The following is a 144179-nucleotide window of genomic DNA, read 5'->3' on the forward strand; positions in this document are numbered from 1 at the left end:
ATAATTTGTAACGCTCCTATTAAGGCAGAAATGAAACATTAAAATTTTGCGGCACATAGCGTTTATGAATATGTCCAGCATTTCTTCTAAATATAAGATTTCTGTACTGCAGAGTTCTTTCAGAACGCTGGGAAGCATATACCTTATTACGGCAACATGACATTTTTGAGCGCTCGCTAAAGGAATTGCTTACAAAGGCCGTATTTGATCAACAGACATTTAGATTAGCAAACAAATTTGCGATAGCATTCTTCTCAAGTTCACTGGATTTGATTTTGTTGCCATCTGTTGTTACGCCAGGGCAGCAGGCTAAATTTTGCACTGCTCGTAGAACAAATTGACACTCTGGAGCAACTGCGCGCATAGTTTACAGCAAAGCTCATAATCAACGCCCATACTCTGAACTTTGCCTGCACGTTACACAATTTTGGAATAGCGCTTGTCGTCTTTCGTACGCTAAACACAAGCACGTTTACAGGACGTTACACAGTGCGCATATCTGTCTACAAAGGGGTCTTGAAGCAGTTCTAGCACATAAGAAAACGTTGCTTCCGGTGTATGCGAGAAGTGCCTAATACAGCTTCGCTTGCTTTGATGTACGAGTTCTTCGGATTTGCATGAATCTGCAGATTGCTTTCCCTATCCCACGAATCGTCAGCCCACCATGCAGGCATCAAAATCGCAGTGTCAGTCCCGAGATCATGTTCAGACGGCGGCCACTGCTTAGCCAGGCGATTTTTTTAGAGGGAGGGGGGGGGGGGCAGGTTGGGTGTCATCGCACATTTTATACCAGGCATCCTAGTACAGTTCCGAGACTAAGACCATTAGAGTTACAGAAGGGAAGCGCAGTCGAGGACGGCAGAATATTAGGTGGGGTTGCAACATTAGGAAATTTACAGGCGCAAGTTGGAATCAGCTAGGGCAAGACAGGGGTAACTGGAGATCGCTGGGAGCGGCCTTCGTCCTGCAGTGGACATAATAGGCTGGTGATTATAATGGTCCTGGTACCGGAAAATGGGAGTTGGGGGACGTGCCCCATCCCAGCTCCCTTTCCGGCTCCTGGTGTCTGCTGCCCACAGAAGCATGGCCTTGCAGATTCACCTCCACTATTCCAAGGGAGCCATCGCTGGAGGTGAAGTTTATTCAAAGAAATGTGGCTGTTTGCCTGCTCTACCAAACACAAGTCTTCACGTGACATGCTTGTGCAACATGGCTTCTAGCTAAAGTGCAATTGCACAAATTTTATCGTTTTCTTCATCGGTATGTGCTGGTACTGGAGCCAATATAGTAATTGCTGCCTGCTTAAGAGGAAGCTTTAGCTCGGGTGCTCCTATCTAAATACATGTAAAAGGAGAATTCGTTTTTCTTGGCAACCACAGCACCAAATTTGACGGGGTTTGTTGCATTTGAAAGAAAAACTTAAAATCTAGTGACTGTTGGTTTCGAATTTTCGATTTAGGTCGTCAATTTTTTATTAAAAATTGGCAAGTATTGCAAATTTTCAGAAAACGAAACTATCACGTTTACAACTCTGTAACTCAGCAAGAATAGGTGATATCGCAATTCTGTGGATTGTACCTAATAGCACATCTAAAGCGGACGAATTTGACATCTTATACATGAATCTCAAAAAATTTATAAATATGTAATTACAACTTTTGCAGAACCTTCGTAAACAACGTAACAAATTCACGTAAGATGTAAAATGACATATAAAATTTCTCCGCTTTAAATGATCTAATGGATGCCGTTTACAGAACCGCGATATCTGTTCTTGATGCAGAGCTATTAGCTTGTAAACTTTGTGCTTCTATTTTTTTCAAACTTCTGAATTTTTGTAAATCTCTTTAAGAAAATTCAAGCCCTAAATCGAAATTCCGCTTCCAACAGTCACTAGAATTTAACTTTCTCTCTCAAAAGCAACAAATTTCATTAAAATCGGTCCAGGGGTTACCTCAGAAAAAACGTTTTTGCGTTTTTACATGTATTTGAATAGGCCGCGTCAGAGTTGGGCCCGAGCTAAAGCTTCCTCTTAAAGAAAGGCCGCCAAATTCTGCCGCGGGATATCAAGCCTACTCTCACGCGACATTATGTGGTTGGACAACGCATTGTGTTGGTTTTGCATCTTGTCATCTCCTAATTGAGAGCGCAAACATTCCACAGATTTTTATAAGACTGCTTTGTCTCCGGGTGGCCTTGATCGTTTTGCCCATATATAATCTATTGACTGTAGAAGTCACTGATAAGTCAACAACAAATATAAAAGGTCATAAGTACATAGCCTTACGCTTCCCACAAGGCGATACTGAACAAATTATAGAAGCATTAAGAAAATTTCAAACAATTGGAAGAAAAATCGACACCCAGAAGTGTACCGATACGAAAGAAATGTCTTTATTATCACATTGCCACCAAGCAGCAGTTGTACAGGAAAAAGACCAGACACAAGTAATAATTATTATACACAATCTTTCTGCCAAAAGGAACGAGGTATATTCTCTCTGTGCAGCCAGTGCACAGATCAGATGGCACGGCTACCAACGCCTCACTCTGACCCACATTCCCAGGGGAAACGAAAGGGAACAACAAATTCGGACCAGTTTCTTCAAACACTCGCCACCCACAGTGGTCACACACGCACTGTACTCACAGTCGGATCCAAAACATTGAAATGCATGTCTCGCCAATAATTCCAGGTAACTGCGTCAGTCAGCTAACTGTGTTTGACACCCTTTCTGTTGCTTACAGTGCTCTCCTGAAGATAGAAATCGCAGCCTGCGCCAGCATGCTGCTGTTCCACAAAGGCGGATCTAATGTCACATGGCCTCCGATTGGCGACCCAGGCGGCCAAACTTTAGTCGTGCTCACCACTACTAAGCAAAAAAAAGAAAAAAGAACTCAAACCCCCGCTCCTTGTGTTGCCTCTGCAGCCAATCTCTGAGGCGGCCAGGTTGCACACGACCACTGTTGTTGGCTGCCTGGGGCACAGATCTCGGACAACACACTATGTGCGACCTACCCTCTGTAGTCTGCCATGTTATGCATGCTGCATAGAGCAAATCTGGCACATCCAGCAGAAAGACAATGTTTTCGAGGCACTTATAGACAAGCTGCATAGCGTGGCATCACTGCCGTCACCTTCACTACAGGCAAAAAGAAATTTGGCAAACTCTAATGGCATGAATTTTCCCCAAAGGCAAGGCTAGGTGCCCGAGATTTCAAAGTTGTTTTACTTTCGAAGTTACTACTATCGAAGTTTCGAAGCAGTTAACAAGGGCTAGGAAGAGCAGTGCCATCTGCTCTTCTGCAACGTAGGCGTTAGCTCTTGTTGCCTGCACTGCGCCCCTTACAAACATGCAGCTTGTCTATAGGCAGAATTTGAAAAGCTGGCAGTTGTACAGTAGCCCTGCTTCACACCTCATTGGCTCAACACGCCACTAATGAACAGCTCGCACAGAAAACAGAAACAAACCACACCTCTAGCATGAAACCCTGCACAGATCTGTACGGCTTAGCAGCAACTGTGCGTTTGTGCCCTAAAGGATGCCATGGTGCAATGGCTGCTGGCCTGTTTCCTTAATGTGGCCCGCTTAAAATGAGCATGACTCATTTTCCAACTTGCTGCTAGAATTAAACTGTGATTTAATGCAGCTCACCCAAGTTAAATAGAATGCACCTGACCCCCCTTTTGTGTTCTAGACAACAGAACTCCTGCAATTTCAAAAAGGAAAAGCTCTCGGCTACAGGCAGTCGTGTGATCTACTCCGAGTGATCTCTTCATCTTAAGGAAGATCAGAAGATAATGTGGGGAAACCGGAAGATTACGTCGGCGAAGCCAGTTAAAAAAATGTCAGTCTGAAAAATTAAGCCAAGCCATTACCTTTCTAAAAAAAATATTCAATGACACTTGTCCGCTAAATGCTAAGTCTAGCCAAGTGATAGCATGCAGCGCACTCTCAGATAAGCCCATACAATGCAATCCAGTTAAAGTAACATTCAGCAAACTGTAACATCATGACGTTACAAGAGCATAGGAACGAACGGTCTCTGCAATCTTCAAACAGGGGTTTGTGTATACCCAGTGACTAGTACCTGCTCAAAGGCCTGCAACCACTCAAGATAAGCTGCATCATAGTAATTAGGCTTCAAAAAAAGTGAGTCTGTCGTTGCGATGTTTAACGCAGCACTGCTGTGCTGTGTTATGCAACCAATAATTTCAGATCTCGGAGTTGGCACCTAGCGTAACCTTCACAGTAAGTTTTCGTTTCCTATAGGCCAAATTTCCCAATAGAGATGTCTTTTAGAACATCAGGACTTAGCTTCTGTGTTCTCATGTGCAAAGATAACTGTACCACTACGCACAATATGCATTCGAGTACAGCCAATGCAAATGTTCACGATCCTGGACAAGCCAATGGTACATAGCATGTAGCAGTTTTGTCCCCACTGTGCTTGACTGAAAAGTTAGTAAGTGAAAAATTCCACTTGCAGTGCACACTTAAGCAGACTGCCTCATCAACGTGTTCCTTGGTCCTTTCTTGACAACATAATAGCACTGCAGCTTATAATCTACATGCTCTATGCAACGACCAACCAATGTCTAAGACATCTGTAAACATGACACACCTCTTGCAAACTCGTGTTTTGCCAACTACTTCATGTCTGCACGGTAGACACACATTGGCACATGACGTGAACATGATCTATAATTGACAAGAAATGTTATTCAACTCAAATGGCCACTCTCCTCGCACATCGCATGCCAAGAACAAACATTTTTGAAAACTTTCCCGTCGTCACTGCTGTAAGGGTTTGAAATGCACGCTAATCAAGCCAGCGAATCAGCAAAGTTCAAATGTAGTGATGACACTCATTTTTGTGGGACCCTTGCTTTTGCATACGGTTTTTGTAGGCAGTTTTGAAACCACTTATCCTGTGAGAAACCTGATCTATCGTAGGATACTGTTGTCAGAGCTGAAGTTGCACATTACTTGGAAGCACACTGTAATGAGCAATATTCTCCCTCCGAATTTCTGCAACTACAACGCAACAAACTTTCTCCAGGGATGCAAGGGGTGCCCCTGCAGCACAGTGGCTTCAATATTTTTCACAAACACTGTACATAGGAAAAACCAACAAATTTAACAAGAAACCACGGAACATGTCTAGCGCACAACATTGCTCATGCAAGCACGCCAAAAATTTAGCATTGCTTGGTGGTACACTTCCCACAAGCTCTTGCACTGCACCAAGATGCTTGATGATATTTGTGCGCAAATTTCTTTCCCTCGCAACCTTGAAGGCAGCATTACCAAAAGGAAACAACAATTTTCAACTGCAGATGGAAACAAGGAAGAGCACAATACAGTGTTTCAGGCTGCTTGGATTATATTTTCTGAACTCGAGAACAAACCACAATTCTGGGCCATAAGTGGTGTTCTCAGTCGGCCGCTTTAGGAGATAGTTTCACTTTCGCGAGATTCTGCGTTGCACGCGCCGGAGCATACTGGCCGAGAGCGCTCTTGGCCCAGCGACAGACACACTGTCGGCTGTACACGCGATGTGTCTAGTTCCGAGCCCATCTCCAAAAGTGAAACTATCTCCAAAAGTGATCGCCCAAGAACATTGCCCCAGATCATACCAGAGTAGGAATCAGAAACCAGCTGCAAAGCAAACTAGACAGCAACTGCTAGTGGTCTCATTGGTCCACAAACGCCATGGGTCCATGAACAACACTACTTATACAACATGTCAAGGCAAAATTCGTTCTAACTCCGTGAGCCGGGCATGGGTGCCAACTGCTAATTTCACAGAGGTGGTGAATAATCTAGTCCGGAGGAAGGATTACTAAAACTTGATTTTGTTACAGCAAAGTCCATGTTACAGTATTTGCAAATATCCAAGTTTTTAAAAACGAAAACAAAAGTATATTGCTACGACTGCAACATGATCTGATGATGCATGTGTCAATGATAACAAAGGCTTTATTAAAGAGGCCCTGAACCACTCCTTGAACTAGGTGGAAAATAAAAACACGTTCTGCAGATAGCATGCACTGCCTGTGAACGTATCAGCCAAATTTTACACTCGTGAGTGGTATGCGGGGCATGCAAGCGGAGCGCCACGTCACCTTTTTGTCAAACACTCTTTTCAACAGATGCTTCCTCCTCACCCTTTTTGGGGCTGCCATATTTTGGAATATAGTACACTCCCTACACGAACGCTATTGGCCAACGGCCGACACGAAGCATGAGCAGATTGTCGTCTGCTCACTCGGCCGCGCTCGTACGCACAGAAATAGAACTGTGGCCACATTGCTTATCGGAGTGTCGTAGCCATCGGCTCTCGCTACATATGATTGAACTGGAACATTCAACTAGCCTCAATCTACGCGACGCTAAGCCCCATACAACACGTACGCTATGCCTGCCATGCCTCGGGATGGATAGGGTCAGCATCCACAAGGAACGCATGCCAGTGTGTGTTTATTCCCGGCCGCTCCTGGCTTGAAGAGCTTTGCATTGACCTTTGTAATGAGCAGTATAAAGTGTGCATCTGGATTCGGCCACTATTTGTGCAGGACAAAGCGCTTCTGCACCCTGTAGCACGGCCAGGATGGAGTACGCGAGTGCGCACTACAGCCCTGCTGTGCACTTAGAGTTGCATGTAGCCACACGTAGCTGCATCTGCTACGTAGCACTAATACCACGGCCACCACGGTGGGCTGTGACGACCCCGCTCACCATGATGCCGAAGGCGGGGTATCGCCATTTGTGCTCTCCTGTTCGTTCAGAATGGAGGACAGTGAGGGCGAAGGGGAAGGCAAATCCCACACTCGAATTGTATATGCTCATACTAGGTCTATCTGAAAATTTATTTTGGTAATATGTTACTGGGAGGAACCATACTTGTTCAAAGGCATTTTCGAGGCTTCAAAGAAATGTGCTTCAGGGCCCCTTCAATAAAGGAAACAAAGTGATGCGTGCATATAACTGCAAAGCTGGTGAGCACAAGCCATTGCTTAATTATACCAATTAGTTTTGATTAACCAATACATTCGTATGTAGCATGGTTTCGGGTACAGCTCTAGGCTCACTTACAAGCAAAAATTTAAGGCATATTATTAAGCATTAAGGGAAAAAGAACTTGCATTATATATAGGCAAATATATTAACGGCGTGATTACACAAGACATCACAACACTTGTATGCATGATCGTTATTGATCAAACTGAAATTTAGCAGCCTGAAATTCTATCCATGCATTCCGAACTTAGTGCTTTAAAAAAAGAAACCTTACACACAACACCAAAAATTTGCATTCTAAGCCTGCAAGCAAAATAAGTGGAACAGACGCGCCACAAAGCACCAGCACCCGACATGCCCTTTTTGACAACTCTCGCAAAATGCACTGGGCCCGCGAACGAAACACATACAAAGTGAGACATATGCTAGATGAAAGACAAGCATCTTGCTGAAGTCTTGCTCAAAGCATATGTATGCATGGTACATGTAACTCCCGCGGAAGCTGCTTCAACAGAGAATAAAGAATGCACAGCATTCAAAGAAAAGTATATCTTATCCACAGGGCTGCAACCAAGAAAAACTACAGCTTGGTTAACCTGCAGTGTCAGTATGTGAATCTTAACGCTCTACGAGACATGTGAAAAATAAAGTGAGACACTTTTTCCGACCGTGTATTGAAACAAGAAGTATGCGGCGTTGCAATGGAAAGAACAGTGAAAACTGTAAGACAAATAGTCCGAGAGAAACGTTCCTGTACCTAATCTTCAATAAATGGGAGCCCAAGTTGCACGACTTCATACAAAGCTGGCACTTCACGGGGGATGAAATTTAATGCCTTGTTTCAATGCATCACTTGCCTATTCAGCTCAATATATATCAGGGATACCCATTATCTGTAGCAATGCCAGATGACAAATACAAAATCCGTGGGAACAGTGGCACCACCTGTGTTTGTTAGGCAAAAACACAGCACATGCCTTGATTTGCTATTAGAGTGAGAGGTGACGTCATGGCTTTACAGTCAAATCTCGTTATTTCGAACACGCTTAATTCAAATTTTCTGTTTATTCGAACTGACGCTGTGGTCTCGTCAAAGTTATGCGTGTTCTAATGGGCAAAAACGGCCAGTAATTCAAACGTGCAAGCATTTGCGACGATTAATTAAAGCATGCTGCACTCTGACAATGCTCTCAGCAGCGTGCCAAATCACGCTGCGGCGCCTCCGACCAGCAGATTCGTTGGCAGCTGCAGCCACACAGTGACAACGCTGGGCCTAGTTACTTCGACGCTCGTTACCAAGCTTCTTGCTGTTCGGTGCCGTGTTTTTCATTGAAACAATTCGTCGCTGTTAGCAATGGCGTTGAATCCACATTTGCAATCCTCGCCAATGACTTTGGAGCGCGGAATGTGTGGTGCATTGAATAATGTCGGTTCCCGAAAGTCAACTTCGCCCCAATACAGCCAGTCATAAGCGGTGAAGCCTACTAGAAGTTCAAAGGGGCAATTGTCACGGGATGTGGTGTGTGTCCTTTAGTTATACATGTGTGCACCCGCCATCTCCTATCACCGAACGAGCAACGATACACCTAATAATTGACTGTAATTTGTAAACACGAATGAATAAATCTTGTGGAACTTCCCACTCATGTGTTAGCTCAGTGAATATGCAGCATTGCAGGTAAGTCCTCCATTCAATTAGCTTCTTTTAATTCGAATTTCTTTTTAATTCGAGCAAATTTTCGTGCCCCTTCAAATTCGAATTATCGAGATTCGACTGTACTAATGCAAATTCTACATTTTTAGGGAGAACTTGCGGGATTGCAGTGATGGCTCCATCTGTCATTCATGTGCAATGACAGATCGATTGCACGCACTTCAGTTCGCCATTAGAGTCAGAGGGGGCGCCATTGTACAGTTCCTACAAATTCTTTCTGCTCTCTGGCGTAGCTACGGGTGACTGCATAATTTTGATTTATTCTGGTCTAAAGAGGCAAGTAGAGCCCCATTCCTACAAAGGTGGTATTAAATGCATGCACCATGAAACGCCACCTCTGCATGAAGTTTAGCACGAATGAGCCATCTCCTATTTATGTGACGTTCAGCACAACAGTCATGCCAACTGCAGTGCTGTCGCTAAACTGATTCGAACAGGTGCTCCTCGGCAATTCTAGAGCCGTTTTGTAAGGTGGCACCCTCAGCTTCTGCTGAAAGACCCTGGATTAAGAATGCATTCCTCCGGCAGCTCCTTATTGCAAAAGCCACCAAGGAGCGTTAGTGAAACGTTACGTCTCCTTAAGCTGAGAAACGTCATATACTATACTCAGAGTTCAAGAACCCTTCTGGGTCGAGGCCTTTTTATAAACACAGCCAGTAGATCTGTCACATGGAATAAACACTTTATACATAGACTCAACTGTTCAACAAACGTCGCCCAAACCTGCGCAGATGACTCCCTGCGGCTAATACCTGTGCCACATGGACTCGACTGCTCAACACCTTAAAGTTTTAATGCCAATGGCATGATGCCACATGGGCGCACTTAATGGCATCCAAACATAATGCCACTTGCACCACAAAGCGTTCTCATAGCTTTCTTTCGTCGAGCGCCTATTCTCACTCCCGTGTTAGATGTTGCAACCACACATCATACAGACTTCTAAATCAGTCTGGAGCAATTCTACATAAAATGCGCCTATACATAAATATGAAATATTTTAGTGGCGTTGCTTGAACTTAAGCCTGCCAGGTATTATTTCTGACAATGTTACAATTTTGCAAACGAACTTGCTGCATTCATTGCAGCTATCGCCATCCCGACGTTTAATGTAATAGAAAACGTTAATGTAGCAGCAACCTCAGATACAAAGTCATTACGAGATTGAATGTCCTAGACTTCTAACCCTGTAGTGCCCAAGGTATTATATATGCTACATTAAGTTTGATCCTTCAGAATTTGTGTTTAACACAAAAAACAAAGTGTAGCTTGTAGTAGCAGTCTTGATAAGCTAGAGCGAGTTTTCAGTCGTGGATAGCCCAGCGAAGCAATGACTAATCAATCATTTACTATACCTCAAATAACAATTGTCTTGTACAAGTAACGCTCCGTGGCCAATAACAAAGGTGAACGAGTTAAAATTTTCATTGGTGCGGAACTGTGTTTGGGTATTACAGGGTTAGTGACATTCACCTCGCCCGTATGGCACAGGTATAAAGCGCACCGGCAGCCTCATTTCTGTCATTACTGCGCTCCATAAAAACCTTTACAAAAAAAAAAGAAAACAAGACAACGGTCCTTTAAGACATGGCTACATCCAGCTTTGGGTTACGGTTTTTGTTAGGCCAAATCTTCTCTCATTTAATTGTTATGTACAGGACATTGTCTAGGCACTGGCATCGTTCATGGAAAGCAGTGCGTTTACAGCAGCGTCCTTGTTGCCTCGGTGGGACTCTAGGACACCCTTGACCACCTCGGCGTCCATCTCCGGAAACATCTCTTGAACCTGCATTGAGCATGAGGTTGCATATGTTAAAATAAATTGCGGGTCATATTGCCAAAAAGAATTTTGTTATACTGAAATTCGCTATATATCGAGGTTTACCTGTTTAATAAAATACTTGATATAATAGAGTAGTTACCTTTTTATAACTTCTTGTAGATAGAACACCATGTACCATATTTGTTGCATGAGCAAAAGTTATAAAAATTTCACATTAAAGTCACGATACAACTAACATGCGAATTGCGCCTTGAGATGTGACTTCCCGGCAGCACAGCACACGCTGCCGTGAAGCCACAACTCAAGGCAAGGTTTTCCGCCATTCTAAGTTTTGTTATCTCCTAGGAAACCCCACCTTCTCCCTACCCATGCATGCTGATGCTCCCTTCACCCATCCTTTATGGGCGTCCATTTTCCTCCTCTTTATGGGTCGCCATATTGCATTTAGTAGTTAGCGAATAGCGCAGGCGGCACCAGCAAACTCGTACATCATCTGTTCTCACGACACTTGGCCGAAAACGTGGCCAAGCGACAAAGGTACAATGCACGAGAATGTCGCCATGTGAATAATTTCAAGCCACATGGCAATGGGTAATCATTCTAGGCGTCGTTTACAGCTTCTTTGCCCAACCACTTTCGAAGCGTGGCGTGGATCCCAATTTTTTGTAAACAACAAAGCAAATTTGTAATCTTAGACTTCGTTATATACAGGTTTAACTGATCTGGACAAAGAATTTCCGTGACAAATTTTTTTGCACACCCTGTCAATTTCACTGTATCAGAACTGAACGTAGATGCAATTTTTTGTGTGCGAGCTCAATTCTTGACATTAGGTTCAGCAATGAAGCTTGAGGACTATTTTACGGGTTCACAGGTGGAACAGCCATTTGACTTGGTGGCAGAAAGCCAATTTGGCACAGCGATAAGCACGTTTGGTGCAGTATCGAACATACATTTTTCCACCATATGGTCTCGATATTAACTAAAAAACTTTTAATATATAGTGGAGCCTGCAATGCTGCATTCAGTATAAAGAATACCAAACTAGTTTAATTACTTTTTTGTAGAATGGCTTTCCCTTTGCATATATCATGGAAAAAAAAGAAAAGCTTCTATGATTTCCACTTGAAACAGGTGTTCGCACGTTCACCATGGTTTAAGCAAGAAAGAAAAAAAAATGAAAGGATTCCGGAACAAGGACAAGTAAGAAAAACAATGCCCTAAAGGACATGCATTACTAAACTAAGGTTACAGTAAAGATGCCCAGAGGTTTCTTTACTTCAAACATGCAATATCTCTCCTGCTTAATTATGCACTGGATCATGTGAAAGCTGTTTGAGTCACAACCCTGGATCTGCTCATCCAATCATGCAGGTTCGCAAGGAAAGGTCCCCACTTGACAGCAAAATAAGTTCTAGCGATTAAGTACACGTAATAGATGGAATTTCTGAAGTAGCACTGTCAACAGTAAGCAATGTCCGACCTGACATTATCTAAGACTTTTTAGATCCAACAGCCTCCTTGAGCAATATGCCCGCTTGTATGGCAGTTTGTTTTGCCTCACCTGCTTCACGTCATCCTCGGTGATTGGGGCTGGTGGTGGTGGCGGCTGCTGAGCCGCTGGCTGCAAAGCCGGATTGAAGCCGGGGCCAGGGGCCACCATGCCAGGTCGCGCGACAGGCACGGTGTATGGTGGGTACACATAGCCTGAAACAAAGAACGGACACATTCAGCTGGTACTGGTACACTGAAAAATGTTCCAGAAACACGACTAGTAAAATAAAAGTGGCAGCTTTTATTTTAAGTAAGATAAAATGCCCTTTAAATGCATTTTCCACAGGATCACAGGAAGCAAACCTGCAATTGGGCAATTGAGGCTTGTCATCAGGTCACGGCAAATGTATGCACTATTCAATGGCATCAAATACTTGTTCATACAAAGGTATCTGGTCAGACAACTCTCGCACCACACGACACTGCCATGCCTATGCCTGTGCCAAATAATTTAAAAAAGAACAGGAGAAATGCTGTCGAAAGCAATCAAAAACTTCCCGAATGTGTCTATTTGTCTGCAATAGGTCCCTGCACAACTAAGCCGAGTACCCATAGGGTAGAGCACCAGGTTAGCTTTGACAACCTGGGGTTATTGTACACCGAAATCTAAGCACACGAGTATTTTCGCATTTCATGCCCAACGAAATTACCAGCTGTTGTGGCCCGGTCAACTTCTTCAATAATAAAGCAAATTTCGCTACACTCAAGATTCGCAGGCTTGCACATACCAGCAGCAGCAGGGTACTGCACCACACCCGGCATCATGTAGGGTGTGTTGACCAGAACCACGGGTGGTGCGGCGAGGGATCCCGGAGGAATTGCCTGAAATGGTGGGAAAGAAAGTCGCGTTAAAGGGAAACTAAAGCGAAACAATAAATCAGTTTAGACTAATTAAGCATTGTTTGAGAACCCTGCAGGCAGTCATTTCAAAAAAGTAGTTTGATTATTAGATGAGAAAATGAAGGTCCCAGTATCAGTATTTGAATTTCGCGCCGGAACCCCAGCGCCGGTACGTCAGTGTGACGTCAGGGATTCCAAAGTATGTTTTCGCATTTGGGCCGCGTTGGCTGAATAAAGGTTCCACAAGCTTGCCATGTTTAATATTTGGTTCCTTTAGAACATAATGTAGTCAATCTGCACCGCTATATATTATTAGCAGGCCCTAGAAGATGCCATCAACATCCTAGACGTCACAGCCACCAGGTGCGAGAACTTAAGTAGGCGTCGCCACCCGTATTTCATTCTTGCGCTTTTTCTGGCTTACCAAACGTCTTATTGTTGCAAAAGTGGTGTTTTTGAATGCTAATTTGCTGATGCAGAAGAAATAATTTTTCACTTTAGTGTCCCTTTAAGACGCGACTACCTAGGCAGCAACATTCTTGGAATGAAATTGGCATTGCAAGTGGCGCTGCCACGTGACATTATCAGAAGACAGTACACTCTAATGATCCAAGAGTGTTAACCTTGACGAGATGACCTGCACGGCTTCGGTACAGAGAAAAGCTGAAATTAGTTTGCTTCACATGTCTGCCATGTCAACATGTCAGAGAAACATTCATTAGAAATGAGAGAAATTACTGGAAAGCGTCATGCCCCTGTGACATAATGCCCTGTCGTGGGGACCTTGGGGCAATACTAAGCAATATTATATATAGTATCTCAAATCCCCATGGAAAAACTTACAAGAGGACATCCACCATAACGCTGAAAGGCAAGAACAGAGGTAAAAATACTATGGGCTACTAACAATGCACACAACAAGAACAATATGTGAGGGTAACAGCCATCCACCAAAGTATCCAAAGCTAAAGCAAAATGTCTGACTTTTGCATTAGGTTCCCGTAGGCAATGTTTGCCTTCAGAAAATGCAGTGGGAAACTGCTGGGCATTTCAAAATCCGGTTGCCATAATACATCAGTGTCACAGATACATGGCAGCGCTGTGAGATAGAAAACAATGAATCTGGCTTTTATTTATTTCCACATCAAGTTCTTTGACGTGCATGAAGGTTGAAAAAGTGGCTAGAAGTGGATGATGAGAAGCAAACTAATTTGGCCACAAGGTCTGGCATAGAGAAGCTGATTATATCAAGCCTGAACAAAAGAAAAACAAGAAAAAACGAACTTAGAAGAATCCTTTATCTTTCTACATTTGCCAGTACACATGGCAGCAGGATAGTGTATGTGACGGTGCATGTGACAGTGTGACGGTGAGCGTGACAATGTGAGTGATGGCATGCACAACTGTGTGATGGTATATGCGACAGTGTGCTGGACAGTGAAACAGTGTATGTGATTTTTCGCAACAGTGTGCATGACAGATGCTGCATTTCAAGGTTAGATAGAGTGCAGCAGGCAATGCCATGATCACGCGTATCAAATTCAAGCAATTAACCATAAGAGTTGTTCTTTTGTTTCACCCTGTACACAGTTACACTGCAGATGGAGAGTACAGACCACATATATGCACTCTTGTTGCACGCACCTGATAGGAGAGGACAAGGTTGATGTTGCCTTCCTTGGACTCGCCCTGGCGACCCGACAAAGGGTGCCAGATGTCGACGGTCTGGCCGGAGAAGACAGCCTCCGGGATGACCACATGTGCCCAGGCTATCTTCTCGTTAACTGTGAATGCACACTGCGCAACCACCACACACATATCAAGATCAGCTTGTTTTCATTTGCCATTTTTTTACACTAACTCAATGTACAATGACCTACATTTTCCAACACTGAAAGAAGATTTTGCACTTGCCGCTGTTTGCTTTTTCACTCAAACTATGAACAATTACATTTCCTGCATCGTTTATAAAAGAATGGGCACTGTCATTCACCTGGTTTATCCAGATCTTTAATTACCAACACACCGCGAAACAAGTTTACGTCACTGCACCATTTCGCTTCTTGAGAGCAAGTTGAACATTTATTTAAGGTTCTTCCTTTTCCCTCTTCTTAATGAATGAACCTGGCATTTCAGAAAGTAATCTTCTTTGCTGAATGATCAGGACAAAAAAATTTAATCTTGCAGACTTGAGCTAGAAGAATGCAGCGGTAAGCATACAATCTTCATTTAGGTTTTGTAGATAATAACAAAGGCACATATGTATGAAGCATTCTAAACATCTGACAAAACCAGCGCAGGAAGTTAGGTCTTGAAAAACTGTTCAAGAGCTCCGCCAGAAGCAACTTGAACGAGGCCTATCTCTCCTAGCTTCTGATCTACTCTCAGATTATGTTAGTCATGGGTCGCGATATGCTGGCATGCTAAATCCTGCAGTAACTCATATGGCTGCATATCAGTAACGGTACCAATTTCCCTATAAGAAAACAACTTTAAAAAATAATAATGAAACTGCCTGGCCACCACATGCCTAGTTACTTCTGGATTGCAGTCAATGTCCCATTTTTCATACTCCATAGGGGCCGTGAGAAATGTACGCCTTTTGCTGCACAGGCATGTCCGAAATAGCTCTGAAGGCCTGTCAGCACTTATTAGGCATATCGGTGCTCATACTGTGACAGGAGACGGCGGGTGCATGCATGCTTAATTAAGGAATACATACTGTCTCCCGTGACAATTGCTCCTTCGCACTCTTGGTATACTTCACCTCAATACTTTGCGTATGCTTCACCGCGTAACAGTGCTGTATTGAGGCGAAGCCGACTTTCAAAAACCAGCATTACAGAACGCATTATGCGTACAACAACATCAACACGACGAGAAACAGTTGTGTATTCTGAGAATGGAGGGGGGCTCCTCCACTGTGCACCACTTAGCATTTTATGAAGCTTCTATTAAGTTGCCATTGCGCAAAAGGCAATTAGGGCTGAACAATGGCAGAGCCTTTCTTTCTGGTGTGTTAATGCAACCCGTAGCTTTGAGTGCACTGCACAGAACTGGTGAGAGTACGCGGCAAGAGGACGAGGGCGTCAGTGAGGAGGGTAGCAAAGGTGAGTGAGAAACCACACTGGCCGCAGTGTATCAAATGCTTGTAACTTTGCTGTTATGGCATCATTTTAAAAAATTAGTGGGGGTTGTATGCTCATTGTAGATTCGTACACAGCTGCCGATAAGAAACAAGCTTTCGAACTCAAGGGGCCCTTTAACATAACCAGTTCAAAGTGTAGGTGAAACGTAATGCAGCTTAGGGCTTGAAGCTGACCACGGGCTACATCACAGAAACCAAATGTGGGTGGTCATGGTGTATGACAAACCACTTAGTAACATAACTTGTACCATAATTACTAATTAGTTTAATGCAAGCTCCAATCGCCACTCGTTTGCTATAGCTCGTACTAAGTGCAGTAATATATGTGCAATGCGCACTGCCGAAAGAAGAGTTCAAACTGGAATTGTGTGCTTACCTCATCATAAATTTCTACGAGGAATGCTGTGACGCCTGGTGAGAGGAAGCTGCAAAAAGAAGATAAAATTCCTCAACTTTGCATACAAGAGTATGCCAATTGTATTACTCAGGAGCACAGATCATCGAAAAATGGGCTTTTTAAGTTTTTCTGTAGAATAATTTACCCACATCATAACACTAAAGATGTGTCAGCGCAACATACAAAATCACAAACACGCTCGTGTGTTTCCTTCAAATCTCAATCAAGTTGTTCAAATCCTGACAATTTATTTTTCATCTTTGTGCCTTAATATTAATTTTCCTTAATCATAATCAAACTTAAAGTCAGAATACGCAAGACCTCTTCATCAGCCACCAGAAACTAGCTTGCCATTACGAATTCCACAAGCTTCATTCCAATCAGATCATCAAATCATTCGTTGTGGCATTACTTTTTATCCCTGTGCATCAGAGTACCCATTGCCAAACAACTTCTAACTATGTAAGAAGTTTTACAAGTATGTCTACTTGACCAAGATGTGTAATATCCACTATATTATAAGAACAGTGCCATAGCATGACTCATAGAAGCTGGACATATTACAAATGCCCTGCAGGCTAATCTTTTCATTCATTGGTATCTGTTCTGATAGCCATATCTACATGTTGCTGCAGGATTTAACTTGTCTTGTTCAAGGATGTGTGTGTTCATGAGCATCATCCTGGCATGTGTATGTAACATGCATGCTTGGTGTAATTCACTTAGTCTGGTGTTGTTATTGTTGTTATACTTTGTGCTTCTTTGGACATGCTAATTTTCCAGATATAGGTTATTATGTTGCACATCAGACTGTTTGATACTTTGTTATGTACTGCCTACCCTGAAACGTCTGTGCTACTTTTAAATAAAAAAAATTTTAAAATGAGGCAGAAGAGAGGTTGATGTAAATATTCAAGTGACTGTGCCTAATAGCCATAGAATCGCGGGGTCCTTAAATCCATGCCAACATCCAACCCAAGTCACCCGTGCAACCTTCCTTGGGGCTCAGCGACTATGGCGTTCTGCTGCCAAGCCTGAGGTCACGGGTTCGACTCCCGGCCAAATCAGCCACATTTTAATGGGGGCAAGTGAAAAAACACTCGTGCACTTAGTTTCAGTCATTTTTCAGTGTGCTACCGGCAGCGCCTAATCTCAAGGGCCGTGCGGAGGATCCATGCATTCCAAATTAGGTATGCCTCACTTCCAGCCAGCAGAAATGAAGGCGTTTCTTTTATCCATTCTTTTTTGCATCAAGAAAACCTTTTGTGAATATTTTGGCACACATGAACTTGCATTTCAAATGTAAAATTTTGCGTAGAAGCTGCTCTATACTGCCTGAAACTAGGCTTTTGATGCAGCCCAAAATTTGGTTGCATTTGGCCTTTAACCATTTAATTCCCAAGTTTTTCCTAGAAAAACCAAGTGCACAAATTTTGCCAATTATTTTCTTACTTCAGCCAATTATTCTGCATTGTATTCGTATTCGAAAAATACAACTGTAAAGTTTATCTCTTATATTCCCTTGAAGTATCAATGAAAGACATCTGCTTAAAGAAAGAGTATATGTAAGGTTCAAGCATAAATATGTGAACAGATGATAACAAAAGGAATCGAAAGCATGCAAGGATATTTTGAAACACCGAAACTCAAATGCCCAACACCAATAATTTGACAAGCGCCATTCATCTCTAAGGAGCAAAGCAGAAGCAGCTGTGGCCTAGACGAGTACAAATCATCCTTGGCAATATTGGTGGAAACAACCAGGATGAGAACGGCTTGCGCATGGCAGTTAATGGGTTAAGAGGCCTTACCAATGGAACAACTTGTTCCAGTGAGGGTTCTTGGCACCGTTATAGTCTGTGTGCGTCTCGTACACATTGTGTCCAATGCGAATCCGCACGTAAGGGTCCATCCGTGTGACGCCATAGTTCTTCACCAGCTTTGCCTGCACATACAACACAAGCACTGAAATTGAGGCTTCCATTTTTTTTTCCTTCATCCTACAAGGATCCTTTATATTCCTACATTTGCCAGTGTGCATTGCAAGTACGATGGTGTACATGACAATGTGATGGGTTGCGTGACAATGTGACGCATGCTAGCAAGGCACCCGGCGTGTGCTTGATAATTTTACTACACATCCCCCCGTCCCCTCAACCGCTCCCCCTGCTACCGTTCTTTTTGGCACACCCTTGCACACTTTCCCTTGCACCAACAGCACATGGTGCACAATAAGAGCTTGCCTCGCTTGCACATCATATGAGGCATGACAGCGAGGGAGTCTTGCTGCTATGCTGCTCCGTTTCGACGGCCACTTTGTCGTGTGAGGTGCACCAAAAATCAGACGCAGCTGCATAAAATACAACCACTGGACCATTTGCATCTGTGGTAGTTTCAATTAATTGCCTCGGTATTCCTTCGTGGAAGCAGCAAAATTTCATTATATTCAAATTGTGTATAAACACAATTCATTATATTGAGCTTCAATCTACATGGTGTTCTACAGACAAGAAGTCATAAAAAGTTGGATACTTTGATATATTGAGAATTTTGTTACAGTAAAACCTCGTTAAACCGTACCCACTTAAACAGTAGTTTCATTTGAAAAGTAGTAAAGTCAAATCCCCAACTCAGCGGCCATTGAACATAATGTGTTTTGTATCCGCATAAACCGTACCAGCTTATTGTGTACGCATCGCTTAAAACGTAGCGTTTCAACTTTTCGTCGTGCAAACACGGCGGTGCGCAGTCTCCATCAGGCGGCCCGGCAGAACAACAAGCCTCAGAGATCGGAACAACGGCCTCCAAGCGCCCTGTGCGTTTGTGCGTGAAGCCACATCAACATCATTTTGACGCCGTGCCAGAGAGCGTAATGGCATCGTGCACGAGGACTCGCGTCGTTCCCCAGCTCGTATAAAAAAGACGCCGGGTGCTCAGCATAGAAGAAAAAATAGACATCGTCTGTGCTATCGAACGTTACACGAAGAAGTCGGCGCTGGCACGCAACAGGGATCTGCTGTTGACTACAGTCTGTGGCATTTGGAATGCGAAGAAGTTGCTCGGCAGCACTGCTGCGACCGCGAAGAGATGTCGGCTATGAGGTTCGACTTTTCGCCATCGTTGTCTCTGTTGTTGATGAAGTGTCGACTAGCGACAGTGATGAGGACGACACGGAAAGCGACAGCACGGGCAATTCAGGCCCGACAGTGGCAGAAGCTGCTCGTTATGTCAGCCTCACGAATGCAATCGTCGCGACGAGAACAGGGGCACGATAACGTAACTCTATTCCAAACGAAAAGTATTCCAAACTCTGGCACCCGGCAATGAAAAAGGCGCCCGGGACTTCTGCAGCACTACCGCGTGCATGCATGGAGAAAAAGTAACACCAACGAGGAATCTGCCATGCGAGTGTTTGCCGAGAAAAGGGGGCTGGCTGAAAAGCTGGCACGCAGCTTCACTAAGTTTGAGGCCGCTGTCGTCGTGCTAGGCCTTTGACAGGTAAGTGGGTGATATCATGCTAATCCGGTTAAACAGTACGACCGTTTAGTACGTACTTTTTCCGAGCTCCGGCCAACTACGGTTTAACGAGGTTTCACTGTATACTGAAGTTCGCTAAAATACTTGAGGTGTGGGAGCAACGTCGACTATTTCGTGCACAATATTACTTGAAAAGCAGAAAGCCAGATGAAAAAATGCGGAAGTGGAAATTCTGACAAAATCAGCAAAAGAGGACCCACTACACGTTCACATACACTTATCGAAGCAAAACATGCATATGCATGTCTTGCACAGCTTCTCTAAATTTTTGGAGCACAGTTCAACTCATTACCGCCTTAAGATGCATGTGATCATTACAAGCACAATTATTTCCATCTCCGCTTTGAATTTTCAGGCTCTATCTCAGCATCTACAATCATTTACGCAATGCTCGAAAGCGATATCCATAAGCTGCTCAAGTGCGGGCATCTCAACAACTACTCCGAAAGGTTCACTATTTCTCAGAGTGACCCACCTGTATGACGGAGATGCTGAGTCGTCCAACAGCCTGCGCAGTGGTGAACGCAGCTCCCGACAGCTGCTGCTGGAGTGCAATGGCAGTCTGCTCGTCGACCGAGATCTGGCTCGGTGTGCCGGTGGCGGGTGTGGTGTCCACTCGCAGGAAGTCGCCAGGCAGCTCGCCGACCAGGAGCTGCAAACACCACGGAAAGCCCCATTTAACTTAAGTCAACGTAGGAGAGGTTAGGGTAATGCTGCAGATAAGACAAATTCACGTCGACTCCCGCTGCACCACAGCTGCCTGAAAGGCTGCAATGTAGTTGAAATTAAAAGCTTCCACATTCAGAAGCAATGCTTGGACTGTGAGAGACACCACGGTGGGAGGCTCTAGATTACTTTAACTACCTGTGGTTCCTTATAAGCGCACAAAAGAGAAATAGAAGGCAAAGCTGTATGAGGAAATTACGCTTATACATTACCAAAAACAGCCAGTTTTGCTCAAAGCACAAAGCACTGATAGCGATAGACAGGTGTAGAGCTGTGCTTGAACTCCTTAGATGGTGCTCCTAGTACGTAGGTGTAACTATATGCAGACGCGACATATACGAGTATGTTAAAATTTATGGCACCCTTATAAGACCATTTAAAAGCTATGTGGGACCTGTGTTGGCATCGCACTGGTGCCACTGTGCTGCCCATAAAGAATGGCACCAGTGAAATTATATCACTTTCCGATCATGATCACTAACACTGTTTTGCACTTTTTAATAGGCTGAAAAGACAAGATAAGAGGTATGCACCTTGAGTGAAATGCTTTATGACTTTTGTTAGTGTGCTGCAATATTTAAACACACCCTTGGGAATAATTCAGTCAAACACATAAAACCTTGTCTGAGTAACTTTGACCGTTGAATGGTATGGCACCTACCGTGCACATCATGACACAGAAAAACACACAGCACACATATATACGTAAATATATACGGAACACCACGCCGACAACGAAAATTCACCTGGAGTGCCCAATTATAGAAAGGCTACTGTTAATGTGCGAGGATGGTTGTTAAGATAGAAAAGACATCAAACGGAAAGACAGGCGAGGCCACCGGCCAGAAGTCCCCACCCCAGCTCTCAGTTTCGACACCACCTGGTCGGGGACCTTGTTTTTTTTTTTCCGTAAAGATGGACAACACAGTACTCTAAAAGAAACAAAAACTGAACTTAGCACAGTTCAAGAACTATTACTCAGCCAAAAGGATTGGAATGTTGAAAAACATACCTTAAAATTCGACACACCAACACGAAATTCGGAAAATGGAGCTTTGACAATTTTCTCGTGTAGTGATGCTGCTATTGCCGCAAAATTAACAAGATATAGTTTATTGAGAATACTTAGCCTACGCTGAATTAGTGTTTCTCTCTAGTGCCCCTATAATTGTGACCCTTTTCCTATCTGGAAGATCCCAGACAGGCTTTCTTAGTAAGCTTTGTGCTATGCACATACACTCTAATTACCAACTTTTCAAGAAGACAGCACCGAGATAACACATATAATAAATACATAAAAAGAGATATAGTATGAGTCAGTGCATAGTAGGTTTTGCTGGCTCAACTTAATCTGAAAAGAAAGTTTGTTATAGCCCACCAAACCCCACAAGAAATGATCGCACACTAACATGATGTCATTAATTACACTGGTTAGCATACTGTCTTGGCAACAGGCAAGTTAATCTATAGCAAAACCACACAACAGAGACGTCCTGGGAAATGTCACCTACCATGTTACGTCCCACCATGAAAACCTAAGTTTTCTTTAATACAGCACAGCTGTAAAAATGCTTGATGCAAGAGACTTTTGGAAGTCTGCCCAATGTTTCAAGGTTTAAACCGACGCACTTTGCAGCTGCTCACATAACCGTGACTCCCTTTCATTGTTTAGCCACAAAAGAAAATTTTGCTTGCGTCACACGTCACCGGTGACAGATACTTGGAGAGCAGCCAAGCTGCAACAGAAACAATGGCTTTTTCTCCTTTCTAGGCTCAACATTATTCCGTCCACTTTTAGCAAAAAAAATTATAAATAAAATGAAATAAAGAAAGTTTTCCTTAACTGAAACAGCTCAGAATATCCAGATGTTGGGCTAGTTATTGAAACGTCTTTAAAAATTGCTGCGCTACAATTACTAGCACCAGAGTCCTTCAGTGCTTTTCTGGTCCCGAAACTCCACCGTAACGTTATGGGAGAGCGTGCTATGCTGCTGCAGCTGCCATGCGGCAGCACTGCGAGCATGGTGGGGGCTAGACGAAAGCTGCGCACTGCGTCAGTTGGTCCTTTATTCTACGGCTGGGTGCCCAAGTAGTCTGGCTGCATTGGCAGTCGGTTTTCCTCATTTCAAGAGATAATTTGTTTACCTGTATCGCGTTGTCGCTTCGGCTACAGAGGTACGAGCCAAAAGGTATCGTTATTTTGTTTGCCTAGTGACGCCGATGAGCGGGTGAAGTGGAAACGTGCAATACCGCAACAGGAAGCTGGCGGCTTTACCTTCGACTCTCAACATGTCAGAGTGTGCGAAAAACATTTTGACACCATGGACGTTGTTAGAAGTTGTGAAAGGAGACGCTGTGTCCTTGCCCGGCGCCGTTCCTTGGCATTCGAAGGGCTGCCGGTGTACAAGGCACCACGGCAGAAATTGTGAATTTTTTTCTCAGATGCCGTCTGCGCTTAATCACAAGAGAAAAGAACAAACTTCAACAGGCAAGTAAGCACGCAATACGCTTAGCCGGTGGTGGGCAAGAAAGTGATATGTGCTGAATTGCTTCCTTAACAGTTTCAGCTATGCAAACAAGCAGCAGTTTTTTGTTCACTGCTTTTTCTCAACGCCATAGATAATCGTGAAAAAATGCATTTGCCTCTTTTCATTCACTATTACGTTAACCATGTTCATTTTTTAAGCTACTTCATTAGAACTACTTTGTAGCTTGCTGTTCTTGAGATGCTTTCCGTCATATCATGTATTTTGCTTTCCTGCCTTGTTTACTGTAATTTTTTTTTTGTGCAACAGTGTCATGTTGACGAGCATATGTAATGAAATACGCCATTATACTGAAGCTTGTGACGCAATGGGCACTGGTGTCTCCTGAGCTTGACACATATTGGGATATTTGCCCCCATGTTATGTGGTTCACATTCTGAATAAATCGGCAATGCAGCAGCGTCATGCTCGTGAACACTTGTGCTTATTTTTGTTTAGATTATAGTGACATGAAACACGGTTTGGTTTCAGTTAATGCAGTCTTCATCACACAATCTCGGGCCATGCAAGCGAAGTCTGTCTAAGCAACACACGCTGTCATTATGAAGCATGCCAAATTGGAGTGGAGGTGATAGCGGGACTTGCCCCACAAGGCGAGACATTTGTTAAAGCGCAACCAACGTGAGAATTAGAGCTGCACGAGTGGCCTTGCGTAGCTGCTCAACGTGAAGTGAGACGCACCTTCCCTCGTGCAATGCCTACGTAACATAAACTTGTCAAGGTTACACGTTGGAAATGAACAGACGGTGGTTGTAAACTCGGAGCTGAGGCTAGGTCAGAGATCGGTGTGCATTCACACAACACACGGACGCTGCCTTGTGAAAGCTTCGTCGTTCCTGCTTTGAAATGTTGCCGACGCTCTCTGTGATAGGTTGCAGCAGAGTGAAGTTAGCTTTTATAAACTGCAAACATGGGAAATCCAGTAGCTTTTCTGTTTTGTAATGCGGCAGTGGGAAACTCCCGCGGCATAGATGGTCTCATTACAAATAGCTAGCGCAATCAGTGCTGCTTCAAGTCTCGCTGCGAGGCTTAAGTTTGCGAGTAGTTGGCGAGTTTCTTAGGCTTGCACAGTGTCACACGCCCAAGCAAACGACCTATCCTTAAATAAGTAATCTCATGCTCCTCTGTCTTAGATAAGGAACTGCGCTGCAGTGACGCATACATTAAATATTGCTGCGTAGGTACGACTGCCTCCATTGTAGCCTTGTTATCTTGCAAAGGTAAGCGAAAGTAACTTTTTCAAGCGCATATGCAATAGCCGCATTGTAAGTAAGGCGAAAAATTAGTGGTAGTAGAATGTTCGCTGTTTGATGAAAGATAAACAATTGGTTCGAACCGGTACAGGAGTTTCAGCCAAGCGCGGTGCACGCGAGCACCAGACACAGAATGCCCCCACGCTAACAGCAGTGACCCTAGCAGCAGCTTCTGTCCCTGTAAAAAATTCCGGGCGGAGTTTCGTGACCAGAAAAGCATTGAAGGGCTCTGCTAGCACCAAAGACACTACTAACGCAGAAATAAAACAGGACGTACAAGTGCTTGAACGTGCCATTTTGTTACTGTATTAGTGATATTGTCTTTGTGTAAGTCCTTCACGCACAACTCTTTAAGGTGATGAAACAGATTCATAATGCAGGCCAAGTCAGGCGGGCTATGCTTAGTTGCTGAAAGTGCTTTGTTAACTCTGGTAAGCAACATCTTGTTAATGCATCAGGCCCCTGAGGAAGGAAAGAAGTTAAGGTATATTTTGCTTTCCTGGGTTTTCTTCCTTTTTTTTTTTGCTACTGACGAAAATTAAACAAGATAGATTGGTTGATTGCATTGGTGTACCCGCTTTGGATAATAAGGGCAGCCCACATCCATGGCAAACCATGCATCAATCCTTAATGAATCTTTCCATTAAAATATTTATTTGTACGCCTTTATTCGATGTAAGAATGTCTTGGCACAGTTAGTACAGTATGATCTCGAAAACAGCGTCGCTTGGGTCGTGACCATTGCACTCTGCTTTTTTGCCACTCAAGTTTGTTCTCAGAATAACAAAGTGGACAACTATTTGGACTTTGCAGATAATGTTACCATTTGGCGAGCCTCTGGAGTCTGTTTCGAGGCCATTATAATCTCCCAGATTAACCAAGTGATCTCTAATAAATATTGTTCAACTATGAATTGTAATGCACACCAATGGAACTACTTTTTTGTGTGTGTATGTATCAAGCTCTTCCCCTGAAATTATAAAACTGTGGGATTACCAAGCCATTTAATATCTCTGCTTCATTCTCAGTCAACTGAGGTTAGGAGTCAATAGAGTCTCACATATTATCGGTCACTCCAGGAGCAAGGGCATAGATTGTACAGCCGTGTTTTGCTTCTCTCGATATCTGTATCGTAGCGCAATTGAAGGATTGATTTCTCGTTTCATGAACCGTACGGCTTGCTCAACACCACTTTGTTCTCTTAATATCTACTGTAATATCATCCAGCCACAAATAATAAAACTTCACGTGAACTCTTTCCATGCCAAGTGCAATGGAATAGACAACATGACTATGTTCTGTTGATGTGTTTTGTACATGCCAAGTGCAATGGAATGGATAACATGACTATGTTTCACTTCTGTTGATTTTTTTGTAACTCAATGGCTCATTCAATATCTGTTCTAATTAAAAAAGTACATTCTGGGGTTTTTATGTGCCCAAACAATCTGGTTAGGAGGCACGCCATAGTGAGGGACTTAGGATTAAGTTCGACCATCTGGGGTTCTTTCGACTTGTACAAAACCAATGCATTCATTATCTGTTCTACCCCCTGCTTTGCTCTGGCAACACAATATCATTCTTTAAAGGAGTGCTGACCAAGAGTAAACCCTCCTTATATAAGGAGGTACACATGACTGACTTTGTTATAAGCAGTATTTTGTTAAAAACACAGTGGCTAACACAAGAGTCGTGAAGGTACACAGTGCCAACAACATGGGAGCTCGTAACATAACAAAGCCAAATTACGCGACTGTGACGATATGAGTGGCAAAAATTATGCTGACCACCGTGAACAGCTGCCTTGCCAGTGGATTATCGTCATAATACAGTTAGTCCTGAGGAGCTGCCGCCACATGGTGGCAGCTTTGCGGTGTTCTTTGCTTCGGCAGCTTGGTAATAAGAAATGCAAAGGGTCATTGTGTGTCTTGCATCAGGCGGTCCTGTGCGTATTTCCCATCTTTGCACTTTGTATTAAGCGAAATCAGATGATCCGGTCACAAAATGCATACACTGAGGTCAGTATCAGAAAAATATTTTAATAGAGCGATCTTTTGAATAAGGTACAGGGTTTTCTGTGCCAAAACCACAATCTGATTATGAGGAGTTCCTTAAACATGCACTTAAATGTAAGTGCACGAGTGTTCTTGGATTTTCCCGCCGCCAACAAAATGTGCCTGCCACAGCCGGAATCACACCTACGACTTTGAGCTCAGGGTTGCAAAGCCATAACCAGACAGCCTACTGCAGCAGGTTGAATTAAGTGATTTCAGAGTAACGACGGCTTGCTGTACACTTAAAGCCGTCAAAACTGCCATGGGCTTTTTGTATGCAAACGGATGATACGGAGCAAGCACGAATGTTCGGAAACACTTGGAAGATATTTTAATTCCATACTACAGTTGTCTCGAAATGCCACACCTGACAGCAGTAACGTAACCGTTGCAGAATTTTTAAACAAGGCAAGTATGGCCTTCAATTTCTCCAGTAATAACCAGCAATTTTTTGCCACACGAAGGGGCATGATGTGTTGAAAGAATAAACTGCAAGTCTAAACCAGTGTTACATTGTTCTTTATGGTCAATTCAGTGCCTCGGATGAAAAATCTCATTCACATCCATTACACTTCTCTACAGGAGACAAAAGAAAAAAAATCTTCGCTTGCGCCATATACTCCAACAGCAGTGCGAGCTGACAGGGTTCCTCCCCCTTTCTACACATTTTTTTACTTGACTTCTTTTTCCTTATCGGTTGCCAAAGATAAGGCTCCTGCACGTGAATTGATGACCTCGCCACATTTATCACATGCGCTCGTACCCGGCAGAGCAGAGCCAGCAAACGGAGCTCGTCTTCCAGCAACACACACACACGCGTGCGCCACCAACACCCGCGTCGGGGTGAGCTATCGCGGCGACGACGACGATCGGAACCGAGTGCAAGGTTTCGCCGGACATCGCCGACAGAGACGCGCCTCGTGCTGATAAGGGAGAAACCGAAATAAAGCGCTTGACGCGCGCGTGGCAGGCACGTGACCGTGCACGTGACCGAGGAAGAAGAGACGGCGCGAGTCTTCGGTACGCGCAGGGCAGATGAATGGCAGCACGCGCACCGACAACGTCATTTTTTTTTTTTATTTCCATCTCGTTATCTGCTTCGCACGCAGACACTCAGCTGTAGAGGTACCGTATATCTCTTCGCGCAACCCGGTTCGAAACGGAAGTCACACCCTTGCAAACGGCCTGCTCAAACGGGAGGTAGCCGTTAATGCGCAGGTCGGAGTGTTACGCTCGGCAACATATGGTAGTGCGGAATGCGAGCACTTCCCTCCTCTTCCCACTGTTTAACGGGCTGTTTCGAAGCCTCGGATATAACGAAACGACTAAATGTTGCACGAGATATAGACGCGTGATGGCAACCAAAGGTTCCGCGAACACTACCTACCCACTGTACACACGACGGCAACTGTTTCCGGCTAATTGACCTAACGACAGTCAACTACAGCCGAAGGAGAGAAGGCCTTCATCGGCGATTTATTGTTGCCAAGCGACGCCCTGATTGTCAGCGCGATATAGCCGTGGCGAATTTGCGCGACCGCGCACATACGTCGCAACAGTGGTTGCGCTAGCCGCGTCCTTCGGGTACACTCTTTCTCCCGCTGACAACGCAACGAGTCGCACGACGGCATCGAGGCAGTAGAAAAGAGAAAGAAGAGAAAAGAAAAAAGTTTCTGGAACAAACTACATCGCGGGCGTCGAGGACCAGAGTTACGCAAACCGTGGAACAGCGGGGTGTCGCCTAAAAGAACCGTTCGGTCCGCGACAATGGCATCGAAATGATACAGTTAACCTGTCTCGATTAGTTAAGTACGTCGAACTCAAGTCGTGGCGGAAACGGAGCAGCTGACACGACCGGCTGTTTTCTTGGCGCAGCGCCACACAAACACACACACACCATCGGTAGTGCGAACGAAAGCGCGCACTCCCGTCTTGTGCTCGAGCCATACCGTACCGCGTTCTGCGGGAAGTGGTAGACGTCGTATCGCGTCACACGGGTCCTCTCGGCGTACGGCCACATGCGACGTACCGACGTGCAGCCGCCGATCGGAAAGATGAAGGGGATGAAAATCATGTCCATACGCTGGTGCGCCGCAGACACTGACAGACCAGAGGAGTGACGCACGCGTTTCTAGAAGAGCGTAGGTGTGTGCGACGAATTAGTACGTATGCCGCGGCGGAAACGGCGCTGACACGGGTGACGGGCACCGCCGAGCAAATACGGCAACGAGGTCGTTAAAAAAAGATACAGTAGGCGCACCGAGACACCCGAATCGGCGCCAAACACGATTTTTTACGGGGCGCAAAGGGAAAGATCTTTGGAGAAAGTCACAAATAAACGAATCTACGTTTCTTTTTTTGCCCGGGACATGTGATCGGGGCCGATGACATCACGTCGCTGCCTTACGGCGGCTGGATCGCACTGCTGGGGCGACGTTAGCGGCCGGAAAATCGATCTCGTCGCGGTCTCAACTCGAGTCACGAAGTCACGATCCTTACAGGTGTGTTATAAAGTATCGAGGAGAGAAATAAAAGCAGTAATTACCTGCTTTCTTCGTTCCGCCGTCCGCGCATCCGCTGAAGCAGACGCCATGTTTGTTTATATCGGCGTGATCTGAAGAAGACTATAAGACGCTGTTTCGTACCAAAATTAAATAATAGCACTGTTAGTTTTTTCCCAAAAATATTCAGGTAAGTAAACGTGAAGTTTTATTGAAATTTTATTAGACTTAATTTTAAGAATTAGTTTTGCTACAAAATTTTGCGAGAATGAGGCTGCGGTCCTTGGCAAGTGAGCAAGTAAGCGTGCGCTTTGTGGTGTATCCCTCGTTTAAGTTTTCAACGTGTGTGCAGTTGCCCTAATCGCCGGTATGTTTTCTTCTTTTTTCAAGCGATGAAAACGAAGTATCGTGCCGTAAAATGTCAGCGTGAACGCGTGCTGTTCCAAACATTTGCTCACGAAGTCCCTGCAGGGTCGGCATGGATGGCGACGGTAGCTCTTGTTCGGGAAGCACGTGTGACTTGCTTAGGTCTGAATTGACGTCAACGCCCTGTCCGAGCATTATTACTTGTTGTCGTGACTGCGATGCCCACTTAGAGCTAAGATTTTGATATAACGTTGTTTCACTTAGCACGAAGCGAGACGCGTATCGCGATCGTAGAGCGTAACCGGTGCCGGTGTCGCAACTAATTCATTTGCCGGCTCTTGGAGAACGTTCGCGAAAGTTAAGCAGTCGTGATTTTTCGCTCGCGCATTCACAATTTGCGTGCGCGTGGATCGGGATGTTGGTAGCCTGCAGATTTAACGGAGATTTAGCGGAACGACTGCGTAGCGTTGTCGTGGGCGTATGACAGACTCCGAAGGCAGTGCCGATTCCTTTTATGGTCACGATTTTCATGGCCGCTCTACCAGGCTTAGGAGACTTTCCGGGCGGTCAAATTTGTTTCTTACGTGGTTTAACCGTATTGCAAGCTTCTTTTTTTAAATCGAAAGTAACAAACAGTTTCTGATTGGGCCGATGGGCCCCCAACGAGTACTAAAATGACGCCCTGTTGGGGAGAGGGAGAACTCGTTACGGGAGCGCAGCATAGCACTTTATGTAGGGGAGCGTTTTAAACCTGTAGTTACTTACTTTGCTGTTGTTAAACTGGTTATACCGGCGGCCGAAATGTGTGCGTCACGGGTAACATGTTACAGTTAAAGGTGAATGCCTGCAACAGTTTTTATTTATTGTGCTTGCCTTCACTTTCTTTTTCTTCCAGATGAGGAATATAATTTTGCTTGCGCGAGCACAGACCTCCAACCTGCCGCACTTGCCCAGAGATGCTAGGTCGCATTTTTGATTCTGGTTAAAGTGTAATGCTAAATAACGCTCACTTAGTTGGACGTGGGTCCGATGTTGAGGAACACCAACTGATCAAAGTAACCTTCCGCTGCAGTGTCTCCTGATAGCCCAGGTGTTAGTCCCGGCACATTAAACTGCACTAGTCAGTGAACTTGCTTCCGCATTGAACCTGTGTGGCCAGCACATTATAGACTTTCTGTAGTCCTCTGTACTCTGTTTCAAACATAGCTGGCAATTCTACGAAAGCTACAAGACTTCTCCCACTACTCGCATTTGCGGCCAAAAAACTGTGCGTCACATATGAAACAAAGAGTATGGGTCATGTAATATAACACTAAGTTTTGCACCTTTATGTTGCACCATATGCTGCAACTATTGTGTGGCAGCAGTTGTAGATCGATACCCCTTTACTACTGAGCAAAGGGTGTTATACGGTTTTGTGACCAGCAGCTGCTATGCACAGCTTGACCTCACATACTCGCATATGTTGCTTATTGGCAGCACAAAGGTGCACAAATAATGCACGATTTGAGTCCAAAGACTTACAGTTGTAAAGTGTTGCAGATCAAAACCAACTGTACTGCAAAACATGCAGAGTGCGACTTCTATGACCACACTGCCTGTGTAGCTTCTGCAGTGTTGCCCACAAAGTATGAGTATGAAACAGGAGTAACGATTTCATTCTTTCACACAGTGGTTGTTCCATCCTTGCAGGCTAACGATGTCACAAATGGGCAGTTTGAATGCTGTGCGGATCCTCAAAGGTGAGGCCGAAGAGGAAAAGGCGGAGACGGCACGGCTGTCCTCATTCGTGGGTGCAATCGCGATTGGCGACCTGATGAAGAGCACACTGGGACCCAAGGGGATGGTGAGCTGGTCAGCTTACTCGTCTGACTCACTCTGCTGTCATGTTGCGCTAAACTGTATCGGTGGTTTGAATCGCAGTGAGCATTCAGGTGACATTGTGGACACGATCTTCGAATTTCATTCACAACTTCTACAATGCTGCTGGAGATAGGTGGCTTGGATCGCTGTGTGATTTTTTCCTGTGCCAAGCTAACATGGTGGCCACGGTGATATCAGCATGTTCATGTGCATTCATGTCCCTTATGAGAGCCAATTACGTCTATTGAAAATTGTCTTATAACTTTTTTTTTTAATCTTCAGTCAGTTTTGTCAAGCCTCCAAAATGTGGACTCCATGCACAAGCTCTTTCCGTAGGAACGTCAGAAATGAGAACATCAACAATTTCATGCCTAGTATCTTGAAAAGCACCCATACAGCCACTTGAAGTATACTGGATGTAAAACATTATGAAAATCAAAAGAAACTAACCTGCCTCACGACAACATACTGACACCAAGAGCAAACACACTAACACACGTCCGTCTACCTTCCAGCTCATTTGATGAAAAGGCCTTATGCATATTCTAACCTGCATCACAGATCCACTCAGGAGTAAGGTAACAAGGTGGGCAAGTGTATCAGAATTCATCGTACTTTTGGTAACAGCGCAAAAGCAACACGGACAAAAGGAAGAAGAGCACGACAACACGACTTTTACTCACAACTGATATTTTATTCCGGAAGTTCACACACATATACAGTAAAACTTCGTTAAACCGTACCCGCTTAAACAGTAGTTTCGTTTTAAAAGTAGTAAAGTCAAATCCCCGATTCAGCGGCCATTGAACATAATGTGTTTTGCATCCGCAGAAACCGTACCAGCTTATTGCGTACGCATCAGTTAAAACGTAGCGTTTCCACTTTTTGTTGCGCAAACACGACGGTGCGTCGTCTCCATCAGGCGGCCCGGCAGAACAACAAGCCTCAGAGATCGGAACAACGGCCTCCAAGCGCCCTGCGCGTTTGTGCGTGAAGCCACATCAACATCATTTCGGCGCCGTGCCAAAGAGATGCTAGAGAGCGTTGTGCAAGCGAGGACTCGCATCATGCCGAAGCTCGGATTAAAAAAAGCCACTGAGTGCTCAGCATAGAAGAAAAATTAGACATTGTCTGTGCTATCGAACATGACATGGAGAAGTCGGCGCTGGCACGCGACGGCGATCTGCTGTTGACTACGGTGTGTGGCATTTGGAATGCGAAGAAGTTGCTCAGCAGCGCTGCTGCGACTGCGAAGAGATGTCGGCTACGAGGTTCGACGTTTCGCCATCGTTGCCCCTGTCATTGCCGAAGTGTAGACTAGCGACAGTGATGAGGATGGCACGGAAAGCGACAGCACGGGCGATTTAGGCATGACACTGGCAGAAGCTGTGCGTTACGTCAGCCTCATGAATGCAATCGTCGCGACGAGAACAGCACCCGGCAATGAAAAAGGCGCCCCGGGACTTCTGCAGCACCACTGCGCGGATGCACGGAAAATACGTAACACCAACAAGGAATCTGCCACGCCAGTGTTTGCTGGCACGCAGCTTCAGTAAGTTTGAGGCCACTGTCGTCGTGCTGGGCCGCCGCGGCATCAAACAAAAATAACACTTTTGTCGTGCAAAGTGAATAAATACTGCACGTTTTTTTCTCCTTTCATCGCACTTGAGTTCCGTTTTCGACAGGTAAGTATGCAATCTCATGCTAATTCGGTTAAACAGTATGACCGTTTAGTGCGTACTTTTTACAAGCTCCAGCCAACTACAGTTTAACGAGGTTTCATTGTATACGAACTGAAGTCGAAAAACCCAGGCCTTCGCAAGACACATGGTATGTGTAGGTGATGTAATTATCAGAACTGATATAAATAGTAAAATTCTTTCTCGAGAAGAATGACCGATGGTTCATGTGTACGTGTGCCCCCTCCCCCTCAATCTTTATGTTGTATGCTTCTGCTGTTTCTCTTGACATCTGGCTTGTATGTTTGAAGATAATAGAAGTTTCGTTAAATATAGGAACACAGCCACATGATTTGCAATGCACAAAAAGATGCAATAGCGCAGCCCTTGTAGAGATAACTGATGTTCTCCAAGGCAAACATTAATGAAGCACGTCATTTGCCCAACATAGTTATTACAGTGCAGTCCACTAATAACACTGCCGCATATAACGATATATCGGTTATAACGATGAGCTGACTTCAGAGTATCAACTTATGCATTAGGGCTATGAGAAAAAGCCATATATAACAATGTTATTCACCGCATATCGGATATAACAATAGAAATTCTGCCTGTTGGGCGGCGTTTTCCATGCAGAATAATTGTGAAATCTGTGTTGCTCATCATCATCAGCCTGGTTACGCCCACTGCAGGGCAAAGGCCTCTACCATACTCCTCCAACTGCCCCGGTCATGTACTAATTGTGGCCATGTTGACCCTCCAAACTTCCTGATCTCATCTGCCCACCTAACTTTCTGTCGCCCCCTGCTACGCTTCCCTTCCCTCGGAATCCAGTCCGTAACCCTTAATGACCATCGGTTATCTTCCCTCCTCATTGCATGTCCTGCCCATGCCCATTTCTTTTTCTTGATTTCAACTAAGATGTCATTAACGCGCGTTTGTTCCCTCACCCAATCTGCTCTTTTCTTATCCCTTAACGTTACACCTATCATTATTCTTTCCATAGCTCGTTGCGTCGTCCTCAATTTAAGTAGAACCCTTTTCGTAAGCCTCCAGGTTTCGGCCCTGTACGTGAGTACTGGTAAGACACAGCTGTTATACACTTTTCTCTTGAGGGATAATGGCAACCTGCTGTTCATGATCTGCGAATGCCTGCCAAACGCACCCCAGCCCATTCTTATTCTTCTGATTATTTCACTCTCATGATCCGGTTCAGCAGTCACTACCTGTCCTAAGTAGATGTATTCCCTTACCACTTCCAGTGCCTCGCTACCTATCGTAAACTGCTGTTCCCGTCCGAGACTGTTAAACATTAGTTTAGTTTTCTGCAGATTAATTTTTAGTCCCACCCTTCTGCCCTGCCTCTCCAGGTCAGTGAGCATGCATTGCAGTTGGTCCCCTGAGTTACTAAGCAAGGCAATATCATCAGCGAAGTGCAAGTTACTAAGGTATTCTCCATTTACTCTTATTCCCAATTCTTCCCAATCCAGGTCTCTGAATACCTCCTGTAAACACGCTGTGAATAGCATTGGAGAGATTGTATCTCCCTGCCTGACGCCTTTCTTTATTGGGATTTTGTTGCTTTCTTTATGGAGAACTACAGTGGCTGTGGATCCGCTATAGATATCTTTCAGTATTTTTACATACGGCTCGTCTACACCCTGATTCCGCAATGCCTCCATGACTGCTGAATCACCTGATTGATAGTGTGAATATGATCTATTGTTGAGTAGCCTTTACGGAATCCTGCCTGGTCCTTTGGTTGACAGAAGTCTAAGGTGTTCCTCATTCTATTTGTAATTACCTTAGTAAATACTTTGTAGGCAACGGACAGTAAGCTGATCGGTCTACAATTTTTCAAGTCTTTGGAGTCCCCTTTCTTATGGATTAGGATTATGTTAGCGTTTTTCCAAGATTCCGGTGCGCTCGAAGTCATGAGGCATTGCGTATACAGGGTGGCCAGTTTTTCTAGAACAATCTGCCCACCGTCCTTCAACAAATCTGCTGTTACCTGATCCTCCCCAGCTGCCTTCCCCCTTTGCATAGCTCCCAAGGCTTTCCTTACTTCTTCCGGCGTTACTTGTGGGATTTCGAATTCCTCTAGACTATTCTCTCTTCCATTATCATCGTGGGTGCCACTCGTACTGTATAAATCTCTATAGAACTCCTCAGCCACTTGAACTATCTCATCCATATTAGTAATGATATTGCCGGCTTTGTCTCTTAACGCATACATCTGATTCTTGCCAATTCCTAGTTTCTTCTTCACTGCTTTTAGGCTTCCTCCGTTCCTGAGAGCTTGTTCAATTCTATCCATGTTATACTTCCTTATGTCTTCTGTGTTGCTAAGTTCCTCTTAACCGATACAGGGCGAAAAGTTTGCCTATGCGAGTTCGTATCTGCTGCCATTACCGCGCAACGCGCCCCACAAGATGGCGCCAGCTGGTTCGCGTTCGTGTCGCCGGCGAGCATCCAGAGAAGAAAAAAAAAAGTGCGAAGCAAATCGCACCTGCGCTCCCGTTCTACCATGTATAAGGGCACCATAGTCATTCTTCACGGAAAGAGTTTCGTTATTTATATCTATCCTTATAGTTACGTCATTGACTCGTACCATGTGTGCTCCACATGAACTTCCTGAATAAAATATCAGTTGCAAGTCAGCACTGTGTTGTCGTGTTTTTCTCCTCTTTTGTCCATGTTGCTTTTGCGCTGTTACCAGAAGTACGACCAATCATAAGTGTTTGGCTGCGACACATTCTGAAAATTATTTTTCCTCGGTGCTTTTGCTTGGGATGCAGAATCATGCATGAAGCCCCTAAAGGGGATATACATATGTGAGCAGCCTATGTAGGCATGGGAATTCCCTCCCTCCCCCCCCCCCCCTTCAAGTGGAGGAATCTCCTAGCATGAAATGTAACTGTTTCAAGCTATGGGTGAAAACTAATTGCTTTTTGACATCCCTTGGTTGGACCCTTGAGTCACATGAATGCATTCTGTGTGCGACCGAGGTTGTTGATTATGGAGGTGGGAAGTGGGTTCACCGTCCTCCCTCTCGCTGTTGTCCAGGATAAGATCCTGATGTGCCAGGGACGCCAGGAGGGAAAAGTTGAGGTGACCAACGACGGGGCCACCATCCTCAAGGCAGTAGGTGTTGACAACCCAGCTGCCAAGATCCTCGTCGGTAAGTCAGCTCCCTCTTTATCTCACAACCAGCACAGTCGTCTAGAGGATTGAGGTAAAGATGAACAATTGTCTGAAAAAGCGTTGGTGCTTCATGCTTCATTTAGAAGAATCATTATTGCAGCTTACCCTCCAGAAATAAGAACAATAAATTGGAAGAATGAATTAAGATTGCATCACATAACGAGTGAAAAGAATGAGGGGAACTTAGGGGCCTGATTTCTTTTTTTTTTCTTTGATAGTACTGCATGCAGCCAATAGGGAGGTCTAAACATAGTTTCGCCAAATGGCTTTGTGTAGCCAGAACCCCATGTCCCGCTTGTGTGCCTTTGTGTACCCTAGAAAAAGAGTTGAGGTTTTAATGTTACGCTTCAACAGAACACCCTTATCGAGTTTCTACATCAGTCTCGTAACTCTTGTTATATGGTAAGCAGAGCCACAAGGTTGGTTGATACTCCTTGAACCATACAGAAGCCTGAGGAACTGAGAAGCCAGAGTCATGAGGAACTGATATTTTCCAAATCTTTGCAGAAACTTAATTGAAGTCGTGTCGCATAAAATTTGAACCCAAGGAGATAAACAGAAGTTAACCTCATATCCGAAATAACCACATAACACTAATAAATGTTCCAGTTTACAACACCATACCTTGAAGAATAAACATTTAAAAAAATTTTTTGTCAGCACGATCTCTGTGTTGAGCATGTGGTGACAAACTTCACACCACTTCAAAAGCCATCAATCTAACCTGCATACGTGATATCTGGACCAATCACTAATGAGCCACCCATACGAACATATTAGCGGCAAGCATTCTGTTACGGCTTGTGGCTCATTACCATATCGACCAGTGGAGCATTTTCATGACGGCCACACTGCCTATAACATTAGGCCTAATGAGTGCTTCTTCACTGGCCTCGGCAACTTAAGTTAGGTTGGTGCCGAATCGCCCCAGTTCTGTTTGCAGCAGCCATGCGACATTTGAAAAGCCTACGAACTGTCTAGCAAATGAGAGCAAATGCACAGGATGATGGGAAAGTCGTTCACGGCCACCATCTTTATGCCACATCGCATGGCAACCTCTCATTCCCAACGCCGTTCGTAGACTCGCATCATCAATCCCCCGTTTTCTTTTTTTTAGCTTTGAGCACCCTGTCACAATACAGTCAACATCCAATTGTTTGGACTCCCTAGGGGCTACCAAATCGTCTGAAAAGTTGGGTAGTCCTAAAGAACGAATGCATGTTTTTTACTGCTCCTAAAGGCTTCGTTTGCCACACGCCCGTCCAAAGTAGCTCTGAAGGCCTGCCATCAGTGTATCAGTGCTCGTACTGTGATAGGAGACTGCAGGTGCCCCTTCTCACCCTTGGCATGCTTCGCTGCAATACTTTGCGTTTGCTTCACTGCAAAACACTGCTGTACTGAGGCGGAGCTGTTTTGGAAATTGGCATTATGCAATGCGCCATGCTTCTTGAGCAAGCAAGGCATTGACGAGGAACACAAAGGCGGAGTCTGCACCATTGCTAACGACAGCAAATTGATTCTATGGAAAGCACGGCACCGAACAGAAAGAAGCTTGTTAGCGAACGTCGAAGTAGCTAGGCCTTGCGTTGTCACGGTGTTGGCTACAGCGTTGCTTGTGAAAGCACTGGTTAGAAAAGGCGAGATAATAAAAATGGTGGCACGGCTGGATATGAGTAATGCTGTTTCGGACCTGCAGTCATGGCAAAAAGTAGGAAAATTGGACGGCAAAGGTATTTTACATCGGAAATTTCAGACATTCTTATACATTGACTCTGTGGGATAAATTGCGGTGCCACGAAGACGTCCGAATTATCAGGTGACCGGAAGATTGGACATTGACTGTACTAGCTTTAGGTTTACACAGTGAGCGCAAAAGTGTCATGGCCGTTTGCATGCATTTGCCGGGCTGCTGATAAATGAGGGGCGAGGGGAGCAAGCGACACGTCTATAGGGTCACATGCCGTGACCCTCCAGATATCAAAATATTCAACAGGTAGCAGATCATGCCGAAGCTGACAATAAAACGGCATGGACGGTACCTGGCTCTTGTACTGTTGGCGCCAGATACTCGCCGAGCCTGGATCGAGTCGCGTGATGCACAGTCCTTTCGTCCGTCGTGCAGATTGGCCTTATGACAACCCACCTGCCATAAAACTGAAATAGCTATTCTGTATTTTAGAGAAAAACCGGAAAGCAAGACTTCCTATGCAATAAATGAAAGATTGTCGGAAAACACATGTCCACTATTAGAGAGAACCTCGTTGGTATTCAGTGCAACAAAATGCCACTAATTCATTAGCTTCAAAAAAAAAACTTTATTCTATTCCAAAATTCTATTGATAAAAAAAATTTCAGACCTTCATATGATATACAAGAACTGAGCTATAATCTGTGCTGGCATACTGATTTGGTCTTCCCTTTAGTAAGAGTAGACTGTAATGTATATCTTTGTTTCCATGTACCTAAGTTACTAATAGGTTGCTACACTCTTGTTTTGGAATGCTAGGAGACTCCGAGCATGAGCAGCACTTCTTTCTTGCCCAAAATTTGTAAGCATTAAATTTTGTGAAAGAAATTTAGATATTCAATATTCGGCTTGTTTTTCTTGATTCGATACAATAGTCTATTTGAAATAGACTACAGTGAAACCTCGTTAAACCGTAGTTGGCCGGAGCTCGGAAAAAGTATGTGCTAAACGGTAGTACTGTTTAATCGAATAGCATGAGATCGCCCACTTATCTGTCGAAAACGAACTCAGAGAGAGTGCGATGAAAGGGGAAAAAACATGCAGTATTTATTCACTTCGCGTGACAAAAGTGTTATTTTCGTTTGATGTCGCAGCGGCCTAGCACAACGACGACAGCGGCCTCAAACTTACTGAAGCTGCGTGCCAGCTTTTCAGCCGGCCCCCTCTTCTCGGCAAACACTCGCATGGCAGATTCCTTGTTGGTGTTACTTTTTCTCCATGCATGCACGCGGTAGTGCTGCAGAAGTCCCGGGGCGCCTTTTTCAATACCGGGTGCCGGAGTTTGGAATACTTTTCGTTTGGAATAGAGTTACGTTATTGCACCCCTGTTCTTGTCGCGACGATTGCATTCATGAGGCTGATGTAACGAGCAGCTGCTGCCACTGTCGGGCCTGAATCGCCCGTGCTGTCGCTTTCCGTGTCATCCTCATCACTGTCGCTAGTCGACACTCCGGCAACAACAGAGGCAACGATGGCGAAAAGCCGAACCTCGTAGCCAACATCTCTTCTCGGTCGCAGCAGCGCTGCCGAGCAGGTTCTTCGCATTCCAAATGCCACACACTGTAGTCAACAGCAGATCCCTGTTGCGTGCCAGCGCCGACTTCGTGTAACGTTCGATAGCACGGACGATGTCTATTTGTTCTTCTATGCTGAGCACCCGGCGTCTTTTTTATCCGAGCTTCGGAACGCCGCGAGTCCTTGCTTGCACGACGCCATTACGCTCTCTGGCACGGCGTCGAAATGATGTTGATGTTGATGTGGCTTCACGCACAAACGCACAGGGCACTTGGAGGCCGTTGTTCCGATCTCTGAGGCTTGTTGTTCTGCCGGGCCGCCCGCCGGAGACGGTGCACCGCCGTGTTTGTGCAATGAAAAGTTGAAACGCTACGTTTTAACCGATGCGTACTCAATAAGCTGGTACGGTTTATGCGGATACAAAACACATTATGTTCAATGGCCGCTGAGTTGGGGATTTGACGTTACTACTTTTAAAACGAAACTACTGTTTAAGCGGGTACAGTTTAACAAGGTTTTACTGTATTCGGTATTCACACACCCCTAAAAAGAAACGAAGCTTGAAACGCGACAACCTGCGACATGTATCTGTGTCTCCTCTTTGCTCTCTGTGCAGACATCTCGAAGGTGCAAGACGACGAGGTGGGCGACGGGACGACCTCCGTGGCGGTGCTGGCGGCCGAGCTGCTCAAGGAAGCTGAGAACCTGGTCAGCATGAAGATCCACCCACAGACAATCATTGCAGGGTGGCGCCAGGCCACAGCGGTCGCTCGACAGGCCCTGGAATCTTTTGCAGAGGACCACAGGTGGGTGTGTCTGTTTTAGGCCTGAGCTGCCGGGCTGGCTGTGGCTGTAGCAGGTGCTTTGGGGTGGGGGTGGGATGCAGAAATTCTTACCATATTTATTCGAATGTAAGAGGATAGCTTTTTTTCTTTTTTAATATGTATATACCAAGCTTTAGGGTCAGCCTAGATTCGTGGATATTAAAAAACGAGTTTTTTTATTGAAATTGATAAATACGATGCATAGCTAGCATCATCTAGAAAAGCCAGTGGCCACCTGAAGTACACGAGCGACGTCGCCATTTTGACCTGTGTCATATCAATGTGTGGCATGGCGTTATTGTAATGGCACTAAACAGGCGATGCCACTATGCTGCCGCTTTCATATGAAGAGTTGTGGTAGCCGCATAGGCATCGTCACACGTTCAAGCCGAGCAAGACTTCGGCATCGATGAGAAAAATGTCCACCGTTGGAGGGGGCTTATTGCGTGCGCCAGCCGCATTGAGGAGGTGACAGCAATAGGGAAAATTGCAGCATAGAATGAGCTCGGCGTGTTCATACTGAATAAATGCCGTTTTCATTTTCTGAATGCTGTCCTCGCTTTTTTGTTTGGCCTACATTCGACCGAGAGTTTTTTTTTTTTTTTCTGGTTTCAGACTTTCGGAGGTCGGCTTACAATGGGGGCTGGCCTAGATTCGAGTAAATATGGTGGTATATACTTGGAATTACGTGCGGTTGTGCCATGTCATTTCTGGTATGTCATTGAGCGTCTTTCTGCATTCCTTGGGGAGGCGAACTACAACGAAACCTTGTTAAACTGTAGTTGGCCGGAGCTCGGAAACAGTATGTACTAAACGGTAGTACAGCTTAACCGGAATAGCATGAGATAGCCCCCTTACCTGTCAAAAACGGAAGGGAGAGTGAGACGAAAGGAGAAAAAACGGCAGTTACAGTAGAACCCCGCTATTACGTTCCTCAGTGCTGCGTTTTCCCGGCTGCTACGTCGCTTTCATCCGGTCCCGGCATAGCTTCCATAGGATCCAATGTATAAGGAACCCCGCTGTTACCTAGTAGCTGTGAAAACGTTCCCGCATGATGCGTCGCAACCCGAACCCGCCTGGGCTAAAGTAGGCAACGTGCTCCAACCGCCATTTTCGCTTTTGATGAGTTTTGACCGGGCTTGGCCAGGCTTGGCTATGGAACTGGCTGCAAAAAGCCGCACGCCAGTTCGAGAGGCCGCCACTAGGTGGCCATTCGTTAAAAATGCTCTCACTATCATCACTGTGATTACGGTCACCGCATGGTTTGTTGGACGGCTCGACTCACGGAGGAAGGAAACTCCGGAGAGGCCCTGACGTCACTCTTTGCGGAGCTGTAGCTAAAGGGAAGCCGGAAGTTGGCGTTGCTCACGGCGTTGCTCCGTCTATCGGGCCAGCTCTCCTCTCTTGTTTACATTTCTCGCGAAACCACGCCGCGCTGCGCGCAACCGGGCTGCTCGGACGCGCGCGCTTCGCAGCAATACTAAACAATCGTTAGCACGTTAGCATGATTACGCCAAAGAGGGCAACATTTCCCGCGGATATTCCTTTGTCCGTTGCCATTGCCGTGGCGCGGTGACGACGAGGAGCACGAGCCGCATGATGCCGGGGAGTTGCCAAATCCTAGCTTTGGAGAAGCCGTCGCGGCTGTGGCCCTCCTTCGCAGGTACGTCGCACCTCACGGCGACGCTGACAGCAATGCGTCCTTCCAGGCTATTGAGAAACGTGTGGTGATTTCTAGCGAGCGAAAGAAATGGCAAGCCACCATTCTAGATTTCTTTCTAAGTTCTAAGCGCACTCTGTGGAAATAAATTGTTTGTAGTTGAAGCTGCACTTTTTTCATTCATTTTCTGAGCTTTCCTCACTGTTGCGTTTTCCCGGCTGTTACGTTTTTTTTCCTTGGTAGTGCGAAAAACGTATGAACGGGGTTCCACTGTATTTATTTACTTCACGCGACAAAAGTGTTATCTTCGTTTGATGCCGCCGCAGCCTAGCAGCGATGACAGTGGCCTCAAACTTACTGAAGCTGCGAGCCAGCTTTTCAACCAGCCCCCTCTTCTCGGCAAACACTCGCATTGCAGATTCCTCGTTACTGTGGCATATTCTCTGTGCGCAGGCGTGGTAGTGTTGCAGAAGTCACTGGGCACCTTTTCATTGTGGGGTGCTGTTCTCGTCGCGACGATTTCATTCGTGAGGCTGACGTAACGCGCGGCTTCCGCCACTGTCGGGCCTGAATCACCTGTGCTGTCGCTTTCCATGTCATCCTTATCACTGTCGCTAGGCAACACTTCGGCGAAACAGAGGCAACGATGATGAAAAGTCGAACCTCACAGCCGACATCTCTTTGCGGTCGCAGCAGCGCTACCAAGCAATTTCACATTCCAAATGCCACACACCCTAGTCAACAGTAGACCCATGTCGCGTGCCAGCGCCGACTTCTTCGTGTCACGTTCGACAGCACGAACGATGTCTAATTTTTCTTCTATGCGAAGCACCCGGTGTCTTTTTTATCCGAGCTTCGGCATGACGCGAGTCCTCGCTTACACGATGCCACCACGCTCTCTGGGGCGGCACCGAAATGATGTTGATGTTAATGTGGCTTCATGCACAAACACACAGGGTGCTTGGAGGCCGTTCAGATCTCTGAGGCTTGTTATTCTGCCGGGCCACCCAATGGAGACGAAGCACCGCCGTGTTTGCGCGACGAAAAGTGGAAACACTACGTGTTAACTGATACGTACGCAATAAGCTGGTACGGTTTATGCAGCTACAAAACATATTATGTTCAATGGCCGCTGAGTCAGGGATTTGACTTGGAAGAGTCTCTTGCTTCTGCATTCTTACAGTGACGGTTGCTCTTGATATGCTCGTCAATAGTTGACTTGTGCCGATGGTCAACTGCTCTCGCACATACTCGGCACAAAAGGACTCCTACATCTTCGTAAAAGCTGTCGTTCTTGTATTCTCGAGCACATTCTTCGGCTGTCTTGCTCAAATGAGATCCTGTGGGAGCCATCTTGATTACCAACTCGAAACACAAAGCAAACAGTAAAATGACGCACTTTCTGTTAAAGCAAACGTTGGATGGATTGATGACTACGGCTACGGCTGAGCCCTTTGATTCGGATGGCAGGTGTGCCACCTAGCCAATTTTTTTTTATAAGGCGAGAATATTTAAATATGAAATTGAATTTCTTCATCAGTAAAAGGTGTTAAAACAATAGAAACGCTCTTACTATTAATTACTAAGAAAATACTACTTTTCCGTCACCTTTGGCAGCTTTCACTTGATCTGTCATTCTTAAGATGCGTAGCACCATCTTGTGAAAACTGCGAGAAACAGCGTTTCACTGCTGCTTCAAAAAGCAGCTTTCTTTTTTTTAAATTGCGTTTCCACAAAAAAACATCAATTCCGTGATTTTCCACGGAATCGCGGAAAGCCAGGGCCTCTAGTGATAGTAGTACCGAAAGTTACTGCTCGAGAATATCGTCTGTGAATAAAATTTACCTTGCAGATTGCAGAAGCCATCGTTGCTGATGGCCATTATGGAACACATGTGGCAGAAATTCACTGCGCATTTTTTATTGGAATGCACTGTTATGGTCTTGATGGCTCATCTAAGCTTCATTTACACCAATTCCCAAAGTGAATGGGATCTGTGTGGTTATTTTTTCTTGTTTGCTGTCACCATTAATTTATACCATTGACTGTCAGCTATAGTTCTTTGTTGTTTATGATGTAGTCCCATTCCTGTGGTCTTTAGAAACGAACTGCCACCTTTGCCCCTCAGTGCCGACGAGGCTCGTTTCCGGGAGGACATACTGAACATAGCCCGCACAACACTGGGCTCCAAGATCCTGGCGCAGCACAAGGAGTTCTTCGCCCAGCTGGCCTTTGATGCCGTCATGCGGCTGAAAGGCTCGGGCAACCTGGACGCCATTCAGATCCTCAAACGGCTGGGCAGCAACCTCACCGACTCCTTCCTGGCCGAGGGTGAGCGATGGAATACTTCTCTTGTGCCATACCTACTGGAATGTTCCGTATTCTATGCTAATGCAGTTAAAAAGTGATATAACAAAGTATCTAAATTTTCATAACTTCTCATTCATAGAGCACCATGTATTTAGAACCTTATATAACGAAATGTGTTTGCATGCAATTTCAATGTAATGAAGTTTAGCTTCCACAGCAAAGGAATGCTGAGAAAATAAATGGAAACTTCTGCAGATGCAGATGGTCAAATGATTGGATTACAAGCGACTGCTTGCAAACGCACTTTAAATCACGCGCGGCGCAACAAGAGTGACTGCTGAAGGGAAGCCACATCATGTTCCGTATAAAGTCCAACTGCGATGAGAGCCTACCATGCCCCGCCCACTTTGTGCTTTTGGTGCGAGTGAAAGTGTGCGAGGGTGAGAAATAAAGATGGTGGCTTAACGCACGGGTGGCCGCCGCCTCCCTGGCCGAGCAGAGGGAAAGGTGGGAGCTCGCTTGCGGAAAGATAGGGAAGAGGGGGTTAAGTTGGTGCACGTCTCGGCCGCGGCTGTACATGGCTGTAAGCGCGGCCGAGTGCATACACAAACACGCACCCTACTTTAGAGGTAATCTTCCGCATGTGCAAAGAGTTGGTGTGTCAAGACAGCGTGACATCGTGTAAGCTGTCTTTCCACGCGTTTAGTATTGAAGCGTAGTTCGGTGACCCATTTGTGCGAGAGGCAGATGAAGCATTCTATCCCCGCTGCAGCCACTTTTCATGATCGCATTGTCGAAATGCCAATGACGCTATCAGCCGTGGGGGCAGAGTGCACACGAAAGTGTGGCTGGGGGCACCGCTTAATTCGTACCGCCTATGTGAAGATATCATCAACGTGGCATGAAACCATATCATTCGTTGCCGACTCCCAAATTCGTCAAAATGAATTGTTTTCTCCTACAAATTTGCTTTTTTCGGTTTCCGGATAATTGGCAAAATTCTGCGGCCCTTTCTCGTGTAGAAAACCGATCGGCGACTGTACTTATCTGCATAAAAAGACGAATTTCAATACAAAGAAATTTCGATGTAAAGAAGCAAATTGACCATTTTACTTACTTTGTTATATCGAGCCATCCCCATAATTGTGAGCTCCATGTAAAGAAGGGATTGCGGTGATTGACCTTGATGTAACAAATTTGCGACACTGATCATTTATTATCTTGGATGGTAACGTTATTGAAAATTTGTATGCAAAATGCGTACGTTTTGTAATGAAAAAATATATTGGATATTGGCAGGCTGCGAGAGGAATGCATCCGATCGCATTCGAGCGAATGTGTGCCACTCAGCGGCAAGCGTAGCAGCCTCATTGCATGGCTTTCGAGATTGCAGTTTGCCGGGCAGCCAGTCCGGCAGACCATCTTGAAAGCCGCACTCTGCAGCTTTTGCTTATGTAATTGTGCCATGAGGTGGCACTACTATGCCTGCTCTGTTTCGTGCTCATGTTGGGCTTATTCCTGCCTTGGCGTGGCAACGGGCATGCTCTCATTGTTGGCGCTGCCAGTTCTTTGTAAATATACGAGTTGCATGATCAAAAAGCACAAACTTTTGTCTGCTGAAGAGAAACTTGCAATTGTGGATGCGGTTCTCACAGTTGGCAAAGATGTCGCTGCCCGGTTCCACAGTACAGCCAGCACCCTATCCACAATTTTCAGTTTGAGAGAAAGTATCCACAACGCAGTGGAGTCGGGCACAAGTTGCATGAAAAAGAGGCTGAAGCCGTCTACGTACGCCGATACAGACAAGGCTGTTTTTACATTGTTTCTGGACACGAGCATCAAATGTGCTTATAACTGGCGCGATCCTGCAGCAAAAAGCTAATGATGTTGCAAGCATCCTTGGCCACGACGGCTGGTTATTAAGTTTAAATACAGTAGAACCCCGCTGTTACGTTCCTCAGTGCTGCGTTTTCCCGGCTGCTACGTCGCTTTCATCTTGTCCCGGCATAGCTTCTATAGGATCCAATGTATAAGGAACCCCGCTGTTACGTAGTACAGTCGAAACCCGCAATAACGAAATCGCTGGGGAAAGCAAAACATTTCGCTTTTGCGGGAATTTCGTTAGCGCAAGAATGAGGCAGAAAAGACAGGGAAGGGAACTGGCTTGCAAAAAAAAAAAGAAATTTATTGCCAAAAGTCAGTCAGCTTACTTTGCCTAGCCTTGCCTTGCAGCAATTTTACTGCTCTCGACTCGCACTGCAAGAAGTGGTCCATTGCCACGTCGTCATCATGCTCACCGAAAAATGATCGAATTACATCGAAGGCATTCAACACATCCCGCGGGTTCGCAGTCCTCTCTTGATTTGGTGTCTGGTGGTCGTCGGCGTCGTCGGCACCTTGGCAAACGCTACTTATGATGACTTCATCAGTCACCTCTTCATGGACGACAACACCTTCATCCACACAAAGGAACTCATCGATGCTGAGGCCATCCGGAACACCATCTGTCACGGCAGAAAGTTCATCCCATGTGTGTGCCAGCGATGGCGGCACTGCGCCTTCAGCACTGTCAACTAGTGCACCTTCAGGCGAATCTTCTTGCGATGCCACTGGATCAGTGCATGATGCTTGCCGAGTGGCAATGAAGCCGGCATGATTAAAACAATTAGCTATCATGCCTGGCGACGTCGCAACCCATGCGGCGGCCATCATCTCAAGCGCCATGAACATGTCCACTACGGTGGGACGCTTCAACTGGAGGTTCAGCAGCAGACGCTGAATCAGCCTCTCCTTGTAGGCGCACTTGACGCTACGAATGACGCCTCGATCAAGCGGCTGCAGCACGGAAGTGCAGTTCGGTGGAAAAAAAACCAAGCGCACGTTTCCCAGTTCCACGTCATCGACATGATGGGCACTGCAATTGTCCACAAAAAGGCAGACCGATCTGCCTGCCTTCCGCATGTCCGTATCGAAGGCCTCGAGCCAGCTGCCAAATATGGCCCGGGTCATCCATGCCTTCAGGTTCGCGGTGTACTGTACGGGCAGCCGATGATTTCCCTTGAAGCAGCGGGGCTTCTTACTTCTGCCGATCACAAGTAGTGGCCGTTTATCTGTGCCGTCCATGTTGGTGCACAACAAAATTGTTACACGCCGCTTGCTGTGTTTCCCCCCGCGGCATTCTTGGCCTTTTAAGGGGGGACGCGGGGATCAGATCGCGAAAATCGCAAAAAAGATCGATTTTTGGCAACGACGCGTTTCGGTATCTGCAATGCCTAATCTACATTGTATCAAAATGACTTGACTGAAAACGCACTAAAAGTGCCCGAAAAAAATTAATTTATCAGTGCGTAGGGCGAGAAAACAGCTTTAAATCGCGTAAAATCACCGCAGTTCGCGGAGCCCTAACTCGTCTTTCCCGCCACCGATCGCCGCCATCTTGGTATCGTTCGAACGCTCGAAGTTTCGCCATTCCGTTTCTGAATTCTTCGGTCGTCGCCATCTTGTAACAAACGCACAAACACAAAAGAAGCGCGGGTCTGCTAGAGGCGGTCACACGGGCCCTGCGATGAAAGCGGGCCTCCGATTGGTTGCCGTACTGAAAGGCGTCTCGCCATTGGTTGCTGCTGCAGCAGCGGGCAAGCTGGCAACCACAGCGGACGGCAGTCTGTGTTCTGTGCGGCAGTTGTCTGCTTTGAAAACCACGCCGGCGTCGTTCTTCGCTTGACACTCGCAGAATTCGGATTTATGAAAGCTCCCAGGTGAGTGATGGATCGTCGCTCGTTCGAAAAGAACTTTTAAATGAAGCATGCTTTCGCAAAACGGAAGCGCAAGCCTCCTACGGCGAGAAAAAGACGGCGGCCAGCGGGAGAAGCGGAGAACCCGACTGAACACGCGGATAACGTGCCGCGTTATCTTGCACCGTGCTATTCCAGCAGCGAAACCGACAATCGCCCTGTGACATCGATACTGATAACTAAGCCACCGGAAGGCGTGCCAATGGAGGCTCTCGCACCTGTGCGTACGGCCGCGCGAGTCAGCAACCGAGATCGCGTTGTTGTAGGCGACGCGGGTCGAAGGTCTCCATCGCCGGCAGAGACGGTGTGCATTTCCGATGCATCGTGCGACAAGGACACGCAGCCTGCGAGTGAGCCCCAACCGTCGACGAGCTACATACTGTATGGTGACTCAAGGCTCACCAGACGAATCGTCGCACGATTCAGACGCACCTCGAGCCGCGTTTTGTGTCGGCGGTGACTGCAGAAGCGCAGGCATGCAGCGTTCGCGACTCCCTTCGCGCAGTGTCCGCGACTGAGCGGAAGCAGCAATGCCACGAACAAATTTAGGCCCCTTGTGACTGCGAGTTCATTATTATGCCTGTTTCCGCGATGAACTCTTTGATCGCTAAAGCTCTGTGCCCAAGATGCCAACAGCGTTCTGTGGGTGTACACTGCGATACCAGGTTCGGCCTGGCAGTGAAAATGGTGGTCATGCACTACTCCAAACGGCGCAAGAAAAGGATAAAGAACGCCTGAAGAAGGCATCCAAAGCCCACCAAATAAAGAGGCATAGGTGTAAGAAGATGCCTGACAGCAATGATTCAAAATATTACAGCCCTGGCGCTTTTTAATAAATTTGCACTGCTTTTAAAACTTTGCAGCCATTTTTCTCAATTGCATTTTTTTTGTCATTCACCTCGCTCGTGGAAAGCGTAGCACAACAATGGCTGGACCGATTTTGGTCCAGTTTGTTTTGCTGTGATCCACAAGCTGTGCTGTACTTAAAGACAGTCTTGAAATGTTTCTTTATCTTTCCATTATTTAATTATTTCACAATTACTACATGGCTCCATGCAGTGAAGCACAGTCATGTGCATGTTATGTTGAGCAAAAAATTATAAGCGCACTAAAAAAAAAATCGAACACTGTCTTGATGTAGATTAGACATCTGGGCAAACATGCAAAGTATTTCCAGCTCCCTGTCATGTTTCGTTACTGTGCCAGGCTTTCCACAAGCAAGGAACTTATAAATTCTTATAGAACAAAAACTAATTAAGATATCCTAACGAAATTTTAGAATTGTCTCTTTATTGCAATGTGCAGTGTGTGTGCCAAATTTCAGCCCTTTCTGTCAAGAAACAAAAAAGTTAATTCTGATCCCCTCCTCCCCCCTTAAGGGGAGACGCTCCTCAGAAACCTTCTTTTTTTAATATTAATGCTAGACAAATGAAAATTGTACCACTTATATAGCTTGATATCCTCATTCCAAATCTGTTTTTAGTTTTAGGATAGCTTGATGCTTTCATGTCCTAAGTGCCATGCATAAGTGAAAAACAGTGCATGTTTGTGCAGCTAGTGGACCTAGCAGTTGGCATGATATAGCAGTGCAAAATGGCTTTTCTTGTCCCTAACACTCCACTGAGTGCTAATAACCAAGATAATGCAATTCGCTTGACAGGCAACATTTTGAGAGAATTTCATATCTGATGCTTCGTTTTCAGTGACTGGTACCCAAGGGTATTGAACATTTCCATTCTTAAAAATAAACTGGTTGCACTAAAATCTATATCAGTGCATTCTACACATCTTAAAGATGATGCACACCAAATTTGGTCTTGATTGGACCACAATAAGTACATCAAATGTCGTGCACAAAAGCCATGTTTGGCCAAAAATATGAAGCTGAGAAAAACACGATTGAAAGTTATAAAAGTTCTTTATTTGTGTTGTAGCGCTGAAATCTACATAAAAATTGCACATAATGCAGGCCAGGGTATCTAGATCCAGTGCACTACTTTAGAATTCACCTGCGCCATATGTCGTTCTCTCATAGAGTCTAAGTGAGCACCATGCTGACCCACTTCCTGCGCTGTTACTTTCCGAGCCAACTCCAAGTTCAGCCACTGCTCTTGTAGCAGCGAGGTGCACTTTCTTTGTTATGGCGGTGAACGATTTATGGTGCATCGGTTTTGGTAAACCAAGAACTGCACAAAATCGGACGAGTTGATTGTGTACAGCTCTAAATGCGCGCGCCGCAACCACTGCCTTGATATTCACGGCGAAACTCTCTCTTGGGCTGGCCGAAGGGCGCGCTCCACCGTTAGCGTCGTCTACCGGAGATGCACGCCGCGACGAATACGTCGACGAGATAACGGACGTGGTACACGCTGCATTGTTGCAACACAATCCCAAAAACGACGCGAGTCGTTTCCGTTTTTTGGCCAACTCACGGATAAAAAGGTCGCGCCGTCAGCACGCCGGACATGCCGCGGCGCTCACGTTCGCGACGCCGATCTCGCAGATAAAGGTCGCGCCGTCTCCTCGTTGCTCCTATCTTGATTGTCGAAGATTATCTACTTTTTCTCCGATGCGCTGACGAATTCATCTACGCTGTCAACGAAACTTGAGCTGCCGGCCGGCTCTGAACCGTCGAAAGCGTCGCCGTCACCTAGGTTAGGCTTAGCTGCCGCGGACGTCTCCATTGCACGCCGCTTGACTTTGCGGCGAGTCCCCTTGAACTTGTGCTTCGACCGATACTTTCGAGATCGAAAATCGCGTTTCTTCACGGGATCCATCGAAACAAGGAGCAGAAAAATGCCTGAAAGCCTGGGAACACGTCGAGAGAGCGGCGCGTCGCAGAAAGAGCAGACAACCTGCGGCCGCGTCGCGCGGTAGCAGCCAATGGCGTGGCCGGAATCGCACCACGTGATTTAGAAATCCAGCGAAAAAGCTCGGCTTTGGCGGTGAAATGTTGTTTTTATTATTACTTCCTGGGGAGATTGTGACGCGGCAAAGCCGACCTCGGAGAGAAAAAGCGTAGGCCTACTGCCTTGCACAAGCCCAATAGTTTGCGACGCCGCGATTTGACGCATCACGCGCTGGAAAATGGGCCAGATTTGCACCTTTTCTCGCCACCTCGGGTGCTTTCACCGAGTTTATTTATAATTTCCCAATCATTTACGGCTCTGATTTCTTTATATGTGAAAGAGGAGGGATCAATCTTGCTGAAACAGTCAAAAACATGAAACTGACTTTTCTCATGAAAATCGCCGTTTTTCGACCCACGTCTCCCCTTAAGGGGGGACACGGGTCTTGAAGACGAAAAAATTACGAAAATGTCGATTTTTTAATTTTGCTATGATCGCGTTCAGCACATCATTCTGCACCTGCTCACAAAAAATTAGCGCTTAAAAACTCATAGTTTTCCTAAAAAGTAAGCTTTATTATGCGACCGCGCGAGTTTGATGCGCGAGAAACGCCTCAAAGTAGCCAATTTGGCGCCGTTCGTAACTTCGCAACCATTCAGCGGAGCCCGGCCATATTGGTCTCCTTCGAAAGTGCGTCCTTCGGGCTTTCTTTCCCGCCAAGCGCGAGCATTCAAATCTACGCTGCGCAGGGCTGTCGAACAAGAAAGAAATACGAAATCTTGCTGTCTGATTGGTCCGCAGCCGACATGTGACAAAATGGTGGCTTGTCATTGGCTGTTCGCAGTTTCAATGGCGCCTTGGGCGCCTGGCACAAGCAAGGTGTCGCCATCTTGTCATAGACTGTCATCGAACACCGGCGAGCGCTATGCCTAACGACTATCGGAAGTTCCGCACCGTGTACAAGTTCGGCAAAAAACGACGAAAATGTGCCGCAAAGATGAGAGTTGTACCGCTGCCGTCGATGGAAACGATAGCGAGCGTCGAAACAGCAGAAGAGAGCTCGACATCGACAAAATGCGTGCCGGCAGCCGACGCGGACGCCTTGGATGTTGCCCCGACAGTTGTGATAACGGCCTCGGCAGAGAGTTCTACATCGACGGAAGGCGCGCTGGCAGCCGGCGAGGACGCCTTTGATGTTGCCCCGACAGTTGCGATAACGGCCTCAGCAGAGAGTTTGGCAACGACGGAAGGCGCGCTGGCAAACGACGCGGACGCCATGGACGTTGTCCCAGCAGTTGCGATAGCGGCCCCGCAGGACAACGGAGCCGTGCGGCCCCAACGCACAAGGCTTGATTCAGCTGTTTTGACGAGTGCAGATTGTGCCGTCCGGGAGCAGCGAGCGCAGCAGAGAATTTCTGAACTCCCGTCGGTTTCGGCGACAGAACGAAAAACGAAGTGCCTCGCGAGTGAGTGCAGTGCCGAGAGTTCTCCCACGACGTATACGATTGTCGACATGGACGCTGTGAACATCTTGTTTGAAGTTGCTGTTTGCCGAGTGTGCGGTGGAGCACTGACTATTGAAAGGGACACGCGTGAGTACGGCATAGCCGTGAAACTGAAAGTGTTGTGCAGCAATTGTGGGGAACTTCGTTGGCAGTGGAGCTCGCGACGAATTGCAGGATCGGCGAACTGCAATCCATTCGAAATAAATCTTCTTGCGGCGCGCGCTGTGCAGAGCACGGGAAACGGGCAAAGTGCCCTAAATGATATTTTTCCGCAATAGGAGTGTCCCACAGAGGTATGCATAACAAGACATACCAGCATTATTTGAAAAGCAAGCTGAACCCAGCAGCAACCAGAGCATGCACAGAGAACTTGGAAAAGTGTGCCGCTGCCGCAAAAGAGCTTTACAAAGAGCTAAATTTTGGAAACCCGGGCAACATTGCCGTTTGTTTTGACGGCACATGGCACACCAGAGGCCACACATCTCGCATTGGGGTGGCCACTGTAGTTGAGCTGTTCTCGGGGTATGGGCTTGATTATGTTGTCCTCTCCAATTTCTGCCTCGGCTGCGAGTGTGGACCAAAACCAGACAGCCCAGGTTATGCTGAATGGAAGGCAAAACATTCTTGCAAAAAAAAAAACACTAGCTGCAAGGCAGGCCAAATGGAAGTTGAGGCAGCGAAGATACTGTTTCAACGTTCACTCACACTACATGGCCTCAGGTATACCACCATGCTCTGTGATGGGGACAGCAGGTCCTTTAATGCTATTGAAGAAGCCAAAGTTTACGGCTTTATTGCAGTTAAAAAGGAAGACTGCACAAATCATGTGCAGAAGCGCATGGGCACGGCACTTCGTAACCTTGTGCAAAAGCACAAGTCTGATGAACCTGTACAGCGCATTAGTGGCAAAGGACGGCTGACCGGAGACCTGATCACAAAGTTCTCCAGCTATTATGGATGGGCGATCAAGTCTTTTGCTGGAGATGTTGAAAAAATGCACAACGCTGTATGGGCCACATTCTATCACATTACATCGACGGATGAGCGGCCCAATCACAACTTCTGCCCGCATGGTCCGAACTCGTGGTGCAAGTATAACTCTGCCATGGCAAAAAATGAGCCACCACCAAAAAGCAGGTACAACCTGCCAGAAGTGGTTACCAATGCACTGCGTCCAGTCTTTGAGCGCCTGGCTGATAAAAAACTGCTACAACGGTGCCAGCGAGGGCGGACGCAGAATGCCAATGAGGCACTGCACTCTGTGATTTATTGAAAATAACATTTTCAGTTTCTATAACCATTTTTCTATCTGATACCCAAATATCATCACTGTAAACCACTTAGAAGTGCTCTAAAAAATTCGTTTTATCAACCAAGGTGGCGAAAAATCTCGAGGAAATCAAGAAAGAATAGCGTTTTTCACGGCACAATATCTCCGGAACGGCGCAACCGAGCGCCGCCATCTTGGTCTCGTTGGAAAGCGCATTTCTCCGTCTTCAAATCTGCCGCTTCAGCGATCTCCTCCATACAGAAACAAGCGCACAAAAAGCAAATGATTGAGGGTCGTGCCGGATTCTGCAATTGGCCCCGCCCGCCACGTGACTCCAGCGCGGTTCGCCATTGGTCCGGCGCTGGCGTCGTCTGCTCGGCTCTTTGCACCTCGCGAGTTTGAGTCTCCACTCGCCGTAATCTCAACGTGTCAAAACGGGCGCTACGCGGACATCACAGTAGCGTGGCCGATCCCTACGCTTGTGGACGTTTCAGACTCTTGGTTAAGCAATCCGAGCATCGGCGACGCGGACTTCGCGGCCAAGATTCGCTCGCGGAATCCTCGGACATGCGGCTAAGCCTTTCAGCAGTCGGTGTTTCGCATTCATGACACATTCGTATTGCACATGCAATCCTCAGAAATGCGGCTTAACATTTCACGCATAGGGAGTCTCCGACTCGGCGATCATGCACATCGCGCGCAGACTTCTCAGACCGTCACCTAATCATTTTGTGCATCGGCGCCTCCGACTGCGCGAATAAGCAGATCGAGTGTCAACTCGTGGAGCCCACGGCTAGGAATTTGGCGCGTCGGCACGTAGGACTGCACGAATGAGCGCGTCGAGTGTCGACTCCTCGAGCCCGCGACTAGGCATTTCGCGCGTCGACACCTCGGTCTGCGCGAATAAGCGCATCGCGCGTCGGCTCCTTGTATCCGCGGCTATGCATTTCGCACATCGGCACTTCGGACGCGCAACCAAGCACATTTGTGCGTTCACTCTATTATCATATTGTCACAATAGCTTGTAACAATATCTATCATACCACCCCTTCATAAAGAGAACCTCATCATGAGCTCTGTTGATTAGGCCCCTTGGGCTGGCACACACCTGGCTGCAGAAGTGATCGAGGCATCATACAGAAGTAAAATTCTGGAAAGCACCTAGCAGCTGCGTATCTATCACTGGCTCTCTGATCGTAAGTTCCACAGCCACTGTCAGGTGAACATGACTTGGAAGGCTGCTTACACTCAGAGCCTTCATTCAGTAACATGGTCAATTCTACCAAATGAAAAATGCCTCACTGATTGTAATGGAGACTGCTATCAATCAGGCAGCCTGCATGTACAACACTGGAACTATATTCATGCCCACACAGAGTTCTACACTTCGGTTTGAAACCCAGGCACCATGCTCTTTCTAGAGCATCGTATTTAGTATGGCCATTGTTACAAAACATAGAGCTTCAAAATGGTGCCATTTTTATTGCTGTAGATTCACTTCAGCAAAAGCTACATTTGTTTGAAACTTCAAATGCACTTATTTCAGTTCGATGTTTTTGCACACTGTACTCCGCCTTACGGGTGTTTTTTCTGGGTTGTTTTTGGCCAAAAATGACAAGGGTGGTATCATTTTATTCGTGTTGAAATGATCTGGGGGGTGATGCTATTTTTATTACTCTTGCACCGTCATGAAAATTACATTCAGGTATAGTAATCGCTGCTAATTAGAAAAACAATGTTCATAATAAATGCAAGATTGTTTTCTTGTCTGCAAAATGCTTCCAAATGAATAAAAATAGCATCACCCCATACAGTAGGTTTTTAGCAATGGTGTCATGCATTTAGTTTTTGGTTTAGCAAGACTGAATCATCAAAGAGCCCCGTAACGAGTTTGAAATTAATTTGACTTCAGACCTTAATATTTTTTGAACTGCTACAGCTATCAAAAATCTAATTACAGATGTGAAATCAGCATGAAAAATTACCCCAGGCAGTGGAGTTTATTAAATATTCACCCAAAAATAAGAAAAACATTTTTAGGACCCACGTCAGGGGGGAGGAGGGGATCAGAATTAACTTTTTTGTTTTTTGACAGAAAGGGCTGAAATTTGGCACACACACTGCACATTGCAATAACGAGACAAATCTAAAATTTCATTTGGATATCTTAATTAGTTTTTGTTTTATAAGAATTTATAAGTTCCTTGCTTGTGGAAAGCCTGGCACAGTAACGAAACATGATAGGGAGCTGGGAATACTTTGCATGTTTGCCCAGATGTCTAATCTACATCAAGACAATGTTCGATTTTTTTTTTAGTGCGCTAATAATTTTTTGCTCAGCATAACATGCACATGAATGTGCTTCACAGCATGGAGCCATGTAGTAATTGTGAAATAATTAAATAATGGAAAGATAAAGAAACATTTCAGGACTGTCTTTAAGTGCAGCACAGCTTGTGGATCACAGCAAAACAAACTGGGCCAAAATCGGTCCAGCCATTGTTGTGCTACGCTTTCCACGAGCGAGGTGATTGACAAAAAAATGCAATTGAGAAAACTGGCTGCAAAGTTTTAAAAACACTGCAAATTTATTAAAAAGCACCAGGGCTGTAATATTTTGAATCATTGCTGTCAGGCATCTTCTTACACCTTTGCCTCATTGTTTGGTGGGCTTTGGATGCCTTCTTCAGGCGTTCTTTATCCTTTTCTTGCGCCGTCTGGAGTAGTGCATGACCACTATTTTCACTGCCAGACCGAGCCTGGTATCGCACTGCACACCCACAGAACGCTGTTGGCATCTTGGGCACAGAGTTTTAGCGATCAAAGAGTTCATCGCGGAAACAGGCATAATAATGAATTCAGTCACAAGGGGCCGAAATTTGTTCTTGGCATTGCTGCTTCCACTCAGTCGCGGACACTGCGCGAAGGGAGTCGCGAACACTGCATGCCTGCGCTTCTGCAGTCACCGCCGACACAAAACGCGGCTCAAGGCGCGTCTGAATCGTGCGACGATTCGTCTGGTGAGCCTTGAGTCACCATACAGTATGTAGCTCGTCGACGGTTGAAGCTTACTCGCAGGCTGCGTGTCCCTGTCGCACGATGCATCGGAAACGCACACCGTCTCTGCCGGCGATGGAGACCTTCGAGCCGCGTCGCCTCCAACAACGCGATCTCGGTTGCCGACTCGCGCGGTCGTACGCACAGGTGCAAGAGCCTCCGTTGGCACGTCTTCCGGTGGCTTGGTTATCAGTGTCGATGTCACAGGGCGATTGTCGGTATCGCTGCTGGAATCGCACGGTGCAAGATAACGCGGCACGTTATTCGCGTGTTCAGTCGGGTTCTCCGCTTCCCCCGCTGGCCGCCGCCTTTTTCTCGCCGTAGGAGGCTTGCGCTTCCGTTTTCCAAAGGCATGCTTCATTTAAAAGTTCTTTTCGAATGAGCGACGATCCATCACTGACCTGGGGAGCTTTCATAAATCCGAATTCTGCGAGTGTCAAACGAAGAACGACGCCGGCGTGGTTTTCAAAGCAGACAACTGCGGTCCGCTGTGGTTGCCAGCTTGCCCGCTGCTGCAGCAGCAACCAATGGCGAGACGCCTCTCAGTACGGCAACCAATCGGAGGCCCGCTTTCATCGCAGGGCCCGTGTGACCGCCTCTAGCAGACCCGCGCTTCTTTTGTGTTTGTGTGTTTGTTATAAGATGGCGACGACCGAAGAATTCAGAAATGGAATGGCGAAACTTCGAGCTTTCGAACGATACCAAGATGGCGGCGTTCGGTGGCGGGAAAGACGAGTTAGGGCTCCGCGAACTGCGGTGATTTTACGCGATTTAAAGCTGTTTTCTCGCCCTACGCACTGATAAATTAATTTTTTTCGGGCACCTTTAGCGCGTTTTCAGTCAAACCATTTTGATACAATGTAGATATGGCATTGCAGATACCGAAACGCGTCGTTGCCAAAAATCGATCTTTTTTGCGATTTTCGCGATCTGATCCCCGCGTCCCCCCTTAAGGACCCTGAAACGTTTTTGAGTCGTTAGAGTAGGTCCTTCTAATCATTAGTTGACGCATATATGTGCTCGGCCCAAAGCGTGTAATTTAGTACAAGGTTTTAAATAAGTACATCACTGCCAATCGCAGCACACTGCTCGACAATTTTCAGCCGCCCCTACCCATGTGACGTAAATCACCCAATTGGCGTCAGTAGGGCGATCTATCTGATTGGCTGCCCAGGGCGTGTCATCGATGGTCTTTCCACCTTTATGGCGAACAAATGATGTTCATAATACAGTCACTGACCGTTTATTCGGACCTCATGGGGACTGCTTAAATGTCCGAATAAACAAGTGTCCGAAAAAGCAGATTAAGAAAAAAAAGAAGAAATACTTCATTTCCACGCACTTGTTCGGGCTCGGCACTAGGCTTCAAGAAATCGTGAATGCACCGTTGCACGCTGTTCCGTTTACGCTTAATCAGATAAGCCTGAATCTCGGAGAGGGTCGTGCGGTCACTATAGGTGGCTGAAAGCACAGTCACTGCTTGTACACGCTCCACATGTGACGGCAGCATAGCACATGGTGCGTCATCTTCCGACTCGGGAGTCATCGTCCGGTAGCACAGCGGAAACCTGACGAATGATCTCGCCATCGTCGAGTTCTGCGCATGTCAGTACAGCACTATCAGCACCTCGGCAGAACATTTTCGGCGTCAGTAGGGAGCACATCGGAAGGCAACAAATCCTAGGCCTCCCAGCACCCGCTTGCCAACATTCCCCAGCGCAGTTTGCGCGGGCACTGTCGGCGCCATTAGACACTCAATGCGATGTTTCCGTATGCCGCGAACATCGTCACGCCGACACCAGTCGCACAAACGAAAAACATGGCCTACTCGCAGCGTCGTCATGGAGAAATAAATTGCGTCGTGCACCATTCGTGCACGAAGAAACGAATCAGCTGCTGGATTGTCTTGACATGGCTTACAAGCTGAGACTGGAACTGCTGTAGCTACGAACCAGGCAGAAACGATGATGATGAGCGGGGAATTGCAGTAGCGCCACCTCGTGGGGCAGCAAGGAGGCTCCGTTCAAAACAAAAATGGCGTTCAGCAAGTCGAACCATGCAGCGGTCAGAGTCTGTGCATGGCGCTCTCGATCGAGTTGGCTCAAGGAGTGTCTGAAAAATCGGACGAGAGGTTGCAAGGTGTCTGAACTTTCGTCAGTTGTTATACATTATGGTCTATGGGGAGAATGGCGGTGTCGCGAAGCAGACCGAATACTCGTCGAGCATGTCCGAATTTTTGGAGTCCGAAAAATCAGTCAGCGACTGTACATGGATTTGTCTGATCTTCGTGCTTGTGGAGTCGGTCATTATTGTGACTTTGTATTTTACGCTATATAAATCTTATTGTCGTAAGTTTCAGTGCAATCTCTCTTCGAAGTGCAGAAGACACCACGAACATGCACAATTGCTAATAATTGCAATGATTGAGCTTGTCCAGGTGGCCAAATCGAAAAGCACCAAGCATCTCAAGGCACTGGCATGCCAGCAATAATTTCATAAGGGCGTTTCATTTACTTGTTGGTACATGCATCCGTGGCTGAATGGTTTCGATATCAGGCTTCTGTGCTAGAGTTCCTGTGTTCGAATCCTGCCGTTGGACAATTTTAATTGTTTAATTATTTATTATGCAGTACATCGTTGAAAATGACGAGTTTACAAAGTCACAAAGCCATTTGAAGCCAAAAGGACGAATTTAAGCAAATCCATGTACTTCCCATAATTCCCATGCTCGTACAACCGTTCTCATTGCAGCTCCTGTAGACACTAGCGCCAGAGTTCCCTCTAGTAATTATTGTATAAACCTCTATGATACACGCGTTGGACATTTTGTGATGTTGCATCAACTCACAGGATGGTGAGGCAGCCTTGGATGATTTAGTTTCATTGGAGCACATCGTAACGTCATCCCTTGGGTGGAAACAGCAAGCAAAATTACAGTTCATTTTTTTTTCCTGTTAAGTGTTGCAGAGGTGAGTTAACCAGGATTGGCATTTGTAGCATTTTGTTTTTGCATGGTGGATGCTAGTCTTTATTCAAAAACTGCGGTTAATGCAAAGTTGGGAACTTTTTCTTTTTTTTCAATTGTTATATCCAGATTTAGCTGTAGTTCCACATATTTTCTATATGATTTTCGTATATTTCCTTGAGATCTGTATGGATTCCATATAAATGGAAGTGTCCATTGCGTATGCAAAGCAGCGAGTGAGCTGCTGCTCTTGTTTTTGTTCAGGCTTCCTTCTGGACAAGAAGCCCGGTGTACACCAGCCGAAGAGGGTGGAGAAGGCCCGCATCCTCATCGCCAACACGCCCATGGACGCCGACAAGGTCAAGATCTTCGGAAGTCGCGTGCGGGTCGAGTCGATGGCGCAGATCGCTGACATGGAGCTGGCTGAAAAGATCAAGATGAAGGAAAAGGTGAGGCACACCTGCCAGCTCTCCCGAATTCTTCATAAGCTTTGGCCCATTAAAGTGTTATCGGCATCAGCTGGGACCATCTGCAGGGATCAAAATGGCTGTAAAAAGAATTAGGCGGAGCCGCATTAACGGAAGTCTACTGGAACTACCGTGTTTACTCGCATAATGATCGCACTCGCGTAATGATCGCACCACTGAGTTTTGTCGTCAAAATTAGATTTTTTTTATTTCCCGTGTAATGATCGCACCCCAAACTTGCCGCAGCGATATGTCGTGTGCCAAGTCTAGCTAATACTGATCGCGCTTACCATTTGTCGAATGCTACGCAAACGACTCTAATAGACAAGCCAAGCGGTCTGCGCGCACCATACATTCTTAAGTAGATGCCTCATTTCATTACTTTCATCACTTTCTGCACTTCCATGTCAAAAAGAGGTACAACCAAACTTGCCTTTATTGTGGGTAGGCTTTATAATGGTTGTAATCAAGAAAAACAAAAAAGGCGCCTTTCAATTCTTTTCATCTGCACTTGTGGGCACGCAACAAATCGCATGCGGCACTGACAGTAGCCACGTTTACACTGATACATTAAAAGTGTACCCTATTCATACGCCGACGCTTGTAACACAGCCAAGATATTCGCCCACCCTTAGCGGAAACGTGCCGTATTAGGATAGTAGTGAAGACAGATTCCGCAGTTTCAGCAGCCCGCCGGCCATGCGTTTCTGTCACTGGCAGCTAAGCGTGCCCATCTGTTTCTGTCCCCTCAAAGTGGACATGGCTGCGTTATTGCCGCAAACTTGCCGATATTAACGATATTATTAATCACTGATACGGAAGAAACTGTTTCAATGCACGTAATGTACTCACGACAAGAAAAAAACTCGTTCGGCTTGCTCCGCCTGCCGCCATCTTTGTTTTGGTGTCCCGTATCCCGCAGCAAACGCGGGACGAAAAATTTTTTTTCGCGGAAATTTAACCCACGTAATGATTGCACCCCTGAATTTGCGTCAATTTTTCTGACAAGAAAGTGCGATCATTATGCGAGTAAATACGGTATGTGGCTGGCAGCAGCAATGCTGGTAGTTCTACCTTTTTGTTCTAACATAGTACATTAGAAAAATTTGTGTGTTGTATGGGTGTTCTTGTAGCAGCATAACGTTTCTTTTACTCTCTGCAAGCAGGTTAGCATGGTCTATTTTACGAGACAATAGCTAGCCCAGTTTTCTTTGTGATGTTTGCACATAGGTGGAGTGATCATCTTTAAGGGGAGACGCGGGTCTTGAAATGACAAAAAATCGCAAAAAAGTCGATTTTCGGAAAAGTGCGTTTTCGCTACGTTTATACATTCAAGAATCCCTCCGCGAAATCTAGAACCTAAATTTAATCGGAAAATAATAAAGAAACAGACTTATATGGGCCAGGGTGGCCGCGGAATTAGCAAAAAATTGCCAAAAATGTTCGAACTTCGCGCCGTCGTCATTTGCGAACGCGTTGGCCGGCGGGCGCCATTTTGAGCTTGTTTGGAAGCTGCTTTCTTTGTGCGTATTTTGCGCCGGTTCAAAATGGCGTAGGTGAGGAGGAACCGACGCTATCGCGTCATTTCTGAAGGATGCGCCCGTGCCGCTGATTGGCCAAAGCACGCACGGCCCCCGCGCACCTCGCTCCTATTGGTCTGGCGCCGTTTGAGTGCCGATTCCCGCGCGCCCGGCAGGCTGGTCGCTCTCGTGCGCGCTGCCTGTTTGTCTCTGAGGTTTTATCGCGCCACTGTTCAGCCGCTCGCTTCTCGACAACGTTCGATAAAATGTCTTTTTCACTGCCCGAATGGCTGGAAGAGATCGTCGTCTGAAGACTACTACGCGTTCGGCAAGGCGCGAAGGCGGTCGTGGAATGCGCGATAGAAGACGGATAAATGCACCCGGAGTTGCCGGCTGCTGGTCTGCCTGAAGATTCTGCCGGATCGAGTTCCGAGCTGCAACCCAGTACGTCTAGCATCAACACTTCGTCCACCCACGCCTCGCGAGTTGGCGCAGACCGTGTAGATACCGTTTTCTTCACGACCGAAGATAGAAGCAAGCGCGCAGCGATCGCCGATAAGGCGAAAACGCGCCTGGCGTCGCAGTCTGCAACGGAGCGAAAGTTTGAGCTGCTGGGTGTTGACACGAAAGAGGACGTCAGCGACAGCGGAACGGAACTTGCGATCGTGGATTTATCCGTGGCGCAAGACTTTTTTGGACTTATGCCGTGTCCCGTGCGCGCCAAGAAAACGCTGATGCTTTCAAAGGACCCCGCCAAGGAGTACGGGCTCTGTGCCAAGCTTGTGCTGGAGTGCTCCACGTGTGGCATGCGTGAAAGGATCGTCTGAGGATGAAAAGGATCGTCGGAGGCTTCACATGTCCAACAAGGATCACACAAACAGAAATGCTTTGATAAACAAGCTTGCAAAGAGGCACAAGCCAGCAACAGACTCTGCCTACAGTCCTGGGCTTTTATAGGTATAGGTGTGACCTTCTGCTGAATGCACAATTGTGAGAGTGTGCAAGAGATATAAATTTTTTTTTTTTAATTTGAATTCTGGGATTTTACGTTCCAAAACCATGATATGATTCTGGACCAATTTTGACCACTTGGGAAGCGCTACAACACAAGCACATGAACTTTTTTGCATTTCAGCTCCATTGAAATGTGGCGACCACCACTGGGATTTGATCCAAATTTTTTGTTGTAGCCATAAACTTTGTTGAAAGGACATATTTTGTTGTGGCCATGAACTATGCCCAACTTTATTTGCATAGGGATGCCATTTGTGTGCCTTCTGTTCAACAAAGAACTAAAATAGGAATGTGAAGCTCGTGGTGCTAGCTTTCTGGCATTGCTTTCAATGACTATGCATGATTTTGCAACCAATATCTCAGTGTTATATTTGCAAAATGGCCATATATATGTCATAAACTTGTTGCTGAAAGACAGGCCTACATGGTGATGCAATTTATATTGCCATATCGTGAGACCATTAAAAGTTACAGTGAACTGAAAGTTCAAACTTGTTTTTCTCAGCTTCATGTTTTTGGACACCGCACACTGCCTTACGGGGGATCTTCATATTGGCACGCACTAGTTACGCTAGAGGTCGAGGAAGAAGAAGTGTGCGTGGTAGCTGCTGCAAACACGACCTGTAAACGGCTGTTCGCTTAGAACTGACTGACTGGCTTTTCCTCTCGTGACAAACTGGTGGAGGCGCTGGGTACGCATCCATCGTATGCCTACGGGTCCTGAACCAGAAGCTACCGACGCCAGTACCTCGGGGACGGCAGAAATCTATCGAAGCAGCCGTCGCCTCCAAGGTCTTCCACCGCAATACAGTCCCCTGGCAAGCTCCGTGAGGAAGATGTCAACAACTACCGCAAGCCAAACCGAGGTGATCCCAAATGCTCCCGTACCATGCATTCTCAACGCGCCTCGCACGCCTAACCCGTTCCATGGCGACGCCTTTGAGGACGTTGAAGACTGGTTGGACCATTTCGACCGGGTCGCCGCCTTTAACGACTGGGACGATCGCCGTAAGTTGAAGAACGTCTACTTTTCCCTGTTAGACGCGGCGAGAGTATGGTACGAGAACCACGAAGCCTCATTTACCAGCTGGCAGGAGTTTTACCGACTGCTATGCGAAGCCTTCTGCACTCCCGAAAGGAAAGAAAGAGCCGAACAGGCACTGTCTTCGAGGTTCCAAATGCCAAACGAAACCGTCGCCATGTTCGTCGAAGACATGACGCGATTGTTCCGTCGGGCCGACCCACTAATGCCAGAAGACAAGAAGGTGCGTCTGTTAATGCGAGGCGTAAAGGAACAGCTTTTCGCGGGCCTCGTGCGTAATCCTCCTACAACAGTCTCTCAGTTCGTTCGTGAGGCAACAGTCATGGAACGTATGCTTCGGCAGCGGCTCTCGCAGTATGGACGCCAGACCACCATGACTGCTGCATGCTCTCTCGTACCTGCAAATGATGACAGGGAGTCACTTACCGAGCTAATACGACAAATTGTTCGAGAAGAACTGCAGAAGTCCTATGCATCGGCTCCGACACCTCCCAGTGCCGCGGTTCTTACGGATGTCATTCGAGAAGAAATCGGCAAAGTGGTTCATCCCTCGCCACCAACACGACCCGAACCTCCCACGTTCTCGTACGCGGATGCTCTTCGGGCTTGCGCGCCGTCGACGGACCGTTTTTCGCAGCCGCCTGCTGGGATTTCTCGACGCTCCCCTAGTCCGATCCACCGCACGAATCCGCAAGCGCCTTTTCATCCTGGTCCGCGCAAATCTACAGTATGGCGCGCCCCCGACAACAGTCCGTTGTGCTATCACTGCGGGGAGGCTGGTCACATGTATCGCGATTGCCAGTACCGACGGATTGGTCTGCGGGGATACCATCCGGACGCCCGTTGCCCGCGCTATGGCGAACGCCCGCACGAAATCGAGCAATACTTAGAAAGTAACCGGCTTCCTCCTGCCCAACAGCGAAGACAGTCACGGTCGCCTTCACCTCGTCGGTACGCGTCACCGAACCGTGCTCGACCCGCCTTTGATTCCGCTGGAGTCAACGGTGGAAGCCCGCGCCGGGGAAACTGAAAACGGCGACCTCCGGGGGTGAGGCCGCTGTCATGCGAACCGTCAAATATCCTCCGCCGACGCCATCCCCTCGCGACGTACCACTGACGCCTTCATTCGCAACTGCAAAAAAAACTTCTGCTGCTATTACTGCTTCAATCGACGGCTATCCAGTAACTGCACTTGTTGATACGGGAGCTGACTACTCGGTTATGAGTGCCTCACTGGCGACTCGGCTACGCAAGGTGCTGACAGCGTGGGACGGCCCACATCTGATTACGGCCGGAGGACACCTCGTGTCACCCATTGGACGATGCACCGCCAGACTTGCAATTTCTACTTCGACTTTCGTAGCGTCTTTCCTTGTGCTGCTCAAGTGTTCTCGGCTAGTTATACTGGGCATGGATTTTCTCCAGGAATATGGGGCGATCATTAACCTTCGTGACTTGTTCGTGACTTTTTCTAACTGTGTTTCTTCGGATTCGAATGTGGCGGATGAACATCACCGCGCGGCTTTACGCGTGGTCGATGACTGCGTGACGTTACCGCCTCGAAGTAGCATCTTCGTCCTCGTTGAATGCCCCCAAGAACAACTAGGAATAGGCATCGCCGAAGGTAACCTCGCCATGTTGCTGGATCGCGAAGCCGGCGTCGCACGAGGTCTCGTAGAGCTCCAACATAGGCAAACCACGATTCTAGTTACGAACTTCAGTGGCGAATACAAACACTTTGCGAGGCATACCACCATGGCCTACTTTGAAACGGTGGCCGAGTCCAATGCCTGTGCTTCGGTAACGACAATCTCGATTCCGGAACCCAGCGATGTGGACTTGACCAGTCACATCAACGTCAACCCACAGCTCGACCAAAACGAGAAGGAGAGGCTCCTTACTCTGCTATCGTCATTTAGCGACTGTTTCGCCACCACGTCGAAGGTCAAACAGACTCCTTTAATCAAACACAGAATCATCACTGAACCGACCGTCCAACCTGTTCGCCAACACGCTTATCGCGTGTCGCAAAGAGAACAGGATGCTATTCGTCATCAAGTGAAACAAATGCTCGACGATGATGTCATTCAACCATCGACAAGTCCTTGGGCTTCACCTGTTGTATTAGTTAAAAAGAAAGACGGTTCACTAAGATTCTGTGTCGATTATCGCAAACTGAACAAGGTCACGAAAAAGGACGTTTACCCACTTCCTCGAATTGACGACTCCTTGGATCGCCTGCGACATGCCCGTTACTTTTCTTCAATGGATCTACGTAGTGGGTACTGGCAAATTGAAGTTGACGAACGGGACCAGGAAAAAACGGCGTTTATAACACCCGACGGTCTCTATCAATTTAAGGTCCTCCCTTTTGGATTGTGTTCCGCTCCGGCCACATTTCAACGCATGATGGACACAGTTTTATCTGACCTCAAGTGGAACTCTTGTTTAGTCTACTTAGACGATGTAGTTGTTTTTTCCACCACGTTTGAACAACACATCCAGCGGCTTGAGGCGGTTTTTCAAGCTATCCGCACCGCCGGCCTCTCCCTGAAGCCCGAAAAATGTCACTTTGGCTACGAGGAGCTCAAATTTCTAGGTCATATTGTCAGCAGCACCGGTGTGCGCCCTGACCCTGACAAAGCCCTGGCAGTTGCTCTGTTCCCGATACCGAAGACAAAACACGATGTCCGCCGATTTTTAGGGCTTTGCGCGTATTACCGCCGTTTTGTACCCAATTTTTGTGAAATTGCCGAACCTTTGCAACGACTCATCAAGAACGACGTCACATTTGTTTGGGGCCCAGCACAATCCTACGCCTTCCACGACCTTCAGCGACGTCTACAGACACCACCGATACTTGGTCACTTTGACACCGAGGCAGACACAGAAGTGCATACTGATGCTAGTAACGTTGGTATCGGAGCGACACTCGTACAGTTTCAAGCGGGTGTTGAGCGCGTTATTGCGTATGCCAGCCGAACCTTGTCCGCTGCTGAAAAAAACTACTCAGCAACTGAAAAAGAATGTCTGGCAGTCATATGGGCTATCCAGAAGTTCCGCCCATACCTGTACGGACGCCCCTTCCGTGTCGTCAGCGACCACCACTCTCTCTGCTGGCTGGCGAATCTCAAAGATCCTTCAGGCCGTCTCGCAAGATGGAGCCTTCGGTTGCAGGAATTTGATGTGACCATCGTCTATAAGTCTGGCCAGAAACACACTGACGCCGACTGTCTCTCCCGCGCCCCCGTCGAACCCGCACCACTAGATACTGACGACGATTCTGGTTTTCTTTGTACTCTCCCGTCTTTAAACCTTGCTCAACAGCAACGCCAAGATTCCGAGCTCCAGCCCTTGATTGAATACCTTGAAGGAAGCCGCCCACAACCCCCACGGCTGTTCGCGCGTCACTTGTCCTCTTTCTGCCTACGTGGCGACATCCTATACAAGCGGAACTTTCACCCTACGGCAGCCGTTTTCCTGCTCGTTGTTCCCGCTACTCTCCGCGACGACGTTCTACGTGCATGCCATGACGAACCAACGTCCGGGCATCTTGGTTTCACGCGTACTCTCGCGAGGATCAAGCAGAAGTACTATTGGCGAAAACTCACAAAAAACCGTGAAGCAGTACGTCAGAAGTTGTCGAGATTGCCAGCGCCGCAAAGTTCCACCACTAAAACCAGCCGGTCTGCTTCAGCCTGTCCGACCTCCTTGCTCACCTTTTGAACAAGTCGGGATGGATTTACTCGGCCCATTTCCCAAGTCTTCGGCTGATAACCGCTGGATCGTCGTCGCCACCGATTACCTCACTCGATACTGCGAAACACAAGCCGTTCAGCGAGCTACTGCTTCAGATGTTGCTAACTTCTTTATCAAAAATATCGTCCTTCGACATGGTGCTCCCGCTGTTGTCATCACAGACCGTGGTACGGCCTTCACTGCCCAGTTGGTCCGAGATATTCTGCAGCTGAGCGGAACAACGCACCGTACGGCAACTGCGTATCACCCGCAGACTAACGGTTTAACAGAGCGTCTCAACAAAACGATTGCGGATATGCTTTCCATGTATGTTGCCACGGATCATAAAAATTGGGACGAACTGCTCCCGTATGTGACATTCGCGTACAACACTGCCCTACAAGAAACCACCGGGTTTCCTCCTTTTCGTCTGGTCTACGGACGCGACGTCACCACTATGCTCGACGTGATGCTCCTACCAACTTCGTCTCAACCTACCGCACCAGATACAGACGCCTTTGTTCAGCGTGCCGAAGCGGCGCGGCACCTTGCGCGGCAACGAATTCTATCCCGACAAAGTCAAGATGCTCGTCGATACAACATATGCCATCGAGACGTCACGTACAACCCGGGAGATCTTGTATGGGTTTGGACCCCTATACGTCAACGAGGCCGGTCAGAAAAATTATTGCGCCGATACTTTGGACCCTACATAGTTTTGCGTCGTCTAAGTCCTGTCAACTACGAAGTTATTCCAGCCGACACTTCGCACCACTCCCGTAGACCACGTTCCTCTGACATTGTTCATGTTACCAGGATGAAGCCTTACCATTCGCGCTGACTCTCATCCACAAACTTTGTGATGCGGCCCCTGTCGTCATGTCCATTGTCTTTCTCATTTCTTTTATTTTTTCCTTGTGGCATTTAACATCTCCCCAACTTTATTTATTTATTTCTTTTTTTTTTTGGAGGGAGGGGTAATGGCACGCACTAGTTACGCTAGAGGTCGAGGAAGAAGAAGTGTGCGTGGTAGCTGCTGCAAACACGACCTGTAAACGGCTGTTCGCTTAGAACTGACTGACTGGCTTTTCCTCTCGTGACAATATGTTCTTTCTAAGTACCAGCAAAATGTTTGGTATCAATATATTTGTGTCGAATGGATCTAGCCGGTGATGCTATTTATTTATTGCTAAAGTTGCCGGCTAAATTTTAATTGCCGCTAAATACAAATGAAAATTAGCAAAAATATTTAAATTATGTTTACATCTGTCTTTTTTGCATTATAATTGCACTGAGAACAATAAAAATAGCATCACCGGCTAGAGCTTCTCTCTGGCGTTCTGGCTGTATACTTTGATTTTCCTTTTGATAAAGTTAAATTTTTGAAAAGTCCCGTAAGAAATTGATTGAATTTCTGTATTAAAAACATTGCATCGTTTGTTCTAATGAAGATATACAAAATCTAATTAGATATTTGCAATCAGCAGAAAAAACTGAACAATACTGTTAAATATCATCCCGTTCACACTAAAATTAACAAAATTAGTTTGAAGACCCACATCTCCCCTTAAGTAGGGGTGTGTGAATATTAGAAAATTGCAAATATTATCAACTATAATATTTTTAATATTCGTATTCGATTTGAAAACTAGGTATTCGAAAATTTTCGATCATTCAATTGGATACAAATATTTGAAATAAATTGAATACGTTGCTGGCTGTGCTGGAACAAACATGGTTCTCAGCGATTATATCTCATCAAAGAAAGTGTGTCTGATATTGTGCTGAATTTTTAGAGTGCAGCTCTCAGGCGCTCGTTCCTGCATTGAGCGTCAACGTCATACCTCGGTGGCATAACTCAGTGAATGAGCACAAAAGATGAAAGCAAACGTAGAGCACAGCAGGAAAGAAGAGTCTGCAGGGAGGACGCCGCAGTGAAAGCATGAAACAGAGAAATAGCAGAGCGGAAACGGCATGCGATGCAGGCAGCTATGTGGGCGATCTCATCTGTGCTTAAGGGGGGGGGGGGGCAGGTAGCGCAGGATAGTGTGGTGGGGAGTACTACGCTCGTCCGCCATACCAGCGTGTGTGACAGGGAACACTGCTCCTCCGAGGGGCAGTGGCGAGTGGCTATGAGTAAGGCTCTATCTGATGTTCCGTTGGGTGTTGTCACTGGTGGCACAACTTCCCCGTGACGAAGGGCCACTCGTCGTTGGTGGAACGAAAGCGTGAGAAGAGCGTAGTGCCAGGCAAAACAGACAATGGCTACGATATGGATCCGGAGTAGTGCTTGTCGTCTGTATGGAAACAAAGCGCGCTACTCACAGCAGTCTCTTCCTAATATAAACTGTGCACCTATATAATCATAATACAAAATATTGACACATGAAATGAAAACATGTATACAGCTGTGCTCAAATTTCGCATTAGGGAGTATCGTAATCGTTGGTGAATTTTTGCAATAATTTCATGCTGCTGGCGAAATTTACCCTGTAAAACACACTTAGCCACTGGACGAGTTTTGCAGAAAAGCCAGCCTCTCAGTAGCAAAGGGCACAGGTTTGCGAGCAGCGAGGGTGCTCTCTTTTGCAGGTTCCACCCCCAATCCTGAGCTTATTGCTTGACAGAAAATTTACTGGAAATCGATGCAGTATAATAAGGCACATGTTGGTGAGAACAGACAACTAGCAGCAATTCTTAAATTTTCCAAAGCTAACATGAGCCAAGCATACAATCGTTTAGTAGAATGGCTTACTAGTTTAATTTTTTTTACTAATGACAACGTAATTGTAATGTTCCAACATGCTAACATGAATCAACTTGCTAACAAATGCATGTGCACATCATTATTCGGTTCTATATTTGATGCTAAGTATTCAATTCGTATTTGAAGATCTTGATATTCACACACCCCTATTTTTAAGCTTTCCAGAATTTTTAAACAGCCGATAGCAGAGAACATAATTCTATTCCTTAGCTAGCCCTTGCCTGGATTAGCTGGATACTTGCTTGAGGAATCAAAGCACATGTTCAACTAATAAAGAATAACTAATTATCATATTGTCTTACGGCACATATTGCAATTTACAAATTGTAGCCAGTTAGTTTGCAAGACATCCACTTGAAATGAATTTCCAGAATGACCCCAGTTCGGAGATATGTGCTATCAACTCACTGTAAAAATGCATGGTTGTTCCACTTACTTTTTTATTGAACACTCTATTATGCCTGGAAGCACAAAAGTAACAATGCCCATGTATTTCGCCCCACATTGGGAGATATCTCCAAACTGGTGTCATCCCGGAGTTTCTAGCAGGTACTGCTTGTAAAGTCATTAGCTTCTATTCGCAAATTGCAATATGTATTGTAACATAATTAAGAAGTCAATTAGTGAATTTTCGTTAATTCACTGGAAATGTATTTCGATTTCTCATGCCACTGTCTGGCTCTTCAAATAATCCAGCTCAAGGACAAGAGTTGTGCTATCTGGCACAGGCGATTTTTAAAAATTCCAGGAAGCTTGAACATTATCACCTTGTATATATTCACATGATTAATAATAATAATAATAATAGGAACTTCATACCATAGACTTTCATTAATGCAACTCAACTAATAACTATATCTGTCGGTTAATTCGATCCCTACCAAATGCCTCTGGGCCAAAACTCTTGTTTCGATTCTAGCTTGTGTGTACCAGCGTCATGCTTATCTGCCAGATTCTGACGATTCGTCTTTTCAAACTCGTGAACTCTCTTTGTAATAATTAGCCCTTACAAAGGACACCTATCGTTTGTTTTGTGCAGGTGGACCAAATCCTGAAGCACAACATCAACGTATTCATCAACCGCCAGCTTATCTACAACTATCCGGAGCAGCTGTTTGCTGACGCTGGTGTAATGGCCATCGAACACGCCGACTTTGATGGCATTGAGCGCCTTGCCCTTGTCACAGGTGAGCAGTGGAGAGTCGAAATTCAGGGCCTAGGCCTATTCTTGAAGACCTTCAGAGCCCCAGAAAGTTTTCTAAGTGTCGGGCCTTGAAAGTTCAGGACGTTTTTTTTTTTTTTTTTTTGCACATTTCTAGAATACAGTCAACGGCAGATCTTTTGAACGCCTGGTTCTTTTTTTTTACGTGCTTTATAATTCAGATGCCTTTGCGGCTCTGCCACAAACTCATACAAGGCCTTATTTGAGGACATCTGAAACATCAAACGGTGAAACCCTTGACTGTCTGGTTTTTTAGACCTCTAGACTGCAAACCCCATAGAGCCAATATCAAAAGGCATCTGAAATTTAAGGTTGTGCGAATGTTTGAAAAGTTTGAAAAAGAATATTTTTTATTATATTTTTAATATTTGCATTCATTAGAAAAATGTATTTTGAAATATTCGAATATTCCGTTGGATAGGACTGTTAAAATCACATCGAATATATTGCTGGCTGTGTGGAAGAAAACCTGGTTCTTAGCTTTTGTTTCAATCTAAAAATATTGCGGCGATCTTGTGCTGGATTTTGCGATGTTTCATGCTGCTAGCAAAATTTGAGGTCTAAAGTACACTTAGCCATTAAACGTCTTAACTTTGCGGGAAAGCTAGGCTCTCTGTAGCAAAGGGCGTTGGTTTGCAGGTAGCTGTTTCTTCTTTTTTTTTTTCAGTGCCATTAATTCTTGCTTACTGCTGACGGCAAGTGTGATGAGTGGCAACTGGCACAGGGCCAAATGCCTCTGATCTTACGGGCATTTGATGCAGCATAATTGATGTGTAATTTGTAGTCTCATCATGATCTGTTGCATTGCTATTACTGAGTTTAATGTATTGATTACTTCAGCATTTTGCGTTGTGTAAATGATTCGTTTGTGCCGCTTTGAGTCTGTATGTATGCCCTCCCTGATATGATCTCTTGCGAGATTGGCAGTATTGCCAAATGAAGAAATAAGGCACAGTGTAATAAGGATCACTAGTGGGAAGCACTAAATTATCCAAGTTAACATGAGCCAAATACACGATGTTTTGCTATAAGGGCTTAATAATAAGGTCTAGTTCTTTAACACTGACAGTGCAATTGCAATGTTCAAAAATAACAATGCAACTCAACTTTCTAATAAATGCATATGCATATCATTATTTGATATTCGCACACCCCTACTGAAATTTCAAACGTTGAAACCCTTCACCGTCTGGTTTTGCAGGTCTAAAATGGCACTAATTGATGCCGCCACCACTGCCATCTTGTTATCTTGCAGCCTCGAACCAGCACTATCGCACACCGGTCTGCTCGCAGCCGTCGGAGCTTTAGGGTGTCATTAGTCCTAGCTGCGTCAATATCCGCCGTCAAGCTTCTGGCTGTTAGTGCCATTTAAATGATTCGCTGCTGTTGGCAATGACGCTGATTTTGTCTTCGTCACTGAGGCCGTGAGCGTTGAAATGAGGAAAGAGCTACAGGGTCTCAAAGCGTTGCACAATGGCCGTTTTTGAAAGTCAGCTTCGCCGCAATACAGCACTGTTACGTGGTCAAGGATACGCATTGTATTGTGGTGAAGTATACCAAGAGTGGGAAGGGGCCAATGTTGCAGGAAATAAAACGTGTTCCTTATACTGTCGAACCTCGATATATCAAACAGCACGGTGATCACGAAATAGTTCGATATAGCCAGAATTTGATATATAAAATCACGTAAAAATGCGTCAAAAACTTCTGCAAATCAATCGATGAACCAAGGGCACATCGGGGATCGTTGTTTGGAGTGAGCGTTCGGTTGCGCTGCGCGCTATTTGCCTAGGCCGTGCCTACTTCGTCCGCTGGGAGCACACATTCGGTTGCGCCACACACAATGAGCCTCAGCCGCGTGAAGCCTGCGCAGCCTAGGCCAATCGCACAACGCAACTGAACGTGTGCTCCGAACAGCGATCGCCGATCGTGCCCAAATCGTGGCGCAGTACTCACTTGAAGCTCGCACAAAGTATTTATTTATTTGGCTGAAAGTACTGCGGCAGTATAGCCTGCTTCTTATTGGTAGCCATGTGCTTGAACATGGAAACCTCAACATAATCTAAATGATCCACAAACGATATGCCGGTGGCCCCTTTTGAGCTGTAGTAGCAGCGTAGAAGGGCCAAAGCAGCTACAGCCCCAGTTGAAGTCAGGAGTGGGGCATCATCAGCGCTTGTGGAATCAACCTTGGCAGCGTTTTCGTTTGGCCGCTACTTCTGCTGCGATCTCTACGTCCGTCAATGCAAGCATTTTCAAACACTGTCAATAACAAAGTATTAATAAAGTGGCGTCTGCCAAGGCGTCTTATAAGTGAGCCCAGTGAGCGCGTGCTGTTGCGCGTCTTTGTGGATGCAAACCGCCAGCCCTTGCAAGGCGCGGCAGGCGCAGAGCGCTACGGTGAGGAGGAGTCAGTGCGACAAATGCAGTGCGTCCTTGACGTGCTCAAACTAGCCAAGCTGCCGTGTGCATACTCCGCTATGTTCACCGCTACGGTCAAATGGTGCCCTCAGCGCAATCGACGTGGGCAGTCACAGTGAACAGCAGTTGGGAATGCCCATCACGCCACCGTTATTTTCGAGAGTGTTGCAGTAAAGCTCACTGCCTGTCAGCAGAGCGCAAGTGGTCTGGGGGTGGCAGAGTTTGATATACAGTGGAACCCCGTTCATACGTTTTTCACCGGACCGAGGAAAAAAAACGTAACAGCCGGGAAAACGCAACAGTGAGGAAAGCTCAGAAAATGAATGAAAAAAGTGCAGCTTCAACTACAGACAATTTATTTCCACAGAGTGCGCTTAGAACTTAAAAAGAAATCTAGAATGGTGGCTTGCCATTTCTTTCGCTCGCTAGAAATCACCACATGTTTCTCAATAGCCTGGAAGGCCGCATTGCTGTCAGTGTCGCTGTGAGGTGCGACGTACCTGCGGAGGAGGTCCAAAGCCGCGATGGCTTCTCCAAAGCTAGGATTTGGCAACTCCCCGGCATCATGCGGCTCGTGCTCTTTGTCGTCACCGCGCCAGGCAACGGCAACGGACGAATGAATATCCGCAGGAAATTTTGCCCTCTTTGGCGTAATCATGCTAACGTACTAACGATTGTTTAGTATTGCTGCGGAGCGCGTGCGTCCGAGCAGCCCGTTTGCGCGCAGCGCTGCGTGGTTTCACGAGAAACGTAAACAAGAGAGGAGAGCTGGCCCGATAGGCGGAGCAACGCCAACTTCCGGCTTCCCTTTAGCTTCCCGAAGAGTGACGTTAGGGCCTCTCCTGAGTTTCCTTCCTCCGCGAGTCGAACCGTCCAACAAACCATGCGGCACGCGGTGACCGTAGTCACAGTGATGATAGTGAGAGCATTTTTCACGAATGGCCACCTGGTGGTGGCCTCTCGAACTGGCGTGCGGCTTCTTGCAGCCAGTTCCATAGCCAAGCCCGTTTAAAACTCGTCAAAAGCCAAAATGGCGGCTGGAGCGCGTTGCCTACTTTAGCCCAGGCGGGTTCGGGTTGCGACGCATCACGCGGGAACGTTTTCACAGCTACTACGTAACAGCGGTGTTCCTTATACATTGGATCCTATGGAAGCTATGCCGGGACCGGATGAAAGCGACGTAGCAGCCGGGAAAACGCAGCAGTGAGGAACGTAACAGCGGGGTTCTACTGTATCCATTTTACATCCGATCCTGTTCGAAATAAAAAACTTAAAATGCATGCAAATTTTTCAGATGAATAGAAAGTGTTCGATATATCGAGATTTGACTATGCAGTAAAAGCTCGTTAATTCACTACTCGTTAATTCGAAATTTCGGAATATTCGAAGTAGTCGCCGCGGTCCGTCCAACAATGTATTGAAAGCAATATGTAACACATCCCGCTTATTCACACTGAAATCCGCACCACCACCGATAATTCGAACTCTGCATCATCATGGATAAAGAGATTGCTAGTGCGCGGGAGCATGCTGGTGTTGCCGCGCGGGTTGCGCAGCTTTGCTTTTTCGATCAGCGGCAAGGACGATAACACCGCACGCCGTGTTCTTTGTGTATGAGCATGCAAGGGTGAGCCGGCGAACGCAGCTCAATCTCACGTGCGTGAGAGGGGAAGGTGAGGCGGAGCGCGCCCTCTCTTGTTGCGCGCCAGGCAGGGGGGTGAGGCGAGGGAGGGACGGGAGGACGATCTTCGCCGGCGGCTGCTTACGGCACAGCCATGCGGGCGCCGCATCTTGAAAGCGATCTGCGATGTGGCCAAAGTGCATGCCCGCGTGAGCCTCATCTTCAAAGCGATCTGCAATGTTTGCAGAGTGGCATAGTGCCGGTAGCTTCATATGCGATGTGCTTTCTACGTTTCGTTCACGTTGAAGCGAAAGCTGTACGGGCGTCAATTCGCTCGCTCCTACTGCTGCGTGTCCTCACTCCAGCGTTTTTCAGCGAGTTTCTGCGGTCGTCGAGCGAGATGTGTTCATGCTTACTGTGCGCGCGTGACACGTGCTTGTTAATTTATTTAGTAAGCAAATGCTTACAAGTTTATACGGCCGATAAAACTATTATCCTTGCTTCGTATAGCTATCTACTAATTTTCTATCGCAATCGATGCTTCGCTTCTCGCGCGAGTCTGCGACATTTTTTTTTCTCCGCCCCAGTCAGCGCGACGAACGCGCGGATGGAGGAAGAGCCATCTCAACGTCGGGCACGTCGAACCGCGCTGGCCGCGTCCCATTATGTTGGCTGCACCAGTGCTTCGAAGTATAGACCTTGTTCACGCCAACGTGACATAGCGTGTGCGCGCGTGCTCACGCCACGTCAAACTATATACGCGCCTTAACCGAGCGATTTTTTTCCCAGACTTTTATTAGTTCGAATTTTGTATAATTCAAATTTTCATAGCATCCCCGCAAAATTCGAATTAATGAGGTTTTACTGTATACACGCCTGCACCCGGCATCTCCTGTCACAGTACGAGCACCGATACATCCAATAAGTGTGCTGGCAGGCCTTTAAAGCTATTTAGAGCTTTAGGTTTGTGTTTTCTCAGCCTACAAAATTGTATCTGATAGTTTACAAAATGAAGCTCTTTGTCTACCCAAATAAATGTTTTAATAGCGCCGTGCATGTGTACAGACCGTGGGAAGGCAGACTTAATTGGTTGGTGTTGGCTTTTTTGTCTTGCGTCACTGTTAAGCAGCAGTTACTGGTTGCACAGTAATAACAAGCTTTGCCGCATGGTGACAGCTACATTACTACTTTATTACTCTAAGAGTTCCAAGAAGACCATCTTTTCTGCTCCGAAATGGCTCCAAAATGCTGGTGTGGCTGCTCCTAAACTGGCTGGACACCACCACTGGTTGAGGCTTCACGGCAGTACGGCTCGCACTGCCGTGAAGCCACACCTGAAGGCAAAATTTGCATATATCCACATCCAGACGTTACTGTTAAATAAAAAAAATTTAGGTGCAGGTTATGTTCACAAAAATACGGCGCTCATTAGTGTTATTTTCCACATGGCACTGTATTCACATGCACGCGTCTGGGACTTAATCCAACACGAGTGCACCTGAAGTATGTATAATTATCACAATAAAAACATTACCTGGCACAAGTAACCTAGTTCTGCTGTAGGTTGTTCTATTTGTGGGCACTATTATAGATTTTTCTACCTACGGAAATATGAGAAGCAGCATACATCAGGCAGAATCTTTAGGCTTCTGTTTCGCGCATCATCGCTACTTCTGTGGTCATTGCACGTCGTGTTGACACCTGTGACAACGCTGACACCCAGGTGGCGAGATCGTGTCCACATTTAACACTCCCGAGCTGGTGCGCCTGGGCACTTGTGACCTCATCGAGGAGGTGATGATTGGCGAGGACAAGCTGCTGAAGTTCTCAGGCGTGCCCCTGGGTGAGGCCTGCACCGTAGTGCTGCGTGGTGCCACCCAGCAGATCCTGGACGAGGCCGAGCGGTCGCTGCACGACGCCCTCTGCGTACTCTCTCAGGTACACAGTTTCACCAATTTCTCCCCTGCTGTCATAACCATGTGAAGCCAATGACCCAGTGAAGCCAAAGAAACACAGTGAAAGGATACCTGTGTTTCTTAGTTGTTATGTGGAAATGCAAAGGAAATCAAAATGAAGGTACAAGAGAGGGACAGCATGCTGCTGCCACTGAGAGCCAAACCCACAGCCTTCGTATTACGTGTCGCTGTTACTAACAAAAAATGTAGCCCCTCGGATCTCTTTATGCTTTTCACTCGTTGCACGGCGAGGGACCTCCAATTTGGCCGGCATGGTGTCATGAGGTAGCACAGGAGAGTTCATTGGCTAGTGGCCTGATCTCCCAGTTCATTTGTAACATTAATAAAAAAAAAAGATCATCCTCCATTGTTCTATGGCTGTGAATGGTGGCACTGGTTAACACTCCCAGAATCAGATCTTGTGACAGTTAGTCAAGGAGTGCTGCTGCAATGATTAGTGGCCTGCTTTCTGAAGTTCTTGTCTAACATTATGCCAGATGTTTAAAAAATCATTGGCCACTATGGTTGCAAGTGGTGGCACTGGCGAACACTCCCAGCGTAAGATATTGCAACGTGAACGCAAGGACAGCTGCTGCACTGTGGAAGAAAAGGAACTGGGAAGCTTGCCAGCAAGTATGCGACCAGTATTCTAGGCAGCATGTCAACAAAGACTGTGGTATAGCACCACATAGGTCATGCGGAAGACACGAGTGTGCTTTTTGTCAGCTGCAAGTTCTATTTTCCTCCACTTTTTCTTTCCCTTTTCATTATATTTTCTAAATCTCATTGAAATGTTCACCTGACTGGAAGCAACAGTTGATTGCTTTTGCTCGTAGCGAAAACATAGTACACCGCATACAAGCAATGACCAATTTTTCGGACCTTTTGCAGCACCACCACTTTACCTATAAAGTCATGTATCACGTCTGAAATTTTGCGTGCAGAAACCCTTCGCCGTCCAATTTTCTTGACATTTTGCCATGACCGCAGGGCCAAAATGGCATTGATCGAAGCCACCACCGCCGCCATTTTGGTTATCTGGCTGCCTCGAACAGACACTCTTCTATGCAAATCCGCTGGCAGCCGTAGCCACCAACACTGCAACACTAGGCCTAGCTACTCTGACGTTCCCTACCAAGCTTCATGCTGTTTCGTGCTGTGTTTTTTTTATTAACTCAATTAGCCACAGTTAGCAATGGTACGGGCTCTGCCATTGTAATCCTCGCCAATGGCTTCAAAGCTTAGACAGCACGATGCGTTGCATAAGGCCAATTCCCGAAAGTCGGTGTTGCTTCACTACTGCAGTGTTACGCAGTGAAGCATACGTAAAGTATTGCGGTGAAACGTACCAAGATTGGGAAGGCGCAATTGTCAAGGGACACGGTGTGTGCACCGATACGCCTAATAAGTATGCTGACAGGCTTTCAGAGCTATTTCGAACATGCTTGTGGCAATTTGAGCCCTTTAGGAGCAGTAAAAGGCATGCATTCGTTTTTTTAGGGCTGCCTGATTTTTTTAACATTTTCTTAGCCCCTAGGGATAAAAAAATCAAACATCGACTTTACTAAAAGCACAAAGGTTCACAAGTATGTAATTTGATGTAACCTTACAACCACAACTTGTAGTTACGTGAAGTGGTTCGTGCTCCTGTAGCTGTGAACCATCAATGTTTAAAATACTAGTGCGTCCGAAACTTGAATATGCATGCTCCATTTGGGACCCTTTTCAGTCACACTGCATTCTTAAAATGGTGCAGAATAACGCAGCACATTTTATATAGTCTAATACAATCACACTAGCTGCATCACTTCAATAAGAGGCACCCTTTCCTTGCAGTCACTTGGTGCACGCTGCAAACCATCTCGTCTTATGTTTTTTCACAAGGCGTATCATCCAGTTTTGAAAAGTCCATTTGTTGCTATTATCATTTGGCGTGCCTAGATCCTCACCATAAGCTACACACAACTGCTTGCTGCACTAACCCTTTCCTTTATTCTTTCATCCCGCACACGTCGAAAGACTACTGGAATCATCCTCCTTCGAACATTGTTTCAGTTCTAGACCATGACTTCTTTTGTTCATCAATGCAGTTATATAAATAATGATGTGTGAAGTGAACGCTGCTTATTTTCTTTTTGCCTTGTTTGCATACACTGTACTTGGCACTGCATTTCATTTTTCAGTTCTGTGAATCTTGAAAATTGCTTCTTCATTTGTGCCTGCTGGTGTTATTTGATGTCACCATTTATTTTGATTTTGCTTTTGTGTGCTCCACTCCTGCCTTTAAAGCTTTGTGCACTTGAGGGTAAGTAAATAAATAAGGAGCACAGCGAAACATGCAGAGTGAGACTTTCACGACTGCACTACTTTCATAGCTTCTGCAGCGTAGCCTGCTATGTATGAAATGGGGGTATTAGATGTGTGCTGTCGTTTTGTTGGGATGGGTGCACTACAATCGGACTGTTGTCATGCCACAGGTTGTCAAGGACAAGCGTGTGGTGTTCGGAGGTGGTAGCTCGGAGATGCTCATGTCGGCGGCAGTGGGCAAGCTGGCCGAGTCCACTGCTGGCAAGGAGTCCCTCGCCATCGAGGCTTTTGCCAGGGCGCTGAGAAAGGTACTGTCGTGTTCTTGACGGCACAGTTATGTTCGGCGCAGTTATTACGTCTTTTTATGTACTAGCTATGCAAATCACTTCTGAAAGGCTATGCAGTGAAACTCAATGAGTGGAAACGTTTTATTATTATGATTATCGTTTTATTTAAGTTCATGTGTCAGCAACAACTCCCCGGGACCTGTACATGTAAAATTTCTGATCATGGTTGCTGTGATGTGCCACTGCTGAATAGAGTGGAACCTCGTCAATGCATTCCTGAAAAAAAAAAAAAGTGAAAATAAATTGAGCTCACCGGGAAAACGTGCAATCCAATGTAACAAAAATATTTGACAGATTCTACTGTAGTGGACATCAACGTAGGGAGAAGCGTGGCATGAGCAGTACACCAGGTGGTAAAAATTGATACAATCAATTTCCCCACAATAGTGTCTCTCATAGTTGCTTTGGTATGTTTGAGTCACTTTTGGTTTGGCATCACTTTTTCCAAAATATGGCTTTATTGTGTTTCAATACTGGTTTATCTGCCGTCTGTCCCTTTTGTGTTTGAAACCTCTTGTGTAGCCCACGGCGGGCCGCTGTGCTTACCTTGGTTGCCTACTTTCAGATCCCCACTATAATCGCCGACAATGCTGGTTTTGACAGTGCCCAGCTAGTCTCGGAGCTGCGGGCAGCTCACTCGGAGGGCAAGAAGACTGCGGGCATCAGTAAGACCCCTTTTCTTATAAGGTAGCTGTAGAAATACACTCGAACCTTGTTATAATAAAATAATGGACGAAGCAAAGTAAGTGGAATTCCCCTTGAAGCCCCACCGAGATTTTTTGTAGTGCAGTCCATGCAAAAACAGATACAATGAAGTGATGGATATGAAGAAGTAATTCTGGCTCCCCTTTCAACTTCGTTTAACAAGGCTTTAGTTGTAGAGGCACTCTGCCTTGTTGTAGCCAGGGGGCCTGTTTTTTTCTGAGTAAGAAAAGAATGAAGCTGCGAGTCCTTGAAACCTACACGACACCACTGCTGTAGCCCAGTTGCTATGGGCATTGCGCTCAAAGTCGCAGGTTCGATCCTAACATCAGTGGCTGCTTTTCGATGGCAACAAAATTTAAAAACCCTTCCCTGACGAATGTTGCCTACAGGCAACGCACCAGACAAAAATGTTCTTGCTGAGCTTCGGTATTGAGTACAGAGTTTCTAACTGTCCTCAGCCATGGAGGAGAAACACAGGAGCAGGAGGAAGTATGGCACGAGACTCGCTTTCTTTTGAAAGCACGCTCGGAGGAGATGGACGGGTGCAAGATCTCCGGCTGCAACGATATGGCACACGTAATGTAAAGCAAATGCAAGGTCCACCAGTGGTTCACGTGTGCTCAGAGCTGTCTGTACAAGTTCCAAACGAAGCCATAGGTGCCTTGGGGTGAAGCCCACTTGCAGTGTTCTGCCTGGTGTTGCCCCCCTATTACTGAAAAAGTTTCTGGAAAGTATTTTTTCTTTTCATTCATTATGCTTATTCTCATATTTTGCTCATTTAGATGACGAATAATTTTTTTTAGGTATTTATATACTATTTTCTTTTTTAAAGTGGTTAAAATGCCACAGATGGTCAGATGAATCAGGAATCCATTGCAGCATGCCATATAATTAGATCTTGGTTTTGCAATGAACACCCCAGAATTTTTCTATACCTGCAAAAATATTTCTCATTTACTACAATTCTTGTTTCTATGGCCAGTTTTGGGTTTTAATGGCCAATGATGAGGCCTAAATGTGAAGATAAAATATTCTGTGAGTGTTTCCAGTCCTTGCACTTGCTAAATGTTCTCCTTTTATGTGCTATGTGCACGTGGCAGAGTTCCTAAAGATTGGATTTAATGTGTCTAAAGGATATTTTGATGATTAGGGTGTCCCAGCTAACGTTAGCCGAGCTGTTCAATGCAAAAAAAGAAATGAAAAATATGCTGCAAGATACAGTTTTAACACTTACGTTGTTCAGTCATCAGGGGACTGGAGACAAATGAACACGATAGGTTTTAAAATTGTATCTTGCACCATGTTCTAGAGCGCAGCTCTTGGGGCCTGTTCCTGCGGTGAGCCAAGGCGGCAACTTCACCGAGCGAATGAGCACAACAGCGATGGATGAAAGAGCAAGGCTGAAAGTAGTGGGGAATGAAAGGGGGTGATAGCGAAGAGAGCGCAAGGAGGAAAGCAAAGGAGGCTCAGGGTGTCTACCAACCGGGAAAACCGGGAATTCTCAGGGATTTTGAGTAGTCTGGAAAAAGTCAGGGAAAACTCAGGGAATTTGGGCCTCTATCAGGGAGAATTAGCGGCAATTTTATTGAAAGGGTCGAGAGTCGCGGTAATGCTGGCTGGAGTAGCAGACAGGAATCATAATGAATCGTCTTTGACGCCTTGTCGTCGGCAGGAGGAGTTGCCAGTGTACAGTCAACGAGCGACTTTCCGGATTCCCGATAATTTGGACGGCTTCGCGGCACCGCCACGTACCCCATAGAGTCAACGTATCAGAACGTGTGAAATTTCCGACGCAAGAACTCTTTGCCGTCCGATTTTCCGGACGTTTTGCCGTGACCGCAGGTCCGAAACGGCAATAATCAAAGGCACCACCGCTGCCGTTTTGATTACTTCGCCACCTCGAACCGGCTCTCTCGCACGCAGATCCGCTGGCACCCGTTGCCGCCACTGCGGCAACGCTAGGCCTAGCTGCTTCGACGTTTGCTATGAAGCTTCTTGCCGTTGGGTGCCGAGTTTTTTATTGAAAGAATTAGCTGCTGTCAGCAATGGCACGCACTCCACCTTAGTGGTCCTCGCGATTGGCTTAGAAACTTAGAAAACACGGTGCGCTGCATAATGTCGGTTCCTGAAAGTCAGTTTCGCCTTTGTACAGAAATGTTACATGGTAAAGCTTACGGAAAAGTATTGCAGTGAAGCATAACAAGCGTGGGAAGGGGCTATTGCCACGGAACACAGTATGTATTCCTTAATTATACACCCGGGCACCCGGTATTTCCTGTCAGAGTACGAGCACCGGTATGCCTAATATGTGTACCGACAGGCCTTCAGAGCGTTTTCGAACGTGCCTGTGGCGGTTTGAGCCCCTAAGGGCAGTAAATGACACGCATTGATTTTTTTCCAACTGGCCGATTTTTCGGACGTTTTCGCGGCCCCTAGGGAGTTCGAAAAATCGGTCGTGGACTGTGCAATTGATCAAGATGCTTCAAATGGTCCTTGGGGTGAACGAGTGGCGGAAGGCGGACAAGAACAGAAGTGACCTACGCATTGAGGAATAAACGAGAAAAGAAGCTTGCTGCCGCCGTTTGAAGGAGCTTGAGCTCAAAACAAAGTTTTGGCTTATGCCGAGATGCACGTGTCCCTCATCGAAACCAAAATAAACTCTTTAAAGCAGTGAAACGCAACACTCGGGCGTCGTGTGCGGGCTGAGAGTATGTTAGGACTGTTGAGGTTGACTTACGAGCTGTTGAGAGAGAATCTCAATTGTGACAGAGTTCGGGCCTCATCCCACTGAGGTTGCTATCAGTTGATAGAAATAGCTCATATTAGAAAATATTTGCTTCTATATGCATCTCCTTTTTATTCATATTTGATAATGTCCGACCCCATTTGCAATTTTTTTCGAAGACACTTTATTTGCTGTGCATTTTACTAACCCCTGCCTTCTATTCTGTTTTTGAATAACGTAAACACTGCTCCTTAGTATTCAAATTGGATTAAGTCGCTTTGTTATTTTTTTCATGTGCTTACTAGAGAGTAACAGCATCAGGCAGTATGGTTTCAGTCCGTCTTGACATAAAACATAGTTCTGCATCACTCAGGGAAATTTGCAATGGCACTCAGGGAAAACCTCGAAAACTCAGGGAATTTGGAAATGTCAACTTGGTAGACACCCTGGAGGCTGCAACAGAACCATGAGGCGGAGAGTGGAGTTGGAGAGTTATGACGAAAGCGTGAGAAGAAAAGCGTAGTGGCGCACATGGCGTGTTCTGCCAGGATCGCTACAAGAGTACCGCACGTTGTCTATTCACCTCTATATCTTTCTTTGGTCACTGCTTTTCATCGGCTAGCAAATGGTAAATGTTATCACTCGGCGCACAGCGCTCCTGCTTGTATCAGAAGTGTCTCGAATATTATCGATAATTCTATCCGTTGGCTGCTGTCACCAAAGCTTTTTCTAATCTGATTGTATGCACGACATGAATTGTGTAGTACTTTCTGGAAGCCAAGTGGGCACCGGCGATTACACTGGAACCTTTGACAAGTCGTGTGAAAGCCGACCCACTTGACCCGCAGATGATATTTTCGATGATTGCCGACTCTGCTCGCTGCTATCGTTGTGCTCAAGTGTTACCTGTTTTGGTGGGCACAAATTCGCCCAACAAAGATTTAAATTTGCAATTCACAGTTTTGGCACTGTCAATCTTTCCGAACAGTGAGCGACGCGACCGGTGGAAGTGCTTCATCTGCCGCAGCTGCTAAATGAGCTGCTCGAGCATAGGCTCAGTGTCACCGCGGAGAGGATTTTGTTGTTCATAATCGAATTCTTTGCCACAATACATCTCGAATTCAAAACACCTAAGCAGTTGCGCTCGAAATTCGCATTAGGGAGTATTGTACAGTGCAGTCCACTTATAACGATATCGAGAAAGCCAAAAAAATATGATCGTTATAACCGATGATTGCTATATCTGGACTGCAGTTATAAAAAATTTTTTTAAAAAACGCGGAACATACCTTTGCAGCTCCGAACTCGAATTCGCTACTTGCTCTAAAGAATAGATGATGTAGAAAGTCGGCTGTGAAAAACAAACTTTATTTGTAGCGCCAATGACCTTGTCAAGGGTTAGGCGCGCCGAAATCGTCCGAAATCTGCACTTGCTTTTGCGGTAGCTTCAGCTTCACAACCGCGGTGTGCATGGATTCCAGCTGCTGCGCGAACACTGGCGGCAATCCTTTGGCATGCATAAAATCAATGAAGGAGTCGATCGACGACAGTGCACTTTGCTTGGACATCGTGGTCCGGGTCAAGGAGCCACTGCCAATCTCGTTGTCACTGTCGCTGCTGCCGTCGCCACCGTCGCACAACTTTGCCGTCTGTCGAGACAGCACATCTGCGGCGATCGCCTCGTCGGTGACCTCATCGCAGAACGAGGCAGCACTGTCTGCAGTCAAAAACTCCTCCATTGACGCACCACCTGTGTCACCAGTAGGAACGAGCTCCCAGAGCTCGGTTATGTCAGCGGCTTCCACCGTGTTGGTCTCAGTGGGTTGGGGAAGTTCGTCCTGACGCACAAAGCCCGCCTTTTTGAAGCAGTTGTATATGGTTGACTGCTTTACTTCATACCATGCACCGTAAACGAAGCACACTGCTTTCAAAAAGCTGATCTTCAGGTCAGGGGGCCCGTCTGCATGACCCGACGTTCCAGGAGCTGCGCGGTCAATGGCTAAAATTAGCCACTCCAACATGGGCTGCTGATACAGGACTTTAAAGTTGGCGATCACGCCGGCGTCCAACGGCTGAAGGCCTGCCGTAGTATTCGGAGGCAGAAACATCAATTTGACAGATGTTAGCTTCGGGTTAACGCTGTGTGCGCTACAGTTGTCAAGTAGCAACACTACTTTTCTTCCTTGGCCTTCAATTATACTGTCGAACTTGAGCAGCCATTCTTCGAACAGGTCGCGGGTCATCCACGCCTTCTTGTTGCTGCGATAGCAGACCGGGATGTGCTGATTCTTAAAGCACGTTGGCTTCTTTGATCGCCCGATCATGAAAGGCTTGAGACGATGGCTCCCGTCCATGCTAACACACAGCAACACGGTCACCCTAAGTTTCGAGTGCTTCCCGCCGGGGCATCGATCTCCTTTAAGAGCGTGAGTCTTCGACGGCAACATTTGAAAAAACAAAGCAGTTTCGTCGCAATTATATATGTCCTTCTCCGCGTAGCGCTCCAGCACGCTGGGCAGCTTTGTCAGCAGCCACTGCTGCTTTGCCTCTGTGTCCAAAGACGCCACCTACCACGTTTTTGTAAATGATTCTGTGCCGCTCTTTAAAGCGCTGAATCCAGCCTCCCCCAGGCTCAAAATTTGGCCGTCCCAAAAGAAAAGCGAAGTTTTTCGCTTTGGTGGCAAGTATTGGCCCACTAATAGGCACACTATGCGCGCGGGTTGTGATGAACCACTGGTAAAGCGCCTCTTCAACATCGGCGCACAAAGGGTCTCTAACCCTTTTCCGCTGATCGGCATGGCCGCTGATAGCTCCTGCCTTCACAATCGCGGTGCTCCCGGTTTTCAAGATGGTTGATATCGTCGACTGGGCGAGCTCATACTTCTTCACGAGGGCGCTCACCTTGAAGCCGCGTCGAGAGTCCTGCAAAATATCCATCTTCGTGTCAAGTGACACATCTTTACGCTTTGTCGGCGCCATCTTCGAACTGGGTTGTACCGTTGGTCACGTTGGTTGCACGCTGCTTCGGTGGCCACAGCCTGCTATCGCGAGAGAGAGAGACTGAGTGCGGGACGGGCGCCACCGCGCCGCTTTGCTTGTTGCTTTTTTTTTTCTTTCTCTCTCTTTCGGAGCGACTGTGGCCGACACGCATGAAGCAGCTAGTGCCATCTTGTGGCGCGCTGCGCCTACTCAAGTACTCTCCGGTGTGCGGGCGGCGCGGGACGTGCAGCGTGGTAATGGCGGCAGATACGAACTTACGGAGGTAAACATCGCCTCGTCTCGACATCGTTCGTTTCAGGGAACTAAGCAACGCAAATGTTACGATTATTTTGCACGGAAAAAGCCATCTGGACGGCAATATTTTGATCGTTATATCCGATATGCGGTGAGTAACCTATCGTTATAAATGTTTTTTTTCCCCATAGAACTAATGCATAAAATGACACTCTCATGTCGACCCATCGTTATAACCGATATATCGTTATATGTGGTATCGTTATAAGTGGACTGCACTGTAGTCATCTGTGAACTACTTTTTCTCGCCCCATTAGGCACCTTGGCTAACATTAGCTGGGACACACAGTACATATGTTGCAGTAAGATAGATGGAATCCAGAAGTCAAGCCAAATGTACTTTCATCATAGTTGTAGCGGTAAGCCACCATGTCTCTGATGGATTGATGGTACAGTAGAATCTCGATGATACGAATCTCACGGGGTCACGAAAAAAATTCGTATTAGCCGAAATTCGTATCATCGAAACAATTAAAACTAGCTAAATTAAAGAGTCAGGGGTGAACTCACTCAGGCACACGTACGTAAAAAGCATTTGGTTCTTGAAGAAAAAGTCTCTAATGTCATTCTGCTTTTTCTTTGTCAGGTCAATTAGCAGACTGTTCAAATCCATAAAAACGCATGCTTGTGTAGTCGCTGATTTCATCCGCGGCCATAGCATGCCTCAGAACTTCGAGCGCATGCAGCGTTTCAGCCGTCGGTGGTGGTCCTTCGCCGTCGCCCACGTTACAAAGAACGCGGCCCGAAGCACAGCAGCCACTCCATCCGATGGCACGCGGAAAGGGAGGAAAAGCACAACAGCAACAAAAGTGCCACTGCTTCAAACTCTTTGCGCGCTGTTCTCTTTCACTGCCTTCGGTGGGGCTCATGCTCGCAGTCGCGTCCGTCCGTGCACTGGAATCGTGCCAACTGTGGCCTCTCCTTCGCGCAGCGGCGCAACCTCTTCCCCTCCTTAGCAACCGGCGCGTCGCGGTGGCAGCTGCACCGTCGCTCCTTCGCCAGACGTTTCGTTGCAGTCGAGTGAGTGAGACCCGTAGCTCCGAAGCGGCCCAGTGGTTGTGCGCCAAGCGGCAGCGGGCGCCGCATTCCTTCAACACCAAACGCCAGAAGAACAAGGAGCGAATGCGCATGCGACGACTGAAGATGTCACCAGATGCGAAAGCAAGGGAGGCAGAATGGAAACGCCAACAGTGACTGATTATATCGTCGTGTACCAAAGGCAGGGAAGCAGAACGAAAGCGGCAGCAGTGACAGGCGATATCGCCGAACACCAAAGCGAATGAATTGGAGCGCAGACAGCAGCAGCTACAGGCGATATCGCCGAACACCAAAGCGAATGAATTGGAGCGCAGACAGCAGCAGCGACTGGCCATTTCACCGAACAGCAAAGCCAGGGAAGCAGAGCGCAGACGGCAGCAGCATCTGGCTTTCGCCAAGCACAGACAGACAGACAGACAGACAGACAACGAACTTTATTGAATCCTGAGGAGCTACTTTCGGGACCTCCTAACGGGAGGCCATTGTAGCCGCTTGCCGCGCCCACGTAAAGGACAGAACGCCGTGACGTTCCGCTCTTTCCTGGGCCCTCTGGATAGCCTGGGCTTGCTTTCGGAGTACCGTGCTTCTGATGGCCTCCTCCCATTCGGCTTCGCTGGAGAGGAAGTCGTTAGGCAACGCGGGACATCGCCAGAGCATGTGAGCCATTGAGCAAAAGGTTTCAGTGCAGTCGGGACAACTAGGGTTCACATCCGAGTACACTTTAAAATTTTTAAAGTGTCTTTGGTAATTTTCGTATCAACCAACACGAGTCGAAAATTGATTCGTAACAACCATTCTCGAGCACGTTGCAAGGTAATGGGGCTCGGCCGGGACCACAGAAAAATTCGTATCATCCAGAAATTCGTATTAGCCGTGATCGTATCATCGAGATTCCACTCTAGTTTGATTTCTAATCAGTTGTCATGTCATGTCCCCCCCCCCCCCCCATCTTTTTCCGCTATTCCTTTTTTTTTTTGTGCTGTGGTCAATAAAAATGTTTTTGCTTGTTGAAGACACTGTTTTCTTGCTGTAACAAGCGATGCTTTATTTCTTGAAAAATGCTTCGTCAGGGCGTCCTTGAAACACTGAACTTTTGCCAGGAAATCTGCTATAGACCCTTCAATTTAATTCAAGACTATGACATTGCATGTTGTATTGCTATAAATGACGGTCTTGCGGTAATGCTTGCTGCCGACATTGCAGACATGACGGAGGCCAAGGTGGACGACATGGCCAAGCTTGGTGTGACGGAGGCCTTTGTTGTGAAGCGACAGGTCCTGCTCAGTGCATCCGAAGCGGCCGAGATGATCCTGCGGGTCGACAACATCATCAAGGCAGCACCTCGCCAACGTCACCCTGACAGGAGCCACTGAGAAAAGCATGCTGTTTTCCTTTTTTTTTTTCTTTGCACCGTGCGTAACTTAAACACGAACCGAAGATGGTTGTTTTTGTAAGCTTGTTTCTCTGTTTCAGTCGTTTTTTTTGGTTTCTTAGCTGTCATCTCTTGTAATAAAAATGAACTGCTTCATGCATTCTGTGTCTTCTTTGATGGGGTTAAGTTTTCATTTGAATAAAACTCGACACTGCAACATGCTTCTAATTCTTTTTTTTTTCTTGGTGATGGATATTTTGATGAACCTGAGGTGGAAATGGTATTTATGTAGATTGGTTGTATATTGTATCATGTTGGTATTTTCAGTATGCTGTTCACAAACTTGTACAGCTGGGACAGAAAACACAAATTAAGTCTAGAAGGTCATTTTATTTGCAGAAGTATGAAGGTTATATTTTGCGGACACAGTAGACGTGCTCATTCAGTTGGCTCAGCTGTGAAAAAGCCTCGTAATAACAAAAGCAGCAAAGCATTTTGCCGAACGAAAAAAATCCACATTCGGTGAAGTTTGTTAGAATGTTTCAGTTAAATGCTGCTTGCAAAGAGACTTGCTGCATGAAGTTTTATTTCCAACTTATACACGCAAGGAACTGTTGACATTCTTCCACTGGAGAAGTTGTCGTTTAGCTTTGTGATAACACATAGGTAACTTTTTTGCACCGTGGCAAATGTATACCTGCCCGGCGAGACGCTTCTTTGGGGATGCATTTCACCTGCTGTAGCGGCTTAGTCTCGACGGCGTTGCGCTGCTGAGCACAAGGTGGCAGGTTGGACTTCTGGCCACAATAGCAGCATTTTGGATGGGGGCAAAATGCAAAAGCGTTGGTTTTGTGTGCACGTTAAAGCACATCAAGTGAAAATTAATCCCCAGTCCCCCACTACAGCATTCTTCATGATCAGATCGTGGTTTTGGCACGTAATGCCTCTCAATTATTTAAAGAATGCGTTCTGATTACATGACACAGGTGCAAGTGCTACACACACAATGCAGGTTTTTATGCACTTGGCCTTCCCATGCAGACTGCAGTCTCCAGGATCAGCCTGGTCTTGGTTACGCCATCCATGATGCTTGCCCAGTTTACTATTACACTGCCTCCAGGAATGGTCCAGTTTGTTCATTGCGAAACCAATAGAGCAAACACGCCAAGGAGGAAGGCGAAAATAAAAGCTTCAATTTGGTATATTTATTGCAGTGAAGATATTGAAGTACCATTTGTTTCTTAGTGTAATTCCGTGAATAAGAGGCAGCAGCCACTGGCACACGTGCGAGTCTGTGCAGATGGCTATTGGAGACGAGTCTTGCCACTGCGAAAACTGGTGATGCAGTTGACGTGGAGTGAGGGATGGTGTGTGCACGGCTGCCGTGTTAGAAGTAGGGCCCTTCGAGGAGTCGGTGAGATATAGTTTTGGGAACGCCAGGGGCACACTCGCCTATATTCAGATCAAAAAGCATTCAGAGAAAAAGTAAGACTAAATAATCGGAAGGGCTACTGGCACCGCCCCGTGGGCGACGAAGACTAACTACAGAGCAAAAGTATTTGCGTGCAGCTCCACAAGTGTTGGCCCAGCGATGTTTGATTTTGTCGACTCAAATGTCGTATGCTGTGACCTAACGCCCACGGCACAGTGCAATTACTTGTGTGTGTGTGTGTGTGTGTATATATATATATATATATATATATATATATATATATATATATATGTATGTGTGTGTGTATACCGTGTTTTCTGTGAAGACTACTATTTAAAAGTAACCATATTGAAATAAACGGGCAGTTTCTCGGCCTCGACCTGGAGAAGGCGTTCGATAACATCGAGCACTCGGCAATACTTAAGCCGATCGCGGACCTAGGGCTCGGGCGCCGGTTCTACGAGTTCTTCCGCTCCTTCCTAACCGGTCGCAAGGCCATGCTCCGTGCCGGCGACCTCACGTCGGAAGAAGTCGAGCTCGGACAGCGTGGCACACCCCAGCTGCACAAGCTCCGTCCTCTCGCCGACGCTGTTCAACCTGGTGATGATCGGGCTCTCCGAACGCCTCTCGAAGATGCAAGGCCTCAACCACACGGTATATGCGGACGACACCAGCATCTGGTGCTCCGCGGGGTCTGACGGCTTTATCGAATCCGCTCTGCAGGAGGCAGTCGAAACCGCCGAGTCCTACGTCGAACCTACGGGCCTCAAGTGCTCCTCCGCCAAATCGGAGCTGCTTTTGTGCTGTAGAAAACGACAAGGCGAAAGGTCTAAGGGGTGGAAACCCCCGATTGAGCACAACATCACCGTCCGCACCACAGACGGTAGCCCAATCCCCAGGGTCGACTCCATCTGAGTACTGGGAATGATAATCGAGGCGGGCGGATCAAACATCCAAACGATTCACAAGCTGACGACAAAGACGGACAACGCGATACGACTCGTACGAAGAGTGGCCAACAGTCACCACGGCCTCAAAGAAGACAATCTGCTACTTCTCGTACACGCGTTTGTCATATGTCACTTTACCTACGTCGCAGCGATGCACAAATGGAAACAATCGGAGCGTGACAAGCTCAGTACACTCATCCGAAAGGTAGTGAAGTGGGCCCTCGGGCTCCCAATCACCACACCGACGTACCGACTCCCCAAGCTCGGGGTGCACAATACGCTCGAAGAGAGCGTTGAGGTTCAGGAGAGAGCGCAGATGATATGACTGACGACGATCAAGACGGGCCGCCATAACTTGCGCAAGCTCGGCTGCTTCCCACCGAACACCCAGGTTCCACCGGAGCTTACGCCGGTTCCCTGCGAGCTTATTAAACGCATTAATCTTCAACCCCACCCTTACACGTTCTCTGTTAAGGTCCTCCATAATTTGTTGTCATTTTTCCCCGTGCAGTGTTGCTAAACAAGACAACGTCACCTGCAAACCGAAGGTTGCCGAGATATTCACCGTTGATAATCACTCCTAAGCCTCTTTATCTAATAGCTTGAATACACCTAAGCATGCAGGGAATAGCATTGAGAGGTTGCCTCCTTGCATACCCAACCCCTTTCTTGATGGCAAACTTTCTACTTTTCTTGTTGAAAGTAAGGAAGCACTAGGTTTTAAAGAATTTATTTAATAAACATTACCAAAGTTTCCCGACAGCAGGTTTCGAACACAGGACCTCTAGCACAGAAGCCTGGTATCGAAACTGTTACGCTACGGATGCATGGACAAGATGAAGCACCGCGATGAGCAGCGACTATGCGTGCTTGCAGAGTCTAAATTATTACCCTCTGCACTGAAAATGTTATAAAGTGCTTTGAAGCTTAGGCTGATTTAGGCCCCGATAAAGCGCAATAAACAAAGCCACAAGAGTGTCTGAAGCCCCAGGCACGGCGATCAGGCAAATCCATGCACTACCCATCATTCCCGTGGTGGCCGAACGATCGGAATGCCAGCTAGAACTTCCTCTAGTAATCGTTGGAAACCATGCTGCGCGCCGCATTACCAAACTCAGCCACGTTATTGTAGTTTCTTTAATAATAAAGCGCGTTCGAGACAGTCATATTAGAAGAATGTTTCTTAACATCAATGTCACTGAAATGTATCCAATTGTTCTGTCACGTCGTTAAAAGAGATCGCTGGATAATAAAGTTTGTTTCTAAACAAACCAAAACGTCGCTAAATTAAGCGACTTTTTGGTCTATGGCCACATTATCATAATTTTTTACGTTATTTATTCTCATTTAATCAAATTTCTACAGGAAAATTCTTTCTTCACTAACTCCCAGCATGGTATTAGGAAAATGTCTTCCTGCGAAACACAGCTACTATGTTTCACTAACAATCTCTTTATAAATAACGACATCAGCTTTGACACTGATTGCATATTCTTGGATTTCGCTAAATCTTTTGATGAGGTGGCGCATGACTTACTTCTTCCTAAATTAAGCAAACGCAACTTAAACGCCAAGGTATTCCGCTGGATTAAAGATTTTCATTCTGACCGCACCCAATTTGTGACTGCTAACAACTGTTCATCTACTATTTCGCCTGTCTCATCCGGCATCCCACAAGGATCAGTGTGTGGACCCTTACTCTTTCTCATATACATTAACGAATTCCCTGACTGCATCACGTTTCCATCAATAAAACTTTTTGCCAATGGTTGCGTTCTCTATAAAAAACTCGCCCAACCTTCTGATCAGCATGAACTCCAAGATATTAACCACTTGTCTTCATGGTGCAATAAATAGATGATGCGACTCAACATCTAGAAGTGTAAAAGCATGCGAATAATTCAACGGGGCCACATTATTAGCAGCGAGTATTTTCTTGGCGGCATCCGACTTGATCCTGTGACATCATACAAGTACCTCGGCATCCACATCAGTTCCATCTTTCTTGGTGCATACATGTTAACAAAGTTACTAACAACGCAAACCGCATGTTGGGGTAGTTGCGACGCAATTTTTCCCGAGCACCGTCGTTTGTAAAACTACATCTATATAAAATTCTTGTTCGCCCTAAATTAGATTACGCATGCGCTCTCTGGGACCCCAAAAACAACACACTTTCAGAAATTGAATCCACCCAGAGTCGCGCAGCACGTTTCATTCTATCAAATTACTCTCGGCATGCCAGCGTATCATCAATGAAAGCAACACTTGCCTTACCTGAGCTATCTTTGCGCCGTAAATGCTCTCGCCTTTCATTGTTCTACAAAATCTATAATTATAATCCGATTTTAAAAGACGTTCTTTTTTCCGCTCCCGTCTACGTGTCGTTGCGTTCAGATCATAACTATAGCTATAAAGACTAGCAAAGAATGGAACCACCTTCCTGCTTCCATCACCACCATCACTGGCATTAACAGCTTCAAGACTGCCATTCTTTTGTTAACTTGTTTTGTTATAACTGTATTTTTTCTCTCTTTTACTGCGCAAATATTTTTATTCACCACTCCTTCCTGTAATGCCCTTTGGCCTTAGAAGTATGCTAAATAAATAAATAAATAAATAAAGAAATAAATAAGTTATATACAGGAGACACTTCTTTTAATCTTTGCAAACTTTCGATCTACACGCAGGAAAGAAACTGTGTCCCTTGTGGTGGCAGTCACCGCGGTGACGTCCATGCCTACACCTTGTAGTTGCTCATACGTGGAGATAATTAATATTCCTGACTGCAACCAGAACGGGGATGCAGAAGATTCATTTGAGCGAGATGCTTTGTCCTAATCACCTTCACACATCAAACAGCAGGGGTCACTGTACCAATTGGATGCATTTTACGTTTCTATGTATACGCGACTAAAGGTTTGTGCAGTGGGCAATCGTTCACGATATGTCCAGTATTTCGTCATTGTAGTACGGTGCCTCGGCGGTCACATTCCCGGTTCCGGGCACACCTACAAAAGAGGCAACAGGAGATGAGGAGGGGTGAGAACGTTATCGACATTTATAGCTTGCCCGTTATATTGCACAGTTCCTCCTACTGGAAAAAAGATGTACCATGATATCTGTGACTGCTCCCTGCCAAGCTGTTCGGCGAAAAACTCTTTGGGCCTAAGGGCTCGTTTCACGGGAGGGAAAACTGCTACCTATCCGACTATCAAAATGCTAAAAGTGGAGTAATTGTCAAAGGATGAAAAATCACTCGCTTTGAGGCATTCTTCTGCTCTCGGGTGAATGATACGTTCTCAAAAGAGTTTGCAACTTTTGTGGGGCATCTTCTGCTCAAACAGTAATCGTCATATTTTTTTGCTTGCATTTTCTTTCTTCTTGAAAACTCTGTGGTCGCTACATTCCGTTCGAAAATGCTATGTCACCTTTATAACGCGCATGCGTTATGGACCTGGAATTAGTGAGCGCGCAGCGTTAAACTTCTAGCCTGAAGTTTACCGCATGTTGCATACTTCTGCAGTACTCTATTGCTTATTCTGTGCTGTTTCGTTTCAGGGTTCTCCCTACAGCGGCTACACCGCGACGCATTCATCCCCATCGCAAGAGTGCGCAGTCAACTTAACTTCAAAAACGATACGATGGAGCAGTAAAACAAAGGCCTACGTGCGATTTCATTAATGAATAACTGAAAGTTACTGAAATGTCAGGTTGTTACGAGGCAAATTACTGTGGTGATAATATAATTTCGCGTGGCACCGGTAGCTTTACGCGTCTTTTCAAGCTGCGAGTGTACAGTGCGGCACAAACTTAAAGATGACACCCGAATGCGCACGGCATGAGCAACAGCCCCTTTTTAGGAGGCCTGGAAGTACCTACATTTGCAGAAATAGTCGATTTAGGTTATCTTATGTCAAATGTTAGGCGCTTGCTTAATGCATCCGGGCTGCTTCCTCCAGCACTCGCAGCTGCCCCTCTGCATATTAATGTCACTTTGACTGCTTTACAAGAAAGATTCTCGTGGTTCATGGATCTCTGTGCTTCCCCTGATCTCTTCGCTGTCTGCAGCACGGCCGTTTGGACGTTTCATTGACTGCGAGTGCCGGAGTCTCGCCCCTGATGTCCTCCGAGGTTTGGCAATGCGCCGCTTCATCTCGGAGGCTACAGACACTTTTTTTGTCTTGCGGCGTCCCTATCACACTTGACAGACTTGAGTCCGGAGGGCATGACAGGCAAAGCAAACGGCTATCACTGCGCTCATAGCGATCACTGGGAGGAACTTGAACACTGACGCACGGACTGGGGAAAACTTTTCGGAGGCTGGTGCCTGCTTATATTGTGGCTTCCGACATTGTCACTGCAATCTCGGAGGCCACGCTCATATGCGCACTGCGCGGTGAGTGTGCCACGGGTGCGGCGGAGTCTCAGCTTGTTACTTTTAGATAAAATATCAAGTTAATATAGCCTGAGGGACAAGTCCAATCTTAACCTAGGGCACACAGTTTCTTTGGGCACACCACAGACAAAAACAGGAGAGCGTGCGCTTGCCGACGCTGGAGAGATCCTGCAGAGAAGCGGGCGAGACGGGGTCGACGCCGTCGCTTCGAAGGTTTCCGGGGGCATGCGGAGCGTCGACTGGCGTGCCGTTCTGATTGTGCGCCTGTAGCTTGTGTGGAACCACACCGGCGCCGTAGTTCATCAGTGCGCGATCTGCGTTGGACGCGAGGAGGGAAGGAATACACAGTTTCGCCCGAAAGCCGAAGCATCGATTGCGATAGCAAATTAGTAGACAAATATACGAAGTAAGGATAGTAGTATTTAACGGCCGGGTAAACTTGAAAACATTCGCTTACTAACTGAATTAACAAGAGGGGTGTCTGCGCACACAGACAAACATGAACACATCACACTCGATGACCGCGGACGCTCGCTGTTAAAAAGCTGGCGTGAGCAAGCACGGCAGATGCAGCGAGCGAAGGGACCTTCGTGCTGTCTATCGCTTCAACGGCAACAGCGGCGAGAAAACAGCACGCACAAAAGTATCAGCCGTCTGCAGATCGTTTTCAAGATTTGCGCGCGACCACGCGCCGCCGTGTAGAGTACGCTGGCCGAGTAGAAGCCGGCCCCAATTCCCTCCCTCACTGCCTCCCCACTTTCCTCCCTTTCGCGCGCGAGGTCGAGCCGCGATTGTCAGTTTCCCTTGCTCCAGGGGGTGAAACACGCAGTTGCTGTCGGAGCTCAACGCTGATTCCCCCTCCCACTCTCCCATACCCCCATGAACTTTCGCACGACGGAAGACGGCGTGTTTTCTCTCTGCCTTCCTCCCTCGCGCGCGCCAGATTGAGCCGTCATCTCGGCTCCCCTCGCGTGCTTTCACTCGCACATACAGCATACAGCGCGCGACGGCGGTATTATTGCCCTTCGACTTTATGCGGAACAGCACGGCGATGCCAACGGCAAAAATACGCCTGAGTGTCCATATAACTGCTATCGCAATAATATTTAGCAGGTATCTTCAGCATACCTATACATGCATCGAGAACAGCTACGTTAGCTTTTCCGACGTAAGCTCCTAAGACCCGCAAGGATTTTCGAATGCAATATCCGTGGTTACTTAAAGCATTCTTAATTAGGCATTTTGAATTTAAACAGATAATGTTCAGTGGTATCGCTAGTCTCCAGACCAAGTCAAAATTTCGAATTAAATTCTGGCGTTTTACGTGCCAAATTTACCGTATGATTGTGAGACGCACCGTAGTTTCGGGCCGCCATCAAAATGCGGCCGCTGCGGCCGAGATCGAACCCTCGACCTCGAGCGCCTCGCAGCGCGACGCCATATAGCCGCTAATATGAACTACTACGGCGAGTCAGTCCGAGTGTGCTCACCATATACACGTATACTATGCGCCGATGGACACGCCGCTGGTGGCAGCCTAGCAAAGCGCACTCTCGAGAGGAGCTAGGGCCGTAGTCCCCCGTACTTTTCTGCAGCGTTACTCGTGCTTATCTGTTTGATCCACGTTTTCGGAGCGAAATAAGCGACACCCGTCTCATGCGCGTAGTAGCCAAAGCTTCAAGGCATGCCGCTAAACAATCTTTTCGCTAGGTGCAGTGCTAAAGTACGTGCAGAAGTCGGCCGGCGATACGGTTTCCATCGTTCCCGCAAGATTCCATAGGCGGTAGCAATGGATCGCCAAGGGTGAGCCACAGTTAGGCGGCAATTCCTTGCCATCGCGCTTTCTTTCGTCATCTCGGCGTTTGTTGCAATCGATCATGCTTGCACAAGTAAGTGATGAAGTTGATCCCGGTGTATACGTCTGTTTTGGTTGTTTGTCCGCGGTGCTGCAGTGCGGGTACAAGGTATTTCGCTTAGATGCGGAATGCCACTTTTCCGCCCATACCGTTTGCCGCTTCTTCACTGTGTTGCTCTTACTATAGAGTGCACGAGTGTACGAGAGCACGAGTGCATCGGGCTGTGTGTTGAAGCCGCTGAGGCTTGCAAGAACAGATCCTGTAGGGAATTATGCGGCCCGTTAAGTCATCGCACCAGCTGTTACGCACTTCGTGTCTTTGGATCTACTTCTTGCGTGGCTTCGCCCATATTGAACGGTTGCTAGTTGCTTCAGGCAGAATTTCTAATTCTTTTGTTAAATACGAGGTTCTCGCCACACCTTGTTTGTACAGTGTTAGATCACGTTTCTTTTTATCGGAATGATAACAGGTGACTGTTCCTTTAACAGCTTTAGTCGTTTCGCCCGAGGACACTGTGGTTGCTTGGGAAATGTGTTAGAAAAGATGCAGCCATGCAAGGGCTAGCATTGCTGTTAGCTGCTCCACATGACGTTGTTCGATTTTCACAGGAAAATTCTCATGTTTGTGAAGTCGTTGTACCTTGATGCTACCGGAGCAGACTTACCACGCAGAGTGGCTTTTCGCGCGTGCGACTTCTACTCAATTGAATTCTCATCTTTTGGTGCTTAGGAATGCAATGCCTACGCCGCAGAGGACTGAAGCCGGCATTGCCGCCTGCGCCAGCCATCTTGGCCGGCGAGGCTTCGCCATTAAACATATCGTGCGTCTTATTTCTTCTGTAGCAATCGAAAACAATGTACTCATAAGTTGGTAAGGCTTTAGCTTTGCGCGTTTCCAATAAGGTCACTGAGAAAATTTTACATTGCGAAAACTGCAGCGGGAAGGGCAGTTCGTTGACGTGCGTAGCGGAGTTGCATCTGCAGGACAGCGCTAACTCGCCCTTTTATTCACTCGTGCCTTTGATGACTTCGCTGACTTGTGTAAGCATTTCCATTAATAAATTCGTAATTATTCTTCTTGAGGTGACTTTGACGGCACTCATTCGGCGATCTCGCTTGTATTTAGCCGCAGAAAAAAAGGTCACGACAATGTGTGCCGGCATTGCACCGTGCCGAGTCGTTTGATATATAAGTCCGTGCCAACGGCGTGTACATATTATTGATATGGAGAAACTGTATTACGGCAAGGGTAGAATAAAAAGAATGATTAAAACATCTCATTCAACAAAACGAAGCGGCTACTTAACACTAGCCCCACGTCGTATAACGGCATCGTTGTGCTTGTCTGCGGGACGCGCGCAGCATGTATGCGGACTGGTTTATCCCGAATCCCGGTAACATCGTGTACATGTCCGCTCTCATAGAGGCCTGCGCCTTTCCTGCAACTGTCACCGGTGAAGTAGAGGTTTTACCCGAATGAAGGGCGGACTTCAGCCATCCTTGCTGCAAAGCGCTGTCATCTGCGGCTGGATGCCAGGCGCACTTTCGAAAGCACCCGCTAGGTGGCTATCAATGGCGCCTCTATTGGCAACTCCAATATCCGCTACTTGAGCTGGCGACACTGTGTAAGTAAACAAAGATGGCTACGGCATCCAGGTTCACGGGGGTTCTTTCGCTTGGTGTTCGATGCCACAAAAGAGAAACGTGACCACGTGGTCACGTTTCTCTTTTGTGGCGTCGAATCGAGGTGTTTCGTAGAATCCGAAAGAGTCGTTGCTGCCCATCACTTTATTTTGATCGGTCTGAAGGATTTGAGCGAAGAAATCGCTGAAATAGTTGCGCTGTGTGTGTGCAAACGTCCGGCCTGCTCAGCGAGTTGCATCAGATTTTTTAAAAGATAGGGATCCTTTCAAGCGAGGAGGAGGTAAAAAACAAGGAAGTGTCTATGCGTAACTGCCTCCGAAATGTGCAGGCACTTGTGTGCGACGTTGGCCCACTACCACAGGTACGATACTTGACGGTTTTCGACCTTCATAGATAATTATCCACTGCGACTTGTGTTACACTATATCACATGCGGCATCTCACAATATATAGGCTGTAACGTCTGTCGCACTTTCAGAAGTTGCGGTATATACGGATGTTCTGCACTGATAGAACGAGGCTAAGAACTGCAAAGTTACCAGGTCAGTGTCTTGGTATAAAAACAAATGAGAGTTCCGTTTGTGAGTCGGGGTGCACCTTCTTTTTTTAGATGTCTGGTACGTGGTGTAAGGTCGTCTGCGTCCCATGATTGGCGCTTGCTTATGCTCGCAGTACGCAGTAGTCGAGGTGGGGTCCGGGCTTGGGAACACATTTCTCAAACCCGTTGAAACGTGAAAAGCAAATGACAACAAAACGGACGAAGTTGAGTTTCTTCCAACAGGTTTCCAAAATTTAGCGAGGGTTTTCTTTTGGTAAAGCCAGTTGTACTAGTGTAAATACAAGAGTTGAAAAGGAATTAAACCTGCTGTAGCGGAATTTAACCGTGTGTACAGCTTCGGAAAGCAAACTAGCGCAAGTCGAACGCTCTAAAGCTGGAACGATCGAGCGCTGTTTGCAATTCGGCTTCTAAATTTCTTGCGAGCAAATAAACCGGCAACTCACCGCGTTGAATGAGAAAACAGCACCTTCTGCTTGTACCGCTATACTAAAGCACGCTATGAAAACGATATGTCGCTCCTCGGCGTAAGATCTATCGTGTTCAACTTCGATCCTTGCGAGGCAGTTATTCCTACTGCCGTGGCTGCAGACAAATGCACATTAGCCAGAATATTCCTGCTGCTTCAAGGATTAGTAGCACTAATGCTGGGGCAGAAAACTATAAACGAACAAAAACCAAATGAAGGTTACGCATACATCACTGTAATTTATCAAATCATCTGCCTGAACAAAGTACACTCCGCGATTTTAAACGCCAGCAATGTTTTTAAAATATATAAAAAGAAAGCAATGATCTACTCGCCGGGAATAAAGAAGTCAACCCGGGTGAAGTTTTTCGATACCGGCATAGTATCAGTCACCTTTTCCCAATGCGGAAGTTTCTTATCGAAGTCGATCTCCGATGCGCGTCGTCGGCATTCTAGAAATCGTACATTGTTGTCTTTCGACCGCGATTACACGCATAGTAGTGCACAACAAAAATATTTCCGCATTCGTCGCTTTTTTTTTCGTTGTCGGTCTTGTGCACCGCGGCATCGCGACGATTTGAGAACTACGATGCATTGAGCGCACTTCGTGATAGGATAACCTCTTTCATTTCAAACCTGAACCTGGATCGACTGTTTCTCAGCGCGGCCGCTAGGTAGCGAGCATTTACTTGGAGTCGCGAACAGGCAATGCACTACGTGCATATGCGTGGAGTGCCACTTCGATAGTGTGGCTCTCCTGTCATTAAGGGCTCTTCGTAAATCAGCTTTTCTTCCCTCTCTCAGTTTACACGTTTCGCATAAAAAACTAGGGCGCGCGCATGATTCCAGCGCCGGAAACTAGCAGCCTATTATCATTTAGAACTATGCGAAAGGTTTAAGTAAAACGCACATGTCGCTTCTTTCCCGGGCTTGTTTGATTCAGTTCCAGAGATAAGTGCCTAGTAATCTTTTTTTACCGGATCATTGGCCTTTATCGTCAAACATTCATTGCAAACAAGCTCATGCACGCACAAACAGGGACGCACAGGCACAAAGGGAAAACAGTGAGTAGCAGCATCTCACTTCCGTATATGATAGTCAGGACGACGAACACCACAGCCAAGCCCAGGAGGAGGAGTGAACAGCATGTCCTCACGATGAACTTGGCTCTGCAACAGGTCGGACGCACATGATCTAGCCTTCGGACTGAAGACATCATTGTTCAACTCAATACAACTTAAACCTGCTGATTATTCAGTACAAACTTCCTGCTCATTTCTTAGGAGACAAAAGCAACAGTTTCGGATTGTCCGCAAACGTACTATTACTAAGGCCATTCAGGCGAGTATTCAAGGACCCTGGTATCATAAGTTACAGAATACTGGCGATGTGCGCAAGCAGCAGCAATAAATGGTGGCACCGCCTGTTCGGGCTGAGTTCAACAGGAGCCTGCAAGGCTATTATCACAATGGCGAGCTCCTAATGGCGAGCTAATGCTCTTAATTAATTTACCCTACGCTTTCTCTGGCCGCACTGCATATATTATTCGTATATGGTGGTCTGTGTCTGATTCTTTATTCCAGACATGCATGCATATGTAATGGTCGAGAAGAAGGGAAGAAAAGCTGCTAAGCCGCAGCTTGGTGTTGTTACTTTCCCCCAGCTAGTTTGTCGATGTAAAAGCGTTAGCAACAGCATGTATTGTCAATGTATGGAGGCTTGAAAAAAAATTATTCAATGATAGCAGCATGAAAGAAAGAAAAACATTTTCTCGGCGTTTTCCAGTAGAACGAACCGCCCCAAATATCCCTATCAGCGCTGCTATATTGCCGTCCTCCTTAGTGGTGAACGTTCCCGTATTCCGTAAACTGCAATAACTTATGCGGTCGGGCAATAACTCTCGAATGTTGCCTATTATAGCGGCGAAAATGAACGACGAACTTGCTTTCTTAAATTGCACGCTCACAGCGCAGGTGTCACTTTGGCATCGCAGATTTTCTTGCATTTTCGTACATTTCATTCCTACTTGAGAAGAACAAAAATGTCACGAACATGAAAAGTCAAACCGTCTTTCACATGAATGCGCCCTTACTCGCTTTTAAAATTCTGAGTTCGAACTGGCGATCTTAACCCAACTGCCTTCTCCTAAACTAAACTACTAGGTGGCGCCTGCTGTATAAATGATGTTGCAGATCCGGCGCCGTGACCGTGAGGGACGCTAGCTAACACCAGGGATAATCTTGTAAGCATGCACAGAAATACATAGGTAAGCGAACAGCAAGATGGCCGCCACGCGGTAGCTGAATTGGGAAAGAACCGAATGCTTAAATGCGAGTTCAGCTTCTACCTGTGGCACGCCGTCTTTTGGTCTATTTTTACTATAATTTTCCTTGCTGCTTCCACATTTCTATTATACATAACAATTAAGAGGAAGAGGAAGTGACTGTATGAAGCAAAACGTTTGACTTAGCCCTAGATTTTAAAAAATAAATGGCTGACAACTTGGATGCCTAGAAAAATGAAATAGTAGCACAAAGTTTACAAGTGCGTAGCCCTGCTCGAAAATACAGATATCGCTGTTTTGTAAAGTGCATTTGTCAGAGAATCTAAAGCAGAGAGCGGACAAATTTTATATGTGAATTTGCAGCTTACGTGAATTCGTTAATTAAATGTTTACGTCTGTTTTACAAAATTGTTACTGAGATAAAAATGGCATATTTTAGCGGTGTATAATACATCAATTTTGTCCGCTTTAGACGTATTATTAGATGCCGTTTATCTCATTGCGATTTCATTTTTTGGGGTCATTTACAGTTGCATATATGATATAATCATTTCTTGAAAGTTTGTAATTTTGAGCATTCTTTTATTTAAAAAATTAAAAGCGTAAATCACCATTCCGCTTGCTGCTGTGCCTAGATTGTTACTTTTTCTTTTAAATGCTACAAAGCTCGTCAGATTTGGTGAGTGGCTGCCGAAAAAAAAAAAACGATTTCTTCGTTCTCATGTAATTTGGTGGGAGTCCCGAGCTGAAGCTTCCTCTTAATTTCCGCCATGTTTTCTCCGGCGGCACTGTCTGTTTTTTTCGTACATGATTGTTTGAGTCTTTGTGCATGTCTTTATGTCAGACATGCACATATAAGTACGTGGCTGCGCAGAAGGAAAAAAAAAAAGAAAGCCGGCGAGTCGTAGCTTGAAGCTGCTCCCTTCCCCCATGTATACATCGGTACAGCGGTACGCACGAAAAGAGAGAGATCGTAAGGAACAAAATTCGAGCCCACCCACCCGCCCTCCCCAATCCGTTCCTTCAAGTTCTACTTTTGTATCGTAACTGCTCTTCCTAATTTCTACGTGCGAGTTGTCAATGAAAGTTTCTTACGGATCTTTTCGGGCGCTCCTGCGAAGTGAGGTGTAAATATTCTCGCTTTCCGCTGACCTGCATAAGCAAGTTAGTAAAGTAAGTAAGTACTAAGTTAAGTAATTAAAATAATAAGTAAGTAAGTATATAAGAAAAAGTAAAGTAAGTATGCATGTAATTAAAGTAAGTAAATAAGTAAATAAATAATTCATGTGGCGCTAGAAGAGAATCAAAGGTATCATTAGGTAAACATGTATTCTGTATTATAAGCTGACATCGCATAGCGTCTTCGGTAGCAACGCGAAACCCCGAATTTCGGGTAACCCAATGCCATTACGTAGCTGACAGCGCATAAAATTAACGGAGAACTCCGGCACGCAAGCATTGGCGATAATCATACTTTCACCTTTATGGCACTGTTCACTTTGCAATAGAAAGGACTGCTCACTACCATGTCGTCATAGGCAATAACTTCTTTTCTAGAGCTCGTTGATGTGTGTATGAGACACTGGTCAAAGAGGACGCTGAAGGCAGGTGTAAAATCTAGCTGGAGTGGATAACTGCGGTTCTCAAAACCTGCCAGCCCCTGTTCTACGACAAAGAATGAATCAATAGCTGAAGGAGTGGGAAATGAAGACAGCATTTCGCTTGGAACCACCGAACTGCCCAAAGAAATGGCTGGGAATAATACGCTTCTACGTTCCCTCTCTTATATGCCAAATGCTCCAATGGACGCTCCCTGTGTGAGTTTGAGTTTATTTGACAATATATATAAGTGGCCAGATGTGACGAAAAACAAAAGCTGCGTTACGGCGGCAGTTTGATTGCCTCCATCACCAGGAAACAGCATAAGCAACAAAAGAACAGGGAGCCTAAAGCAACCCTACACACGAAAATGCGCACGTGGTCTTGCATGACAGACATAATAAATAAAACTTTCAAATAATACATAAACCGACTAGATGTTTATACAATGTACGGTCACAACATTATGTTAAATAACGCAGTTTCAGACAAAACACGCTAATTCTAAGTTTTTAATTTCCACTTTAGAAGAACATTTGGAAAACAGAAACCAGAGAGCACCTTTAGGAACATTCTCATTTCAAGCGCGGTGAATGCTGCCAGCTTGGCTAGCCAAACGACCTCGAGGCCCACCTGTCGAGATATCATGCTAACCCTGATGTCTTAGAACGTTATTACAACCGACGCTCCAAGTCGGCTCAAAGGGATGGATGTCACGGGGGTGCCTTCGATACAGGGTGGTGATTTATGCCACCAAGCCAGTTAATTTCGCATGTCTTTTGCTTTTATTATCTACCCTTAAGATTCGTGGTTGGTGTTAACAATCCAATCTGAAAGAAATTTATGTCACGAAAAAAAAAACGCCTTTTCATGCTGCGTGTTCTGTGCCTTTACACCACCAATGCTCAACCCGTGTTTTACTATTCTCAACTGCAGTTTAAATAACGTTTGCCCTCTTATCCATAAAACCCAAGGCCTCGGGCAGAGTACTGTTCCTGCATGCGCTATGGGAGCCTATACACTAATTAACTCTATGGCAGGGTTGTACGACAGCGCTGCCTCTCGACTAAAACGGTTGTTTCCTTTCAGTGATCTTGGACGGGAATTCCTTAGCGAAAATTTTATACGCAAGTACGCTCGGGGTCTGATCAAGTGCACTCAAGTGAAGGTGTGCCTATCAAGCAACTTTTTGTCGTAACAGTCATGGAGGATCGAGCGTTCTTGAAGCGCATGCGCATTTTGCAGTGGAGGCGGCAACACTGCGCTTCAATTAATGAACGCTATAAACAGACAGTGTGATCTTCTATGTGCACAGGAACACTACTTGTTGTATTCAAGAAAGACTTTAGAGGCAAAAAAGAAAACTGTTATGAATACGGAAATAAAACTTCATAGCGATATCGAGAATCTTCTGATACAGCTAGCAGGTAACATTTGCTTTTATACCCACTAAACCACCAAGAAAGGGCTTCGCAGGGTAGCCCTTTCGTTGGCAAGAACTCACTTTGTTTCTTTTTTTTTACCCCAGCCATATCACAATAGAACGCTATACCGCGGCAATGACACATCCTACTTGGTGAGGTTGCTGCAGCAGTGTTTGCACAAAAGTCTGCAAAGGGAATCGGGCAACAGCAAATGTTAATCATGGTGGCATGTAGGTGGCAGATCGAGCAGTGTGGTCGATTAAGCGTTGATGTCGCGTACCTTGTTTCGGATGCGAGAATGGTAGCCACGAGGGCATCCGTGAGAACTGGCTGGGCAGGGCTCTCTTCTCTCCTGGAAATAAAAGAAAGTTAGACATCGTAAGCTATCCGGATGCGAGTCGACAGGTGGTACGTTGTACACCATGCTCGAGTGTCACTTGCTCACGATTCGTTGTAAATCATCGCTGATGAAACACTTCTATGTATGCAATGTCCCGATCCTGTACGTTAAATGCCCCTGTAATATTCGTTTGGGAATCTCGAAGATATTTTTTTGGCCGACAACGGTACCGCCGACGGCATTTCCATGCGGAGAATACGAAAAACGAACGAAGTTAGCGAATTGCATAAGGGGGAATATCAAAGCTGTCGTTTTTTTTGTAATTGTCATCATTGCTGTTATCCCTATCACCACTACCATCGGATTTTCATTTTCGTCATGAACAGCCTAATTAAGTCCATCTCAGGTCAGTGGTCCTTCCGAGAACTCTCCCGGTAGATCCACACAAGTTAATCCATACAACACACTCGCACTGCTTAGTGTCATCGCTCCAGGACTACGAAGACGCGAGCGAGTTAGCATACGTTCGTGGTGTTACACTAACGAAAGTTTATTGAAAACAAACTGAAAGACGAACTGAAAACGAAAACGAATGAGAACGACCAAGTAGCAAACATTATAATGTGATAAAAGTGGACAGGAACTCAAACACGTGTAGTTGGGGAAAAATACACGAAGACCAGCTGCAATTTTCTTGGGGTGGTGAAGGGCTTGTTTTATTAGGCGTGGCTAGAGCTGCTTCTCAGCATGAAACATTTCCGCGATCCCATTGCAGCGCTGATCCACGTGCTTAAAGCATATGTATGCCAAGAGATTTTGCTGTTGGCAAAGTCCAGTGAACAACAGCTTGTATGATAACGGCTTGATAAACGGAATCTGGGAGCCCCTTTTGATGAGCTAGAATGTTCCTATGTGAAATTCTCAGGTGTTACCAATAAGCATTCGGCTGAAAGATAGCGCTAACGTCGGCCCTATAGCTTCAGGACTTGAAACCTCCATCATGTAGCGTGTTAATATCTACCGCCTGCTGCTGCTTATAGCTTTTCTTGGCCTTCATTCTCTTTCTCTAATAGCTTTGAAGCAATAAATAATGAGGTCAGCAAATCTTGGTTATTACCTGGTTCGCCGTTACAAATTTACATATGCCTGCCACTCATAGTAATGCTGCTGCTGCTGCAAAAAAAAGAGACCTAATTGCAATAATTGTTTTCGAACATTCTTTCTGGCTTTCCCGTTTATATTGTATAGAATTGTATTATATTGCAGGGCCAATAAGCATGTTTTAGAGCAGTTCTCTAGCTGTTTTTTTTTCAGCTTACACAGACGTATTATATATCGCTGCTTTGCATGAGTGACTTGCGTCCATGATAAGAAACCTGTATGTCATTAACTAGGACTCATTACTCCTTTCCTTGTAATTGCCTGCGCTTTCGTGATTGCACGTAATTTGTTCACCTACTGACTACTGAGGACCTAAACAGTCCAGGCTAAGCCTGCGTGGCCTTTGAGCAGTGTGAATATCAGAGGGTAAAGGAAGGTGCATGCTAAGGGGACCGTATTATAACGCGATCACTTTCGACGATGGTATCGCCTCGGTCATCAGGCGCACACTGATTGGCTGGTTGCGCAAAACCGAATGCACTGATTGCCTGGTGGAGCACTACGTCACGTGAAGGCCAACAGCGATTGTCCGAAAAATAACGTCCCATGGATGCGGCATTTGTCAAACTGCTCGCTTCTTTTCTTATTGGTTTCGGTTTCAAAAACTTCTATGTTTGTGAGCCTCTTGTGACTCATCCACTCGTTTTCTAAACGTAAAGCTTTGCGCAGGCGCTGCTCTGTATTGCACTATCTGAAGCTAGGCTTATTATTTGCGTGTCCCAAAATTCTGCTGCAGTTTGCCTTTAGAGGGACACTAAATGCGAAAGCTATAAATCAGTTCTAAACGTAAAGTTCTGCGCGGGCGCTGCTCTGTATTGCACTATCTGAAGCTAGGCTTATTATTTGCGTGTCCCAAAATTCTGCTGCAGTTTGCCTTTAGAGGGACACTAAATACGAAAGCTATAAATCAGTTTATGCTAATACTAGTGAATTTCCTTCATAACTCTTGTTACAGTCATTTTATGAACAAGATGGGAGGAAACTAAAGCCACAATTTTTTTTTCTGTGTTGAAGCTCGCTCGGGAAGCCTTAAGCGCCGGCGCGTCGGTGTGACATCACGGATTTCGAAGTGCTTCCTCGTACTCGGGCAGTTTCTGTGCAGGAAAAGCTTTTGAAACTTGCTGATCGGATTCAGTGCTTGGATCTTTTTAAACACAATGTATTGTCCATTTTTACATATAGATAATTAACTAGACCAGGGCAGACACTGCCGCAATTCTGGACGTCTATGGGAGCTGGTGCGAGAAGCCCGGGACGGCGTCGCTACATGTCACGTTTCGTTATTGCGTCTTCTGTGGCTTACCACGACGCCTGTTCCGTTGGGGGTGCTCGTTTTGCTATTACAGAAGCGTAATTTATGAGAGAAGGCTATTAGGGTCTGTTTTTGATTAAATAAAGAAAGAGATTCAGCTGTATAGGTAAATTGTCCTTTTACAATACCGGAAAGCCACATTTCCCGTGCTAACAGCCAGATAAGACTGGAAAGTAGGTGGCGACACTTTCGGCACCGGCTCGTCTTGACGTCAAAGAAATTTCGACCGTTTTTACTTATTGGTGTGTGCCAATGAAATGGCCTTCAAACTCTTACACTTCTGTCTCCGCGGTCTTCATTAGGTTCTTGATAACGTTGTCGAGCTCGTCTTTCTCCCGTACCATCGAAGGCGTTATCCTGACTTGACGAGTAGCGCGCGCTTTCCGCGTAGTCGTCGGCATGGCAGGGTGCATCGGCGATGGTGGCGGCGTCGGCGACATCCCTGCATGAAGCGCCTTGACGCGCTGTTGCGGCACCGTCTCGATCTGGAGCTGCGACGTCACCGGGCTGGGCTGCCTGGACGCCACGGGACTTTCACGCTTGGACGACGGCGTCGGGCTGCTTCGACCTGGGCGTGACGACCACGTCGCGACCGCGCTATTCTTCGACGGCGTCGGACTCGGCCTCCCGGACGACGTGGGGCTAGCAATCGGCGAAACCCAGCCTCGGGAGGTCTCCGAAGTCGCGGGGCTCCGCTTAAGTTGTCCCGTTTCCGTGGGTCGTCGGCCCGTGGTCGAGTCCCGGGACGCCTTAGACGACGCGGGACTGCACCTTTTACCTATCGCGGCGAGCACTGTGGCCTTGGCTCGACGGCCGATGGCTTCCCTGGACAGCATGGGGCTCCTGGTGGACGGAACACGAACAGAAGGCAGAGATAGAGAAAAAATTTAAAGGATAAGGGATGCAGAGAGATATGCGTCGGGCACATTGCTCTAGCCTGCTACTCTGTGCTGGGAGAAAGAAGGAAAAGACAAAACATAACGGGCAGTTCTACGTATTTCCTAGTGTGCAGGCCTGTACTTATAACAAGACAAGTGAGGGTCGAATGACACGAGAACTAGATGTAGAGTCACTCCGAGGGTTCAATAAGATGTCCTCTGACAACATTTGGCTGTGGATGCGGGCATGAGTATATCAGCCAGCATCTGCTGATCTTCTGTGTATTGAGGACAGAGTGCAATTGCGCAGTTGTTTACATTGAAAGGGGAAACAGTGACCTTGTGCAAGATGTTCGTTCAAACCTGTAGTGTTTATTGATTACCAAGGGCCGCCATGTTGCTAGACCATGGTGTTAATTTCGTTCCACTAAAGATTAAAGTTTATATGGTGTAGCGGCTATTGCTCTAGTGTAAATGATCTGTGCGTCGCGCGACTCTCATTATTACTTGTGGCTCCGTCCCTTTTCACGCGTCTTTGTAAATCGTGCTGTGGATTTCGCTACGTACCCAGCCTTTTTCTTTTAGAGTTCTCGCTCCGATTTTTAGTTGCCTTACAGCAGCTTCGTTTAAGCGTTTGATGGGCGATGTTCGACTTCGACAATTTCTTATGGCATTCACGGTCTACCCACGGTTATATAGTCTTGTTTGAATGTGCTATTGAACTCGCTCAATGAACTTTAAAGTTCGTTGCCTATCTGTAACGTTGTGAGGAGGCAGCTGCGCTAAAGCCCATACACCCACAGGTCATAGGCTGATCAGAGCACTATTCATCGCTATTTTCTAGCCACAATATTGCCGTGACTTCGTGTGGCGCACGACAGCAGCCCTACATCTGACGCCAATGTGAGTGCGTTTCTGCGTGTGTGTGCGTGCGCTGAGGGGAAGGGGGTGGGGGCTGGTGGTAAGGTGGCTCCTAAGTATTATAGTTGCGGAACAAGTTTCTGGTGGTAGTTAAAGAAAACCTGTGATTGTAGAGCTGTTGCACATTTGTTACTGCGCCAATTAAGCAGTGGCACTTTCGGTTTATTGGAAAAGATATAAGGGAGGTGGGCGGGGGGCGAGTGAATCAGTTCAGCTTCCCACGCGTGATGGTTTTGAATTTTGCCCGAGCACGGAAAAGCCTAGAATTGAACCAAATGAAATACTCAGTGACTTATTTTGTTTCATTTTGCTGTTGTAAGGATGATATCTATGTTTCTCTTTTACATATTAAAGAAACACTAAATAAAAAAAAAAGGATTCAGTAGTAATGAATGTGTCATTCGTAATGAAGAAAGAGCTTTCTAAGTAAGAAAACGACGAGAATGGAAAATCGACATCGCGCCATCTATGTTCGACTGTGGAACCGCTCAGCACTGGCCGATTCACAGAGAGCGGCAGAGATAAAGGTCACGTGTAAGATCACGTTAACTCGTCCGTTTCGGCGCGGGTGATTCAAATTGAGGACTGACAGCGGTACCTTCGGTGGCAATTCTCTACTCTTTTATGCAACAAAACGGTATACTGTCACACAGAAAACGACGTGAGACTTTTAGAAAAAGTTATGCGTCGTTCTAACTCGGTTCGACGTTTTCCTTAAGTGTGCCCTCGAACCTAACCCGAATAAGAGTGTGGTAAAGTTTTTTTTTTTTTTTTCAGGAGCGTTCTTCCTTATGCTCGCGTTGCCTCGGTAGTTTCCTGTTAATTGCGACAAAAATTATCCGCCAGTATATCGAAAATGGCATAGTTTCGTTCCCTGCGCGCGCGACTGCGCGACGTGGGAACGAGCAGACGAAATGAAAGTGCATCTCTATGTGAAGCAGGCCCAAGTCCTGGCCAGAAGAGCCCAGCTACGGCTCGTGCGTTCCTCGTGCTCTTCTCTCTCCACCACTAGCCACGGCGATGTCGCGGCTCTAGGCGGTTGTTCTCACATTATTTAGCTCTCCAGTAATCGACATGTACGCTATTGCTTGGCGGTCATCACAGCGGGAGGAACGAACAGACCGATCAACTCATGTGAACTAACGATCTAATCAACAAACTAATGAAAATCAATTACATAAATGACTAATTAATGAACTAAATGACGGAAAATGACCATGAACCGCCTAACGAACGAGTAAGCTAACAACTCAGTTAACTAACGAACAAATAAACGGAATAACTTGATCGCACAACGTCCTAGCTCATAATTAGCTTAAAAGAAACTTGCTCGGCTAGTTGGTGGCTGGGGGGAGAGGAGGTAGTCTTTTTGGAGTGATTGCGTGTATGCGGGGGTGTTTTTTGTGCTCTAACGTGTTTTAGCAGCCTAATTAGCTGCTGTTCGCCGCAAAGATGAGCTAGATGGCTGAATATAAATATCTAGAAGGTCATTTAGGTACCGAAGGCCTATGGGTTTAGGCAAGTCCATGCACTCGCTGCCTACGTAGAGACTAGCCGCGTAGATATAGTGCTATTCTTAGCTGGGATACTATTTCGGACATTATAAATTTTTGCCGCATCGTCAAATCTGCCACCTTCTGAGCTGTGATCGTTCCACTGCATCGGTTGCGCCCTCCCAGAATGGCTGGAAAACGCGAACATGACGGAGTTCGACAACATGGCGGAATCTGAGTGTCTAGAATAACACCACAGCAAACTGTCAGCGTGTCTTCCTTTTTGCGTGTCTCCTTCTATAGCGGGAAACGTGCCTCTTTACAGGTACCGATTACATAGGCCATGAAACAGCTCTCTAGAAGCACGTTTCTAAGCCACTATAGCCGTCCCAGTCTAAATGTTCTGTGCACGCACAGTTGCGTTCCCGTAGTTCAGCGGTGCGGTCTCTAGAGCACGGTCAGTTCTGATAGTTCGCTCACCGGTGAGGTGTCGAGCCAGCGCTGCTGGTTTTCTCTTCTATTTTCTTCGCGACGATAGCCATGATGTCGGCGTCCGGCGTCATCACGGCCGAACCGGTGTCTGGCGGGTACACGCTGGCGCGGCGTAGTAGAGAGCGGCACTCCTCGTCCTTGACCGATTCGCTGAAGAGAAGGAAGTGTCCGAGGGGGACGCCATATGTATAGTTTAGCACATCCGCCGACACAGCGATTCGTAATATGATTGCTAGAGGGAGATCCGCCATAGCAATCTCTGAGCCACGGTTGAAATCGCGAACAACAACAAAATTTCCTACTGCTTGGCATGGATTCATTGACAAAGTACAGTGCCGCCTTTTTTATATTTCTACTTTATATTTAGCTTGGCTGGGTATCGACGCCAAAACGTTTTTTTCTTGCACCGTGCTGGTGCACTGTGCTCTCTGACCGGCATGACAGCATTCTTTTACGGGGCCTCTCGGCGACTGACGAAGTCGAAGCCTCCGATGCCTTATGTTAGCGAGCGGAGAGGGTGATAAATTCGGGAATGGCTCCTGGCCCAACCAATCGAGCAGTGATGGTGACGCATTCGACGCGCGCCCGGCGCAGCGCGACCACACAATGACGTAATTACTCATGTGCGCCTCCTGCGCTCCTCTTTTCCGTCCACTACGGCGTCGCTGTCCCGTGATGTAACCTGAGTTACTGTACAGGCTCCCTTTAGGGAGCCTATGCGGTCACTCTAATGCAGCAGTAATCACCGACAACCGCCTCCTCCTTTTTTGGCTCCGCACTCTTTATTGCCCTTAACCTTTCTTACACGTGGTATACTCCACCCTTCCTCTTCTTTCCCTGCTTTTTACGGCGATAACCCAGAGCGCCAAACACGCCTGACAGATCTCTATGATGCGATCAAACGATCTATTCAGCATGACGGGGCGCCTAAATCGAGTGAAGGATTACACCAGACAAGCCAGGAAGTTTCCGGAAGACCTTGGCACTCGTACAAGTAAAAGTTGGCGACCAGTACGAGACGACGGCGGTGACGATGGCACGATAACGACGACGACGATCTGTTGACGGCGTAGATGACAGCGGGACAATGACGGTGAGGACACGACTTGACAACTATGGAGTGATGGCGACAGAATGTATAGACCCTTTTCGTGCTGATACCGTGGGCGCCACCATGTACGATCACGTGGTGACGCGTCCATTGCTTGCCTCAGCTGCCCCCATTGCCTCCGCGTTTACATTGAATGTGCATGACGCCCCGGTGCGACTCAGCTAATCTTTGTTTAGGGGAATATTGTGGACTGTGACTGAGTGAATGGCACGTAGCTGTGACCGCAGCTTCGGGGGACACGCAAGCGTTTCCTGAGCTCATTACGCATTGGCCAAACGCAGCGAACAGCCTATACAATCTTGCACTAAACGCCATCCTAGAAACGTATTCCAAGCTGTCCAAACTTTCCCCTTGTGAATTAAATCAGGATCATTGTGTCTTACGCTTCGTTCTTTATTTGCAAACACTTTGAAGCAGTGCATTGTCACGTTTCCGATTCAGTAAAATTCCTCGGTGCGGTCACGGTCCAGTTGTTTATTTTCTGCCTATATAATCGCTCGCGGGGGTGCTTACTTGCGAGAGGTTTGTTCTTGCTGCACATAATGCCTCGAACTTAAATGTTTCGTACAGACCCGTTCTCTCAAGCTTGTAGCAAAGATGTATTATCGCTAGTTACGGGCTCATTCCGCGGACCGTACTCATACGTTCACCTTCGAACGTTCGTGTGCTGTTGGTGTAGTCACCGTCGCCCATGATTCAGCATATTGATTGAAGCGTGCGCCCATTCGTTTATTCTTGATACGTTAGCGATAGAGTGGGCGTAAATTTGCGTATGGTTTGGGGTAGATGCGTATACCTAAGGTGTGAGAACCTCACTGACAGGAAGCGGCTCTACTCCGTTTGTCACTGTGTAACGAGCGGAACTCATTCTTGCCGACGTTCCGGGATTGATGTAATTTAATTTGGAGGTTTGCGATACAACCCTGACGGGTGAGTGATTTATTTTTTTATCCGCGGGAAAAGCCGTGCATCGCGAAGGGACGGCAACACAGGCAGTTCTTATGTAGCCGCGGCCCGTGAAATCGGTCACCCAGAGTCATCTCATTTCGTAGTATGCCAGTCACTATTTTTAAGCCAACTACAACACACGTCTTCACTCTACCGCTCCACATTTTACAGCATGAATGGAGCATAGTACGTTAGCGAACACACATTTGTTTTTCCGACAGCTGATCGCACAGAAGCAGCACAGAAGTTGTAAGGGTTTCAGTATTCGTGCGCTTTCTCTGAGGCAACGTGCGGCGCGCCGCCGTAAGTGCCATTTGGTTCCTCCGGAGCAAACTGCTCCGCGAAAAGGATCTATACGACGAAATGACGACGACGACGACGACATCACGACAACGACGGCATCACGACGACGAAACGACGGCGGGTTGACGGAGACGGTTTCAGGCTGGCCTCAAGCACGGCGCTCCGCGGCCAGATTGCTCACCAAAGAAAGCCGCGGAAGGTTTCGCAAGGAAGCTATGAGTTCAAGAAAAGAAAAAAAGAAAAATTATGCCAAAGCTATAGAAGATGATTGTAAATGTAAGCGAATAGCCGAACGGCTTAAGGAAGATATTCGTCTTATTAAAGAAATCTTAGGCTTGACGAGAAATATTTTTGTTTAGTGTGATATTAAGCTAGCGTTTATGCTTCATTGCGAACTTTTGTAGTCAACAGAGTCGTTAATCAACACATCTCTAGTGGTTGGATAGGTGGACAGCGCGAGCGTCTTAAAGAACAATGTCCGTTGGCGTTCAACGAGGAACCCCGCAAAGTCATCGCGAACTTCCATGGCGCGGGCGCCTCTGTTCAGGCTCCAGCAACAGCAACCATCGTCACCAAAACGGAGCGGCACCTCTGTTGCAGGCTCCAGCAACAACAACCATCGTCACCAAAACGGAACGGCGCCTCTGTTGCAGGCTCTAGCAACAGCAACCACCGACCACCAAAACGTAGCGGCGCCTCTGTTACAGGCTCCAGCAACAGCAACCATCGTCACCAAAACGGAGCGGCGCCTCTGTCCAGGCTCCAGCAACAGCAACCACCGACCACCAAAACGGAGCGGCGCCTCTGTTGCAGGCTCCAGTAACAGCAACCATCGTCACCAAAACGGAGCAGCGCCTCTGTTCCAGGCTCCAGAAACAGCAACCATCGTCACCAAAATGGAGCGGCGCCTCAGTTCCAGGCTCCAGCAACAGCAACCACCGACCACCAAAACGTAGCGGTGCCTCTGTTACAGGCTCCAGCAACAGCAAGCATCGTCACCAAAACGGAGCGGCGCCTCTGTTACAGGCTCTAGCAACAGCAACCACGGACCACCAAAACGGAGCGGCGCCTCTGTTGCAGGTTCCAGCAACAGGAACCATCGTCACCAAAACGGAGCGGCGCCTCTGTTGCATGCTCCAGCAACAGCAACCACCGACCACCAAAACGGAGCGGCGCCTCTGTTGCAGGCTCCAGCAATAGCAACCATCGTCACCAAAACGGAGCAGCGCCTCTGTTCCAGGCTGCTTCAGCGACAGCAACCACCGACCACTAAAACAGAGCAAAAGAGCCAAAGAAATGTCTTCGTGCTTAAACCGGCCACGCGTGAAACGTGGTGACAAAGACAGCTCACTCTCGGATGCCGACGGCGTTGTCTTCGGAGGAGTCGGGTTGGTCAGACGGCTGCTTGTCCTCCTCGTACGCGGGTGCGTCTACCAGCGTTACGCGCCTCTTGGAGGAGGCGACACCTTCGGCGGCCCTGGCCTTCGCCAAAGTCGCGTCACGTAGCGTGGTGACGTCATGCAGCAGACGCCGGGCTCTGATCGCGTCGTCGGGCGTCTCGTGCGACTTCTTCTTCTCCAGAGCATTCCGCAGGGTTCTGGCTTCTAGCTGCAGGAGAGTTGCCCTGCGTGAATCCGAAAATATGTGTACATACCTTACAAACTGGCAGAAATATGGGCGAGTTGGGAGTCGAGTCCCAAACAAGGGAGAGAGAGAGATGCAAATGATAGAAAGGCAGGGAGGATAAGCAATTTATACTTTTGGTTTGCTACCCCGCTCTAGGGGTAGGGAAAGGGGAAGTAAAGACGGAAAGAAGAGCGTGACAAAAATAAAAGCGTGAAATAAAAAATGAAGAGGGCCGGAATAGGATAATTATAGTCTTTCTAATAGGCGACTGCCACGTAAAAAGGGAACAAACAAGGGAAGTGATAGAAACATCCCATATTAACAGCATAGAAGACAGGTCCATGAGAAAAAGGTCAATACCTTATTCAAGAAAAGAAATTCAATTCTTTCTACACTCCTGCATGGCGTTGAGTCGGGATGATATGCCAACTCTTGGGCGATACGCCAGTATGCTGTTGTGGCTTCTTCTGGCACATGTTCCTTCTGTCATTGTCACTTCGCTTTTATAATTCAGCTTTTGCCAGCTCTTGCTGTAATTAGGTGTTTAGTTGTCAATAAAAAAATTATCTTGACAACAGCGCATATCCTGCTAGTTTACTACTTCTTTGGTGTCGTGTTGTGTTAGTAAACGCAAACGTACCATTAGAAATATCCTTGTTGACATTCTAAATATTTCCTGTGACAGTTTAGATTGCCTTCAATTAGCTTTCCTTAGGGAAGCTATAGATTTCGCTCTAATCTCTTGTAAGAGTTATGTTACGACTTATTGCCACTGGTGCCTTGCAAACTGCAGATAGGGAGAACAAGATATGGCGTTCGTAGTAGAACATGAACGCCGGTACTTCACTGGCATATCGCGGCCGCCATAATGTTATACTGCAGTCACGGTAAAAAACAGATGCGGCTCGTTATCTTGATTCTCTCATCGCCAACGGTATTGTTGAAACTACGATTAGACAATATGGCAGCATTTGAGTCACGTGATTACTTCTTACAGACAAGCAGCTAGCTTGGAAACAAGCATGGATATAGTAGAGGCACAATGAGCAGACGAATACGTTGACACTGCTCTTCGCTGTTCACCGCTTTGAACCACAGTCTTCGTCAAGTGTCTGTTGAAAACTAGGCCACGTGGAATGATCTTGCATTTCGAGAAACTTCATGCCAATTTGAAATTGTCGAAACTGTGATGGCTTGATAGAATTCCATAAGGGTGTGATGGCTGCGGAGCTCGATGCTTCGTGACGTCACGTTCTGCGCGTGCATGGTTCCATGCGGTTAACAAGTGGTACACACAGGGATGATCATATAGTTTCTTACCTGGAGCGGGACACGACAGACATCGACGACATCTCTTGGATGGCGTCGGCAATGTCTTGTGCCTTCTTCGCGGCGTCCTTGGCATTCTCTTCGATGGGATCCGTGGCAGCTTTTCTCGGCCTTCGAAACAAGAGATCACCGCGAGTGTGAGCATTAACTTCGTGTCCAGTGCAACACACGTGACCCACAAGCGCGATGGGACCTGACACTCGGCTATCTTTGCAGTGCCTGCCTTTTCATAGTCCTGAAAGCGCTAGTTAACAATGACTCAAAACGTGCCATTGAGCGCTAGCACGGGAAAAAATCAAACAAAAAAGAAACATGTCACTGCAGGCATTAAGTTGTGTAGTGAGAGTCTTTGCGGACGAACACGACGTTGTGCTCACGGCAAAGTAGTATGTTCTTGGCAATATGACGGTGCACGCTGAGAGATTCTGTTGCTCTTGCAGTATATGATATCAGAGCCGCTGAAACCTGCCAATTTTTTTTTCCTTTCTGTAGTTTTTTTCATAAGGAGGGGCTGGGTGGTGGGGGCTGGTGGAGTGGGTCGCGAAAACGCGCGCTTCGCGGTCATCTTTACCGTGCTGCGTGGGTGGCTGGGTGATGTTTACGATAACGCCTACAGCACCACCCAGTTATGCGCTTATGCGCTCTTAGCCTTCCTTTGTGGCTTTACTAAACACCACTCGTGAAGAAACTTGGGATAGCTGGGGGTTCATTCATGCATGTCTCGATGTGTGCCTCGTCCCTAGCGCTGTTCCACGCGATACGTCCAATACAAGCATAAAGAGTAAGCTTCAGCCTCTCTCTTTGAGTCCTGTTTATGTCCCTGGTATTTATCCTGCTTAACGTGACTTATCCACGCTTCTGACTCATGCTATCTATCTAGGTGCAGGTTGCGCACGAAGCCTACGCTCCAGTGTGGTGTCCACAAAATGGGACGAGGGGTCATTACAATGAGTGAATGGTGAGTGGTCATTCAGTGAGTACAAGGGTCACCGCAATGGAGGTGCGGTCACCACAATGGCCATTACAACGTGTGCCGTAACTGCTCTATTACAACTGCTCTAATATTTACTTAGGGTGCGCGGATAGTTGCACACGAGACCGAATCGAATAGGAATCGAATGGCACCATAAGCGAATCCATGTAAACATCGAATACCCTTTCGCATGCTTTTCCAGTATTGAGCAATCGTTATCACCAATAATATAAAACGACGTCCACATCCTAGTTTATTGCAAGTTTGTCACAACATTGTGAATTATGAATATGAAAGCACAAATAAAGCGTTATCAACAAATAACCAGTCCTTTCGCAACGTATTGACTCTTGGGTAGTACAAATGATAGAAGTTTAGCCGTAAATGTCTGGCTCCATGAATGAAATATAGCGTGCTCGACAAAGCATCTTCTCGAGTTTTATGTCTACTACAGCCGCCCGCCGGGTTGCAATTTGTCGCCGTATTGCTTCAATTTTACGTTTGAACGCACTCAGTTAACGGCTCAAAATATTCGAACACTATTCGCATTTACGAACGAATTGTAACTATCCGATTAGAAGGCAGGGTCTTTGTCAGTGTTCAAACTCGTTATTCGAAAGTTCCGAATGTTTTCGCATCCCTAATATTTAGAGAGAAGTACAAAAAAAAAAGTACGTACGGTTGTCCGGTCATGGTTCGTTTGCATCCACGCGTTGGTGCAAGCGTCTCTAGTCAGCGTTCACTTGGCGCCTAGCCTCGACGCCAGTGCCTCGTTCTTGAAACTGAGTGGAAAAGCCTACGATGAGTGCCCGTCATAACGACGAGGCTGCTGGTGGCACTTTTGTGCCCGCGCGCGACGCAAGAACTATTGGCTGTTGCTGTCACCCTACACAACTACGACCGACTGGTGGCGTCTCCACTGTCCTGTCAAAAACGTATTTCGTGTAGGCCCGAGGAATCTCTGGAGCAGCTTTGTGGCAGCGGAAGTATACATGCCAAGGTTGAGGACTGGGCGTGTTGGTATGGCATATTAGAGGCTCGATTGCGCAACATTTGGACGACACAAACAGAAGAGAAACCCCCCCCCCCCCCCCCCCGAGTATCTTCCAGTATTTATTCCATTGACAAGGGAATAAAACGATAGTTGCAACTAGCGCTCTGTGGTGTGTGTTTCTTTTCTGTGTGTGTCGTCCAAACGTTGCGCAATCGAGCCTCTAATAAAGAAGTATACAACTCTCATTGGTCGGGGTCAGTGAGCTCTAGGGATGCAAGCTTGTGGGGCAACGTGAGCGCCGCCAATTTTGTTGGTCACCGGCTTGGGCGACGTTTCTAAATGTGACCCGGAGAAGTTGTTCCAACTATAATGCACCAAGATTTAAAAATATGCAGATGCCATGCAGCTGGACAGAACCAAGGTAATGCTGTTTGCCGTCGCTTGGAGATACTCAGATTATCTTCTTTTGCATTCTGCCTAATTACGTAATTAGTCTTAATTATTCCATCAACTTCTCAAATATTATAGTTCGCTGAAAAGTGTCAGTGTGAAAATTGTAACGCATACAATGTACATACAATGTACATACAACGTACACACAACGTACTTACAACGTACATACAATTTTGCATATACATACAGCATACAGTACGTGCTACGTGAAAGTGTTGTTCCAAAGTTAAAGAGGCGCTTTGCCTGTATTAGCGGGCTTCTTTGATGCTCGGAAAAACAATTTTAGCTTGCACGTATTGAGCAACAGAAAGCTGCATCGGGAGTTTTTCATGTTGCTCGACAATTTCCTCACTGACATTTTTAATCTAATTGTAATATTTTAGAGGTTCGTTATTTAATTAATACATTATAAAATAGGCTCAATGCAGAAAATAATCCGAGTACCTCCAAGCAACAGAAAACTTTTGCATACTTTTATATCCTGGTCTGTGATAGTTGGGGCACCTTGTAGAGCAACACTGAATCAGTTTTGTCTCGTGAAATGTCGTTTCAAAACTATATACTTTCATTATTTATTCGCTTTTGTTGAAACAGTTTTTTATCAATATGAACAGAGACATGAAGACGCAACAACGCGTAGTAGGTTTACATGCTGACTGGATTTTTCTGTGAGCTCTCGGTATTTGCAAGGCAGTCCACGGCTGCTTGTCAGCGTCTATGACGACACAAGAACGCAGGCCAACTTGGTAGGGAATTTTCGCAAAAGCTGATGGCAATTAATAATGTACTAAAACCACTTCCGTACCATTCCGCATGCATCTGACTTTATATACGGAATAAGTATTTCGCCTAATCGCTTCTAAGATTATTTTGGTGTACCGGTGTACACCAAAACAGGTGTACCGAGGGACTGAGCTGAAAATTACAGCTGAATCGTGAAGAGCTGGTACAGCGCAAGTCAGCGCTCGGTTCCTTTATCTGGCCGGCTCGGCCAGTTTCTTCCTTTGTATGTTGCGCTGTACTAGTTCTAGAATGCAATACCAACTCGCCCAACACTCAACCCTAGTGAATCGTGAAGGCCGTGGGAGCGGCTGATGAGAGTATAACATTTTCCCTACCGAATTCGTTGCACTAAGAAATTGAGGAGAGCATTAAAGCCAAATCTTCAACGCTGCAGAGAAGGCCTACAAGAGCATAATTTTCTCTGCGCAATATTAGTTGTACAAAATTACTGACAGCAGTACGGCCGAATCGATCGTTAACGCTTCAGAAAAGGCCCACGACACCCCTATTTTTCATGTGCCGGATTTGTTCTTCGCCACGTCCCGGGGCAGTATTTCGTGAGGAAATCGGAAAACTTGCGGCGCTTCGGTTGCAAATAGATAAGAAAACAGTAGGACAGCTTACGTAGGCCTGCTTCTCTATCCAAGGCTTCGTCTTCCTCTTGACCTCGCAAATGCCGCGCGCGCCCACTGAGATAAATCTGTTGATATTGATTTCTCAAACACATAGCGCGAACTCACGAGGGTGCTTTGCGACACACCGAGAAATGAAATCATTAGCATCAAATCTGAAAATTTTTATAAAAGAAGAAACAAGAATAAACATAAATAATGAATTGACGAGGAATTGCAAGAAAATTTTAAATAATAGCTAAAATAAAGTGCGACAAGAATGGGTTACAGCTGAGACTAAACATGTGTAGCGACGTAATGTGGTAAATGTTACAATTAGGTTGCCAAGTGCACTGCGAGTTGCGCTACGGATGCGGTAATACTGAGCAGCTCGGAACGGTAATAAATCGGAACAGGCATCGATCACTCAAGGTGTCAAGGAGGGAGTTCTGAAAAAGTTTTACGCATGAAAAGTGAAACGGCGAAAAAGAGCGAAGAATGGTCACTGGTTTACTTTTCATTACGAAAGAAGCTAGACGTGCAAACCAGTAATCTTAAACATTGAGCATATGGAGTTTACAGCGGTTCTTGGTCAAAGTTAATTCCTGTCGACAGGGAAGGCATTGAGCCACATGCATTGGACAATGTAAGTACTGGAAATCAGTCCGATGCAGTATGGCAAATAAGCGGAACACCTTACCAATAAAAAGTGTTCAAACAAGCTTCATCCGCGGGGAATCTACGCACACATAGTCAGTGAAAAGTCATGAACGCAGCAAAATACTTGAGCTGGGGATCCGGACACATTCTTGCATAATTTTCTGCTTATATCACTCTTCTTTTGAATTAAGTATTGTATTTGATTCTAGAAAATATGCAGGAACCATCAAAGGTGGTTGTCTAAGCAAGCGAAGAACTTTTTGACCCGGTGAATTGTTCGTACTATTTCGTGGATCCCTAAAACGCATCGGACGAACCAGTTAGGAAGATAACATGTCTGATCCATCCCATTTATTTTTTTAAGTCTTTAATGACCTTTTTATTAGCGAAGCATGATGTAATGGTATGTAGTGCTTTAGACGAGTAAACATAAGTAATTCTAACGGGTCATTCAAAGATTTCCTTTTGTTTATCTTGAAGCTTTTCCGTGGTTGTACTTCAGATATTATTGAAACACACAACCTTCCACTGCTGTGCTTGTGTTCTTTTTTGCTACTGCTAGAACCACACAGCAGCACTACCTTTACCATATGCGAGGTGAACAGAGACAACGTTGCAGATCGCATATGGGAAAACACTTTAAAAAGCTTCTCCGAACAACTCCCTTCGACAAATGTAGCGATAGTTTGACACTAGCCCTGACAGGGAAAGTCGCATTGCACTTCACAAGTTCATTGCAAGCGAGCAGGAGCCGAATTCTCAAAGTCTTGAATTCATGCCCAGGTTACTTTGCTGGCGGTGCCGCGATTTCGTTGAGTCGGTTTGCCCGAAGTTCAGTAATTATTTTCGTTATTCATTTTCTCGTTTATGTCATAATTGCCCGTCAATTATCTTTCTTCTTGTTTTCCCTTCGCCAAAGTATTGTTATCCTTTTTTGCTCAGTTGTAAATTACTAATAATATCTCGCTGTGTGGCCCGTCAGCCCTGGGGAGTACGTGCCATGTGTATAGCTAGCTGCATCGGCATCAACAAAGGGGCCTTCTGACAAAAGACTCGGAGGGGAATTGGCCCTTTGTTCGCCATTGTGCCTGGCGGCAAGTGTAGTTTGGCTTACAATACAGTCAACCGAAAAAAAAAGACCATAAATAACGCGCTCCCAAAAGTGTTAATGGGTCGGAGTTAGTTTGGGGCATTAAGTAAAAAGTCAAATCAGCAAAAAAAAAAAAAGGAAAATGGCGTTGACGCTCTTTCAAACGCTAATGAATGTAGCTTGCTTTTCGCTTCATTGTTTTTACATCATTCAGCTTTTTTTTTTTCGCCGTCATTTGCATAACGGCATTATTTTAGTGCACTTCAGCCATGAGATTAGCAACTCTCGCTTGATCGACCAGAACAGTCTTCCCCGCCGCTTTCAATGTTGTATACGGTGCGCCCACCCCCAGAACTAATTCGTGCTTCGGAATGCTCTTGTTGAGGGGATGAAAAAAAAGGGGGGACGATGAAAATCCTTGAAAGTGGAGGGGTGTGCCAACGTTCGGAGTCTCGATTACGACTTGAGTAGCGTTTGCTATTCGACTCATATTCAATTCGATAACTTGTTATACGTAATTGTTGAATGTTACTTTCTGTTTGCATATAAGGAATACTAACTAGAGCCCAGGCGGATTAAGGCAAACGCAAATGAAGAGTTTTGCGAATGATTTCGCTGCATGAGATCTGCGTTTGTTACCCAGAGGAGTCAGTTCCCGAGGGAACGCCACGGGTAGAAAAGTTCTGTTCAATAATTTCTTTCCAGTAAATGAAAATTCATTGCTTTCAGGCAGCCTCTACGGATCTCTGGTTTCGTTTTACGCAAAGCCAATTCATTGTTTGGACAAATTCCCGATGTCTCCATTCCTTCAGTATATTGATGGGCGGTGCTGTAGTATCACATTTCCCTCCTTCAACTAGCGCAGCGTTCTGTACGTGCATTAGGTGATGTACACAGTTCTCTTGTTTCATTACACTAAATGTCGTTGCGCAGAAAATAGGCGGCAGCAGCTGCTTATTATATGCGAGCGCCTTAGTTGATTGTAAATCCAGTTGTGAACGGCATCATGTACATGCATATATTTAATGAAAATGCGGTATATAGAGTTCATATTGTAATACGGGGGTTACTGCGTTATAAACACAGATAAAAGAAGTAGAAGTGGACAGGATGGCGGCTTCCGACAAGTGGAGGTCTTGTCCACTTCTACTTCTGTTGTCCGAGTGCGTATAGCGCTGTAACCTCCGCACTACGAGACGAAATGCAAATGAACCTTTTGTTACCATGCGGTCTTTACATGAATTTTATATTCTACTCTGCTTAACAGTAGGCATGTTATACTAACGATATTTTTTCGGAAAACGTTGAATACTCGTGGAAAGAAATGAGAGCTAAGCTTCTTTCTACAGAACTTCGCGCCCATACATCGGCTTTGGTAAACGTCGGTGTGATGAAACTGACCTCAAATTTGTCTTCTCGTATGTGGGTTATTTTGACGCCGTAAATGTCCTCGCAACTCGCTAGGTTGAGCCTTCTGTGTTTTTCTTCTTTAGAATGCAACTACCGACAAACAATTAGCAATGAAATAAACAAAACAAGAACAGCAAGAAAAATTACCAAGGAAACGAAGGAATTAACAACAGACAATTAAGCAGACCTCAGCAGCCGCCACCGAAATGTGTGACGTTACAGCAGCCCGGTGCCGAAATTTCAGAGCAGTGTCGCAACCATTCCATCGATCTTGCGTAATTTTTTCTAATCTAACCAATCCTTCTATCTTCGTAAAACAGACCATTTTGCTATAGCAGAAGCACGGTTCACTAATAAAGTTCTACCTAATGTTTACCTTTAGCGTGCCTTACGAAGTTTAGAGGACTCGAAGCCGTGTCTGCACACGGCATCCTCATCAGTGGTCGAGCCTCCTTATATGTCAAGTTCAGTCTGTAGCAAAAACATGGCCTTCAACTTTCCGTAGAGCCAAAGAGAAAGTGAAGTGAAGAGCTTTGCCGGCCCTAAAGGTATAATGGACCATCGTGATAGAGCTGCGGATCCCCTCCCCCTCTCTTTACGCGCACAGACACACACTTTCTGGTTCGTCCATTTCCTGCAGGATGAGTCAAGAATCCCATCCAGGCGTGCTTGAGTAAAAGCTATATACCTCTAGTGCGCCCATCATATCTGCCGCACTTACGCACTTTCTCAGTGGTCCCGTCTGTTGCGCCATCTCCCTAATAACATACAGAAACCGTTTAGGCTTTTTTATTTCTTTAGTTCTCGCGGTTCCTACGTCGCACCGAATACCGTTACCGCTCGCCGACGCATGCGAAGACGCGGGAATAAAAAAAAAAAGAGTGCGTGTAGCTGCAGGGGAAATTAGCTTTCGAAATTGGTTCGAAGCTGAGCGCATATCTGCCCTGCCAGGTTAGAATTACCGAAACTGGTTTATTTTATATATATTTTTTTTTCATTTCTTCGAAAAGGAGGTTCGTAAGCCGACGCTGGAAAAGAGCGTTTGCGGAGCCTACTCGACCGGGCCTATTTCATTATATGATCATGATGATTCAATTTTTTTTTCATGCTTATGTGGCACGGGTGGTTACGTAAGTACCATCTTGTATTACGCGCTGCTGCCGCCCCTCGTCTGCAATGAATAAGATGGGTTTTTGCAAATTCTGTTGGCGCTCTAGCTGATGCAAGCCGACTGCGCTTACGCAGTCTAAAAACTTTATCCTATTTTATTGTTTGTGCGTTCCTCCAGTCCATAGCGTGTGATTGATCGCTTTTGTGTGTCTGCTTATCTCTGTTTTTGTTCGTTCTTGTTTGTAGCACATCAAGGCGGGATAAGTGGGCTGGTTTGTTTTTACTTTCATTATGTCTATTCCTTTGGCGCCACGAAATAGACGAGAGACGAATAGAACCACATGGGCTTGCAACTGAAGAATTTTCTTTAAAATATTCACGTATAAACGTGATCGTGCGGCTAAACGAAGCGAGCGAAAAAGGACAAAATTAATCACTTAGTTCCTTTGTTTCGCTCAGCACGTTGAGGCTATGCTTTTATGCATATCTTCTCCCTGATTCATTCGTGCATTTATACTGGACATGGCCTTGAATCCTTCTCAGTGCTGGCGCGGAAGGGATTCTGCGTAACATATTCATGCAGGATAGGAAGCCAGATGTGTGTGGAACTTTGTGGGAATGACTGGATGTCCTAACTGCGCGCTTTAAAGAACATTGACATTGCACTGAGCTAGGCCCTCGTTCCGTGAGAGAGAAAAGTGTCCACGCAATATGTTTCGAATGCTGTGAGAAGACACGAAAAATTCACGTGCAGCCGCAACATGGCCAACTCATCGCCTAATGTTAACAGTGGCGTTCAACAACAATAACCCAGATCTCCTGGCACGAAAAGGCACTCGGTCTACATTGCCCCTAAATATTTCTGGATCTTGACATTGGCGATAGGAGAACCAAATTATCACCACTTGTTGTTAACGCGGCGATGGCAATAAGCCGAGCATTATACAGGTCAAGAACTACGCTTCCGCCCTTGATCTACCTGGAAGGCGCAGCAAAGTATTAATTGCTCGGAAAGCCGTGAGAAACGACGGTATCTTTTCAGATTCGCGTCAGCGAGCTCAACTGCTCCGATATCTACACAGTCGACTGAGCATAAAATATATTCTAGTTGATTTCGCTTGCGCTTGCGAATGCTTTCGCTGCGCTTGCGAATGTACAGCAATAGCGCAACCGCGGTAGCTTTTCTACCCACTCAAATCGCTTTGTAGAGAATAAGAAAACTATTCTGTGAACATGTGCACAGTATGAAGACTTCAAACACTGTGCTGTGAAGTACAATTACAATGTGAAGACTGTAAATGTGAAGGAAATCGTTGCTTCATCATGGTCGTGGAACCTGTGCGTCATACAGCGATTTTCGGCGGCCGACGTGTAGCTTTCTAATAATGAGTTCCCTTCTAGAAGGCCACTTTTCGAGCGACTTTCGTAGCTTCTAAGTCGCTAAACTGTCGCCAATTGTTTATTATTGCGATAGCCATTGTATGGGCTCTCCTAGGGCATTTCTGCCGTCGGCGTCGGCGTCGGCGGCGCCGTCAGGTTCCGTATAAAGTCCAAGGGCGATAACACCGTCGCCGCGCGCCCTACGCTGAAAGTGCGAGTGAAAGCGTGCGCGGGGAGCCGACGAGAGGGAGAGAGAGAAAGAGAAAACATTTATTTGTAATGATATTGGGGGACTTCTTCGTAGGGTGGAGCCCGACTGCCTCTCGATCTCGCCCGCGCGAAAGGGACGAATGCTTCGAGGAAGCGCGCTGTCTTCGCTTGCGCACGAGGCACCCAACGTTGCGAGGCACCGGTGGGGGGGGGGGGAGAGAAAGGAGGGGGCGTTCTCTCCGGCGGCAAGTGCGGATGTGGTGGCTGCGCGTGGTCGCGTGGCCGTATCTTGAGAGCCATCCGCGTTGGGGGTGGAGTCTTGGTACGTCGGCGGCTCGCAGCTTTGTGCGTGCTGGGTGTCATTGGCACCCGCTTTGCGTTGAAGCGATCGACAGCACGAATGTCGCTTCGCTTGCTGCTGCTGCCGCGTTTTCTCACGCCAGCGTTTGGACAGTGAGCGTCCGCAGTCATCGAGTGCGATGTGTTCGTGTTTGCTGTGCGTGCTGACACCATGCTTGTTAATTTAGTTAGCAAGCGGATACGGCTTGCTAACTAAATCAGCCGATCGGCCGTATCGGCAGATACGGCCGATAAATTATGCTGTCTACTAATTTGGTAATGAAATTGGTGCTTCGCCTTTGAGACAAAACTGCGTCTTCTTCAGGTCGCCAAAAAAAGTCACTGGTCGCTCAAGAGGAAAGTTTGTCGCTAAAGAGACCGGAAAGTCGCTAAATCTAGCGACAAGATAGCTTAAATGGTAACGCTGATTTTAAACCGTTAAATGATAAAAAAGCAGATTTGGTGTTTTCATAGACGGTTAGGTTAGACGACCCCTACAAATACGGGATGACGTAAGCAGCGGAAGACGAAACTTGTTTTGGACCGCCAGACGGCAGGCCTCCTCATCAATGCAGGAGTGTAAGGCGCGTCGTGCATACCGCACGCACCGCAAAGAACCATACTCTCCTTAGTGCGGCCGGCCGAGGGCCATCTGCAAGGCCCGAAAGGCAATCCTCGCTGGCAAAGCAAGGAATAAATTGTAAAAAAGCGCACTTGTGGGAGTCGTATTCTTAAAGGCAACTTGGCCTCTGTGAATGTCTTGTTGGATATTCCAGTGTGCAGCTGACAGTCACTGTTTTCGAAAGAAGGGAAGGAGGAGCATATGGCGTATTTTGCCCCCCACTTCTGAACGTGAGTGGGGGGGGGGGCAAGTGCTCCCTCCCCCCGGTAGATACGCCTATGAAGGTCACCCTCTCTCTCTCTGGTTAGGCAAAGGAAAGTGGTTTGCTAATTTTGTCCGCGTTGCCTTCAGCCTGCAACTGTATTGACAAAGAATGGGGCCATCGTGTTTTTAATCTATCTGTAGGTAAGAACAGACTTGAAAAGCAGCTTCGTACCTGAGCTGTTTCCCCGTTTCAGGAAGATATATGTGAAGTTTTTCAAGATATTAAACAAAACAAAACAAAGAGCGGTATTCCTAAGTTGGGAGCAAGCACCTTATCACGTGGCCTCACCGAAAATCGCTTTTTTTGGTAGCGCCAAAGATGGACACATGGTGGTGTGTATGTTTGCTTGTTTGTGTGAGCGCGTTTATGGGCTGTGTGTTTGCATGCTCGTAGAAGATTGAATTGTACATGAAGTTGTGTTTGTTCCAGATACGTATATGGAAGGTATTTTAACAATGTGCCGTAGAATCCACGAAAGCTACTACGGGATTTTTTTCCGGAGGAAGTCCACGCATGCTCTTTGTGGCACAGAGTTTCGTACGACGATTACTAGGGAGAAATATTGCACTGTGATCAATCAAGCATCACAAGAAACATGGGTGAAATGTACATCATTCCAGCCCATTCTCTCATATATTAAAGGGGCTCTGAAACACTTTTCTAGCTAATCAAGAATGGCCTCGCTATTGGGTAAAGGTCGTTGCCTGACGAATCTCCTGCACCCGCCCCCTAAAAAAAAATTTAAGAAGGAAATGAGAAACGAAAAGAAAAATCGAATCCTTCAAGTATTAGATGAGTAAGAGGCAGTTACCATACCGATGCCCGACTTTTCCCTTCTTTTCGTCTCCACTAGGACGCTGGATCGTCACCTAATCGCTAGAGCATTGAACGTGATCAAGGACAGAGGTTCAATGCGATCAATGGTCACGTATTATTTTGTAGCGTTATAGGCCGTCTAGATTCACTTTGGAGGTACCTAGCTGTAAACTCGAGGTGTGTTGTATGCATGAAAGGCGCCAACGTGTGCACGAAACCGTAGCAGTTACGGGATACAGAAACGTCACTTTGATGAAGGAGAGTGAACGAGGTCTCTCGTGATGCGTGCGCGCTCAGCTGTCGAGATGCAACACTCTAGCATGATATAGCACACTTAGAGAGTTGGGTGTGCTAAGCTCTCGCATAGCTTTAGTTGAGTTTTGTATTACAAGAATGACCCTTACTTGCAACAACGCCTCTGTGCACTCGCTTAAAGTCAAACGAATTCGCCCGTGAAACAAAACAATGGAATCTTGTTGATACTATTCTGCATAACACAATTTTTTCCGGTAAATACGTTTCTGTTTTTTCTTCTCATCCAACGTCATAGGAGCAAAGCACTTTTATGCGGTTATCGGGACCACATTTTCTTCTGAAATTGTGTAATATGACTGCATAAGTGGTATTGCACTGGTATTTCTGAGACTCACAACTTTATGCTCCAGGGAAAAAAAAGTGTGAGGACGCTTAAGCTGCGCCTTTAAAAGTGGAATGCGATAGCATTCAAATATCTTTGATTGCTTCTCATGCTTCCTGGCAACTGCAGCTTATATAACCGTGATGTTTACCGGGAAACGCGGGCGCCGAACGCTATGCACGAAGCCGAGCTTTCTGGTAGAAACGGCACGCGATGCAACGGAGGCGAGCGTTATTGGAAGTGTTTCAAGGAAACAGATGTGTCGCTTCATGGCCTCCGAGATTGGCGTGTGGAATTCTTGGAGGCCATGGCCGCTCTGAATGGTAGAATTGCTGAAAGGGGGGTTTGTTTTGAGTTTCCGCGTAACAGAATTATGTTTTCTCGTATTCTCCAATTACAATCCGACGCTATTTTGTCCGTATATTTTGTTTAGATTGGACTTTACGATTTTTCTGACGAATATTACTTTGAGGAATTTGATTAGTTGAGTAACGTCTCGCGCCACTCGTATAGCCTGAGTGGTTGTGGTTCGGCATAAATTTTTTACCAAGTGCCGTCGGACGCCGACGTCGGATTTTTCTGTGGCACGCGTTAGTAATCTTTCAGCAACCCACGAACACCGTGTTGAGCCCCAGCCATACTGGATGAAAAACTGGGTAAAACTGGGTAAAAGTGGGTAAAATGTTGCTGCGGCAGTGCGGCCGTTCCTCAGTTCAGTGAGGAAACGGCGGCTTTCTTTTTTTAAACTTCCAGAATAACTTACGTATATTGAAAATAATTACGTTAAGCGCAAACTGACATGCTATTTCAACGTTGCTGAATAAAAGTGCGTTGGCTGCGGTTAGTGTGGCGTCGAGTGATGCTGCTCCGCATGACGGGTTATGCGGAGCAGTATCATTTGACGCCACACAACCTTTGTTATTGAATTTCTCACTGCGCGGGCACATTTTCATAATGTTTGGAGCTTTTCTTGGATAATACGATTTGCTGGAGATACTTTAAATTTTCCGGTTCCCGTTAAGATCATATACCGTTGTCAGATGGGAAGAGGACTTGGCACCTTTGAAGGCACCGCGTCCATGAGCGTACATATCTCATCAACCCATCATCATCCGATACATTGACCCCGGTACTCCCCCACAACCTGGGCTGACTGGGTGGGGGGACTTGGTTCGGGCCAACGGTCCAAACCGATCCCAGTGTTCCATCACTAATTTTTAACCAAATACAGCTAACGCGCCTTTCTAAGGGAATGATATGCTGCAAAACCGTCAAAGTTGTACTGGGGATTGAACAGCCCGCTTCCATAACTATGTCCCCCCGCGCGTAAAAACGGTGGAACAAACTAACCGAGGCTAAAGTATTCTTTCGAAGCATATACTTTTTTAAACTAATAACTCAAACTTATGGAAATAAAGCACGTAACCTTGTACTTTGTGGTCACTGTTATCACAGGCTGCACGTTGTAGCGGAAGCTCCAAACTAGCGCAGACAAACTGAGACGGTGGAAACCCACGGAATGGCATTATCAAATGCCAACGACCGATCTCACCACGCCAACTGCGCAGGCTGTTCGGAAGTTCCTTTGCCGTCTTATTGCCCTTAGCTCTCGGGAGGTATTCAAACATTGCGAGAAGGCCCTGCTCGATGCCGTTGTGCACTTTGCCTATTCGCCCCCTGGAGTTGGGTGGTATCATTGCCAGAGAGCCCGTTAGAGTGCATATTTAGTGAATACACTTTAGACGAGGTTAAGGGGCTTGAAGCGTGAAAAAATTCATAGTCTACAAGTTAACGGCGTGTTTTTGAAAGCTTTCACGTGAACCTTAGCTCGGCAGCTAGTATCGAAATAACTGGGAACGTAGAAATCGTTTTTCTCGGCAATTACTCCACTAAATTTGATCAAAGCTTTTGTATATACATGAAAAGAAGTTGTACAAAAATATAGGATTTCACGTGCCAAAACAAGTTTCAGATTATGAGGCACGTCGTAGGGGAGGACTGTGGAAATTTCGGCCACCTAGGGTTCTTTAGCGTGCACCTAAATCGAAGTACACGGTGTATTCGCATTTCGCTCCCATAGAAATGCGGCCGCCGTGGCCGGTATTCCATCCCGTGATCTCGTGCTCAGCAGCCCAACACCATAGCCACTGAGCAACCACGGCGGGTTGAAAAAAAATTATAATCTTGTGACTATCGGAAAGAAAATACCGGTTTAGGCAGGAGGTGTTTCGTATAAAAATTATTAACATTACATATATACAGAAAACGAAACTATCAGATTTACAAATCTGTAACTCAGCAATGAAAAACAATCTAAACGTGTTGTGAACTGCAAAAAATAATAGAGCTATAGTGGACACAGCTGATTTATTATATGGCCCTGTATAATATATTAATAATTTGCGAATAGGCCTTTTGCACAACCTGTGTAAACGTAGTAACAATACACGTAAGTCGTAAATTGTTATACCAAATTTATCCGTTTTAGATGCTTTAACGGAAGCAGTTTACAAAACCGCGATATCTCATTTTCTTAACTCGTTGTGGTTGTTCTTTTGAGAGCTTTGCATTGTTGTGTCATATTTTCACGCATTGTTCAACTGCTCTTCTCTTTTTTCTTTTTGTATTTACCCTGCGCTTTCTTTTGTGCACACTCCTCTTTTAAAAATTGTTCTATTTATTTATTGCTTTTTTTACTTGTGTTCTCCTGCTGTGCTCTTGTTTATTGTTTTTTATTGTATGCGTGTGCCAGCACTGAGACCTTAGGATTGTTCTTGGGTAAGGTAAATTAATGATTGATTGATTATTGTTACAACAGCTTGGGCGCAAGACGAAAAAGGGAACAGAAGCGTAGACTAACTCAATAAAAAGAGTGAACAGAGCAAGAAGGCATTGAATCTATGTCGATATATTCAGCGACTAAGGAAGCACGGACGCAGGGAAGCGAACTCAACTCGAAAGCCTTTGTTAATGCGCAAAATGTTTCGACAACAAACAAGGGAGTTGAAGACAGGAGGAAGTCATGAATAAAGAAAGGCGAAGCTGATAAATCCTAAATCCCAAAGCAAAACAATGGCAAACATTAGAATGCTGCAGTAGGAACTGAGAACAAACCACCACAAGTCGAGACAATCACAAACAGATATAAAAAGAGTGGTGGAACCCATCTCACGATGGCTGTTGACGGTTACGCGTGAGCATTGAATCACTATAGCGACGCCACGTGTCGCTACTGTCGGGGCGAGTTGTGTTTGAGACGGCAGCGAAACTGCTCTTTCGCTTGACCCTAAGAACACTGTGCGCCAGCAGGCGGCGCTGCCGCGAAGCCTGCATGCACGTGTCCTTCGAAATGCAGGGTGCGCTGGTGCGTGCGAGCGCTGAGAAATGCGTAATGGCTCGCTACTGAAATGCAGGGCTCGCTACTGAACGCGCTGCGCCTTGTAGTGGCACTGCCAAGAAGACCGCGCGTCGCCTCTGAGACAAGGAGTACGGCACTCTGGTGCCTCCGAACGCTGAGAATCGTTCCCTCACTTGCCACACCCTCAGTGGGACATACTCAGTGACACGAGTTGGCGAGAGGTACATTGATGAGCGGCACACACACAGTTTTTTTATGGCGCATCTGACTGAAGCGTTGGCGTGAAAGGTGTTCCTTTAAAAGTTGCACATGCCCAGGGCATTTCCGGTGCATTCTGCTAATGCGTCGGGTTTCCGCCCTTACGGAGCCCTTGTGATGTCGTTTCGATTCCGCTCAGCATCGGGGACATTTAGGGGATCTTTTTTGTCATTAAACAACGGCAGATTCTCAGCCACGCATACGTCGTGACCCAGCTTGGAGTCAAAAGCGTTCTTTTACGAGCGGCACGCTACTTCTGGCAAAGGCACAGTGACCCGTTGAGTAGCCAAAAGGAGACTTCATCTGGTCAACCTCTCTACCTTTCCTCTTTTGTTTTCCTTCCTTCTCAGTGACCTTAGCTGGCATCAGTGAGGTTCAATGAAGACGAACACAGAGCAAGCGGCCATACCCTGTGCTCGAAGTGGGCATCAAAGTTTCCTCGAACAGTGGTTTCTATTCAGTCCCGCGTCCACGATAACCCCTGTCACCCTGAATAAGAGCTCATTTATTTGAAAGAAAAGAGAGAGGTCGGCTTGAGCAAGCACGCGGTTTAAGCTGCTACTCTGCACAGGGGGAGGGGAAAGGGGGCATAAAGATGTTATTTGGACCCAAAGCTTGAGAGAGTTTCAATAAAGAATGGCACGTATGTGGACATTGGCACATACTGGGACAACTTGGTACAATGGATTTGTTTAAGAACAGACAACTTGGGCAAATCGGTATGTGTAATAATAGACAACTTGGGCCAATGGGTTTGTGTAAAAATAGACAAGTTGGGTCAGTGGGTATCTGCAAGAATAGATAACTTGGGCCAATGGGTTTGTGTAAGAACAGACAACTTGGGCCAATAGGTTTGTGTAAGAACAGACAACTTGGGTCAATGGGTATGTGTAAGAAAAAACAACATCGGCCAATGGCTTTGTGTAAGAACAGACAAGTAGAGCCAATGGTTAGGTGCAAGAAGAGATAACTTGGTTCAATAGGTTGGTGTAAGAACCGACAACTTGGGCCAATGTGTTTGTGTAAGAATAGACAACTCGGGTCATTGGGTATCTGTAAGAATGGACAACTTCGGCCAATGGATTTGAGTAAGAATAGACAATTTGGGCCAATGGGTTTGTGTAAGAATAGACAACTTGGGCCAATGGGTTTGTGTAAGAACAGACAACCTGGGCCAATGGGTTTGTGTAAGAACAGACAACTTGGGCCAATGGTCACGTGTAAGAATAGAAAATTTGGGCCAGTGGGTTCGTGTAAGAAGAGACAGCTTGGGTCAATGAGTATGTGTAAGGATAGACAACTTGGGCCAATGGGTTTGTGTAAGGATAGATAGCTTGGGCCAATGGGTATGTGTCAGAATAGACAACTTGGGCCAATGGGTTTGTGTAAGAATAGACAACTTGGACCAATGGGTTTGTGTAAGAACAGACAACTTTGACAAATGGGTTTGTGTAAGAATAGACAACTTGGGCCAATGGGTTTGTGTAAGAACAGACAACCTGGGCCAATGGGTTTGTGTAAGAACAGACAACTTGGGCCAATGGTCACGGGTAAGAATAGAAAATTTGAGCCAGTGGGTTCGTGTAAGAAGAGACAGCTTGGGTCAATGAATATGTGTAAGGATAGACAACTTGGGCCAATGGGTTTGTGTAAGGATAGATAGCTTGGGCCAATGGGTATGTGTCAGAATAAACAACTTGGGCCAATGGGTTTGTGTAAGAATAGACAACTTGGACCAATGGGTTTGTGTAAGAACAGACAACTTGGGCCAATGGGTGTGCGTAGGAATGGACAATTTGGGCAAATGGGTATGTGTAGGAATAGACAACTAGGGCCAATGGGGTTGTGTAAGAATAGACAACTTGGGCAAATGGGTATGTGTAAGAATAGACAGTGTAATAATAGACAACTTGGGTCAATGGGTTTGTGTAAGAATAGACAACTCGGGCCAATGGGTATGCGTAAGAACAGACAACTTGCACCAATGGGTATGTGCAAGAATTGACAGCTTGGGCAAATGAGTTTGAGTAAGAATAGACAATTTGGGCCAATGGGTTAGTGTAAGAACAGACAACTTGGGCAAATGGTTTTGTGTAAGAATAGACAACTTGGGCCAACAGGTTTGTGTAAGAACAGACAACCTGGGTCAATGGGTTTGTGTAAGAACAGACAACTTGGGCCAATGGGTTTGTGTAAGAACAGACAACTTGGTCCAATGGGTTTGTGTAAAACTAGAGAACTTGGGCCAATGGGTATGTGTAGAAATAGACGACTTGGGCCAATGGGTTTGTGTACGAATAAAAAACTTGGCCCAATGCGTTTGTGTAAGAACAGACAACTAGGGCTACTGGGTTTGTGTAAGAGTAGACAACTCGTGTCAATGGGTATGTGTAAGAACATACAACTTGGGCGAATGGGTATGTGTAAGAAAAGACAACATGGGCCAATGGCTTTGTATAAGAACAGACAACTAGAGCCAATGGTTAGGTGCAAGGAGAGATAGCTTGGTTCAATTGGTTGGTGTAAGAACAGACAACTTGGGTCAATGTGTTTGTGTAAGAATAGACAACTCGGGTCAATGGGTATGCGTAAGAACAGACAACTTGGGCCAATGGGTATGTGCAAGAATAGATAACTTGGGACAATTGGTTTTTGTAATAGACAACTTGGGGCAATGATTTTGAGTAAGAATAGACAATTTGGGCCAATGGGTTTGTGTAAGAATAGACAACTTGGGCCAATGGGTTTGTGTAAGAACAGACAACCTGGACCAATTGGTTTGTGTAAGAACTGACAACTTGGGCCAATGGTCACGTGTAAGAATAGAAAATTTGTGCCACTGGGTTCGTGTAAGAAGAGACAGTTTGGGCCTGTGAGTATGTGTAAGCATAGACAACTTGGGCCAATGGGTTTGCATAAGGATAGATAGCTTGGGCCAATGGGTTTGTGTAAGAATAGATAACTTGGGTCAATGGCTTGTGTAAAAATAGACAACTTGGGCCAATGGGTGTGTGTAGGAATGGACAACTTGGGTCAATGGGTTTGTGTAAGAATGGACAACTAGGGCGAATGGGGTTGTGTAAGAATAGACAACTTGGGCCAATGGGTTTGTGTAAGAACAGACAACCTGGGCCAATGGGTTTGTGTAAGAACAGACAACTTGGGCCAATGGGTTTGTGTAAGAACAGACAACTTGACCCAATGGGTTTGTGTAAAAATAGAGAACTTGGGCCAATGGGTATATGTAGAAATAGAGGACTTGGGCCAATGGGTTTGTGTAAGAATAGACAACATGGACCAATGGGTTTGTGTAAGAACAGACAACTTGGGCCAATAGGTTTGTGTAAGAATAGAAAACTTGGGCCAATGGGTATGCGTAAGAACAGACAACTTGGACCAATGGGTATGTGCAAGAATAGACAACTTGGGGCTATGAGTTTGAGTAAGAATAGACAATTTGGGCCAATAGGTTTGTGTAAGAACAGACAACTTTGACAAATGGGTTTGTGTAAGAATAGACAACTCGGGTCATTGGTTATCTGTAAGAATGGACAACTTGGGCCATTGGATTTGAGTAAGAATAGACAATTTGGGCCAATGGGTTTGTGTAAGAACATACAACTTCGACCAATGGTCACGTGTAAGAATACAAAATTTGTGCCAGTGGGTTCGTGCAAGAAGAGACAGCTTGGGCCAATGAGTATGTGTAAGGATAGACAACTTGGGCCAATGGGTTTGTGTAAGGATAGCTAGCTTGGGCCAATGGGTATGCGTCAGAATAGACAACTTGGGCCAATGGGTATGTGCAAGAATAGACAACTTGGGCCAATGGATTTGTGTAAGAATAGACAACTTGGACCAATGGGTTTGTGTAAGAACAGACAACTTGGGCCAATGGGTGTGTGTAGGAATGGACAACTTGGGCAAATGGGTATGTGTAAGAATAGACAACTAGGGCCAATGGGGTTGTGTAAGAATAAACAACTTATGCAAGTCGGTATGTGTAAGAATAGACAACTTGGGCCAATGGGTTTGTGTAAGACTAGACAGTGTAATAATAGACAACTTGGGCCAATGGGTTTGTGTAAGAACAGACAACTTGGGCCAATGGGTTTGTATAAGCATAGACAACTCGGGTCAATGGGTATGCATAAGAACAGACAACTTGGACCAATGAGTATGTGCAAGAATAGACAACTTGGGCCAATGGGTTTTTGTAAGAATAGACAACTATGGCCAATGGTTTGTGTAAGAATAGACAACTCGGGTCAATTGGTTTGTGTAATAGACAACTTGGGGCAATGAGTTTGAGTAAGAATAGACAATTTGGGCCAATGGGTTTGTGTAAGAATAGACAACTTGGGCCAATGGATTTGTGTAAGAACAGACAACCTGGGCCAATGGGTTTGTGTAAGAACAGACAACCTCGGCCAATGGGTTTGTGTAAGAACTGACAACTTGGGCCAATGGCTATGTGTAAGAACAGACAACCTAGGCCAATGGGTTTGTGTAAGAACTGACAACTTGGGCCAACTTGGGCCATTGGGTTTGTGTAAGAATAGACAACTAGGGCCAATGGGGTTATGTAAGAATAGCAACTTGGGCAAATGGGTATGTGTAAGAATAGACAATTTGGGCCAATGGGTTTGTGTAAAAATAGACAACTTGGGTCAATGGGTTTGTGTAAGAATAGACAACTAGGGCCAATGGGTTTGTGTAAGAATAGGCAACTTATGTCAATGGGTTTCTGTAAGAACAGACAACTTAGGCCAATGGGTATGTGTAAGAATAGACAATATTGGCCAATGGGTTTGTGTAAGAATACACAACTTGGGCCAATGGGTATGTGTAAGAATAAACAGCTTGGGCCAATGTGTTTGTGTAAGAATACACAACTTAGGCAAATGGGTATATGCAAGAATAGACAACTTGGTTCAATGGGTCTCCATAAGAATAGACAACTTGGGCCAATGGGTATCTGTAAGAATAGACAACTTGGGCCAATGGATTTGTGTAAGAATAGATAACTTGGGTCAATTGGTTTTTGTAAGAATAGACAACTTGGGGCAATGGGTTTGTGTAAGAATAGACAACTTGGGCCAATGGGTATGTGTAAGAATAAACAACTTGGGCCAATGTGTTTGTGTAAGAATACACAACTTAGGCAAATGGGTATGTGCAAGAATAGACAACTTGGGTCAATGGGTCTCCATAAGAATACACAACTTGGGCCAATGGATTTGTGTAAGAATAGACAATTTGGGCGAATGGGTTTGAGTAAGAATAGACAACTTGGGCCAATGGGTTTGTGTAAGAACACACAACCTGGGCCAATGGGTTTGTGTAAGAACAGACAACATTAGTCAATGGGCACGTGTAAGAATAGAAAATTTTGGCCAGTGGGTTCGTGTAAAAAGAGAGAGCTTGGGCCAATGAGATTGTGTAAGGATAGATAGCTTGGGCCAATGGGTATGTGTCATTATAGAAAACTTGGGCCAATGGGTATGTGCAAGAATAGACAACTTGGGCCAACGGGTTTGTGTAAGAATAGACAACTAGGGCCAATGGGTTTGTGTAAGAATGGACAACTTGGACAAATGGGTTTCTGTAAGAACTGACAACTTGGGCCAATGGGTGTGTAAGAATAGACAACTTGGGCCAATGGGTTTGTGTAAGGACAGACAACTTGCCCCAATGGGTTTGTGTAAGAATAGAGAATTTGGGCCAATGGGTTTGTGTAAGAATAGAGAACACGTGTCAATGGGTATGTGTAAGATAAGACAACACGTGTCAATTGGTATGTGTAAGAACAGACAACTTGGGTCAATGGGTATGTGTAAGAATAGACAACTTGGGCTATTGGGTTTGTGTAAGAATAGAGAACTTGGGCCAATGGTTTTGTCTAAGAATAGACAACTTAGGCCAATGGGTATGTGTAAGAATAGACCACTTTGGCCAATGGGTTTGTGTAAGAATAGACAACTTGGGCCAATGGGTTTGTGTAAGGATAGATAGCTTGGCCCAACGGGTATGTGTCAGAATAGACAACTTGGGCCAATGTGTTTGTGTAAGAATACACAACTTAGGCAAATGGGTATATGCAAGAATAGACAACTTGGGCCAATGGGTATCTGTAAGAATAGACAACTTGGGCCAATGGGTATCTGTAAGAATAGAGAACTTGGGCCAATGGATTTGTGTAACAATAGACAATTTGGGCCAATGGGTTTGTGTAAGAATAGACAACCTGGGCCAATGGGTTTGTGTAAGAATAGACAACTTGGGCAAATGGGTTTGTGTAAGAACAGACAACTTGGCCCAATGCGTATGTGCAAGAATAGACAACTTGGGCCAATGGGTTTGTGTAAGAATAGACAACTCGGGTCAATCGGTTTGTGTAAGAACAGACAACCTGGGGCAATGGCTTTGTGTAAGAACAGACAACTTGGGTCAAATGGGCACTGTAAGAATAGAAAATTTGGGCCAGTGGGTTCTTGTAAGAAGAGACAGCTTGGGCCAATAAGTTTGTGTGAGGATAGATAGCTTGGGCCAATGGGTATGTGTCATAATAGACAACTTGGACCAATGGGTATGTGCAAGAATAGACAACTTGGGGCTATGAGTTTGAGTAAGAATAGACAATTTGGGCCAATAGGTTTGTGTAAGAACAGACAACTTTGACAAATGGGTTTGTGTAAGAATAGACAACTTGGGCCAATGGGTTTGTGTAAGAACAGATAACCTGGGCCAATGGGTTTGTGTAAGAACAGACAACTTGGGCCAATGGGTTTGTGTAAGAACAGACAACTTGGGCCAATGGGTTTGTGTAAGAACATACAACTTGGCCCTATGGGTTTGTGTGAGAATAGAGAGCTTGGGCCAATGGGTATGTGTAGGAATAGACGACTTGTGCCAATGGGTTTGTGTACGAATAAAAAACTTGGCCCAATGCATTTGTGTAAGAACAGACAACTAGGGCTACTGGGTTTGTGTAAGAGTAGACAACTCGTGTCAATGGGTATGTGTAAGAACATACAACTTGGGCGAATGGGTATGTGTAAGAAAAGACAACATGGGCCAATGGCTTTGTATAAGAACAGAACTAGAGCCAATGGTTAGGTGCAAGGAGAGATAACTTGGTTCAATTGGTTGGTGTAAGAACAGACAACTTGGGCCAATGTGTTTGTGTAAGAATAGACAACTCGGGTCATTGGTTATCTGTAAGAATGGACAACTTGGGCCATTGGATTTGAGTAAGAATAGACAATTTGGGCCAATGGGTTTGTGTAAGAACATACAACTTCGACCAATGGTCACGTGTAAGAATACAAAATTTGTGCCAGTGGGTTCGTGCAAGAAGAGACAGCTTGGGCCAATGAGTATGTGTAAGGATAGACAACTTGGGCCAATGAGTATGTGTAAGGATAGACAACTTGGGCCAATGGGTTTGTGTAAGGATAGCTAGCTTGGGCCAATGGGTATGTGCAAGAATAGACAACTTGGGCCAATGGATTTGTGTAAGAATAGACAACTTGGACCAATGGGTTTGTGTAAGAACAGACAACTTGGGCCAATGGGTGTGTGTAGGAATGGACAACTTGGGCAAATGGGTATGTGTAAGAATAGACAACTAGGGCCAATGGGGTTGTGTAAGAATAAACAACTTATGCAAGTCGGTATGTGTAAGAATAGACAACTTGGGCCAATGGGTATGTGCAAGAATAGATAACTTGGGACAATTGGTTTTTGTAATAGACAACTTGGGGCAATGACTTTGAGTAAGAATAGACAATTTGGGCCAATGGGTTTGTGTAAGAATAGACAACTTGGGCCAATGGGTTTGTGTAAGAACAGACAACCTGGACCAATTGGTTTGTGTAAGAACTGACAACTTGGGCCAATGGTCACGTGTAAGAATAGAAAATTTGTGCCACTGGGTTCGTGTAAGAAGAGACAGTTTGGGCCTGTGAGTATGTGTAAGCATAGACAACTTGGGCCAATGGGTTTGCATAAGGATAGATAGCTTGGGCCAATGGGTTTGTGTAAGAATAGATAACTTGGGTCAATGGCTTGTGTAAAAATAGACAACTTGGGCCAATGGGTGTGTGTAGGAATGGACAACTTGGGTCAATGGGTTTGTGTAAGAATGGACAACTAGGGCGAATGGGGTTGTGTAAGAATAGACAACTTGGGCCAATGGGTTTGTGTAAGAACAGACAACCTGGGCCAATGGGTTTGTGTAAGAACAGACAACTTGGGCCAATGGGTTTGTGTAAGAACAGACAACTTGACCCAATGGGTTTGTGTAAAAATAGAGAACTTGGGCCAATGGGTATATGTAGAAATAGAGGACTTGGGCCAATGGGTTTGTGTAAGAATAGACAACATGGACCAATGGGTTTGTGTAAGAACAGACAACTTGGGCCAATAGGTTTGTGTAAGAATAGAAAACTTGGGCCAATGGGTATGCGTACGAACAGACAACTTGGACCAATGGGTATGTGCAAGAATAGACAACTTGGGGCTATGAGTTTGAGTAAGAATAGACAATTTGGGCCAATAGGTTTGTGTAAGAACAGACAACTTTGACAAATGGGTTTGTGTAAGAATAGACAACTCGGGTCATTGGTTATCTGTAAGAATGGACAACTTGGGCCATTGGATTTGAGTAAGAATAGACAATTTGGGCCAATGGGTTTGTGTAAGAACATACAACTTCGACCAATGGTCACGTGTAAGAATACAAAATTTGTGCCAGTGGGTTCGTGCAAGAAGAGACAGCTTGGGCCAATGAGTATGTGTAAGGATAGACAACTTGGGCCAATGGGTTTGTGTAAGGATAGCTAGCTTGGGCCCATGGGTATGCGTCAGAATAGACAACTTGGGCCAATGGGTATGTGCAAGAATAGACAACTTGGGCCAATGGATTTGTGTAAGAATAGACAACTTGGACCAATGGGTTTGTGTAAGAACAGACAACTTGGGCCAATGGGTGTGTGTAGGAATGGACAACTTGGGCAAATGGGTATGTGTAAGAATAGACAACTAGGGCCAATGGGGTTGTGTAAGAATAAACAACTTATGCAAGTCGGTATGTGTAAGAATAGACAACTTGGGCCAATGGGTTTGTGTAAGACTAGACAGTGTAATAATAGACAACTTGGGCCAATGGGTTTGTGTAAGAACAGACAACTTGGGCCAATGGGTTTGTATAAGCATAGACAACTCGGGTCAATGGGTATGCATAAGAACAGACAACTTGGACCAATGAGTATGTGCAAGAATAGACAACTTGGGCCAATGGGTTTTTGTAAGAATAGACAACTATGGCCAATGGTTTGTGTAAGAATAGACAACTCGGGTCAATTGGTTTGTGTAATAGACAACTTGGGGCAATGAGTTTGAGTAAGAATAGACAATTTGGGCCAATGGGTTTGTGTAAGAATAGACAACTTGGGCCAATGGATTTGTGTAAGAACAGACAACCTGGGCCAATGGGTTTGTGTAAGAACAGACAACCTCGGCCAATGGGTTTGTGTAAGAACTGACAACTTGGGCCAATGGCTATGTGTAAGAACAGACAACCTAGGCCAATGGGTTTGTGTAAGAACTGACAACTTGGGCCAACTTGGGCCATTGGGTTTGTGTAAGAATAGACAACTAGGGCCAATGGGGTTATGTAAGAATAGCAACTTGGGCAAATGGGTATGTGTAAGAATAGACAATTTGGGCCAATGGGTTTGTGTAAAAATAGACAACTTGGGTCAATGGGTTTGTGTAAGAATAGACAACTAGGGCCAATGCGTTTGTGTAAGAATAGGCAACTTATGTCAATGGGTTTCTGTAAGAACAGACAACTTAGGCCAATGGGTATGTGTAAGAATAGACAATATTGGCCAATGGGTTTGTGTAAGAATACACAACTTGGGCCAATGGGTATGTGTAAGAATAAACAGCTTGGGCCAATGTGTTTGTGTAAGAATACACAACTTAGGCAAATGGGTATATGCAAGAATAGACAACTTGGTTCAATGGGTCTCCATAAGAATAGACAACTTGGGCCAATGGGTATCTGTAAGAATAGACAACTTGGGCCAATGGATTTGTGTAAGAATAGATAACTTGGGTCAATTGGTTTTTGTAAGAATAGACAACTTGGGGCAATGGGTTTGTGTAAGAATAGACAACTTGGGCCAATGGGTATGTGTAAGAATAAACAACTTGGGCCAATGTGTTTGTGTAAGAATACACAACTTAGGCAAATGGGTATGTGCAAGAATAGACAACTTGGGTCAATGGGTCTCCATAAGAATACACAACTTGGGCCAATGGATTTGTGTAAGAATAGACAATTTGGGCGAATGGGTTTGAGTAAGAATAGACAACTTGGGCCAATGGGTTTGTGTAAGAACACACAACCTGGGCCAATGGGTTTGTGTA

At 46.1% G+C, this 144179-nt stretch overlaps 3 protein-coding genes and 1 pseudogene across 5 annotated transcripts; 1 reads left to right on the forward strand and 3 right to left on the reverse strand.

Annotated features, from left to right (window-relative positions):
- Window positions 1-2372: 2372 nt before the first annotated feature.
- LOC126544710 (toll-interacting protein-like) lies at window positions 2373-29210 on the reverse strand. 2 transcript variants are annotated; one of them, XM_050192169.3, is made up of 8 exons: window positions 29123-29210; window positions 20474-20650; window positions 18273-18406; window positions 16441-16489; window positions 14561-14713; window positions 12805-12898; window positions 12087-12229; window positions 2373-10525 (listed from the first exon to the last, which is right to left on the reverse strand). In XM_050192169.3, the coding sequence occupies exons 1-8, from the start codon at window positions 29168-29170 to the stop codon at window positions 10406-10408; spliced, it is 918 nt and encodes a 305-aa protein (XP_050048126.1). In that variant the 5' UTR covers window positions 29171-29210; the 3' UTR covers window positions 2373-10405. The 2 variants fall into 2 exon arrangements, with proteins under 2 accessions (XP_050048126.1, XP_050048125.1); XM_050192168.3 differs by lacking the exon at window positions 29123-29210 and adding an exon at window positions 28532-28855.
- Window positions 29211-29358: 148 nt separating this feature from the next.
- On the forward strand, window positions 29359-89401 carry CCT2 (chaperonin containing TCP1 subunit 2). Of its 2 annotated transcripts, none has more exons than XM_050192155.2 (11): window positions 29359-29445; window positions 31137-31290; window positions 36056-36170; window positions 40072-40261; window positions 44068-44270; window positions 59954-60138; window positions 71277-71424; window positions 77225-77439; window positions 79934-80071; window positions 80676-80775; window positions 89076-89401. In XM_050192155.2, the coding sequence occupies exons 2-11, from the start codon at window positions 31144-31146 to the stop codon at window positions 89243-89245; spliced, it is 1611 nt and encodes a 536-aa protein (XP_050048112.1). In that variant the 5' UTR covers window positions 29359-29445; window positions 31137-31143; the 3' UTR covers window positions 89246-89401. The 2 variants fall into 2 exon arrangements, with proteins under 2 accessions (XP_050048112.1, XP_050048111.1); XM_050192154.1 differs by lacking the exon at window positions 29359-29445 and adding an exon at window positions 29542-29606.
- Window positions 83911-88807, reverse strand: LOC129387951 (tigger transposable element-derived protein 6-like; annotated as a pseudogene).
- A 5165-nt stretch (window positions 89402-94566) lies between the features above and the next one.
- LOC126543642 (uncharacterized) lies at window positions 94567-119519 on the reverse strand. The gene is made up of 10 exons (XM_050190748.3): window positions 119423-119519; window positions 117762-117881; window positions 116167-116439; window positions 112442-112603; window positions 108946-109512; window positions 106137-106208; window positions 103929-103985; window positions 101633-101718; window positions 96178-96339; window positions 94567-94637 (listed from the first exon to the last, which is right to left on the reverse strand). Exons 1-10 carry the CDS (start codon window positions 119434-119436, stop codon window positions 94567-94569), a joined length of 1584 nt encoding a protein of 527 aa, XP_050046705.2. The 5' UTR covers window positions 119437-119519.
- Window positions 119520-144179: the final 24660 nt, after the last annotated feature.

Source organism: Dermacentor andersoni, chromosome 10, assembly GCF_023375885.2.
Source record: "Dermacentor andersoni chromosome 10, qqDerAnde1_hic_scaffold, whole genome shotgun sequence".
In the NCBI taxonomy this organism is placed as follows: Eukaryota; Metazoa; Arthropoda; class Arachnida; order Ixodida; family Ixodidae; genus Dermacentor; species Dermacentor andersoni.

Excerpts from the sequence above, each read along its gene's own strand:
- LOC126544710 (XM_050192168.3), bottom strand. The coding sequence starts at position 28,657 with ATGGACATGATTTTCATCCCCTTCATCTTTCCGATCGGCGGCTGCACG. Across the intron at positions 16,490-18,272 it reads TGGAACAAGTTGTTCCATTG|CTTCCTCTCACCAGGCGTCA; the intron begins GTAAGGCCTCTT and ends TTCTTTTTGCAG. Across the intron at positions 10,526-12,086 it reads CCGAGGATGACGTGAAGCAG|GTTCAAGAGATGTTTCCGGA; the intron begins GTGAGGCAAAAC and ends TGCTCAATGCAG.
- CCT2 (XM_050192154.1), top strand. The coding sequence starts at position 29,557 with ATGGATGGCGACGGTAGCTCTTGTTCGGGAAGCACGTGTGACTTGCTT. Across the intron at positions 36,171-40,071 it reads AGCTGCCAAGATCCTCGTCG|ACATCTCGAAGGTGCAAGAC; the intron begins GTAAGTCAGCTC and ends CTCTCTGTGCAG. Across the intron at positions 80,776-89,075 it reads CAAGAAGACTGCGGGCATCA|ACATGACGGAGGCCAAGGTG; the intron begins GTAAGACCCCTT and ends CCGACATTGCAG.
- LOC126543642 (XM_050190748.3), bottom strand. Across the intron at positions 109,513-112,441 it reads GCTGGCTCGACACCTCACCG|GAGCCCCATGCTGTCCAGGG; the intron begins GTGAGCGAACTA and ends TCCGTCCACCAG. Across the intron at positions 103,986-106,136 it reads ATTCTCGCATCCGAAACAAG|GTCAGCGGAAAGCGAGAATA; the intron begins GTACGCGACATC and ends TTGCTTATGCAG.